The sequence below is a fragment of the Furipterus horrens genome, unplaced genomic scaffold, assembly GCF_987537825.1.
Source record: "Furipterus horrens unplaced genomic scaffold, mFurHor1.1.pri manual_scaffold_3, whole genome shotgun sequence".
In the NCBI taxonomy this organism is placed as follows: domain Eukaryota; kingdom Metazoa; phylum Chordata; class Mammalia; order Chiroptera; family Furipteridae; genus Furipterus; species Furipterus horrens.
Genome location: NW_028327173.1, coordinates 20,419,336 through 20,563,514, shown reverse-complemented (window position 1 = coordinate 20,563,514; position 144,179 = coordinate 20,419,336). Strand labels below are relative to the sequence as shown.

Here is a 144,179-nt window from a genome sequence, read left to right as displayed (position 1 = left end):
TATAGGCACACAGGAAGGAAAAACTAACTATTATCGCCCTTTTCTGGAGTGGTTGGGGTGATTGTGATGAGTTAAAAAGAAAAAAAAAAAAAAGAAGAAAAACAACCCTGGCCCTTACCAGGTGGTTCAGGTGGTTGGAGTGTCATCCTGTACACCAAAAAGGTTGTGGTTTGATTTCTGGTCAGGGAATATACCTAGGGTGTGGGTTCTATCCCCAGTTGGGGTGTATATGGGAGGCAACCGATCTATGTTTCTCTCTCACATTGATGTTTCTCCCTTTTCCTTTCTCCGAAAATCAATAAATATACCCTCAGGCAAGGATTAAAAAAAAAAAAATCTGACGCACCCTCCTTGGGATGTACAAACTTGAATCTCCTTTTTCAATTAACTTTATCTTAAACTTGAAGGGTGCCCCATGAGACTTGCAGCCAGGGGGGCAATGGGCAGTGGCAGCTTGTCCTAGGCTAACCCCCAGAACCTGTTTCAAAGGCCCCCTTTTCTCTGATTTTCGAGTGAGCTGACAGCAGCCCACCTTGGCTCACTTCTTTCCCACAACGTTTCTAGAGACCCAAAGCAGCCCTGCCTAGGCTCTCTCCTGCTGCTTCTCTTCTGTCCTAGGCCCTTCCTTGTTTCACTGTCCCCAGCTTTAATAAATGTACTCTTGAAAATAAACAAATCTTCCCATATAAAATGTCTAATCACTATGCTGTACACCTGAAAGTAATGTAATGACTGTCAACTGTAATTTGAAAAAATTTTTTTTGCCCTGACTGGTATGGCTCAGTTGGTTGGGCGTCATCTCACAAAGCAAAAGTTTGCCAGTTTGATTCCTGATCAGGGCACTTATGAGAGGCAACTGATCAATGTTTTTGACATCGATGTTTCACTCCTTCTCTTTCTCCCTCCCTTCCCCTCTCTCTAAAAATAAGTAAATAAGAATCTTTAAAACATTTTTTTTCACTAAAAAAAAAAAAAAAAAAAAAAAAGACATCTCCCAAGGATAAGATTTGGGCTGGTTCTTCAAACAGAATAACCTTGGGTGTGGGAATGGAATAAACGTGAAGGGGGGAGAAAGTAGTCTATTAAGAGAATCTGGGTGAAAGAGAAATGAAAATGGAAGTTGAGGAGAGAGCTGCATTCTGGAGCTAGAGATACTGAGGGAATGAAACCAGAGACGGTGCCTCTGGTCGTTCTAGAAAGTACCTTCTTGGCAAACCAATAGCAGCATCTGGGTCTTAGAATGTGCAAATCTCCATACCCACCTGGTAAAGCCCAAATGGATTTATTGTTAAACAAACAAACAAAGCAAAAATAAAAACAAAAATGTTCTAGGGGAACTTTTGGGGTCCCTGATTACCTCTGTGCCTAGAGACTAACAGTCACAGGACAGATTCCTGAAGTCAGCACTGTTGACTGTTGTTCCCCATTACCTGACAGATGGTTTTTCATGGATCTGAGCCTGGGCTCTCCCAGAGGGCTGTCCTCTCCTTCCAGCAGAGCTGACAGTGAAGCTGGAAGGAGAACCAGTCTGTGCTTCTTTAGTCACCATGGTGACAAGAAACTATCACAAATATTTGCTTATGACTTCACTGGAGAAGCCAGGCAGGGAAGGTTAGATTGGAATTAGGAACATCTGCAGAAGCACATCTGGAATCAGCAACTTAAGGAAGGCTGGACTCTTGTTTGGGGACCAGCAGGCAAGGGGGCTTTTTTCATCATGCACTCTGTTACTTCTGGGGCTAGACCAAGAAACCCTCTCAAAATAAATAGGTCCTTGAAGTTATACTTCCAATTTCTAGGAAATAAATGTCTAATATTGACATGCATTTTCTAAGCTTTAGAACCAAGGGACTAGCAATAATAATACAAAAAAGGTATGGACCCTGTTATGGCCTGAATTATGTTCCCTCTTCATATATTTAAGTCCTAACCTCCAGTACCTCAAAATGTGACTGTATTTGGAGATAGGGCCTTAGCCCTAATACTGGAGTAAGGCCCTAATCCCTAATCCAATGTGAAGATTAAGATACAGATGCACATAGAGGAAGCACATTATGTGAAAATGAAGACAGCCATCTATACGGCAAGGAAAGAAGTCTCACAAGAAGCCAACCCTGTTGACACCTTAATCTCAGACTTCTACCCTCCAGAAATGACCATATAAATTTGTTATTTAAGCCACCTGTTCTGTGATACTTTGTTATGATAGACTTAGCAAATTAATAAAGGCCCTAATTAATAGATGAAGACCTGGAGTCTCAGGTCACACACTAGCTGAGTAGAAAGATTACTGTAGTACTCCATTTAATCACTGGTTATGTTTAAAATTTTGAGATTCATCAAATTTTAAAATCATGCACGTTTTCTCAGAAAAAGGCATACATGCTATAGCTTGCTGTCCTGTATGGGAGGGGAATGACAGTACCAAACCTTCAAGCTCACATCTTAAGACATCTGCTGGTTATAGGACTTTCCAGATAAGTCTGATGTTCATGGCCTGTACTTTAAAAAGTTACCAAGCAATCACTTGAAGGCATCCGCCTAAAGAACCCAAAAGAGCTATATTTATACTTAGGAGATAAGGGAACTAGCTTTATTTTCTAGGTAATGACATGACAATCTTCAAGGAAATGGGCCCTTGAACACTATGAAGTAGTCATTCTTTTCAAATTACTTCCCTTGTCCTGGTGTTAAACTGAGTGGGTGCTCCCCTTTGAAGAGGAAGGCTTTCTAATAAAATGTTATTGTAGCTGCCCTAGCGAAGAGAATGAACTAAGGCTTTAAATCACGCAGGCTGACTATTGGAGATACGCTGCAGTTAAGTTTTACAATTTATCACAATGCACTGAAAGTTAATGAATGGCACTGGGGGGAGGAGGAGGAGAAGAGATACACTGTTATTTCCCAATTTAAGGCCTCTTCCTTCAAGAATGTTGGAAACCTGATTCTCCCCAGGCTGGACTTGCTTTTTCTCAGTTGGCCTCTCTGACTTTTTACCAGGAACTCTCTAGAAAATATGCATGCATACAAGTTCCTGGGTTAAAACACTATGGCCACATGCTAGTTAATTTAAAAAGGAGGGAGTTAGATACAGTGTACTGGGGTATAGAGCCTATAGCCTTAGTGAGCTAGTAAGGTTTGATAACGTATCAAGTTCTTTGTAAATATTATATCTAATCTTCACAACAATCCTGAGAATATACTTTACAGATGAGAAAAATGAGACTCAGAGGTTAAGGAACAATCATGATGCTAAAAAGTCGAGCCTGACCTGTTTGGTCCCAAATCCAGGTTCTTTTCGTTTCCTAAAAAGAGAAGTGACTGATAACAGCAAATCCATCAGAATTCTGGGTTGGGGACTGCTCTATCACAAAAAAAGACACAAATTTACTCACATTCCAGAATTTTGGTTAACCACAAACTCAAATGCCTTAGAAGATAAAGAGGTTAATGATTTGTAACAGGGAAGTTACAATAATACTGTGGTGATTGCTCCCATACTCAATTTTTACATAGTGTCAGCCCAACAAAATTTGACAGGGGCTTTGTTAAGTAATTGAATAAACCCCAGCATCATGCTACTGTTTTCAAAAGATGTTTTCACACAAAGGATCTAGTTGATCCCCATGACAACCAATCAGAAAGATTAGGCAATTAGTAGCATACACAGTCAACAGCTAAGGAACTGGATCAGAGGTGCTGTGACATGCACAGATTGTGAAGCTGGATTCTGAGCCAGACCATCTATTTCCAAAGGCCTCTTTTCATCCAGCCTCTGAAAACGACTTCTTTCCATCCTCACAATACACATAAAATTCTATTTAGTTTGGCTCCTGCCCTTAGACTAGACTGTCTACCTTGATCTATTTACTCACAGTCATTTTAACCTGAGACTTATTAGCAATTAAATCTCTAATTAGTGCATATGAACAGGGAGCAACTGAAAAATTGTTATGGAAGATGTTTGCCTGAGAGTTTCCCCCATCTCTTCCATCTAATTATTGCCAAATCCTGTCATAGTTTTATCTCCAAAATGTAACTTTCAACTGCTGTCCCCTACCCTATGCAAGTCATTATCATCTCTTGCCTCTCTTTTCCCCTCTAATCCATCAACACACAATAAAACCAGAGCTCACTACTGCTCCCACATAGAGTAAATCTTCACAATTCATGGTCCTGCCTATATTTTCATCTCACTCAGCGCTTTCTTTTAATTAATTTTAAAGAGAAAAAATGAGAGAGAAACATTGACTTGTTGTTCCACTTATTTATGTTCATTGGTTGATTCTTTTATGTGCCCTGACTGGGGATCAAACCCACAGCCTTGGCATATTAGGATGCTGCTCGAACCAACTGAACTCCCTGGCCAGGGCTCATTCAACTCTCAGCATCCAGAACCCATCAAGCTGCTTCCTGTTGCAGTCTTCACACTTTTGTTTTCTTTCTATAGCTCTTAGAATTGCTTGATCCTTTCTTCCTAACCCAAAGAAAACTACTTTATTTTTGTCAGAACACCTGCTTTATTTCCTCCATTACACAATTTACAATGTGTTTGTTCTCCATAGGTTGTTGTATGCCCAGCATCTATAATATCATAGGATCACAAGTATTTGTTTAATGAATCACTGTTCAAATATTTATTCAGTATTTAATGAACAAGCCCTGGCTGGTTTAGCTCAGTGGATTGAGCGTCGGCCTGCGAGCTAAGTGTCGCTGGTTCGATCTTCCAGTCAGGGTACATCAGAGAAGGAAAACTCTGACTCCAAAAAACCTCCGCTGCCTTGCGGCATACCTCTTCAGGGGAAAGGCTAAGGGAGTAAACCCCGACAGAAAATCCGGAGCCGGAGTCCCTAAGGCGGTTTGATGTTGTGATCAACACCGGCAACTCCTGCGGCGCACCTGAACCCAAGCTGTATCGACTCCGTCTTTCCCTTGGACCCTTCAGCTGCGAAGAGAGGGGGGGTCTGCTGCATTGGCAACAGCAGACCCTCCATATTACCCTGCCCAGGCTCTGTAGCTTCAGCGTCATCTCAAGATGTCGATTCAACACGGGAGGAGACAGATACCATGTCACTCCCGAGTCGGACTGCACAGCCATTCTCGGCGGTGCAGATGGACTCTTAAGAAGCTACACCATCGTCTCTCGAGACCGACGGCTGCCGACGACGACGACGATTTAATGAACACCTGCATTGTCCCAGACACAAGGCCTAGCTATAACAGTTGCTGAATAAGTGTTTGCCAGTCAGTGAAAAAGTATACAGCGAAAAAATCTCCCTTGTGACTGGAGTGCAGCAGAAATTCCAAAGGCAGATTTTAGAAGGGTTTCTCATTAGAAAATCAGAAACCATGGGTTTTCTCCAGAATTGATATGAAAACTGAATAAAAACTCTGTTGTAAGACTCCAGAACACAGATGCCTCAGAAAGATGTTTTAGATATTTATTTTCTTTTAAAAAGATTTTATTTACAGTATTCCCTCACTTATCACGGGTATTACGTTCTAGACCCGCCCCCGCAATAGGTGAAAATCCGCGAGGTAGGAACCTTACATTTATTTTAGTATTTATATATATTTTAAGGCTTTATAAACCCTTCCCACACACTTATAAACCGTTCCCAGTTCCTTATTAACCTTTTCCACACTTTTATAAACACTACTTATGTTCTTAAAACATATTCTACACTCTTAAACCTATGCAACTTTAATAACATACGTACGTTTACAGTACTGCAAAATCCCACGATACAGCAAAAAATCCACGATATTTTTTAAAATCCTATGATACAGTGAAACTGTGATATAGAGAAGGACTACTGTATTTACTTTTAGAAAGAGGGGAAAGAAGGGAGAAAAGGAGAGGGAGAGAAACACCAATGTGTGTGTGTGAAATACATAGATCAGTTGCCTCTCAGACGCCCCCAAATGGGGACCTGGCCCACACCCCAGGCATGTGCCTTGACTGGGAATTGAATTGAGGACCTTTCAGTTTGCAGATTGGCGCTCAATCCACTAAGCCACACCAGCCAGGGCACTATTCATTCTATTTGACTTCCCAATTTGTCACTGATGATCACTTTTACCTTCTTGAAACTCTACCCATGATTCTGGACAGTACCATGCCGCTCTCCCAGTTCTCTTACCTTCCCAGCCACTTCTCAGGTTTCATACTGTGTTCCCCTTCCAGTGACAGTTTCTCAAAGTCAGTGTGTATCAAAATTTTACTTTTTGTCCTTTTAGCAAGAACAGTCCTCTCCCCAGATTATCTCTCTAAGCTTTAACCTCCACTTTTATATCAAGTACCAAATTCCTATGGTCACAACCACCTACCTAAAAGGACAATTGCAAATGACCGCTGGCTATCTCTGCCTCTCTTTCTCCTTACACCAGCTGCTTCTCCTATCTCTGCCAGTTCCTAGTTTGGAATTAATGCAATTATCATTCACATGGCCCTCAAGTCAGCCTAAACTTTCACCTCCCCGAAAGACAACAGGTTTGTAAACTGATTTTTACCTGTGCCAGAGATTCTCTCCTTAACCGAATTCTATCCTGTCTCCTCTGAGCCCTTTCTCATTTAGGCCTCAACTTTGACCTATAAAAACTTAAGCCCTGATCAGTGTGCTCAGTTGGTTGGGCATTGTCCTGCAAAGCAAAAGGTCACCAGGTTAGATTCCCAGTCACATGCCTGGGTTGCAGGTTCAGTTCCTGGTCAGGGCATGTACCAGAGGAAACCAATCGACGTTTCTTTCTCAGTATCAATGTTTCTCTTCCTCTCTCCCTGCCTTCCCCTCTCTCTAAAACATAAATAAAATCTTAAAAAAAAAAAAAGAAAAACTTGAACAAAACACTAACATAGTTTCTAAGAGCTCAAGGTCACATTACTAGACTGACCCTAGCCATTCCTTAGAGTGCCTACCTGAGAAAATCTCACGGCTGCCAAAAGTATTTACTTTGTTCCAGCCAATGTCTGAAAAAAGAGTGCCTGTCTCCCAGGCTCTGTGGGAGCAACAAGCGCCAGTTGCAAACCCATGGTAGTTTCATGTGGACCAATCCCCTTCCTCAAATTTTGCAGTTTTTCACTTCTCTGGCTCTACTGAGCCCCCTCTACTTCCTCATCCTTTAAAACATCCTGTTACCTCTGTACAAATCAAAGTTGAGTTCAGTTCACACTTATTTCTATTGCAATAAAATCTATCCTTACCACTTAACGAGTGTCCGGCTTTGTTTCTTTGACACTTGTTGCCCCAAAGTGGTCCCTACTAACAACTTCCAACGATACTGTTTTAGTTCACAACTCCACCACCTCTCACGAAATCTTTGAGGGCAAGAATCTGAGTCTACAGCACAATGCACAGCACACATATCTTCCAAATGTTTCATTCAACATCTTAAATTTAAAAATGTATTTATTGATTGATTTTGGAGATAAGGAGAGTGGGAAAGAGGGAAACATCAATCTGTTGTTCCACTTACTATGCAGTTATTGGTTGATTCTTGTATGTGCCCTGACTGGGGATTGGACCTGCAAACATGGTGTGTTGAGATGAAGCTCTAATCAACTGAACTGCCTGGCCAGGGTTCCAGTCAATGTTTTAAATGTCAGTTTTTCAAAGGATATGAAGTGGTTTATAATAATTTCAACAAAATAAAAATACAAAAATCAAAATCTGAAATAGGAATATAAACATTTGTATAGAAAAAAGGGAAAGATGAATGTAGATAAGCGGGACCCAAAGAATCATTTACTTATTAAAACCGGGTTGTATTTTTCCTGTTTTTTTCCCTTTTAAAAACTGAGTTGCATTTTGACATGTCTATCTGACAGCCAAAATAAAGCAACATGAGTGAGCCCTTACGTAATTCTTGTTACCCATGATGATGTCCTTTGAAGCACAGGAGTTTTATATTTTGACTAAGTCCAATTTACCTTTTACTTTTTTTAGGTTGCTTGTGCTTTTCCTGTCATATCTGCTATCTTAAAGTCATGAAGATTTACTCCTATGTCTCATTAAAAGTTTTATAGTTTTAAATGTTTACATATAAGTCTTTGATCCATTGGGTTAATTTTTGTATATGGTGTAAGGCCAGGGTCCAACTTCATTCTTTTCCATATGGATATCTATTCTTTTTAGGCATTATATATAGCAATTAGAACATTAAGGTAATAAAATTAAAAAACAAAATCCAACTAAGCAAACCAGTATAGGAACAGAATCATAGGTATGGGGATCACTTGGAGGGTTATCAGCTGGGAGGGGGAAGGGGCAGAAATGGGGAAATGGTGCAGGGACTAAGAAGCCTAATGGGTTGGTACAGAATAGACAGGGGGAAGTTAATAATAGTACAGGAAAGAGTGAAACCAAAGAACTTATATGCACAACCCATGGACATGAACTAAGGGGGGGGGTGGGACTGCTGGAGGGAAAGGGGGTACTGGGAAGAGGGAAACAAAGGGAAAATAAATTGGGACTACTGTAACAACATAATCAATAATATATACTTTTAAAAAAAACATAAAATAAACCAATGATCCACATGAGTCCTTTCTTAATGAATTTATAAGTAATTGAGATGCCTTCAAAGTTAATGATTTTTATGATTAAACCAATCTATTAAATCAACAAGCTATTGCAGTATATGTAAGTTCCTTTCCTGTGTCAAGTTACTTATTGGCCTGGCCAAAAAGTTCATTTGTTTTTTTCCATAAGATGGCTCTATTAGTGCTTAGTTGTCTTGAACCTTAATCGAAACAATTTTAGTAGACTGTATTGTGACAGCTGTCATATTATGCATTAAAAAAAAAACGTCAAAATTAGTGAATTTTTGTGTAGCCATTTTAATATTGAAGATGGAAGAAAATACACAACATTTTTGGCATACTATGCTTTATTATTTCAAAAAGAGTAAAAATTCAACTGAAACTCAAAAAAGGGTTTATGCAGTATATGGAGAAGGTGCTGTGACTGGATCAAACGTGTCAAAAGTGGTTTCCAAAGTTTTGTGCTGGAGATTTCCCATTAGACGATGCTTCACCAGTTGAAGTTGATAACGATCAAATTGAGACATTGAGAACAATCAACGTTCTACCATGTGGGAGATAGTCAATATACTCAAAATATAGAAGTCAATAAAGTTATTGGTGAAAATGAAAAATGTGTCTTTTATTTTTTGGAAAAAACCATACAGACTTCTTGGCCAACTCAGTATTTCCACATCCTACTAGGAGGCCTTCACCAGTTAGTAAGGTTGAAAAGGATCACAATACTCCTGCCAAGAAAATTACACATCTATGTCCTCATTGCTAGATGGAAAGCAGTCTTCTCAAGTACAATCCAGAATGCTTTCCAAAGTTTCTGGCCATGGTGAAAGGTATTACAGTCACAGGTCACATAACTTTTCAGTCAACGACAAAGTACATATGTAATTAATACAATGGTGGTCTCATAAAATGATAATGAAGCTGAAAAATTCCTATCACCTAGTGATATCATAGCCTTCAAGATCTGTCATAGCACAAGGGGGGAGGAGGAAGGGAGAGAAGTGTGGTAAGAAGGGGAAGGATCTAGTCAAGGAACTAGTATAAATGACCCATGGACATGGACAATGGGGTGGTGGGGACTGACTGTGGGAGAAGGGGTGGGCAGGGTGGGGGGGAGCAATGGGGGAAAAAGTGGGACAACTGTAATAGAAAAACAAACAAACAAAAAAGATGTCATAGCACAATGCATCACTCACATGTTGTGGTGATGCCAGTGTAAACAAACCCATTGTTCTGCCAGTCCTATAAGAGTATAACACATACAATTAGAGCAGTAGGCTATGCCACCTAAGTTTGTGCAGTACATTCTATGATGTTCCCATAATGATGAAATTGCCTAAGGACACATTTCTCAGAACATATCCTTGTTAAACAGAGCACAACTGCATATAGTAAGTCCAGACCAAGAACTAAGATACCCCTTTGAAAGATGTTTCAATTATCCCAAAGTCAATCTCTGACTTCTATGGGGGGATGTTCCCAAGGAAAATTATAATAGTAATGACTTGCTTAGCTTTTAAGTCTAAGCTCATATAGAACCCCCATTTTAGAGGTGGGGAAACTTAAGCATAATTTGCAGAAGGACCCAGCTAATAAGTGGGAGATTCTAATCCAGGCCTTTCTGACTAAAGCCAATGCTCTCTCCACTACAATGCAGCCACGAGGGAATCCCCTTGTTACATTCTTCTTGAATTGTACCACTCTAACCATTTCCTGACTCAATATCTCCAATAAGGTATAAATGAGTTATTGCCAACAATAGGGAGTACAAATATCAGATGATACCAACACTAATATGAACAGCAGCAGAAAACTGTAGGGACTGGCAGGTAGTTAGGTAGTCACTTGAAGGTCTGCCACTTCAAAGAGAAAACACAAACCATTTGAGTTAAACTTCCCTGTTCTTGTTTTTGTAGTAACTGCTTCACAGAGTGTGTGCGTGCTTGCATGTGTTCGGAATGATTGGTGGTGGTGGCAGCTGCATGAAAGGAAATACAAAGTTGAGGGAAACAGGATGAGCTGAGATAAAGGCCATATAGGTCTGGCTTAAGGTTTGAAAATCTTTTTAAAGCCTCAACATGAAGTGAATGGATGAAATATTTTGAAGGGTTTATATTAGAAATATCTAGAGAGAAGGCTGCTGTGCTGGAAGGACCACAAATAGGCACACTGGAAAAAGTGTGGTATTGGTGGAAGACCTACAAAGCCAGACAATGTGATTTCTGGCCTTGCTACAAATAAGTATACTGCCTTGTGTGCCACTTAGTTGTATTTTCAATTTTCCTATCCGCACCCTGTCTACCTCAGAGTTAGTGAAGATCAAATGGGAAAACACATGAAAGTACTCTGTAAATAGTTAAATGTTGTGCTGATAACGTAGAATTAAGTTTGGTAACAGTTCTTCAAACTTCCAGAATTTCTCCCAGAGCTTCATGACAAAGAAATACTGCAAACAAGAAAACAGTATGAAACAGGTTTGACTGCAGGAATCTGCAAGCCTGTCAGAATTGCCAGTCACCAAGACAGTAAGAGAGACTCCTCTATGGACAATTGGGTTGGTTCACAATGGGGCTATAACAAGGCTGCTAATATTCTAGCAGATCCTCACAGGACTGGTCTAAACAGAGTTCACTCAAGAAAACAAATCTGAATCTACAGACTAGGTGGTTTGGCTAAAAGACGGTGTGGGAAAAACTATCACCTGTTCATACAACTGTATATTCAAAGCTCGGGGTCTACGCTTTGTATGGCACACTGAAGTATAAATCAACTAGATAACTGATAGTCCTAGTCCTTTAGTTCTCTAATCCTAATTCCCCCCTAGGATTTACTAGTCCTCTTAGCCCTAGAGCCTATATGTAAACGCAATGCTCAGACCCAGGGATGGGAGGTAAGAGGGTGGCGAGAGACATAGGAGAGGACTAAGGACAGCTACAGTCCAAACATTTTCTCCAAAAGAAAACTTCCAACATTTCTTTAGTTTTTTAAAAGTGTATTTCATTGATTATGCTGTTACAGTCATCCCAATTTCTTTTCCCTTTGCTCCCTTCTGCCCAGTACCCCCTTCCCTCCAGCAATCCCACTCCCCTTAGTTAATGTCCATGGGTTGTGCATGTAAATTCTTTGGCTTCACCCTTTCCTATATTATTCTTAATTTCCCCCTGTCTATTTTGTACCTACCCATTATGCTTCTTAGTCCCTGCACCATTTCCTCATTTCTCCCCCTTCCTCTCCCAGCAGATAGCCCTCCAAATGATCTCCATACCTATCATTCTGTTCCAATTCTGGTTGTTTGCTTAGTTTGTTTTTGTTTTTATTTTTTTAGGTTCTGTTATTGATAGTCGTGAGTTTGTTGTCATTTAAATGTTCATAGTTTTGATCCTTTTTCTTAAATAAGTCCCTTTAACATCTCATATAATAAGGGCTTGGTGATGATGAACTCCTTTAGCTTTACCTTGTCTGGGAGGCACTTTATCTGCCCTTCCATTCTAAATGATAGCTTTGCTGGATAGAGGAATCTTGGTTGTAGGTTCTTGCTTTTCATCACATCAAATACTTCTTGCAGTCCCTTCTTGCCTGCAAAGTTTCTTTTGAAAAATCAGCTGGTAGTCTTACAGGCACACCTTTGCAGGTAACTCTCTGCTTTTCAGATTCTTTATCTTGAATCTTTGGCATTTTAATTATTATATGTCTTGATGTGGTTCTCTTTGGGTTTAGCTTGTTTGGGACTCTTTGTGCTTCCTGGACTTGTCTATTTCCTTCACCAAATTTGGGAAGTTTTCCTTCATTATTTTTTCATATAAGTTTTCAATTCTTGCTCTACGTCCTCTCCTTCTGGCACCCCTATGGTTTGGATTCTGGCATGTTTAAAGTTGTTCTGGAGGTTCCTAAGCCTCCTTTTGTTTTTTCAATTTTTGTTTCTTCTTTCTGTACTGGCCCAGTGTTTTTTTCTTCCTTATGTTCCAAATCATTGATTTGAACCTCAGTTTCCTTCCCTTCACCATTGGTTTTGTGTGGATTTTCCTTCATTTCACTTAGCTTAGCCTTCACTTCCCTATGTGTTTGCCATACTCAAGCATATCTGTCAAGCCTGTGAGCATCTTTATCACCAGTGTTTTGAACTCTGGGACTGTTAGGTTGGCTAGTTTCTCGTTGCTTAGTTCTCCCACTGGAACCTTGATCTATTACCTCTTTTGGGCTATACTTCTTTGTCTCCTCAACTTGACAGGCTCCTATGTTTGCCTCTGTGTCTTAGGTAGAGCAGTCACATCTGTTACATTGTAAGGGGCAGAAACTTAGGTATTTGTCAGTGCAGGGTGACCCATTTCATCACATTGTGGCCCTGTATGTGGGGGAGGAGTCTAAGAGGGAACAATGCTGCCTGCTCAGCACTTGCCCCTTTTCCCGTATGGTACTGGAGACTCTCTAGCTGTTGCCCTGGCCATGGTTCCCAGAGTGGGTGGGTCTGCGGATGTTCTAGGACTGTTAGGGCCCTCTAAACAAATGGACATTGCTGAGAGACTGGCAGTTTCTTCCTCCACCCCAAACTCCACCGGTTTTCAGCGTCAGAAGCAATGAAGCTTTATTTTCCCCAGCGCTGGAACCATGAACTGTGTGATATGGTCTGGTGCTGGGTTTGCTCCCCAGATGTCTCTCCCTGTTTTTTTAAATGTGTGACTGCGCTTTCTGCCTGCTGCCCACAGCTGCTGTCATCACCACTGTCACTGCCACTGCCATATCATGTCCTCTCTGCCCCGCCTACCTGTCTGGATGAGTATTTCTTAGATATTACAATGGTATGTGGTCCCTTAAAGCTCAACCTTATTCCTTTCATTTCTCTCATTGGGTTTTTTCGAGTATTACGTGAGCAAACACTGATACTAACCTCATGGAAGGCAGTCAAAAAGTATGCAAGACCTGTACTACAAACCTATGGCTAATAGACTGGTCATGACTGGGGGAGTTTCTCTTGACTGATTGCTGGATCTTGAAGTCATATGACAAGAGGTGGCCTGCATGCCTGTTATGCCTTGTGGGTGTTATTTATGTTCGATCCTCATTGTGTGGCATTGGCTTTGGTAATTAAATTATTAAGTTTATGTTTTATTGTTTAATTCTACAAATTAAAACTCGTCATGAGCCCTGGCTGGTATGGCTCAGTGGACTGAGTGCCGGCCTGTGAACCAAAGGGTTGTTAGTTCAATTCACAGTCAGGGCACATGCCTGGGTTGCGGGCCAGGTCCCCAGTTGGGGGCATGCAAGAAGCAACCACACATTGATGTTTCTCTCCCCTCTTTTCTCCCTCTCGTTCCCTCTCTCTAAAAATAAATACATACAGTCTTTAAAACAAAAGCAAACTTGTCATGACCAGGTATTTTTACCTTGTCAATAATAAACTTTTGTTTACTAAAAAAAAAAACCCAAAAAGTCACAATTAATTATGCCAAGTGCTGAAAAGAAAAATGTCAACAATATCTGAATGAATATCTAGCACCTAGTTGAGTTCTAAGTTATTTTCTCATATCAAGCAAAACTTTAAGAGTTCAGTAAAAATAATTTTAAGAAATTGATTTTTTTCTCTTATTTTGCTTTTTCTGGAAAATAAACAACTCTGAATGATTTTAAATTTTGATTACATTGTTTATATATTTACAAATGCTAATTTGCATATGCAATTTGATTTATTACAATTCATATAATAAATTACATTAGAAATTATGCAACAAATACAACTATAAAACTAAGTTAAATGCAAATAGCTTTTTGACTTAACTTTTAACATAAAATTTGATTTAACATTCTTAACCATGCACTGAGTAAAAAGCAAGCTTTATGCTTACTGTCTTTATACAGGGTGAGGCAAAAGGAGGTTAACAGTTGTGAGTACACAAAACAGAATTTATGCTTGTCTTATTATTTGTTAATTACTATATTATTTTTCATAGGAACAACTATAAACATAATTTTGCCCCACCCTGTACATAAAACAGAGATACACTTATCATACCTAAAAAAATACAGAGTACACCTATGTATTAAAATTTCATGGAAGGGAGGCATTAGGGATAAAAATATCTAAAAAGGCTCTTTAGGATGGTAATAATGAAAGAAAAAGTTGAGAAACACTCATATAAGTGATTAGGGACCTGACCAATATCTTCTTAGCTTTTCAAGCCAGAAACTTGGGAGTCACCCTTGACAACTCTTTTCTCTTATCCCCACATCCAATCACTAGGAATGGCCAGCTCTTTTTCTCTGCTCCTACTACCATTACCCCAATTCAGGTCGTCATCTCTTGCCTTTATAAGGACCTCTTTAACCTGTTCCTTCTCTCTTTACTCCAAACTTCTTGAAACAGTTTGCCTTTCCTCTTTCACTTCTTAGCCCACTTCAATTTGCTTCCATGCCAGCAAAACTTTTTGTAAAAGCCACCAATCAAGTGCATGATGTTAAGGCTCACCTTTATTATAGGTGTGTATGTGTGTTTGTATGTGTGTGTATATAATATATACTTGTATATATGATTGCCAGGATTAACAGGTATACATATGCCCATTTATATCTATACAATGCCTATTAACACTGGCAATTTTGGTCAGATGGCCAAGTTTTCCTGAAGAAAGTCTGAGAGTTATACCAAGCAGGTGAGGACACTAGCTCATTCACATTTAACATACTGCAACACATTGTAGTTTTTGTGTCTAGTTATAAGAGGATTTATGTTATCTAGTTTTAATTAAAATTCACAAAATGGACAAATGGTTTTAAGTCCTACCAAAAATTGAATGGAAGACAATATTAATAATGAAGGCACAAAAGGAACAAAAAAAACAGCAAAGTTGATATCCCTGGAAGTATAAACTCCTAAGTACCAAAATTTCACCTGCCATATCACAATTAAGCAAAACAAAATAATATAATGACCAACTAATCAAAACTAAGTCAGCCAAAAAATTTAAATTATCTAGGAGGCTATTTAAAATATGGATTTACAATCTCTCATTCATCTCACTCTAAACATATTATGCTTAAACAAATAATACCTACTAAATACAAAATGCTGTCACGATCAGCAAGATGTTTAAAAATACCTGTCCTCATCATTTTAATATGCATTTTTATTATTTTTTTTAATTGATTAAAAAAAAAAGATTTTATTTATTATTTCCAGGGAAAGGGGAAAGGAGGGAGAAAGAGAGGGAGAAAAACACCAATATGTGGTTGCCTCTCACATGCCCCCGACTGGGGACCTGGCCTGCAACCCAGGCACATGCCTGACTGGGAATTGAACGGGGACTCTGGTTCACAGGCCAGCACTCACTCCACTGGGCTACACCAGCCAGGGCTTAGTATGTATTTTTAAATACACAGAATTCCGTAAAAATACAAAGACTATTTAAGAAATATTTTAGCCCTACTCGGGTCGTTCAGTTGGTTAGAGCATCATCCAGAAACGCCAAGGTTGAGAGTTTACTCCTCTGTCAGGGCACATATAAGAATCAATCCATGAATGTATACATAAGTGGAAGAACAAATCAATGTTTCTCTCTTTCTCCCTTTCTCTAAAATCAATTTAAAAGAAAAGAATAGGCAGTTCTTGGGCTATTTTTATCCTCAAATCCTTATCTTTGGTTAATTTAATGTTTTTAGATTTTAAAGTTAACTTTTAACATTTACAAATGTTTAATCCATTAATGTACGACAATTTAGATTTCCAAGTTCAAGGGGGAGAGAGATAATGGGAAGGGATAGGAAATTAAGCAATAAGGCACAACTAGACCTATATTTCCCCATGGCAACAACTGGAGGGAGATAAGTAGATTGCATGGGGTTCTCTAGTTGGCTGCCAGTCTCCATTTGATTGATTTCACTCAATTACCCACTATCATTTAAACTTGGGGAATTTCAGCAGGAAGATGGATTTTTGTCTATTTTGTTTACCACTGTACTTCCAGGGTCTTGGAACAGTCCCTGGCACATAGTAGGCATTCAACAAATATTTGCTGAAATTAATAAATGTTGCCTGCCAAGCCCCTAATGGTATGAGTTTCTGACAAGTAGTCATGTTTCTGCCTTCTGTTCAAAGACAAATTGATTGATCTTCACATTTAGCATAGGGCCTGACACAAAGTAAGCAGTTTATTTGTTCACTAAGTAACTGACAGCAATTAGTTATTACTTATTAAGTACTTACTGTGTTAAATACCACGCTAAAATGCTTTACATGCATTAGCTCATTTAATCCCCCTAAACTCCAATGAGGTATATACTATGATCCCTATTTTAGAGATGAGGAAAATGAGGCCCTGGAGATTAAGTAACATGTTGAAGAACTATCTCTATTATAGAATGAAATAAGTGTAACACAAGAATGAATACGAAGAGAGCTATATGAAAGGCAAAAACAAAGTGCTACAGAATTCAGGAGAGCTCACTTCCAGTTTGGAAGGCATAAAATATTTGGGAAAGGGACTTCCAGCCAAGATGGAGGCATAGACCGACATGCTCTGTCTCCCTCCACAACTAAAAAGGAATACAACTACTGCAAAACCAAAAATAATAATAAGTTCCAGAAAATAAAGCTACATGGAAGTCCAACGTATGAAGTCATAAACAAGTGGTGCTTGTCTGGACAGGTAGGAAAGGCAAAACCGCGGCTGAACGAACTGTGCTGGAGGTGGCAGCCACAGCAGCGAACAGCAGGACCCGGTAAGCAGACACCCGTATTTGAGGGGAGGAGAGAAGCGCCTGGGAGCCAGCCCTGGCTGCAGACCAGACCAGTCGGCTGGCGATTCCAACGTGGGGGAAGGCAGACCCCATAGCCTCCCAGTTCCTCAGCGGAGAGTAACAGCAGGAATCCATATTGGACCCCCGCCCCCACGCAAAGCGCCATAGTGTGGTGACAAAGGTCGCCAGGTTGTGACAAGCACACAGGGCTCTGCCCAATAGAGCGTAGGAGGTGTGACAGTACCCCACCCAAGAAAGAAAGATAAACAAAACGGTCAGAATGGCAGAATTAATGATTGAAATACCAATCACACAGCTAACGAAAAAACAAAGGCCTTGACCGATGAACAAACAGCGCATCTTTCTGAGGCTCAGTTCAGAGCTATAGTCATAAGGCAGCTTACAGACCTAACAGCGGGGCTGAATCAAGACAGGGAAGGAATGAAGGCTAGTCCTGCTGAAATGAAAAAAAATACTTACAAGACAAGTGGTGAGGAAGGGAAAGCCATGGATCAAATCAACAAATCTGAACACAGGGAGGGAACAAACAGTCAAGTGCAGAAAGAGGAAACAAAAAATGAAGAATATGAGGAGAGGCTCAGAAACCTCTGGGACAGCTATAAGTGAATGAACATTTGAATTACAGGATTGCCAGAGGGTGAAGAAGAAGAACTAGAAATTGAAAAATTATGTGAAAAAATAATGAAGCAGAACTTCCCTAACTTGAGGAAGGAAATGAACTTACAGGTCCAGGAAGCACAGAGAGCTCTGGATAGGCTGGACCCAGAGAGGACCACACCAAGACACATTATCATCAAAATGTCAAAAATTAAAGAGAATCTTAAAAGCAGCAAGAGAGAAGAGAAGAATTATGTACAAAGGGGTCCCAATTAGACTATCAGCAGATTTCTCAAAGGAGACTTTACAGGCAAGAAGGGACTGGCAAGAAATATTCAAAATAATGAAAATCAAAAGCCTACAACCACGATTACTCTATCCAGCGAAGCTGTCATTCAGGATAGAAGGGCAGAGAAAGTGTTTCCAGGACAATGTAAAACTGAAGGAGTTTGTAGATCCAAACCACTGTTATATGAGATGTTAAAGGGACTTGTTTAGAAGAAGGAGGATCAAAACTATGAACATTAAAATGAAAACTGTATCACAAGAACCAACAGCAGAAGCTAGGGAATTGAAACAAAGGCAAACTAAGTAGGCAAGGAGAGCGGAAAAAGAATTATAGGTATGGGGAACATATTGCGGGGAGGTCAGCGGGGACGGGAAGGGGGGAAAAGGGAGGGAGACGATATAGGAATTAAGAAGCATAGTAGGAGGGAGTGGAGTAGACAGGAAGATGTTGAGAAGAACTATATGCACAACCAATGGGCATGGACTAAGGGCGGGGGACCACTGGAGGGAAGGGCGTCACAGGGTGGAGGGAAGCAGGGGGAAAAGAAATTGGGACAACTGTAACAGCATAATCAATAAAATAAAAATATATATATTTGGGAAAGGTTCATAAAAAAGGCAGAATTTAAACTAGATCTTGAAAAACTGGCAAGCTTTTCACAGAAGTACAAAGTAGACTGATTGGAATGCAGAATATGTAGATAAATGTTAAATGGAATAAGATTGGTAAAGTCAAGAAGGTGGCCTTGAATATCATACCCGATGGGTTGATTTTATCCTGTAGACAATAAGGAATCAGCAAAGGGCCCTAAGTTAAGGAGGAGAGTGACAAGATGGGATGGGTGTTTTAGCAATGCTGCTGCAGAACTGGCAGTGGTAGAGAGGCTATAGAAGAGAGATTTGGAGGGCTTCTGAGGCTATAACACCTTTACAGTTTACAATATTTTTTGACATCTAGTAATTCACTGAATCTTCACTAATATTAATACATAGTATTATCCATATTTTCACTTTAAGGAGCCTGAGACTCAGAAAGGTTGAAGACCACACAATTAATACTCTTCATGGGACTCTGTTGTGAGAAAAACCCACACAGACCAATTTAGGGAGAACGTCAGTAACAGGATCACACAGTATCTAACAACTGCCAATACAGAAAGGGAAGGAAAGAGTAAGAAACCAAAGATAGTTATGATTTCTCTTATATCCTAGTGTCTAGGCCAATGGCACAACCATTAACAAAAATGCAGGAAAAGCAGGTCAAGGAGTGAATTCGGTACTTAGGGGTGATTGATGGCACAGGGGAACAATTTTTAACAATTTCTGTTGAGTTCGATTTTTTAGCTGTTTTAGACTTAAACAGTCATGCTGATTTCAAAACTGCAGCTAGTTTTCTTCTACCACGTCAAGTTCTTTCTGTACAGCTTATCTTAAGGCGACCACTCTAGGCTGGATGGAGCCTGGATCAAGGGAAGCACTAGTGCTCTCCTATTGGCTGACAGCAAAACTCCCTCTAGTGGGGAGGGGTGGGAGACGACCTTGGAGACCAGCGACAGGTTCATACTTGTCTAGGCTATTCAGTTACACATGAGACAGTGTGGTGAGAGGTCGTGTGCCACTCTATATAGTGAATCGTATTCCAAAGTGTAGTCAGAGTTCCTGTCTGTACACAAGAAGTTAGCAGAATTTATTTATTTATTTTTTAAAATAATTTATGTATTTATTCATTTGTTCATTTATTTATTTATTTTTAGAGAGAGGGGAAAGGAGAAAGAGAGGGAGAGAAACATCACTGTATGGTTCCCTCTCACTTGCGCCCCCAACTGGGGACCTGATGTGCAGCCGAGTCATGTGTCCTGACTGGGAATTGAACCAGCGACACTTGGCTCGCAGGCTGACGCTCAATTCACTGAGCCACAGCAGCCAGGTCCAGAATTTATTTTTTTATTTACATACGTACTTATTTCCTTTCCTTCAGATCATGTCTGCCTCTGCTATTTCTTGTCATAAGTGCCTAAACAACCCTGATTCATTTTATATCTGTGGCAGTTTCACCATTCCCAGTCAAAGGACAAACATCAGCGCATTTGTCAGGCAAGCCTATTTTGCATATTTTAAAGTAAAATTTGGTGATCAAGGTAAGTCTTGGGCCCCTCACAAGGTGTGCAAGCAGTGTGCTGAGTTTATGGATGTGGACAAAGGGAACACGTGATAAATTGCCATGGTTCGGCGAGAGCCTAGAGATCATTCAAGTGACTGTTACTTTTGTATAGTGAAAACGTCAGGAAAATTTACAAGAAAAATAAATGTAAAACAGAGTATCCTAGTCTATCATCAGCTACATGCCCAGTGTCTCATTCAGCTGAAATCCCAGGGCCAGTTTTCACTGAACTACCTTCTTCCGAAAAACAGGAGTAGGGTGAAGAACTAAGTGACAGCAACAATAAAGATTTTGAAATTGAAGATGACTCAGTTTGTAAGGGATTTGATCCGCATGAGTTGAATGATTTGGCATGCCATTTGGTACTATCCAAAAAGGCTTCAGAACTCCTAGTATCAAGAATGCACGAGAAAAACTTGCTTGAAAAAAGAGCGAAGGTATTCTACTTTATCGATCAAGAGAAGTGCATTTCTGCAGTACTTTCGAAGTGACGGTGGCTTTGTGTATTGCTATACCATACATGGTTTAGTGGAGGAAATGGGAATTCCAATCTATAACGCAACTGAATGGCGACTATTCATCAATAGCTCAAAGTGGAGCTTGAAGTGTGTCCTCCCCCACAATGGCAATTTATTTGGTGCAGTCCCAACTGGCCATTCAGTTGCTTTTCGTGAAGAATATGAAGACATAAAGAGTCACTGATCTGTTGCAATATCACAAACACAACTGGATCATCTGTGTTGACCTTAAAATGGTCTGCTTCCTTCTTGGTCAGCAATGCGGATACACCAAGTATCCCTGTGTTCTGTGTATGTGGGACAGCAGAGCTCGTGAGAAGCATTTGGTGGAGTAGAACTGGCCTCCAAGATCTGACCTCAAACCTCGTGATCCAAACATTCTACATAAGCCACTTGTTGACAGAAAGAACATTCCCACCTCTGCAAATAAAACTGGGTCTCATAATGCAATCTGTTAAAGCTTTGCCAACTGAAGGAGACTGTTTCAAGTATCTCATTTTGGCATTTCCTAGCCTGTTGTTTGAAAAGATAAAATACCTCAATATGTATGTTTGGTAGCAAACAATCTGACTTACAGTACCAACATATAGCCTTTATATGAATAAAATGACTCTAAATAAACAGTATATTCAGGTACTTTTTTCTTTATTTTCCTTTGTATGTACATTTTGTATAATTTTTGGGACAAAGGGAGGGTATTCTGTACTTTAAAAAGTTGACGTGATAAGAGAAAAACTGTTGTCATTTTTGGATTCAGTTGCCAAAAGTTAGTCAAAAACAAGTGTCAGCTCTAACGCAACGAAAACTGTTCCCCAGTGTGGTTTAGTGCCTTCTCTGCAAGTAGCTGTTAGGAACCGTGGGGGGGGGGGGGGGGCGGCAAGACCGGAGGGAAACTAAAAGAAATCGGCTAAATTACTTTCTCACCCAGAAGGGTGATCAGTTACAAAGATTACTTGCACCCAAAAGCAAACTAGAAGTGGTCTTCAGTATACTATTTAAGGCCAAAGATAGGACAGTTCCAAAGTTGGCGAATTCAGTGGCTCAAAAACATATGAAGAGATCAAATTCTTTCCATGTTCTCTACCCTCACACTTAGAACTGCCTGCTCTTATAAATTCTGCCTCGTGATCCTAGCATTGCTAATGGCAATTTCAGAGTCAGAAAGGGCTCTTTCCTTCCCAGAGGCAAACCACTGCCCTTCAAATAGCCCATACTTTGGTTAGAACCATTCTACTTAAGTAAGTGGTTCCTCTGTTTGCTATCTCTGACCCTTCACAAGTTACTGAACCTCTCTGTGCTTCATTTTCCTCAACTAGACCAGTCTGAGAATTAAATGAGTCAATATTACAGTACTTAAGACACTTACATATTAAACCTCAAAAAAAATTAAGTACTTAGTGCCTAGCACATATGAAGTTCTATATATTTTTGGCTATCATTATAGTTTTTTAATCTCTTTTTTTTTGAGGTTCTTACACTTTACACTGTTGTAATACGTAGATTAAAATATAAGCTGGGCCCTGGCCAGGTGGCTCAGCTGGTCATCCCATACACCAAAGGGTTGTGGGTTCGATTCCCCATTAGGGCGTGTATGGGAGGCAACTGATCAATGTTTCTCTCACATTGATGTATCTTGCTCTCTTTTCCCTCCCTCCCTCTCTCTCTCAAATCAATAAACATATCCTCAGGCGAGGATTACATAAACACACACATATATGCAAAAAATAATAAAATAAAGCCTGGGAAATCTCTTTTAAATAAGGAAGGGACTGGCTGGTGTGGCTCAGTGGATTGAGCACCAGCCTGCAAACTGAGGGATTGCCAGTTAGGGCACATGCCTGGGTTACGGGCCAGGTCCCCAGTTAAGGGTGTATGAAAGGCAGCTGATTTATGCTTTTCTCCCTATTTCTTCCTCCCTTCCTGTCTCTCTAAAAAATAAAATATTTTTAAAAATAAATGAAATAGAAATAAATAAATAAGGAAGGCCTTTCATGAAGTTACCCAGATTTCCTTTACATCTGATTAGCTAGCACTGCATCACATGCCCATGCCTAAATCAATCTCTGCCTAGGCAACTAGAATTACAATGATTAGTTTCCAGTTTATATTAATTAAGACCTATCTCTCGGGCTGGGGAGGGGCTAACAGCTTCCACGTTACCAAGGTGGAAGGAATGATGATAAAAACCACCAGTGTCTGCCAAGACTTAGTCTTGAGGCTCTGGTCTCTGCTAGGAAGGATTAAAATACACAACTTCCAGAACTGCAAGCATCACCACCACAGGGCTCCTATGGCAGTGAAATCATCCCAAAGGTCTGTTAAGGTTAGTGAAGCCTGACACAGGAGAAACAGCATAGGATATAGGCCTGAGCTCAAGTAGAGTATGAGAAGCAGTGAAATACAGCAGGTCCCAGATTCATTTAGGTGTGCTGCAGGCCACTAGCTTTGGACTAAGTCACCTAATCTCAAAGCCTCAGTTTACTCACTTATAAATGAGGAAAAACCCAAACTAACTCAGACTGGATGTGAGGATTACACTAGCTTCATTTCCATGGTATAAGGATCAGCCAAAACCAAAAAACAAAACAATAAAAAACTGACAGTATCTGGATGGTCAGAAAGACAGGGTGGGATGGGGAGAGGTACCTGAAATGAGGTTAGAAAGAAAAGGGGAGGCAGCCTGACACTGGACTTTAGTCTCTTTCAGGACCTTGGTCAGGTTTTGTTGCCCTACTGAATAACTTTCAAAGTCTACCAGAAAAGGACTACTTTACTTCACACCTTATGTTCTCCAAGAGATTTATGTGTAGCAAAATGGGTAAGAATCTCATTTCTGGTTTTGCTGCTTACTGCATTATCTGCTCAGAGGTAGTTTCCCAATCTGTAAAAACTGAGTAAATCACCACCAATTTTATTTCACCAAACTTAATAAATTAAACACCAGCTCATTCCCTTTGAGACACCAGTGCACCTGACACTGACGGCCAATACAAAATCTATAATATTAACCCCCTAAAATTTTTCATTGATACCTAAAGCTGCAGTTACAAAGACAGGCCTATCAAGTCTTAATGGAGGACACTGGAAACCAGAGTATTCAAGAGACAGGAACTAACATTATCGAAGATGGAAAGGAGTAAGTTCTGATATTTATAGAGCTCTTACTAGGCTTCCAACACTGTGTTATATATCTTTGGTTCTCAAACACAGTGATAACAGTGCCCCCTCTCCTCTTTCTAGAGATGAGGAAATGAAGGCTCAAAAAGAAAAATAACTTTATTGAGGCTACACTAGATGCCTTCCATATGTATTACTGCATTTGACATCTAAGTGACTTCTCTGGATGAGAGCTAGGAAGTGGCTGGCAGGATTATGCCAGGTTTGATTCCACAGTCACTGCCTTGCGGCTCAAGGGAATAATTTGTTTTCTCAGAATCAGGGATCTTACAAAAGTCAATCCCAGAGTCTCATTTAGCTCCCCGCCCAACACACACACAAACAATATTTGGGGTTAGCAATTCAGTTTGCACATTTTCAGTCTCCTTCAGACCAAGGATTTCAAAGTAGGCCCACTAGCAAAACAAACAAACAAAAAACCCTCACCTTTAAAACCTTGCCTAGGGTTAAAAGCTTTCTTTCCCCTTTTTACAGCCCAAACAGTAGGGAGCCAGACTATAAACTCTAGTTCTGGGGTAATCACCGGTTTAGGCACTGTGTATCCTTGGGTAAGTTACTTTATCTCTGTAGCCTCAGTTTCCCTATCCGTAAAATAGGGACAACGGTAGTATCAATCTCATTCGTCGGCAGCCGTCCGTCTCGAGAGACGATGGTGTAGCTTCTTAAGAGTCTATCTGCACCGCCGAGAATGGTTGTGCAGTCGGACTCGGGAGTGACACGGTATCTGTCTCCTCCCATGTTGAATCGACATCTTGTGATGACGCTGAAGCTACAGAGCCTGGGCAGGGTGATATGGAGGGTCTGCTGTTGCCCATGCAGCAGACCCCCCCTCTCTTCGCAGCTGAAGGGTCCAAGGGAAAGACGGAGTCAATACAGCTTGGCTTCAGGTGCGCCGCAGGAGTTGCCGGTGTTGACTACAACGTCGAACCGCCTTAGGGACTCCGGCTCCGGATTTTCTGTCGGGGTTTACTCCCTTAGCCTTTCCCCTGAAGAGGTATGCCGCAAGGCAGCGGAGGTTTTTTGGAGTCAGAGTTTTCCTTCTCTGATGTACCCTGACTGGAAGATCGAACCAGCGACACTTAGCTCGCAGGCCGACGCTCAATCCACTGAGCTAAACCAGCCAGGGCACATACATGTATAAACACATAGGCACACTTAGCCAACTACTCATAGACACATGTTACCTATATGATCATACGTCTATGAATTCATACACATATACAATTATAATTAGTGATATCTTTGATGCTACTATAAATTATGTCTTTTGAAACATTCATGTAAGCTGTACCTTTTTAAAATTATACATTTTCATCTTTCCTAATCAATCTCATTAGGTAGTGCATATTAAGTAAAATGTGACTTGTAAAGCACTCAGAACAATACCTGCACTAGGGAAGCGCTTAACAACTTTATTTATTTATTTTTGCGGAAGAGGAAATACCACTGATGTTTCTGTCCCTAAGTCCAAAAGCTTTGCCATCATATTCCCCCTTCGCATAAACCCTGCCAGCTGGAGTCCCTTAAGAAAGAGCAACAGGTCGCTCCTTTTCTCCTAACCAGGGCCAGGCCCAGAAACCTGAAGTCCCCCACCTGCATATGACCACAGGTCTTGGCCTTTGGTTTTCTACCGCTACGAAAGCTGTCACTCCGAGCCCAACCGAACCACCGCATTTCCGCTTCGGCTCGGGAAGTTCTCCCGGCCTTCAGCCGCCGAGGCTGTCTTGGGCATGGCTGCCCTTGGTTCCGGGCCTGGAGCTGGCTCGCCTGGTGCCCCCTCACAAGAGGACTCTCCCCGCGACGTAGGTAAGATTTCCGTGACTTCAGGGGAACCACTGAATACAGTCAAATGCGCGTCGGTCAAACTCACGCCTGGAGGAGGCTCCCTTAGCACCGCCCAGGCCTGCGGCGGGGACTCAGTCCCCAGCCCCAGTCTCTGCGGCGGAGGCCGGAGGGTCGGCCCCTTTCTAGCCCCCGGGAGTGCTTGGGCTCCAGCCCAGGGCCATCACGTGGGGGCTCCAGGCGTGGCAACGTTGAACCAGCCCCCGAAGACTGCTCCCCGCATGGGCCCTTGCCGGCCCCAGACTGGCCGGAGCGGCACTCCCGATCGGGCTTCTCCCCAAAACCTATTTAGAGGGGCCTTAGACACTCCTTACAGATTGTAGACAGGCTGTCGCCAGACCCCAAGCCCTCAGACTGCCTCAGCTCGAGTCCCCAGTGCCTGGTATCCTTACTTACCCATCGTGGCTCCGCTCGCTCCTACTTGGCAGCGGCAGCTTCAGCGGCGGCTTCAGCAGACAATATGGCGGGTCTGCAGGACGGCAGCCCAAAACGGACAAACAACTTAACATTCAACCACGGGACGAAATGCGCTCTTAGGACTGCCTAGTTTACACAGAAGAGAGCATTTAAAGAGACCGCAGCTGTTAAAGGCGGGGAGTAGGGATGGAATGTGAAAGGGATGGGTGGAGAGAGATTGGGAGAGATATCTATGAAAGAAAGCTTGCCTAGGAGTTCTCAGCTTTTTCTGTCTGTTTCCTCTTTATAGTGCAGTCTCCTCCACTACAAACTTTTTCTCCCAGAAAGTAATCCTTACTTTCATAGTTAAAGCCAGTCATAGACCATGAACTGGGTATGAATAAGGACTCACTTGAAGAGAGGAAGTGACTTGCTCAAGGATATAGAGATGAGGAAATGAAGAAGTCAAAAGTAAATGGAATTACAATCCTCCTGGAAGATAAAAGTAGAACCCTGGCTGGTGTGGCTCAGTGGATTGAGCACTGGCCTGTGAACTGAAAGGTTGCCGGGTTGATTCCCAGTCAGGGCACATGCCTGGGTTGCAGGCCAGGTCCCTAGTTGGGGACCTGCAACTGATCAATGTTTCTTTCACACATAAGTGTTTCTCTCTCTTTTCTCCCTTCTTTCCCCTCTCTCTAAGAAGTAATTTTTTTTTTTTTAAGTAGAAAAACGAGACCATTGCATTGCTTCATAGTTGACAGTTATTTCACTTATTCTCACAGCAAGCTCTGGGGGCAGAGGTGGGTTCTGTATTTCTCATCATTATCTCCAACACCTAGTACAGTATCTGGCACATGGTATGTGCTCCATAAATAATTGTTGAATGAATAAACAAATGAACAGGTCTGTGAGTTACACAAAGCATTGGAAATTATCTCCCTTTTTAGAGATGAGAAAATTGAAACTCTGAGTGTACATGTGCTTTTTGAATTATGGAATTTGTGGCTGGTATATATTTGGCCTCTCTTTTTGCATAACGATAGGCCACTTCTCCTGTTCCTCACCTCAACACACAGAGGAAAGCTATGACTTCAAGTCACTGGTCCCAAGAGGAAGCTGTCTTTTGGAAGCAGAATGAGGACCTGTCCTGTCGCAATAAATTGCCAACTCTAGTTGTGTGCCTCATCTATAAAAGGAAACAACTCAAAAAGCCAACTTTTAGAACTCAGGGTCAGGAAAGGGAGTACTAGCCTTCTCTTTCTACTGCCACTGCTCAAGGTCAGAACTCTTCATTATCTCCTGGTCTATTTTGCCTGCCTTCACCTGGCCCCAGGCTCTCCCGCTTGTACCTACTGTCTCCTTAAAAGCAGATACCTTATGTTATACCTCTGCTTAGCAACTTCCTACTCTCTGTCTTTAAGCAATGCCCCCAAATTTCAACCTGACACACAGGCTGGTCCTTACTGGCTTCTTGGGCCACTCCAGGTTTCATCCATATTTAGGAGACCACTTCTCCCCAGATATGCCATTGATGGGGGACTCAAGAATTGGAAAATTTTAGTTTAGGTAATAGCTAAAAAGCTTAGTAATCAATGCATGTAAAAGCTATTATTCTAGGAACTGAAGAAGGTAGGAGCCATCTTGACTCCAGCAGACCGTAAACAGTTCCACCTTTGTGCCTCAGGAGGACTGTAAGCAATCCAGATGGTATCTGAGCTATTGTGCTCCAGGGTGAGGCTGCCACCCCTTAGGACACAGATAAAGACGCTGCCCAGGACACAGATGAAAGAATGCTGCAGCTTTTATCTGATTAGTTTTTTCCCTGAATTCCAAATCCCTTACCTATACTTTCCTTCTCCTTATAAAGAGGATCGGTTTAAAATGGAATTTAAGATGGTCTGTTAGCCCTGGCTGGTGTAGCGCAGTGTATTGTGGGTCAGCTTGCTTGGATTCCCAGTCTGGGCACATGCCTGACTTGTGAGCCAAGTCCCCAGTTGGGGGCATGTGAGAGGCAATCAGTCAGTTTCTCTCACATATTAGTGTTCCTCTCTCTCTTTCTTCATCCCTCCCCTCTCTCGAAAAATAAATAAAACTTTGTAAGATGGTCTTTAGGGTACATAATCCATTGTCTTCTCAGATCGCCAGCCACCTGAATAAAGTTTCGATCCCTGTCTCTGCTTATTGGTTCTGGTAGTGACAGGCAGCAGAAACACCCGCTTTTCCAGTTTCGCTATCTTCTTTTGTGCCTTTGCATATGCTCCGAGCTCTGCTTAGAATGCAATGCCCTCCCTTCTCTCTTGACCATGGATCTTGACCATGGGGTGAACTATTCACTTTCAAGACCCGAATGTTCACTTCCTTGCAAAAGCCTGTCTTTCTTGACAGAGCCAGGGATATCTGTTCTCTCTGTTCCCCCGTGCCTTGGATTCACGTTTTCTCAGCATTTAGCACCCTAATTTGTTCACAAATTGTGCCTCTCTCTCTCTCTCAAGGTTTGTCTATAGAAGGAACAGTATTGTGGACAAAAAGGGGCACTGTAATAAATCTAACCAGAAGTAACCTCACAGAGTGATCTTGTTACCAAGCAAAGGAGGGTTCATTCACATGGCGCCTTGGTGTAAGACCCAACAATTAGTGTTGAAAAAAACAGGTATTTATTTACAATATTCCAACCTGGGGAGGGCTGTGAGCACTTCAGCTCAGAGCCCTGTTCTCCCACGAGACCCAGCATTTCCCTTGCTCCCCAAATGACTATAAGCCAAAAACATGCCCAGAAGTTCCCCATCCCTTATCTGTCAGCTCTCTCCTTCAGGAAATGGGGTATGATGTCATCAACCTCTGTATAATAGTCCGGGAAAGCATATACCATGTTGCACTGAATCACGGTGAGGTCCATGAAAGGCACAAATCCTAAGAGAGTCCTCATCCTATGTCCCGTGTTCCAAGAGTCCACAGAGAGAGTCCAGGTCTGCAAGGCAGAGTCCTTGGCGGCTTCTGAGTCAGCTGGAGTGGGCACGATCAAAGCAGCATCATGTCTGCTTTCTTACTAGCCCAGGCTGCATGGCCCTCTCCTATAGCAAACAGGCTCTTCTACAAAGCTGCCTAGCTGCTACATCATGGCTCTCTTCCTTACATGCCAGACCTCATGGCCTGTTGGTGCAATCCCTCTGCAGTCTTTTCAAACCGTGTGGCCCTGTGCGCCAAATGGTTGTTGCCTTTCGTTCTGCCTGGCTCCGCTCCTTTTGGCCCTCTCCTTTCCCTTCAGAACCACATTGCTCTTCTACCTCCTTTCAAACTGTGAGGCTCTGCTCCTAAAATGGCTGCTGCCTTTCGCTTAAATCTTAAACATGACCTGTGACACAGTGAGTATGGTGACCAGTTGTGTGGCCTGTGACACTAAGTATGGTGACCAGTCGCGGCTGCCTGCTGAAATCTTGTGCCGGCCCCATAAACTCTTTCATCACCATTCTATAATCAAAACCCCTCCCACCTCCTTGGTGCCTTGGAGGGCCATCATTTGCATAACTAAGAAACTAGCTGCTACCAGCCATAGATATGCAGAGGCATCTCTTAGAAAAGTGGCTGTGCTCCACTGAGTCCCATCCCCCAAATTCTGAGGCTTCTGTCCACTCTCTTATAATCTGATTATAAATTCCTAACTGGGTAGGCCGGTCACGGTGGGTAGTCATGCTCCATACAACTTTTTTAGTAAAAGCTTTATTTTTGCCATAAGCAAGCCATGTATTACCTATTATTTTTATGCATCTAGATTTGAAATGCCAGAGTAATCCTCTTTTTCAGACCCCTGGAGGAGTAACCAACCCCAAGGGATCACATGATCTTAATTATCCTGTACTTTGCTTTCTACTACCTTCATGTAATATTTACATTCCCTCCTTAATTATGAATTCATAAAAGAAACTGCAGAACTACCATTCTCTGGAGGATTTCAGACCTTGCTTCCCAGCATTGGAATCAGCTTTGACTCAAATAAATTCTTATAAAAATTCTCAACCTGCCCTGACTGGTGTGGCTCAGTGGATTGAGCACCGACCTGCAAACTGAAAGGTCGCTGGTTCGATTCCCGGTCAGGGCATATGCCCATGTTGTGGGCCAGGTCACAGATTGGGGGCATATGAGAGACAACTGATCTATCTTACTCTCATGCACAAGGATGCTTCTCCCCCTCTTTGTCTCCTTCCCTTCTGCTCTAAAAATGAATAAATAAAATCTTTAAAAAATTCTCGACCTTTACATAAATGAAATAAGTAAAGCAAATGCTATATACCTATAAGGGTTATGTGAGTTAAACTGACAACATATGTTGGAAAGCAAAATCTCAAGTGCTCCTGCAAATACTATATATCTAAAAAAAAATCTCTACAGGTTTGGACATTCTTATATTGTATCTTCCTCATCTTTGTATCTGTCCCAGTGCCTAGAACAATGTCTGCCTCAACAGAGGCAATAAGAACATTTGTTGCAGTGTCTGTCTCCCATATACCTCTGTGGACTCACCTGCATATCCTGTGGCCCAAAAGGGCTCAAGGAACAGAGGCAGACTAGATGAGCAGCTATGACTGTCCTCTCCTCCCAGCCCCTGAACTATGCCCCATAGGAACCAGGTTGCCCTCCAAGCAGCTTTCTTTCCACTCTAGCACTTGGCCTTGCTCACAGACCCTCTAGTCTAGAGCCATTAATCCTCCCTGATCCAGGCCCTGCAGACCTTTCCATTTTCACCTCAGCCCTGCCCCGCTTTCCTTATCCTGCCTGCTCTACCATAACAGAGCAGGAGGCCCTCCCCAAAGTCCCCACAGCTCAAGGTTTTGGGAATGGGGAAGGAGATAGTACAGCTTTTAAGGCACTTTGCATCTCTATGGCAAGTTGGTAACTAGCTAATAGCTGTGCTGCAGCCCAGAGCAAAAGGGCAGATAATATAGGCTTAAGATACTTTTCATAACCATGAGGTATGGTGTTCCTGGTCAGCATTTAAAATAAGAGCAGGCAGCCCTAAGAAGCCACAGGGTCTGAAAGGCTGTAGACTAGGGTCAGTTAAGAGGTCTGGGGTGTAGGGGGAAGCCACATGGTTTGAAGTCTGCCACAGGTCTGGACTAAGAAAGCAGACCCATTGGGAAACCTGCTTGGAGAACACAGCAGCACAGCTGATGAGGTTGGAATTGCGGGGACCCACCTAACCAAGCACGGATTAGTCAGAGATGCCTGAAATGCTGAACTGTGACTGGGAATATGGAGCCATGGACTTCTGCTTTTTTGAAAGATGGTACCTCTGACTAGTGTATTCTGAAACTGGCCTGGTTTGGCAGCGGGAGATAGTACTAAGTGTTTTTTGGTGTTTTAAAGGGAGTGGGACATAATGGTAGAAACCTGCCATTATTCTGAATTTATAAAACTCTGAAATAAATTTCCTTTCCTTTTCCACCAAACTCTTATATTGAGTCATGCTTCTTGGTTGTGGGCAATCATACCCCACAGCTGTTCCAGAACAGCATAGGCTGGGGTTCTGTTAACACTATGAAGCACATCCTGCTTACCCTCCCAAATACACCAGGATGCTCCAAATCTCTGTGCTATTGCACATGCCCTTTTCTCTGCTTAAAGTGCCTTTTCCCTCTTGTCCACCCAGGAAGTGGCTGATAGAACTCATGCTATCCCCTCTTCCAAGAAGTCCAGAAAACACTAAATATTCTTTCCCCTGTGCTATTATGTACCTTGACTGTTAAATCCATCCCAGTATGACTAGTTTCTGTGTCTTGGCATCCTCATCATCTACCACACCTGGGACGAAGCATGGTTGCAGTGACTTCAGTCTGAATCAGGACATCACATTCTGCTAGTATAGTAGTATCATCATCTTTTCGAGGGTTTTTTTTGGCCTAGCTCTATCCTAGCTGTGTTACCTTGGGCAAGTCACTATAGCTCTCTGAGCTCATTTTCATCTGTTGACTAGGAGTAACAGTACCTACCTCCTAGGGTTGTCATAAATAAGTTGGATTAAGTCAAGGCCTGTAATACACATAAAGCAGCATCTAGTACACAGCGAGCATTCGGCTAGCAGTAGTTTTCACTGTCACCATGACTTCTGGTGCCCTATCTCCACTCCACTGGAGAAGGCAGAGCCCACAGGTCCCAGAAGACACATGTGGGGCTTCCTGACCCAGGCAAGAAGGGAAAGAAATACAGGACACAGACTTATTAGGAGTATAAAAATAGGACTTTTTTTCCCTCATAATCATATCAATTATCAAAGAAAGAAACAGTACGTAACAAAAATACAAAGCTCTGGTGGACTTTTTTTGTCTGTCAGTTTTTGTTTTTTTTCCCCTCACCCATCCCTCCCCAACAGCCCCTTCTGAGGGACCCCTGGCTGAAGCCTGGGTCGCTGTGGGGCTCAGGAGAACCGGTGGTCCAGGTCCCTCTGGGGGCTTGCCGAGTAGGAGTAGGCCTTGCCCAATACCAGGCGGTCCCGCAGCAGCTTGAAGAAGGCGTAGTAGTTGCTGAAGAGGATGAGCGCCAGTGATATAGTTTGGTGCCACTTTTCAGAAGACATTAAGGAGTACAGCTGGTAGACAATGACAGCGCCCTCCAGCAGCAGAAGGATGTTGAGGATCCGCAGGGGTTTGCTGAAAAAGAACTGTCCAGGAAACAGTAGGCATGGACCGGAAAGTATGCTCCAGAAACCTGATTCTTTAATGGGCTTGGTGGGCCAATGAAAGGGATGAGCTCCGGGGGCCCATGCAGACTCGGATGGGGAGAAAGACTTTGGAGGGTTGGGTACAGACTTTGCCACCTCTCTGCCTTTGCTTGTGGTGTTCCTTCTGTCAAGACTACTGCTTCCCACCTAAGTGTTTAAGATCCTGTTCAACTCCTACCTCCTCTAGAAAGCTTTTCTTGAGAGGTCTTGCTTGCTCTCAAACTTTTTCTGGTCTAAAATCAACACTTTTTTATATGTAATCCTCCTGGGTACTGTAAGACCTGAACAAATTAGAATCTCATGACATAGGCATGGAAAGTTATGAGAGACTCTATAGCCTGTGCCACCCACTTCTTCATGGCCAGAAGCTTCCTGGGGACATGGTGACCCCTCACTCTTATCTGGTGTTTACTGGGCAAGGTAGAGTACAGGGACTCAAGAAAAATTTTCTGATCAGTTCAAGAGTGATCAATGTCTAGGGATCTAGATTCTGCAGAAGCCAAGGTACCCAACCCTCAAGGGCTGCCTACAGATGGGAAAAGTAGCAGGAAATGGGAGTCTAAGAACCAGCATGCCAGGCTCAGCTCTGCAATGACGCTCCGGGACCCTGGGCGAGACCCTTCCCTGTTTCTCTACTGTGAAATGAAGAGATTACCCAGATCAATGATTTCTCAAATTGTGTTTCTTAGAGCACCAGGTTCTGAGGAGGTTCTTCTAGGGACTATAGCAATGGTGAGTGGGAAGTGAAAGGAGGTTTAACCCTTTCAAATAAAGCAGTGCCATGAGGTCCTATATATTGGATGTTAGTCTATGACTGTATTGGGCAAAGGTTTTTTCCCCCTAATTCTCATAAACTTTATTCATTTTTTTACTTAATCTTTATTGTGCCCCCTCCATGGGCAGAGGATTTTGACAGCAAAATAAATAAATGAAATGGAGACCACTAGCCTAGAAGCCTTTGAGCAGACTTTTTTCATAGTGTCATTGCTATCAGTTTCTAAGCTTCCCAGGAAAGCATCCTTTAACAAGTTAAACTCGCTAAGCTGACTTTAGTATCTAAAAATGGGGAGAGCCCTGACATTTCTCCCATACACAAGGTTCCAGTCAAGACTGACAGAAGAGTGCATGGGGAATGCTTACCATAGTGTCGGGCACGTAACAGGAATAATGATCGTTATTGTATCATCTTTCCCGCCTCCACCCAGTGTTTCTAACGATCTGCAGTTATGAAGTGGTCGGTGGCACGGCTGTCTTTGTTCTGCATGTGTGCATTGTCTTCCTTTGGATTTGGGAAATACTAAAAATGGCTCTCATTATGACATCAACTTCCTGCCCCTTGGATCCTCCTGCCCTCTAGATCAGGCCCCACCCACCCTTCCCAGGGGAGGAGACTCACATGGAACCGGAAGTGGGAGACATCAGAGGGAATGGCCACATTGTAGTGACCCACTGCTTTGTAGACGTTCTTGCTGTGCTTCACCAGCACGCCCTGTGGCCACATGCATTCTTCAGTCCACCTGGGGACAAAGCCCAACAATGCCCTTTATGCCCAGCTCACCCACAAAAGAGGGTACCAAAAGACTGGGCATGAGGTGAGACCACCAGGGTTCTACTCCCATTTCTATCACTTAGACACAGTGACTTTCCTTTTCTGGGTGTCAGTTGCCTCCTCTGTAAAATGGGATAAGAGTCAGGAGAAATTCACTGTACTGGGAGTAACAAGGTCTAGGGACTGTCATGAACATCCTTTTCCCTTTCTAGGGGCATTTTCTTCATCTGGTCTCACCTGTAGCCTCCAATGGGTCCATCACACAGCTGCCTAAGTGGTCTTTGTAAAATACCAAACTGAGCCTGACTATTTTCTGCTCAAAACCGTCTGAAGGCTATGCAGTGCTCTTGGGGTCAAGTCCCTAATTTGGCACGGCCTCTGAGGCGCTGTAGAGCCTTCCGTGACTCCCACCACATAGCTCATGCCCAAGCCATTCAGAACTGTTTCTAGTTCTTCCAGCATACCTTACTGCTGCATGTCTCTGCACAACTTGCTCCTTGCAATTGGGCTGCCCTTCCTGATGCCTTACCCTTTTGGCAAGCTCTTTGTCAGCTTTTAAAACCCAGAATCCTTCAGAAAGCCTTCCTCTAACTCCTCACAGAGTTCAGTATCCTTTAATTCCCCCTGAATCCCATTTCCCTGTATCCCTCGCTAGGCTGGGAACCCTTAGGGGAAGGGATGGTGTTCAATTCACCTCTGTGTTCTCAAAACACGCCACAACGCCTGGCACATGGAGGCCCCAGTGAGCATGTGAATGAAGTGGTGGAACCAGTGAACTTTCCTCCAATGTTCTGCGAGACCTTTTCAGAACTCCTATGGTGCCGGGCTAATGGACTGAGAATCACTGTCTGCAAGAAGCTCCATCACATGCTTCTGCCTTGTTGATTCATTCATTTAAAAAACAGTTGTGGTGCTATATGCAATAACACGAATGAACCTCACAGATAATATGCTGAAATAAAGAAGCCGGACCCAAGATTTCATTTATATGAAGTTGCAGAACAGACAACTAACTATAGCGAAAGAAAGTGGAAAGGTAGTTGGGGTGGTCGTTGGGAAGGGCCATGAAGAAATTTTCTGAGAGGCTGGAAAGTGTTCTGTGTCTTGATGGGAGAGTGGTTACATGGGTGTATATACCTTGATCAAAACTCAAAGGATTATACACTTCAAGAATTATACATTTCATTCTAACACAAATTTTACCTTAAAAAAAGAGACTATACACACAAAAATATAAAAGATTTGCTGTGGACCTAGTATAAGCCAGGCACTCTGCCAGGAATGAGGAGATGGCTGAGTGCCTGACAGGTAAGGACCCTAATCTGCAGGAGCTTTAGTCTTAGACTGAGAAGCATGTCACTAAGCAAAAAAAAGCAGAAAGTGTTAGATGCAATGACACTGGTAGCATGGGATTGTAAGAGCATAGGGGAGGGGCACTTGGATGGTCAGGAAAGTTTTCCTGGAAGAAGTCAAGTGCTAAAGAATGAATAGGAATTAGTCAGGAAAAGAAAGTTGGAAAGGGCATTGCAGGCAAAACATGCATCATGTGCAAAAGCCTAGATAAAAAAACGCATACAGAATTTAAGGATCTGAAGAGGTCTGGCTTGGCTAGAGTAGAGTAGGAGTTGGGCCACGGTAAGAGATAAGGTGGAAAAGGCTGGCAGGACCCAGCTCATCAGCTGGGAAGCCATATGAAAGGGCCATGTGGATCTTATGTGCAGACCGTGGTGAGCTATGGACAGGTATATCCTCATATTTAGCTATGTTCTATCTTTCTACTCCTCCCTCCCAACAGAGCCAAGGCTAGCTGAGCCTCCTTTTGGCCTATTTGGCAATGCCCATCCCCTTTCTGGGACCACCTGGACAGAGGCTGAGAAGGACCCTGACTGGCACAGAGGGCCAATGCCGAGGAGCTTGGCCTCTGTGGCCTCCCTCTGCACCTCTGCTTCTGGGTGGGCCTACCTCTACAAACCTCTCCTAGTGGATGGCCTCTTCTCTGCCAGGCCTCGTGCTGGGCCGAAGATTCAGATGTGATACAGAAGTGGCCCCAGCCTTGAGAAGCTTCCAGTCTAATGGGGCAATACAGGCAGGAAAATTAGAATAACCTGGGTGAAAGGCACTGTGGTGAAGGGCTGTAGAAATGCTTGGCACCATGAAGAACGGGCCCTGGCTGGTTTGGCTCAGTGGACTGAGCGCCAGCCTGTGAACTGAAAGAGCTCCCGTTCGATTCCCAGTCAGGGCACAGGCCTCGGTTGCAGGCATGGTCCCCAGTTGGGGTGTGCGAGGGGCAACCAGTTGATATATCTCTCAAACACCGATGTTTCTCTCCCTCCCTGCCCCTCTAAAAATAAATAAAATCTTAAAAACAAAACAAAACAAAACAAAACACCCCCCCAAAAAAATAAAAAATAAAAAAACATAAGCCAGGCTGAGTGGAGGACAGCCTAGTACCTCAGGGCTCCCAGGCAGGGTAACTTGTGCCTCTGCTCTGGGTGCAGTGCCATCCTGCAGCTGGGCCTCTTTCACACCACTCATCTTAACTATTTGTGTACACAGCTGTCACCCCCACCAGACCGTGAACTCAAGAATCTCGTCTCCGTCACTTCCTCTCCGTGTCTTTTCTTCCCTGGTCAGGGTTCACCATCAGCTCACACTACACCATGTCTTGTTACCAGGCTGATGTTTCTTAGATACACCTTGGAACTGGTTTTTCCACTACTCAAAATCCTCCAAAGCTCTCCTTTGCCTAGAGGTCAAAGCCATACTCCTCTGTCCAATACACAGCACTAGGTATGGTATGGATTAGGTAGAAATAAGTGTCTGCTGAAAGAGCAGATGATCTAATGCCTGAATGGATGAGTAAGCAGTTGATAATTCATGAGCAAATCAGTCAATGAGTGCGTAAGTAACCATTGGTAAATGAGAAAGTCAATGAGTCTGTGAATTTACCGCTTGCCCCCTCCCATCTCTGGTACACTACAAGTTACCTAAGGACAGGGAGCATGTGCGTCTTGGGCCCTGCCATACCCTACTACGGCCACAAGGTACAGCATACAAGATATGCTCCTATTTGCTGACTGACTGAAAGAGTTGGTGAATGAGGTGAGTAACTCCAGACACTCACCAGGAGGGTTGGGGTTGGTCAGAGGAGGTTAGGGCAACTCACGGGTGCTGCAGCACATTGGAGCACAGCGCTGGGTCCACCTTCTGCCAGCAGCCCAGGTGGGCAGCAGCCTTGTGGAGTAGGTCACAGTAGCTGGCAGGCAGCAGATGCTGCATGAGGATCACTGAGGTGCTGATGGATACCAGAAGGAAGAGCTCACAGGACCAGCGCTTGTCATAGTAATGTGTGTTCTGGAAGCAGGAAGAGGTGCGTAAGATCTGGGATGCCCATAATGGCCTCACTCCATCCCCGTTCTGTGATTCTTTCTGCCTCGAAGATCAGGACAACGCTGGAGAGAACTGAGGGTGACCTTCTCCTACTGCCCACCACTGAGCCACAGCACAGGCTCGAGGGCCCAAGCACTGACTCTGGAATCTGATAGACATGAGTTCAAATGTTGGCTCTGCTACTTTATTAACTACGTAACTGTGGGCAAGTCATTTCACTGCTCCATGCTCTAGTTTCCTCACCTGTTAAATGAGGATAAAAGTAACCACCAACCACCTCTGACAGGCATTTGGATTATATTACTAATGAAAGCTGTAGTACATTGCTGGACTTAAAGTCTTCTCATTCTCAAATTATTCAGTGTAGTCCATCCTTGGAGAAACGTTTCAAGCCTACAGTTAGCTGGGGAGACACCTTCCCAGAAGGCCAAACAAGAGAGAGAGAGAGAGAGCACAGGCCTTTGCAGTCACTCACATGTGGGTGAACCCTGGCTTTTCTACTTAGGACACTGTGACATGACTATGCCAAAATAACCACATCAAAAAACAAGTCATTGCTCTTTGTTATCAAGTATTATGAACAACAATGCCACGTCCTCATTGGCTGGGGACCCTGTGCAGGTAACTTTATTTTCTTTCAATGAGCTTTGTTCTCCCCACTCTAAAATAGAGGCAGCAGTCACGCTAGCCCTCAAAAGGACATACTGAATCTCATCAAAAATGGTTGAGCCCTGGCTGGTTTGGCTCAGTGGAATGAGCGCCAGCCTGTGAACCAAAGGGTCGCAGGTTCGATTCCCAGTCAGGGCACATGCCTGGGTTGCAGGCCCAGTCCTCAGTTGGGGGCGTGCAAGAAGCAACCACACATGATGTCTCTCTCCCTCTCATTCTCCCTCCTTTCCCCTCTCTAAAAATAAATAAATAAATAAATAAATAAATGTTAAAAAAAAACAGTTGAGTTAGTTATGCAGGCAGGTCTCCTGGGGGGCAGGCAGCAGGGTAAGGCCCTGGGTAGGCCCCTTCCCTCCTTGGGTTGAGCTACGCACCTTCACGAACCAGACAGGTACAAAGGCCACATAATAGGCACTCAGCATGGAGCTGACCAGCACCTCCTTCATGCGCCAGTTGAAGTCCATCTTGAGGAACTCCACCTCGCTGCGGATGAGGCTGGGTGACAGGCAGCAGGCATGGGTGGGCATGGCATCTGGGCCATACAGCTGCCGCGTGTGCTGCTTCCATGTCTCCCTCAGAGTCAGCAGGTAGTCCCGGCTCCGTGCCAGGCCACTGACAGCCTCCCGGGGTCCCATCGAAGCTATGTGGCTGAAGAGATTTGTCTTGCGGATGTCACAGTTCAGCTGCAGGAATGGAATGTACATCCCAAACCTGCTGGGGGAGACAATGGTGAGGGCAGGACTGCCCAAACGCCAGGATCCCAACCCTCAGCCACTAAGGAAATTCTTCTTTCTTCCATGGGCCTTAGCTCTCCTGGCTGTTCTGAGGGGAGCATTTACTCATCCTTCTGTCCATCCATCCTCCCTTCTAATAGTCAGTCATTCACCACGTATGTTAGCACTGAGTGTGAGCCGAGCATCAGGGATACAGCAGGACGCAGGAGACAAGTCCCAGCCATCATAGTCTAATGTTGACCAACAGCAATCATAACAGCCCACAGTAACTGAACACAATCTATATTCCAGACATTGTACTAAGTCCTTTATGTGCGTTCTCTTTTTCTTCCTCCTAAGACCACTGTGCATTAGGTACTGTTATTTTGTGCCCTTTCCAGACGAAGAAGTTGTGGCTCAGACAGGTGAAGTGGATTCCCAAAGGTTATACAATTAGCAAGCAAGTAACAGAGGTGGGATTCAAACTCAGAACAGTCTGATACCAAAAGCTCAGGACAGATACTCAGCAAGTACCATGAGTAATTAATTTAAAATGTACATGACACCACAAAAGAGGTATAAGTTGTTATGAGTACATATGTTAGAGGCAGCTCTTAGTGTGCAGAGGAGGGCAACTCAGGGACAGTATTTGTGTGCCTACTATGTGCCACACACTGAAACAGACTCTTGAACAGTACAAATCCCTTGTTCTGAGCAGTACCCTTAGGTTAGGGCTGAAGCTCATTAGTCATGGGACATTTTGAGTGTCTGGCTGGTATTGTTTGAGAAGAAAATGAGACAAACCCGTAGCCCAGAAGGGTAGATAACTATAAAAAGTAGGCAAGCGCCAAGCACAGCACATGGAACATTATAGTAGGTGCTCTTTACAAGCATCCCTTTATTTAGCTTGAGGCCTCTCAATTTCCCCAGATCCTCAGACGCAGACCCAGAAGGATCCCTGGGCTGCCCCCCAGAAATTAGGGTCAATGAGAACGCTACATTTTCTTATCAACAGTAATTTTCTCTTTTCCTGTTTTCTGAGGCTTCAAGAAGGAAAATATGAGTGTCCTTGGGCAATCTGCCTCTTTGGGTTCTTCCTTTCTGTTCTATAAAGTGGGGTTGCTATCATTCTCCCTGGGTCAAATAAGATAACTCAGAGAATTTGGTTGAGTGAATATGTAACCTTTGGGGTCAAATAGGCCAGGGTTAAAATCCCAGATCTGCCACTTACTAATTGCTGTGATTTAGGGCAAGTTAGTTAACCTTTTTTGGGCCTCAGTTTCCTTAACTTGCCTTAGGTTACATAGCTTGTACTAATTCTCTATGCTCAGCCAGGCACTATGCTAGTATTTTCATAAATACTCTCTTAATCTTTGCAATAACTGCCAGCATGGTGCCTGGCTCAGAGTATATCAATACAATTTTGTTTAGAAAAGAAATAGGCCAGTGATTCTATGGGACAGGAAAGAAGACTGAAATGGGATTCCCAAAACACTCTTCAGGATACCCTGTGGGAATGAGGTGGTAGGGCATCTACATGAACACTCAGGGATTCAGAGTCAAACTTAAGGGCAAAGACTTAAAATCTCCCTGGCTTTGCCTCTAAGAACTGCAGATTCAATTAAATTATGTGGTAACAGCAAGTGACTGCTCTGACAGGTCACAAGTTAGAAGCAGCGTCACATGCAAGATGGCAGATTCCCTCCCATCCTCTCCACTCAAGACATGACAGTAGGAAATAAATCCGTATCAGCAGAAAGAATGGGGGGTGGTTATCAGTACACAAGTGATTTTGACAAATTTAGAGAGCAGACAGAAACATGTTGACAGATGAGGAAGGAAGCCATCGTCTAGAGTGGTGTCACTGTCTAATACAGGGGTCCCCAATCTCTGGGTCGCTTACTCGTACAGGTCTGGGCCTGTTAGGAACTGGGCTACACAGCAGGAGGTGAGCTTGAACGTAACACGCTTAAATCAACCTGAAACCATCCCCACCCCACCCCCCGAGTCTGTGGAAAAATTGTCTTCCACAAAACTGGTCCTTGGTGCCAACAAGGTTGGGAACCATTGGTCTAATATAAATATGGGTCACACATGTAATTTAAATTTTTCTAATAGCCACATTAAAAAATACATAAAATTAATTTTAATACTCTATTTACTCAACAGATGTAAAATACCATCATTGCAACATATAATCATTGTTTATGAATGTTTTACTTTTTTTTTTGCACTCAGTCTTTAGAATCCAGTGTGTATTTTATACTTATAGCACATCTCAATTCAAATCAGCCTATTTCAAATGCTCAATAACAAGGCAGCTAGAAACTACTAAACCGAATGGCATAGGTCTAGAATATGCCATGAGAGGGCTGTACTCGAGGGTAGGAGCTTCTCTGTCTAGAGTGACCCAAGAGAAATCCAAGAGAGACTGGCTTGAAGTGGGCACATGTGATAGATGGCAGAGTGAGAAGCAGGGCTGAACAAATGGGATTAAACAAAGATCTATATTTATGTATAAGAATCAGTTCCTTTATTCTCTTACACACCTCTCTAATGTACACTGAAAGATTTTTCTCTAAAGAAACTGAACAAAGTGTCTTGAGAATTGAGGTCTCCAATCTGGGCATCCTAGAGTAACACCTACCCCCCTTTTTCTGCCTATGGGGGTCCATAGCCTGATAACTACTCAATCATCTTAAAGCAAAGTTTGCCAGTCAGTGTGTCCTGCCCATGTCCTCAGAACTCCCAGTTAAATCTCCTGTTCTCATGTACAATGGCAGAGGGAGAGAAAAGGCACTCCAAGGTACTAGGTCCTTCATTCTTGAATATAAATAAAGAAACCAACTATATTTAGACAACTAGCAGCATGAAACAGAAAGACTGACGCAGGAGGAAAGACAAAATTGAGGGAACATAAGAGATTTTAAAGACAAGAACAGAATGTATGAAAAAAGAACAATTAGAAAATAAGAGGCCTTAAGAGATGAAAAATATGATTGCTGAAAAAAATCTCAATAAAAAAGCTGGAAGATAAAGTTGAGGAAATCTCCTTAAGGCAAAGTAAAAAGAGAGAGACAGAGACAGAAAGACCGAAGGGAGAAAGAGGGAGAAAGGGAGAGGGATGAGAAAAATCTGAGAGAAAATATAAGAGGAACAGATGACCAATCTAGAGGTCTATCAAAGAAACGACAGAAGAAAATTTCCTTGAGGTGAATACCTAATTCTGTTGGTTAAAAAAGTACTAGATAAGATGAATGAGAAAAGTTCCACACCAGACACGTTCTTGTGAAATTTCAAATAATCAAAAGATAAATAGAATATCCCTAAAAGCCTTCAGAAAGAAAAAACAAGTCATCTACAAAATAACTGAAATCAAACTGGCATCAGTCTTCGGAAACATGGGATGCTAGAGAAAACAGACCAATATCTTCAAAATTCTGAGAATATGAATTTGAAATTAAAAGTCTACATTCAGCTGAGTCATCAATCAAGTATGACGGCAGAATAAAGACATTTTTATACATGCAAAGACTCAGAATATATATAACTCCCACATACCCACTGTTAAGAAAATTACCTGATAATGCACTCCAGCAAAATAAGGGAAAAAACCAAGAAAGAGGAAGACATGGGATCCAGGAAACAGTGGATACACCCCAGGAGGGCAACGTACGAAAGTCCCAGGCTGGGAGCTATACAGCAGGCCTAAAGAGCAACCACTCCAGACTGGAGCAGGAGGATGGAGGGCTCCAGGAGGGATGCTTTTGAGGGGAAAAATGAACTCCAGGCAACAGGTAGCATGATTGAGAGGCTGGATAGACTTGAGGATATGCTGAAGGCCCATCATTCTTTAGTCAACAAGAAAAAAGAAAGGCAATTAGAAACTTCAAGATAAATAAAAAGCTGTATAAGAAAGTTATAATCTGGCCCTGGCTGCTGTGGCTCAGTGGATTGAGCATCGGCCTGCGAACCAAGTGTCACTGGTTCAATTCCCAGTCAGGGCACATGCCTGGGTTGCATGCAAGGATCCCAGTTGGGGGCGCTTGAGAAGCAACCACACATCGATGTTTCTCTCCCTCTCTTTCTCCTTTCCCCTCTCTCTAAAAACAAATAAAATCAATCTTAGAAAAAAGAATGTTATAATCTAATTATGAAGCAAACTAAAATATGACATGATTTTAAGCAATTGATGAAATATAAGAAGAGAAACCATTTGACCTTGACACTAAACATTCTTTTTTTAAGAGGCCCAAGATTATAATTCAGTAACTATAGAAAAGGAATGTCATCTATGTTTATTACTTGCCTCTACACTGAATGATGTTTTCATATTCATAACATTAAGGTGACATTCATTTTTAATTTTTAGCATTAGCCTTAGACAAAGAATCAAAGACTTAAATGTGCTTATATACACGAGTGTGAATGTCAAGCTTGACAATATAGAAGAGTATATAGTTGCCGGGAAATGAGAGGAGGAAGAGGGGAAAAAAAGTGGATGGGCAGGGTTCCTAACAGCTCCTCTTGCATAAAATGGATTAAGATACTGACTACTGTTGATGAAATAAAAAATAAAGGCATACACATATTACTGAAAAAGATAACCAATAGAAAAGTAAAAATAAGTCATCAAACACTGCCAACAGGGGGGATGGAGGGATGAAATAAGTCTTTTATCGGTCATTGCACATGCACCTGTATACATGTGTATATATGTGTGTAGTATGCTTGTATATGCAGAGAACAGGAGATATAAGAAACCAGAAACATTGGTGGTTACCTCTGGGAAGGAAAACTGGGTAGCTGGGAAACAGAAGTCATGGGGAGACTTCATTCATATTCTTTTATAGCTGTTGAATTTTAACTACCTAAGCCCATTCTCCCAACTATAAAATCAATACATTAAAAAAAAATTATTTATTTATTTATTTTTAGAGAGAAGGGAGGGAAGGGAGAGAGAAAGAGGGAGAGAGAAAGAGGGGGAGAGAAACATCAATGTGTGGTTACCTCTCATGCTCCCCTAGTCAGGGACCTGGCCCGCAACTCAGGCATGTGCCTGACTGGGAATAGAACCAGAGACCCTTTGGTTCACAGGCTGGAGCTCAATCCACTGAGCCACACAAGGCAGAGCTAAAAATCAATACATTTTTAAAAGGAATAAATAAAGGTATAACGACACTAAAATTACAGAGGTAACTCAAAAACACATATAACCAGAAACAATGATGGAGACTGCTTTTGAGAAGTGGGACTAAAACTCTGGGGGGCTGGGCTGGAGGCTATTTTTCATTTTAAGCTTTTAGCCCACTGGATTTGATTTTTTTAATGAGGCACACGTATTGTGTTCATAAAAAATTAAAAAATAAAGCAACATATGAACACCGGATGATGTCTGTATTCAAGAAGAATGGACTTACCAGAGAGTAACCAGAAAGGGTCAAATAAAGGCGACTGTTTGACCATTTTAACCAGTACAACCATTCTGGAGGGCCATTTGCTAGTATATATAAAAAATGTAATTGGAGCCCTGGCTGATGTGGCTCAGTGGATTGAGTGGCAGACTGCAAACCGGTTTGATTCCCAGCCAGGGCACATGCCTGGGTTGCAGGTCAGGTACCCGTTTGGGGACAGGTGATAATCAACAGACTGATGTATGTTTTGTACATCTATGTTTCTCTCCTTCTTTCTCCCTCCCTTCCCCTCTCTAAAAATAAATGAATAAAGTCTTTTGAAAAATGTAAATGGACATAACTCCTGGTACAGAAATTCTACTCTGGGAATCTGCTGTACAAAAATATTGGACAAGTGTGTAAAGATGTATGCAAAAGAATGTTCCCTGCCTCATTGTTTTAAACAGGGAGAAGCTAGGAACAACTCAGAAATCTACAAATAGAAGACAAAACAAATTGTGAAAAATCTATACAATGGAATACTATGAGACCACTAAAAAAAATGAGGCAGACCCACACGTATTGCCATGGAAAAATATCCAAGTTATCCAATTATGTAAAAAATGTAATAAATTGTATAACATCATGCATAGTATAATCCCATTAAAAATATGTGTGTGTTCCTACACAAAAAAATATGTATGGAAGGGCCATGGCCAGAGTGGTTGGGTTGGAGCATCATCCCATAAACCAGAAACGTCGCAGGTTCGATTTCCGGTCAGGGCACATACATGGGTTGAAGGTCTGGTTTTATGGTCAGAGAGGCCACCAATCGATGTTTCTCTTCCTCTCTCTCCCCCTCCCTTCCCCTCTCTCTAAAATCAATAAGCGTGTCCTCAGGTGAGGATTAAAAAAAAGATGTTCCATTAAAAAAGAAAATATGGAATGATATGCTGTAACCAATGGTTTTTTGGGGGACAGAGACAATGTGGACATTTATATTCGATGTTAAAAGCACCTATAAAGTTTAATGTTTTCATATGACATATGTCATTCTTGTAATTAAAAACTAGATATAACTGAAGCAACAGTGATGGTGCTCTTCTCATGACAGTGCCCTTTTGGTCAAGCAGGGTAGAGGGGAAGGAGTGTCCAGCTCTGAGGCTTCCCAGGGAAGATGGCTGGTCCAACCTGGGGAAGTTCATAAACCAGAAAGCTCAGGGGTTGGGAAATAAATGTTAATGCCCAGGCAGCCAGGAGGCTGCTCCAGGAACAGCTACAGTGGACACCCTGCCAAAGTCCTCCCCAATTTTAGGCCAGAGGGGCAGTTCTGGGCTCCTCTCAGACACGACCCCTCCATCCTCAACAGCCTGAGTTCTGGCAAGATAGAGTGAGTGAGTGACCAAAATAGACACAAAGACAGACATATACACATGCATGTGCAGATACACACACACGGGCTTCAGGCAGACACCCACAGGAACCATGTATACACACAGGTGCTTGCATGCACACAGACCTGTGGGAGGCACCAAGAGCTTACATAAACACTGACACACACAAAGTGCGAGAGAACTGGGAAGAGAGAGAGACAAAGCCCGGACACTTTCCCTCAGGGACCTTCCTGTGGTATATACACACTCAGATCTGAGTCCCATTCTAACCTCCCGCTTGGTGGCACCTTGGGTAAATTATGCCGTCTCAGTTTCTGTTCCTGCAAAAGAAGGCTAATCACTCTGATCTCAGGGGGATACTGTCAGACAATGTGAGGGGCCATTGTTGCTGCCCTGCCTGTGAGTCTTCCAGGTGTGGGCGCCTGGTGACCCAGCCACACTCACGACAAAGGTCAGGAGCCAGGTCTAGGTGGTGAGGGGTGAAGAGAGGGGTACTCACGGATAGCAGAGGAACAGGAGATTCAGGAAGGAGTAGGTCCTGAAGAGGTGGATGAGGGAGCGGCACAGACTCCAGCCTGTTGCCGTGAGAACGGTGAAGCGGGTGAGGAACAGCAGGATGGAGCGAAAGAGGGAGACCTTCCCCCTCTGAGAAGCCTGGGTCAGGGTGAGATAGGACGGGATGGGGCCTTGGATGAAGGCCACAGGGGCTGCACCCAAAACCCTCCCAGCACAGCCTGTGATCCCACCCAGGGAAAAAATGGGGTAGCAGGCTACGCAGAACCTGGCAAGGTGAGTCCTTCTTGACACCCAGTAAACTCCAAGAGCTGAAGGGATCAGTGATGTTCTTCAACCAAGTCCAAAGGGAGCCCCAAGGAAATGTCTCAGGGTTGAAGGGCTCCATGTGTCTCCTTGGCACCCCCAGGGGAAAGTCCCGAAGTCCCCAGCCTCCAGGACCCAATCACCTCCTTCACGATGGACCCAATGAAGCGGCGGCCCAGAACGATGGTGGTCACCATCAGCAAGTTGAAGTCGATCAGGTGGAAGTTCTGTCAGGGGCAGAGGCTGGGGGTCACATGGGCCCCCTGCCCAATACACAAGCTAATCTCATACCCACCTCCCCTTGCCCAGTCCTTTCCATAGGGACTATCCCCACTCTCTGACCTTCATAGGCCTCCAGCTGAGTCAGGACAGGAAATTACCTAGAGGAGTAGAACAGGACCCAGAGGAGGGAAGTGGGTACGTCCCTGGAGATAAGAGAGTGGTGTATGAGCCCTCTTGCTCTGATCACCCATGTCCCTGACCCTGAACCTCTCTTTCTGCATGGAAAACTTTCTACTCTTTGGAACACTCATATATGCCTGTGGTTCATGTCTCCCACAGGACTTAAAAATGTACTCCTTTAGGCAAAATCTGTCAGATTCATCTCTGCTACTCTTACAATGCCTAGTGTGCTGAGCACATTAGGGGTGAGTATTCAGGAGTCACCAGTTTCCTGCTTCTTCTACATCTCCCTTGCCCAGCATGAGACCAAGTGTACAGGGTGCTAGTAAGCTATGCTAAACTAAAACCAAACATCTCTCTCTCTCTTTCTCTCTCTCTCTCTCTCTCTCTCTCTCTCTCTCTCTCTCACACACACACACACACACACACACACACACAGCTGGTCCTAGCTGGGCACCTACCAGGGAGGTGTGGGAGGGCGGGTGGGAGGGTGGGTACCACCACACTGTCTTGTAGATGTTGATGTAGTGAACGAAGAGGGCTACGAGCTGGCAGAAGAAGAGCTGCAACTCAAACAGTATGCTGGCTTGGACTGGCAGCTCGGGGATCTTGCAGTGCTGTAGGGGTACAACTGTCTGGGTGGCCAGTGGGGGGCTGGAGAGGCCCGGCCCAGAACTGCTCCTGGCGGTAGAAAGGGAAAACATCAGGAGCTGTCCTGAGAACCCTAGCAAGAAAGGTTTCTGGGGCACAGGATTGTGGATAGGATTGGAAAAGCAGTTCATGGCAAGAATGGAGTCCCTATCCTGTCTGTCAGACAAAGGAGTCGACAGAGGCTTTTCCTATCCCTAATCTTGTTCAGGCTTCCCAACATTCCCCAAGAAGGAAAAAATTATTAGGTCTATTTTACAGATGCGGGAAAGGAGGCCCATAGAGGGAGAAAACTTATCCAAGGCACCAGCAAATCAGTAGCAAAACTGTAACTAGAATCCAGGATTTCGGGCTTACTAAACTATGTCCCACTGAAGCTGTCTAAATGACCACCCTCTGGGTCTTTTCTGCGGGTCACTGCCTTCTGAGTCCCCACCTGGATTCTGGGGTATCACATCCTAGAGCCCAGTCAGGGACAGCTTTGTCCATACTTCCCCGGTGAGCCCCCAGTGAGAGGCAAGAGACAGAAAGGTGTTTACCTAGTACGGGAACGGACACTGGTTACTGATGTGCTGGAAGTGTGGCCCCCACCAGAGCCCCCAGAGGATCCTGGCTCACAGAGTGGATTTCGACAGTAGGATGTCCTGTTGGGACCTCTTCGTCCTCCTGTGGGGCTCAACATAAGGTAGATACTCAAGCGAGAGGGCAATATCAAGGATAACACCAATGACACTGGCTACCAGTTACCTGGTGTCTCATTTGACCACTTAATCACAAAGACCTATGATCTGTCCCTTGCCTACCTCTTCAACCCCATATACTATTTTCTGCCTCACCACATGCTTCAAACATGCTGGCCTTTCTCTCAAGTAAACCAAGCTTGTTACCTCTTGTACTTGCTGTATCCTTGATCTGAAGAGACTTCCCTGATTGCCATTTTTGAAGTATCTGCTTCCATAATTCTCTTTTTTTCCACAACAATTCACTCTTAGAATTTATCTTATTTGTTACCATATTTATTGTCTATCTTACCCACTAGTATGGAAGGTCAGTGCGATCACTACACTTACGTCTTTTTCTGTTGTATCCCCTCCACCTACCACAGTACCCAGCATTAAGTAAAAACCCAGTAAGTATATATTGATGAGTGAATCAAACCAGCAGGGCAGGTTTTCCACAGATTAGGAAACTGAGTTTTTATTGTGTTACAAGTAGTTTGGGGTGGTCTAGGTCCTATGCTCTTAATGGTATATGCTGCCCCATTCAGATACTATACAGTTTCTGTAAGTTTACAATTCTGGGCACTATTGAAGTTTTTCCTCCAGAACCTGAGATCCAGTTCAAGGCACATTCTGGCCTGAGCACGAGGTCAAGGATGTGGGCTTTGGGAGAATTGTGTAGTTGTGGACCCAAAACTTGGACCCACAATCTGTTTCTCTAACTTTAGCAGTCTAGCCCAAGCTTCCAGGCACCATTCTGCTTATAAGCCCTACCCCAGTTCTAGTTAAGATTATACCCTTGTTCATACCCCTTCAGGGCAATACAGCACCCTACACACAGACACCCTTTGCCCTAGCTCCTCAGTTTAGAAGCTTTCACCACAAGTCTCCACAAAACACTAACTCTGCCCCCAACCAGCCCTCAGCCCATAAGCTCTGTTCACACACTATTATACTTGGCTTAGAAAATCTCACACAAGCACTCTCAGCCCAAAAGCCCTGCCCACACTTACTCTTCTCTTTAGAAGCTCCGCACCCACACAAGCACCCTCATCCCAGAAGTCCCGCCTACAAACTACTGTCAGTCCAGAAAACCCGCCTACAAGCCAATAAAGGCTCTGTCTGTCCAGAAGCTCTGCTCCAGAATGGGCTCCCTTAGTTTAGAAGGTCTCCTTTCCACCCCACCACTGCCAGTACAATGCCCCTACAACCCAGAAAGATCGCCCCCGCACCAGCAGCCGCAGTCCAAGGGCTCCGCCCCTAGCACTAAGGCCACGCCCCCACGCCTAGCCCCGTCCCCCATCAAAGCCCAATCCCCCACAGGCCCCCTTCATTTTAGAAGTCCCGCCTACCACTCAAGTGCCCCGCCCCCACGAAAGGCCCCACCCCGCGAAGCGACAGGAGGGGGCGGGGTCCCTCTGCACCGGAATCTCCTCCCCCGCACCTCACCGGGGTCCTGTCCGCGTGTAGGAGCAATTAGCAGCTTGGCTATCCCAATCCCCGCGTCCGCCCGTCCCCGGGCCCGGACCCCGCTCTGCTCACCCATCTCCTCCCCCCGGCTGTCTCCGCTTCGCCGCCGCAGCTCCTGCGGGCAATATGTCGGAGGCGACGGCGGCCGGGAGAGGACTAGCCGCCCCAACCCAGCCACAGAGTATCTGCCGCGCGCTCCCGCCCTGCCACTAAATTTGCATACAAGGCGGGCTAGAGGCTGGGGGCGCGCTTCTTAAAGGGGCCGTCTGGATAAAGGCGGGGCCTGCGCGGTCTTTGTCTCAGTCCCTCACGCCCTTCCTGCAGCTGCTGCTGAGGAAACCCGAGAGGCAGGGAAACCCACTTCCTGCTCTTCCGTGCCTTCTCCCAGCGTCTGCTCTGGCCGCCTCTCATCTTGGTTCCTGCCTAAGATGGATTGTATCCGGACTGTATCCTTGAGTGGCCCACAGGCTCCCCAAACTCAACATTTCCAAATTGGGTTGTCACCTTTCTCTTCGGCCTTATTTGTTCCACCCCAGTCAAAAACTGGGAGTTATTTACCCATTTCTCTCGGCCCCCATCTAATCTTTTACCTAGACTTGCCGACCCTAAGATGTAAATATTTCTCATATCTGACCCTATTCCTCTGCCACCACCTACCTGGTTCAAATCCTAACTCTGCTAGTTCCCAGCCTTGAAATCTTGTTTCTTGCCCTTTAACAATTAGGCTGGTAATATGCACGTTGTAAGTCTTGGTGAGGATTAAGTGAGAGAATACACGTAGAACAGAGTCTGTGTATACATGTTAGCCATCATTATCATGATGATGTATGGCAAGCGCTTAACACAGAGGAAGTGCTCAATAAATGAGGTACTACTACTAATAGTTATGGTTTCTTCCCTTGTAAGACTTATAAGCTGTGTTAATCACCTTAAATTAGTAAATTCTGTAGTATGTTAGAAGGGAATGATTGCTGTGGAGGAAATAGAAAAGGGGGATGGATGGGAGCTGGTCGTTATATACAGAACAGTCAGAGTAGGTTTCACTGAGGTGATCTGAGCAAACACTTGAAGGAAATGAATCAGTCATGCAGATATTTGGAGAATGGGGGCATTCCAGGCAGAGGAAGTCTGTGGAAAGGCCCTCAGGCACAAGCATACATGCCAGGTATGTTTAAGAAACAGCAAAAGAGGCCAGAGTGGCTTGGATAGAATAGACAGAGTAGGATATAAGAAAGGATGGACCATTTAGGATTGTGTGGCTTTATTCTGAATGAGATGGGGAGCAGTTGGAGGGTTTAAAGTTCCATTTTTAAAGAATCACGGCCTCCTCTGTGAGAATAGAATGTAGGGGCACAAGTGTGGAAGCAAGACCAGACATGACCCTATGGCAATGACCTTAGCAAGAGATGTTAAGGGTTGGTACCAGAATGAGTGAGGTGGTAAGACATGAATGGATTTTAGGTTTGAAGTGAAAATCAACAGGGTATGCTGACAGATGGATAGATGTGTGGAAGATCAAGGATTACTCCAGGTTTTTAGTTTAGACAAATGGAAATAAAGCATTGAATTCCACACATGCACATCTGTTATAGATATTACACCAAGTCAGGGCTTCCCTTCTAGGGGGAAAAAAAGGCCTGGGAAGTAGTGAGGCCTGGGGGAAGGGAGGAGAATGACCAGGTAACAAAGCAGAGCTGTTTCCCAGCTAAAGAAATTTTGATAGAAGAGCTGGTTCTGGCCCCTGTAGAGTACATTTGAAATCGAGCTCATTAATTTCTGAATCCTCAAAGCCTAATATTACCTGGCATATGATAGGTATTCAAAGTAAGTTTTAATTCAGTTGAATTGAGATAATGACAAATTAACTCTTGAAAGGAAGGCCAATTATGAAGGGAAGCTGAATGGTTTTAGGAGTATTCTGTAGAAACCTGAGAACAAGCCATACTGGGAACTCATTTTAACTCGGGTCAATAAACTTTTTGAGTATCTAATACATCCTGGGCCTAGGGATACAGAGATGTCCCTCATTACTGGGGGAGACATAAAGAAGAGACAATAATTCATGGTACAGTGTGATAATATCAGTATGTATCAAGTTCAGGGGTGGATGAAAGGTGACTGACAGGGGTAGTAGGCAAGAGAGGGCTTTGTGAGAGATGAAATCAGAGCTGGTTTCTGAGAGATGAACAGGAATTTGCCTGTTATACACCTATGGGAGGAAGCAATAGCTTGAGTCTTACTGGAGATGGTGTCAGAGGAACATCTTGCTATGCATTTATTATGTGGAAGGTGCTGGATGTTGTACATGGTGAATACTCAGGAAATATTTGCCAAACATTGATTTTAGGGCATTCATACAACCCAGGGTAAGTGTTCACTCAAATGAACTCTTATGCATGTGGCCCATTACCTGTGGCTCCTGCTCACCTTGTACAGGTTGACTATTGATTTTGCCTGCCCAACATCTATTCATTCCTTTTTCTGGTAAGAACACTGTAATTCTCCCTCAGGGAACTACTCTTCCTTCCACTCAGTTCATGTGGTTTTGTGGGGGTGCTTTACTCTACAGTTCCACTGTAGGTAGAGGACTCTGGCCTGGTGAATCAAAGCATTCTATCCCTGCCACCCCATTGACAGTGAGTGACTGGTTGCAGGAAGAGGGGGAGGGCATGTCAGTGACCCACTGCAGGTCAAATGAAGTGCAACCCTATGGTCTTTGCTAGAAATATTGGGAAATAATTTTAACTTCTGGAATGGCTAAGCAAACAAGATACAAGTGTGAAACTCTTGGTAGGTATCTTGCTACTTTTAGGTAGAACTTAACTGACAATGAAGGAAACACAACCATATCTGAAGCCTTTATGTACTTTTTTTTCCTAAAAAGTATTTTATTTATTTTTAGAGAGGAGAAGGGAGGGAGAAAGAGAGGGAGAGAAACATCAATGTGTGGTTGCCTCTTGCACAGCCCCAACCAGGGACCCGGCCTGCAACTCAGGCATGTGCCCTGACTGGGAATCGAACTGGTGACCCTTTGGTTCGCAGGCTGGTGCTCAATTCACTGAGCCACACCAGCCAGGGCTTTATGGACTTTTCTATTACAAAGAGCCAGTTTGTGTTTGATGTCTGACAACTGCATCTGAAACAGTCCAGAATATATACTTCTATCACAGTCTCTAGCAGAAATATCTAGGGTCTAGTCTTTTCATATCTGCCTCCTACAGCCTCTCTGGGGAAAATAATTGTAAGATGGCAGGATGTTGATTAGGTTGTTCTCCAGATCTGTGGCCACACATCTCAGCTGTTTTGTGACCTTAAAGCCCTCACTTCCTTTCTCTGTCTTCGTTTCCTGACTAACTTGCTCTCTATTGATTCTTCCAGGAGTCTGAGTTTTTGAGGAAATGCTGCTGGCTCTAGGCCAGTCCTGTGTCACTGGCTGTCAGGAGTTGGAATCTTCCTTGGTGATGTTATTCTGGGGCCAAGGCTGGCATGTCTGTCCTCTAGATCAGTAATTTTCAACCTGGAATATGCAGACCTTTGGTGGTACATGGTGGGGGTGCAGAAACCACAGGACAGAACACAATACTGCTTTCTAGAGTGTCAGTTTAATTGGAAAATGGAAATGTAAGGCATTATTTTCAATATTAAAGTGTAGTTCTTCAGAGCACCTCCTCTGAGCCAGACTTAGATGAATTCAAATCCTGGCTCCACCACTTACTAGCTACATGACTTTAGGATTACTTAACCTCTCTGTGCCTCAGTTTCTCAAACTATAAGGGTAGTATCAGTACCTATCTTATGAAATTATGGTAAAAATTGTTAGTCTGTGTAAAGTATTTACACAGTGCCTGGTGCATAATAAATACTATTTAAGTATTAGCTATTACTGTTAAAACATGGACATATTATGAAGTACAAAGAAAACTAGTGTAATTTTAAGATCCAAGATTTTGAAGAAATGTCACCTGCAGTTCTGACCCAGCTTCCCAGGGATTTACTCTCACTTTCTTCTGCCAGCAAGAATATTTACATCTGTGGAGAAAAAGGAACCCCTATGCACTGCTGGTGGGAATGTAAGTTAGAGCAGCCACTATGGAAAACAGCTCTTCAAAAACTTAAAAATAGAACTACCATATGACCCTGCAATTCAACCTCTGTGTATCTATCCAAAAATTCTAAAAGATACATGCACCCTTATGTTCAGTGAGTATTATTTACAATAGCCAAGACATGGAAGCAATCTAAGTGTCTATTGGTAGATGAATGGATAATGATGATGTGATATACAGTGGCATATTACTCAGCCATTAAAAAGAATGAAATCTTGTCATTTGCAATGTGGATCAACCTAGAGGGTAATGTACTAAGTGAAATAAAGTCATACAGAGGAAAAGACAAACATTGTATGATTTCATTTATAAGTGGAATGTAAACAGCAAAAGAAATGAACAAAACAGAAATGGACTCATAGAGAACAAAATGATAGTTGCCAGAAGGGAGCGGGGGGATGGGTGGAATAGGTGAAGGGGAATGAGGTACAAACTTCTAATTATAAAATAATTAAGTCACAGGGATGTGATGTACAGCATAAGGACTATAGTCAGTATTATAATAATAACCTTGTATGGTGATAGATGGTTACTAGACTTAATGTAACCATTTTGTAAGGTATTTAAATGATGAATCACTATGCTGTACTACTGAAACTAATATTGTATATCAACTATATTTTTTTAATCCTTACCTGAGGATATGTTTATTCGTTTTAGAGAAACATTGATGTGGGGAAGAAACATCGATTGGCTGCCTCCAGTTTGCGTGCTGACCAAGGATTGTACCTGCAACCCTTTCGTGCACAGGACGACACTTCTAGCAATTGAGCCACCAGCCAGGGCTATCAACTATATTCTTTAAAAAAGAATACTTACATTTGATTTTTACTATAAGAGCCTATGAGAGACAATCCAGGTGAATTCATGTTCTTCACTTTTCAGGACCATTCTCACTTCATCTATATATTAGTCTCCTCTTCCACATCTTAGGGCCACCCACCCACTGTCAGCCAGACATCTGCCTTCCATGTCTTATACTTTTATTATTATGAAGATAATATATGCAAGCTTTAAAAAATAACAATTTCTTCCATTTTTCAAATATAAGATTTTGTTAGTAATGTACTTGGTGGGGGGTGGGAAATGAAGATGGAAGGAACAGCATAAATAAAGGTCCAGAGGTTATGTTCCAGAAAGGTAAGTCCATTTTGACTTGAGAGTTAATTGATGAGGCTGGAAAAACAGGTTACGCTTGTATCACTTGAGGATCTTGAATGTTACGTACACTGAAGAAGTTGATTTCAACTCTCTAAGCTTGTTTCATCTGTAGAATGAGTATAACTTCTGTCTTATTAAATTGTTGAGGATTAGTGACAGACCGAAGCAAAGAGATGGATGGAATATCTTATATAAGAAATGTAATGTCGACTCCCAGTCAGGGCACATGACTAGGTTGCATGTCAGGTCCCCAGTTGGGGGCACAAATGAGAGGCAACCACACAGTGACGTTTCTCTCCCTCTCTTTCTCCTTTCCCCTCTCTCTAAAAATAAAATAAACAAGAAACAAATAAATAATTAAAAAATAAAAAGAAATGGAATGGCACTGACTGGTGTGGCTCTGTGGGTTGAGCATCATCCCGCAATCAGAAAGGTCTCCATTTCGATTCCTGGTCAGGGCACATGCCTGAGTTGTGGGCCATATATTCCGACTGGGGCGTGCAAGAGGCAAATGATCGATATTTCTTTCCCTTCCCCTCTCTAAAAATAAAATCTTTAAAAAAGAAAGAAATGGAATGATTCTCATATAAGTTGGAGACAAAAATCCTTGGTTTAGAGCAAACTATCCTAACCTCGTCTCCACTTTTGACATCTTATATTCCTGCACGGCACATATCAACCACCACCACCAGAGGGTGCTCAGTACAAAGAATTCAGAGCTCCCAGCTCTACAGGAAAATTGTGGTGGGCAAGTCTGGGTAGGGATGTGTAATCCTGGACTCATCCAGAGCTTCTCAAATGGATGTAGGTCCCCCCTCTCTGGCACCCCCTTTCTTTCTTAGACCCATCCTAAACACAGGGGAAGGGCATACTGTTGCAACCTAGAGCTTAGCAGTTAGCTAGATATAAGATCTCCAGGATAGGGACTAGAGGATGAGGGCCAAATCTAGTTTGGGGGCTTGAATTTCTGTATCTCAAGTAAAAAGGGCTTTCACCAACTCTGCTTATAACTCGCTGAGCCCAGCTCCTTAAAATACCCAATGCCAGGCCAAGTAGTCTAGCTAGACCTGAGAACCTTAGAAAAGGAGCAGGGCTGCAGTGTGAGGAAGAGGGAAGGAGAAAAGGAGGCAGTGTCATATCTGACATTGCCTTGGGACTGAGCCCTTAGGTCTCCAAGAAAGGGTTATGGGGTCTAACTTCTCCAATCACGACTGCTTACTAATGTAGCATTTCAAAATTTTTACAAAACCTCCTTTGTTTTCTCCACTTACACTGAATTAAGCAGGGCTTTTTGTGTTGCAGATGTTAAAATGAAAACCTAGAGACATTTAGCAATTTACCAAGATCAAATAGCACTCAAGGGCAGAGCTGGGCCTGGAAGAAGGCAGGAGTGGCTTCTGAGGGGCCCAGGAAAGGGAGGGCAGGCCAACACAGCAATAGCCTCAGAACTGCAGCAGCAAGCACTGGCTCCAGGCCAGGCTTCATCCCGCCCCTCCAGGACCAGCTTTGCTGCTAGGCCCCAGGCTGCCAGCCCAGCCTCCGCACTCCCACCCGTCCCCTGAGAGCCCATCACCCTGGCAACAGCCAGAGAAAAGCCCAGCTAAAATATTTATGGCTCAAAACAGTCCAGAGGCTTCCGACAGGAGGAGGGGAAAAGTTTGATGTCATTCCTCCTCTGCTTGCAGGGGAGGTGACTGACATGCAGGACAGCTGCGTGTGTGGGCCAAGCCCAATAGGTCAGGCCTCTCCAAGGAAGCTCACCAAGGCTCTAAGTGTTAATGAGAGGAGGGAGGAGTCTGTATGTGATAGACATGACAGGTGACAGGACTGGGTAAGAAAACACAAGTCAGAAAGAGGAGGAAGGAAACTCAAATTTTTAGAAGTATTATGTATAGACCCTGTGCTAGGTATTTCACACATATTCCATTTGCTTCTCAGATCCCATTCAGTGGGTAGCGATTATTATTCTACTTTTATGGAGTAAAGAGGCTCAGAAAAATACACAGCAAGTGATGAGCTAGGATTTGAATCCAGATCTGCGACTTTTCTGTACAATTCTTTGGCTCCCAAATAGGTAACCTGCATTTGGGGGTTAAGCATATGGCTGCCTAGGAACTTCGTGCTCGCTTCTCAGATGGTGATCCTAAGCTCTGTGGCTCCATTTATCTGTTACCAGGATGTCATCTGGCTCCCTAACTCCTCAGCCCAAACTTTTTCCCTACCTGCTAAACTGAAGCAGGTCCTCAAATGGTAGATGAAGGAACTCTGGTCACAAGGGAAAGACCTAAGAGACCAAGAAACTAAGGAAACTGCAGCCTCAGTGGCCAATCCTGGACTGAGTCTCATTGTAAACATAGGTTGACAAACTCATCTCAACTTGCCTGGAACTTTCCTGGTTTTAGTACTGCAAGTTCTACGTCCCAGGAAACCTCTCAGTTCTGGGTAAACCTGATAGTTTGTCATCCTTAATAAATCTCTTACACAAAGCTTTACTGCTTCGAAATAGTTGTGACTGGAAGAGGTACAAACAGGTCAAAAGCAGAGACTAGGAAAATCTGATAAACTCCCCGCACCCCACCCTGCTTTTTAAACCTCAGGTACGTTATTTATCTTCTCAAACCTGTTTCCTCATATATAAAATTAGTGTAATGGATTGGATTAAGTGAAACAGGGAATATAAATGCTTGATATAGTACCTGGTACATACTAAGGATTCAATACATTAGCTATTATTCATAGTAATCAATAGTGAAGATAAAAATGTGCTCAGAGGTTAAATAACTTACCCAAAGTAAATCAACAGATTTCAATATCCCTTTTCTGCTAAGAATAAATCTAAGCTTATTAGAATGCCTCAGCCTATTAAAAGGCAGACAGGCTCACCCTGGTTGGGTAGCTCAGTTGGTTAGTGTTGCCTGATATACATTAAGGTTGTGGGTTCGATCCCCAGTCAGGGCACACACAATAATCAACCAATGAATGCACAAATAAGTAGACCAACAAATTGATGTTTCTCTCTCTCTCCCTCCCTAAGAGAGAGAGAGGTTTTCTCCCCAAATGCAGCCCCTTCCCCTTGATCCCTTGTTAGGATAAATAGCCAAAGGCATTAAGGGAAGAGTGCAATAGGAGAGATCCCTAACCTCTCAGGGAGCTCAGTGTAAAACCAGCCTAGAACATTAGGTCATAAGAAACCAGAAGTCTGTAGCAAAAGGCTGACTTTCAAATCCTTCAGGAGAAAAAAATAGGGTAAACAGCTAGCATAATATAACTGGAAGAAAGTGGGAGCTACACGGGGGTGGGGGGTGGGCAGGGGCGCTTTGGCTCTCTCCCAAAGTTAATAGAAGCTACCAGAGTGGGACCATTCATCACTTGACCAAACCTTTATTGAGCCCCTCAGTGCCAGATATTTGTTGGGAATGATACAGTACAGAGGTAAAGCCCTACCCTTAAAGAGCTTTTTGAACTCGTAATTAACCATGAAGAGAAAAACAGGTGCAAAGTTTAAATAACTTGCCCAAAATAAATAACCTTCTCACTTGACTTCCCTCAGCCTGTTCGAGATGGTGACTAGTCTCTCCCCAGGAGCCCTCTGGAAGTGTCCAAGGGCTCCCAGGCTGGCACCCACAACACAGGTGTGGCAGGGAGGGAAACAGGAGATGGCCGGGTATTGGTAGGGTGTTTCAGCCAGTTCTACTGGAGGCTAAGGGGAAGCAGGCAAACTGGAAATGACACAATAGGACTTGCCAGTTTATTCAGATTTAGAAGGCCATGCTGAGGATACTGTTAAGTCCCCTTCAACTCTTTCAAGTTCTGAGCATGTTTAACTGTGAGTATCCCAGTCCCCTGCAGCCCTGAGCACTCCATTCTGGGTCTAGAGACTCTTAGGGGATCCTGGCTGGTTTTCTGTGGGTGATCAGACAGATCAAAGAGGTGGGTGAGAAAAGACTGTTGATCTCTCTTGGGTTTCTGTGCTCAGCAAATGCCCTTGACACAGCAGGCAGCTCTCCTGGTTTCCAGAGTCCTCCTGATAGCTGCAAAGACACAGGCAGAAAATTAAGAAACATGAAGCTGCCATATCAGAGGCATTCCCAGCCTCCCACATGGCCAGGCTGCCTCCTTTATAATCTCCCCACCCCACAGCACAACTGCAGTTGTTTCATTCAGTACAAGGTTCCTAGGTGCACAGATGAGCAGAAAGTAGAAGTTCACAGCCTATGAGCTCTTTTCATGTCAGTCAGGCAAATAGACCCACACACCTCATATCTCCCAGGCCTGACCATGCCTGAGCTGAGTAATCCAGGGCAGAATCAACTAAACCTCTGGGGCTTTTAGTTATACAAGCTTTGGGATCTCCAGCAATACAAAGGGGAAAATTCTTTGTGCTCTCTCAGAGATGTGAAAAAGACATAGATGAACAAAGAGCTTTTAAAAGCCGTTGGAAGAAAGGAAATGGGGAAATAGGCATTTTCTAGTACCTCAATCCTATGTTTAGGGGGTCCAAACTCTTCTGACCTTATGAGGAGTTCATCCCAGTCCCAAGTAATCAGTGTTATCCACAGAAGATACATATCCTAAGCTTGTGGCACAGGACAGGGTCCCGATCTCATACCAAAGCCTGTAGGAGTGCTCCCATCTTAAAAAACGGCACTATCATTCTCCTAGCTGTTCCAACCAGTAACCTCGGAGCTCTCCTCTTCTCCCACAACTCATCAATTACCAAATGATATTCATTCTCTCTCTTGAAAGTTCTTGAATCCATTTACTTCTCCACATTTTCACTACTACCACCGTACTAGAGGTCTTTTTCACTTCTTGCCTAGACTATAATCCATTCTCTACTCAGGAGCAAATGAAATTCAAAAAGCAGCAATCTAATCATGTCATTTTGCATTCCTCTCCGGATTCAATGGTCGTCAGTGATGACCACAGGGTAAGGTCCAGATTTTTACCTCACCTTCAACCTGCCTCAGTCCTACCCTCTGCCTAGAATGTGCTCCATGCTCATTCCCAAGCCATCACCCAAGTGCTCTATACCCGGTTCCCTTCAAGATGTCAGCTTAAATATCACTTCCTTTAAGGAAATCCCATTAGGTTAGCTCCATTTGTGCCCTCATGGCACCCTATTCTTTTTCTTTCATAGCACTGATGATCACAACTGATATGATGTGTTATTTATGATAGTACTATCTGTTTAGTGTCTGTCTCCCCAAAGATACTGTAACCTCCATGAGGCCAGGGACCAATTTTATCTTGTACATTTGCCACTGACTCTCCAGTGTCTATGGAGCACATAGTAGGTGTTCTGATTTGTAAGAGTGAATGCATTAAGAAAAATGAATAAAAGGGGCCATGTGTACTGATATCTGGAGAGAAGTTTATGATGAATCATATCAGAGCACAGGTATTTCTCCTTCTCAAAGGCAAATGCAATTTGTTTCCTACATTTTAACCCTAGAGAGCCTGAGAGATGAGTAGCAACCATTTTGTAACTAAAGCTGGGCCATGAATAGGAAGCGTGAGCCTGCAGGATTCAGAAGACCCCAGAAAAGAATTACCCCTGTATCTGAGCCCAAATGCTTTTTATCTCAAATTCTCACACATGGTGCCTGGGGAGGGGTGGGTGGGGAGAGACTGGCTATCCCAAGTTGGGCCAAGGTGGGCTCTAGAGGTTGACAAGGGAACAGCTAATTCAGGTTATCTTAATACAGTATGAACAGAAACAGTGCCTACGTTTCTGGCAATGTGTTCTATGTAGTTGATTAATCTGGGGCAATAGCCTGGCCATGACTTACACTCTGGGTAGAACACATCTCAAACAGGCTGTCTTTTTTCAGGAGTCCCCATGACCTCCCCAAATCTGCCCTGGAAATGGCAAGGCCTCCTTGAAGCAAAAAACTCCCTAGGTCTAGATGACAGAAGCATAAGGATAGCTTTCGTACCTGCCTGAAATGCAGCCAAAGACAATCACCACAGCTTAGGCTAGTAATGAGCAGGACACCTACTGCTGAGAGGCTACTGCATTTGTAGTCAAGGAATGTCAAGAGGCTAAATCCCAGCAGCAGCACAGTTATGAAATTCAGATGCCTTCCCAATACAAGTCTCCCTCCTTCTAGAAACGAGAGCTGCAGTTGGCAAAACAGGGGATGAGAATACATCATCCATCCCAGAGCCAGAACACGGCACAGAGTAGAAGACCTGCAGCCCAGGGGTTGGAAAATTGATTCTAGATGTCAGGGAACATAATCTGCTCCCCATTACCAGATTTAAAAAAGGGGGTTGGCCTGCTAGTTGAATGTAACGTCCTTGGGAGCCCAGGGCAGCAATAAGGCCACAATAGAACTAGGGTGCACTGCCCACCAAAGGCCTTTGCTTCCTAAAGGGCGTGAGGCCGGGGAACAAGCTGTGGAACAAAAGAAGTAGTTAGGCAGTGCAGTGCACTTCCTCCCCTCCTCCCCACAGCTGCTGTCTGAAGACAGCTGTATCCAGACTGTCTGCTCAAGGCTATTAAATATTCATCAGATGCTTGCTAGCTTTAAACATGAAACGACTATTAATCTGAATAGCAAGAGGTAGATAAGGGTCTGGGGGGGGGGGAGAGAAAGAGAAAGAGAGAATGAATGAGTATGAAGAGAATATGAATATACGCTTAGATGGGTACAATTCTTTTAAGTCTAGGAATATGGAAACTAAGCCAGGGGTACACATCCTTGTGCACCAAAGCTGGGAACTACTTTCAGTGTAAACCAATCTTCTTGTTACCACTCTAGACACAGAGGCGGCGGCTCAGTGGAAGCAGAAAAACTTGGGTCAAAGATCCACCTTTTGGACCCTGTGGTCATCCTAACCTGTACACATCAGTTTTCACTTTCCCAGGATAATCCTCTTTTCACAGGATTGTTTGTGAGAATTAAATGGGATCTGTATGAGATATTCCCAGCACAGAGCACAGAATTAAGAGCTTCCTTCATTTAGGACAGAGCAATGAGAGCAAAGTTTCTATCAGTGGAGAATCAGAGTTTTGGTCTCCAGTTCACAGGGCGGGTGAAAGGGATAGGATCTGGGAAGACTATCAAGACATGGTGAAGGCTTAGCATCCTACCGTCATAGCCCAAGCACTATCTGAGAGATAAATTTCCTGTCTGAGGAAGAACCAAAAGGCCTTCAGATAAGAGGGAGGAAGAAATGCAAGGTGAGGGGAGACTATCCCCTTCACTCTACCACGAAGGAGTGGTGCCACTTACAGACGGCTTTTTCTTCTGGTCCCCTTACTTCCCTACCTCACCAGCGCAATGGCAAACACAAGTGGATTCTTGTTCTGAAGACCTCCAATAGCTCCCTAAACTTTAGAATAAAGTCCAAATTCCTTGCCTAACATTTAACTTTTCAAAACTGGCACTAACCCACTCTTCCAGCCTCTATTTATAGCTAAATGAATTGGGTGTTTACTATGTCATGTTGAATGTTTTACACATATTCGTTCACTCAATTTTTACAATAATGTTGTAAAATGAATATTATCCCATTTTACAGATGATAAAACTGAGACTTGGAGAGGATAACTCACTCATCCAAGTTTCCAAAGCTAGCAGCTTTGGAGGAGGCAGAATTTGAAATTAATCTGTTTAAAGCATAGTAAAGGGCTATGTTAACCTATTTGTCTGGTAAATTCTTAGTTATACTTTAAGACTCAACTTAAATTTTGTCACTCCCCTTCTCCTGCAGGCTCCCTGATACTCAGTTCAGCAACAGAAACGATCATACACTACCGTAACTGTGTAAGACTTACTCTCTCTCATTAGACTGTTTTTTGAAGGCAGAGACTATGAACTGCTGTAGACCGAGCACAGCCAGCACAAGAGCCAAAATGACATCAGCAAATGTTCACTGCATTAATAGTAATATTCTTGCAGAATAAGCCTCCTTTCAGGATATAGAATGACTGTACAAGCTCCCTGGGATGGTTCTGGCCGATGGGTAAAACTCCTTAATTCCAATATAACCTAATCGTTAAGACTGATCCTAGACTCTAATATCAGACTGCCTGAGCTTGAATCCCAGCTCTGCTACTTAACAGCTTCATGACCCTGGAAAAGTGATTTAATTTTTCAGGGCGCCAGTTTCATCACTGCATAAAAATAGGATAATAATAGCTATTCTACATATGGAGAAGACAGTGCATGGCACACAGTGAAGAATGATAGAATTGACAAAATGCCAGAGTAGCTAAAACATATTTTTTTCATATTTTAACATCTCTGAAATCAGGATGCATCTTACATTCAATATAAAAAGAAACCACTCTGTTGGTTTAATTCTTTTCTTTCTTTGCAGTACTTAATAATATATCTTATAATAAATGGCCCCAGTGTCAATGTAGTATTTTATAGGAACTGCATATTTTCAGCATAGAAAATGGCCTTTGGTGTGTACAAAAATGTTTGTAGTCTTTAAATGCGTGAATAATATGGTGTATGAATTATATCTCAATAATCCTAACACGTCCTTAATTTACATGAGCAGAAGCTAATCAGAGACTGCAAACTGGTAGGCTACAGGTAGCATCTGACTTATAGTAGATGTTTAACAGGGCCTGATACAAATCTGAGCAAACATTAAACAACTGGTATATAAAATCCAAATTTCTAGTTTTTCTTGAAAATCAGATCTAGCAAGTTTAACAAAAAACTTTGGAGCTGGGAAAGAACATGAATGAAAGTGATCTTCAAATACTTAAAAGGATATTCAGGAGTTCAAAGAAGAATCAGTATAAGTTACTGGAGTGACTAATTTAATGTTAAGGGAAAACTTCCAACACTTGGAGCTGTCCTAAACGAAATGGGCTGCTTTTGGAGGTAATGTTTCCTATCACTAATAGGAGGTACTAACACATGCTGTAACATGGGTCAACCTTGAAAACATATGCAAAGTCAAAGAAGCCAACCACACAAGGCATATATTATACAATTCTATTTATTTATAAATATTTTATTTACTTATTTTTAGAGAGAGGGGAAAGGAGAAAGAGGAAGATGAAGCATTAATGTGCAACAGAAACATTGATCGGTTGCCTCTTGCATGTCCCCAACTGAGGCCTGTGCCTGCAACCCAGGCACGTGCCCTGACCAGGAATCGAACCTGCGACTTTCCGTTTGCTGGCCAGTACTCAATCCACTGAGCCATACCAGCCAGGGCTACAATTCTACTTATATGAAATGTTCAAAATAGACAAATCCATGGAAACAGAAAGTGGACTGATTAGTGGTTGCCAGGGGCTGGGGAGAGAGGGGAATTAGAAATGACCTCTAACAGGTATGGGAGTTCTTTGGGGTAATGGAAATTTTCTGAAATTAAGTAGTAATGATGGTTGCACAGCACTGTGCATATTCTAAAACCAACACACTGAATGCTTAAAAACGGTTAAAATGGTAAATTTTGTTATGTGAATTTTAGCTCATAAAAGAAAAAGGTAGAAAAATCAAATGAGGTAATCATTATTAACTGCTTAGGATATTATGATGCACACAGTGATAAAATTAGCTATTATTATCCACTTCATTTGATGATAAATGAGAGGATTTTGTTTTTGTCAAAGACAGAGGCTATGATGAGGCAGAGCCAGGACATGGCCCAGTCTTGCCTGGCTCTAAATTAGCATATAGAACTGTAATAAGTTCACAGGTACTGGCAGAAGGTTATAGAAAACACTGAGACCAACTGACTAAACTACACAACCAGAAAAGGCAGACCACAAACAGGTCTTGGTCTGCCAACAATGGAACCTGCCTTTCCAAGCACAAATTATAGGCTAAATGACAAAAAACATTTCTCCAAAATTGCTATTTTCTTTTTTAAAGATTTATTTACTTTTTTAGAGAGAGGGGAAGGAAGAAACATAGGGAGAGAAACATCAATGTATGAGAGATGCATGGTTGCCTCTCACATGCCACTGACTGGAGGACCTGGCCTACAACCACTGAGCCACACCAGCCAGGGCAAAATTCTGTTCTTAAGACTACCCTAGGTGGAGTTGAGACTAACTTTTCTGCTTTCGTGGGCTTTCCCTTAAATTTTCCAATTCGTGTGACCAACATCATATTCAGGACTTTCTGGGTGCCCTTTAACCATGTTCAAGACAAACAGGCCTCCTCAAAGTCTCCAAATCTCAGAGGCTCCTAGCTAAGAGGGAGGCTTGGAAGAAATAGTGTCCAAGCATGCAAATTTCTCTGTCAAAGGCTGTAAGTGCCTTTGTCTTACCTAGGTAGATCTTGTCTCCTCAGTGCCATCACAACCCTAACAACTCATTCAGAGGCAGGGGGAAAAATCACCCAGTTAGTTCCTTGATGGCTTCAAGCAACAGTAAGGCTTATTCAGTTGTCAGAGTGAGCCCAACTACCCAAACAAGTGAGTTAAAAGTTTTTTAGGGGAAGAACACTATTTACTATGTGTAAGTCACTCAGTTGGTTGACTTATATATAGAATGTCTTCAGTTTGCCAGCCACTGAGAGGTGCACAATATTAGCATCTTCCTTCTTAGATGTGGAAATAAATTAAGTGATTTCTTTTAGATCACTACGGAAAAGATAGCTCATAGATTTAACTCTAGGTTTTTGTCAGGTTCCATGTCCTTTCTACTATAAAATAATATCCCTACTAGGGGTTTCCAAAGTGTAAAAAATACCCCTTTCCCTTGATTATAAGCAGTATAGTATTGTGTAAGTCAAGATGTTAGGTTCTGGCAACACAAACTTGGACTTGATTACTGATACTACTAATCATGTGACCCTGGGAAGTCACCCCACCTAATTACATCTCTGTTACTTCTGTAAAACACAGATATTACTGGACAACTGTTTTTTGGCTGCTTATAATCCATTTCCCTTCCTAGTAACACCCTGCCTTCCTTTTGTGGAATGACCTTTCTCTTATTGCATACTGCTGAAGTATGGTCATGTGACCCAAGCTAATCCAGTCTGACATTCCCTCCCTAGAACTTGAATCTTGAGGGAGAAAGAAACCAAACATGACTAGTTTACTTATTCCAGCAATAGTGCTTAGCAGCTATTGCTGCCTCTGGACCACTCCCGTGGTCTAACATTGCTATTTCAGTTCTCTGCAGCCACTGTGGTTCCTACGCCAGATTTTCTAGTTTTCACACTTGATCTGTGAGCCCTAACATCTAATAAATTCCCTTTTGTTTACATTAGCCATTTTGTTGCTTACAACCAATGAACTCCAAAAGAAACACTGCCTTATTAGGTTACTGACAAGATAGAGAGGAATTCAATAGCTGTAAATTGATACTGTCTAGTTATTACAAGTAAATTCCGTATGTATTGTAAACAAACATAACAACATGGTCATATTGTGACTATGATACAAATGACACCCACTGATCACCTCCCAGGCTACCTCTTGGCAGAACTATTTTATAGTTAGGATAAAAGTCCCACATCCTTAATAGAAAGCCTCCTTAACATACCTGACATGGGTCTTCACTACCCATTCTACTCCAGAAATGTCTTGAGTTTTTGATGACCTGAAAATGGAGAATTAAGAGATTAGTCTTTTGAAGAGGAAGTTTTAAAGACATACAAAATAAAAGATAGAGATCCTGCATGCAGTTTACACATTACAGGAGAGAAACATGCAACTTTAAGGAAATTTTAAGTAATATTTCATTGTGAATATCAATAACCTATAGGGGCTCATCCTTGTACATTTTAAAATAGCTGAGCAGAAAGCTTTACTTTGGGGAGCAGATCTAATCTACAGTCATTGAAATTTTACATTGTGTCATTTAAGATGTCAGACTTTGTGCCCAGGTTACATTACAGTTCACTTGTGATGGGCAGGATTATTAAGAGTTATGGCTAATTTATGCGGCAGCATATGGTTTTTCTTTTTACAGCTATTTTTATTAAACAAGTTTTGCAAAGTTTTAACATTAAAATTAACAGCTAAAGAATTGTTTATGCAAGTTGCTGTCACAGTTTATGTAAAAGAGAAATATGTGCTATTAAAATCAGACATTTAGGTTACCTTTGGTTTTTTGCGATGCATGTTAGCTTTACACATCCTGATTCTCTTGCGATAATTTTCCTTTAAAAAGGGGGGTATAGAGTGATCTCTTTTCATCAAAACAAGACATAATGCCCTGAAAGCTGACTTCAAACCATGGTTGAAAATTCAGTTATTTACACTTTATCACAATCTACAAATACATTTTTTTGTTGGTGTGTTTTAAAAGAAAAAAAAAAAAAAGTCCATCATGCACTGCTGCAGGCAGCTTGGCACTTCATACAAGAGGATTTTTCACCCCCGAGCAGTTTTAGGTGGCTCGCTTAGAGAAGGCATGCAAACCCTGAAAATGGACAGAGCAGTGGAAACAGGGCCAACCAATTCCATCATTTCCTCCTGAGCTCAGGGGGAGTACGGAGCCAGCCTATCACACCAGATCCTGTCCCAGCCCGGATGATTTATTAACAGTGTTTCTGGGATTAGAAGGGAAACCTTTAAGGGCACACAGGGTTTGCTGAATTCTCATCTCCAGAAGCACGTGCTATCCCTTTCCAAGCTCACAGAGATCATTTGGTGTCGCTCTTAGGACCACCTAGGGGATCTACAGGAGATGCAAACAACAGTGGCTGGCACTTTAAATAAATACTGATGCCTCTGTATGGAAACCAATCCAAGTTTTGGTTTAGTTGGGTTTTTCTCCCCAGAAATTAGATCTTGTGATAGGGTTAGATAAAACTGTTTTCAACAACTTCCAGGGGGTGAAAAAGCTTTGGTTATTTTTAAACTAAAACTTAACAACTCGATAAACTTTTTTTTGTAAACTTAAAATAAAATCCCCACCACCAGTTTTAAGAATGTCTCCAACTTTTAACAAGCCCATTAACTTTAGAATTAATTTAAGTTTATTTGAAAGAGAAAGCTATTTTATTGTCCACCCACAAAAATGACAATTCATCACATTTACTTTGATTAAAAAAGGACTAAACTTTATTGACAAACTGCTGCAGACATTTTGACATAAGTTTAAGCTACCTATTTAGGCAGACTTACACATGTAGCATTTAATCTTCCAAGAACAAAATGGGAGGATGGTACAAATCCAATTAGGACTTTAACTTATGTACAAAGTGGATTTTGATTCCTTTTTCATTCAGCTGCAGTGTCCCTTTTTATATCATGCTAGTGTTGAGACATACTTGACTACCTTGGGAACAGTTCAATATTAATAACCGTCAACTTAAGAAAATCACCAGCTTTTGGCCCCAGTGTCCAAGTGAGCTTTTCATGGAGTGCAGAATCTCAGATGGACAAAATACTTTCTTTTTAAACACTGAAATTTTAATTATTAGTACTGTTATTGAAAGATAGTTTTTGCCTAAAAAGCTCTGCATCAAATTCAATTTAGGTGGCCAGCCCCTCCCCACCAATCAACCTCTTCAAAACCTACTCTCCACTAAGTATCTCTCAACACTGTATGTCTGGGGCTAGATTTCAAAACCCACATAATGAAAAAGCCATTTTTACAAACCTAATCTTATTGTTTTTAAGTCAATTATTGTTAAAAATTGCATTAACTATTTAATTCACGAGGATCTTTCATATTAAAATTTAACCTTATGATTCAACCGCCATGTGCTTTTAAAGGAAACATTTTTAGAGACGTCTGAGCTCACTTTTACATGGTGGCACCTACTGCCGTTAACATTTGTGATTTTAAATCTTAAACAGCCCTGAATTTTGAAATGTAGCCTAGTTTGGGATTCTGCAACTACAACTATACGGGATGTCTCAAATCAAAACTAAGATAAAGTTAACAAGCCTTAACTTCAGAACCTTTAAGCAAGCAATGTCACTTTTGAAACTAACAGGTTTGTGGCTTTTTTTTTTTTTACTCAACTTCTTTTTTTTATTATAAAAGGTACATTTCTGTTTATATTTAAACAACAAAGAAAAAAGCATCTACACACTTAAAAAAATTAAGTCGATATTCCTAAATCTATTTTAACTCATTTTAAAATACTACATACAGAAGCCAGAATGCAGAGTTAAGAATGGAGTAAGGTGGGGAGAAGAAGGGGACCACGAAGAAAAACACTTAGACAATTACTTGTCTGTTGTGGGTAAAGCAACAGGAATCCTGGGAGATACAAGAAATCAGTAACAACTTTGCTCATAACTGATATTTTCCCCTCATGTTTGTTTTTAATAACGTCCATATGGGTGCTCTCTGTATGCTCCCTTCACTGGCCTAGCTGGAGGGGCCTTCAGTGATGGCCTGGTCCCATTCCAGTCGTCTTGGCCTATGGAGAAAGTAAGAACAGTTTATAAATCATGTGCTAATGGCATTTGGGGACGAGCAGAGGTAAGTCGCCTGTTAAAGAAACACTGCTTGAGCCCTGGCTAGTGTGGCTCAGTGGATTGAGCGCCAGTCTATGAACCAAAAGGTCACCAGTTTGATTCCCAGCCAGGGCACATGCCTGGGTTGTGGGCCAGACTCCCCAGTTTGGCGGGGGGTGGGGGGGTGGTGAGAGAGGTAACCCATCCATGTATCTTGCATATTGATGTTTCTCTCACTCTCTTTTCCCCTCCCTTCCCCTCTCTCTAAAAAGTAAGTAAATAAAATCATTAAAAAAAGAAAGAAAGAAGGAAACAGTGCGCTTTGTTCCCAATATCTTCCTATCTCCCTAGTGGTCCATGTTTTCCCCCCCACTTTGCTCTCCTGAGCAGCTTAGGCAACTTCCCAACTAGAGCACAGTTTTGAGTTGACAGAAGGGAACAGCTCAAAAAAGGGCTTGGCGTAATCTCCAGCAAAGAGGCTCTCTACAGGCAATGTAATCTATACTTCAGCCTCCAAACCTCAATAAAAACAACACTTGCTGAGACAGTGAGGAAATCAATCTCAGTGGGTCTGCAATGCCCTTTCCTATTCCCAAAGCAATCAGACAGTCTGAGGTAAGGTGAACTTATGTAAGTTTTTCAGACTGGAAGCAGCTAGCTCCCTTTCCATGCAACAGCAAGTCGGGTTTCCCTGTGGAAGTGTCCTCTGGCTCTCTGGGAAAAGCAAGCAAGGACCATTTCTCATGAGGCTCTCCAGCAGCAGAGCTGAGGTCCACTGCTCTAACAGAGGGAAGTACAATTAAGTGTGTTTAGAGCACTGATCAGGATAATTCATTATTTCCTTTCTTATGCCAATAATCCAGAGAAGCCAGACAACATGGGTGACTTCCTCAAATGGTTTTCCTTACTGATAGGGAAAAGGCTGAGGGAGAGAATCACTTCCAGAGCTGACCTCCCATAAAAATTAGTTGTGTTTATAAGCTTATTCTTCCCACTCACTGCTACACTTGACCCATGCCAGTTCATTCCTGAAGTTATTTCTCTAGCTGCCTGCATTCACAAACATGTGCCTCCATCACTATAGGTTTAAAACCCCCATATGGATCTAAAGTCACACAAAACCCTATTTATGCCTATTTCTATGCATTGTGCAATAGATATGTCCATCACTTTCCAAGTTGCTTCTGGGTACCAACAAGACAGTTTATTTTTCTAATTCTGTTTATAAAGGCAGAAATCAGAACAGATTAACCACAGCAACATCATATCAGGAGCACAAGGAGCAGTCTGCCTCTTTCAGTCCAGTCTTTTATCCAGCAAAACAGAAATGCAATTTAGTCAACACATACAGGGGCCCCATTATGCTGCCTAACTGATGGAGGGAAATACTCCAAGGCAATCATACCGCCCTTCTAAATAATGGCATATGAGTAGATCAGTGCAGTGTTACTGATGGCAACTGCCCAGTACCATTTAGCTAGTGAAAACTGTTCCCTGGACAAGTACCTGATTGGCTACTACATAATGTGCTGAGGAGTTGAGCTTAGCTTGTCCATCTGTGGGAAGCCCTAACAAGTTCCCCCTTTTCAGCTAGAGGAAGGGGGAGAGACTGTCAAATGGTATCTTAAGAAGAACTGTCAACTGCTGAATCCGTTGTCAAGGATTCTGAAATTCCTTCAGGTATGTTTAAAATACATCACATTTGAAAGGCTGCTCTCTCTCTGCATCTACTGCCATATGGCACTCCCTCTGGGGCCCATTAACACAAGGCCATAATTGGCTCTGGAGCAATGTGTTTTTAACCAAACCTCAGGGAAGGTAGTTTGGTCGTACAGCCATTCCAGCCTCTACAGCTCTCCTGGGATCAAGGAATGAGTTGAGATGACTTTATGACAGTAAGAATCTTGGTGCCAGTACTGCCCTAAATTGGCTCCTATAGCCTCCAACCTTAGTCTAATAGGTGCTATTCTTGCCCCAATCTGCTTTCGCTAGGTACCTACAATCTACTTCCCTTCCAGCTATTACTTCCTCTACATTGGGATTCTTTTTGATGAAATCCAAAATTGTTTTTTAAAGTGAAGTAGAGCAGAAGAGTAGAGTTGGATATAATTAAATTCTTGTTATCCACCAATGTGGCCTTGGTATCAGCAACAAAGGGCCAGCCAAGCAACATAACCTTGGGTCTAGCCATCTCCTGGCTTAAAGTAAGAAAAAAATAAACACCAGCTTCAATGTCTGCTGTTCCAACCAGGCCAAGTTGAACCTGAGCCCTAGTTTAGGACATCTGCTTAGCCTTCCAAGATTAACAGTACTGCTATCTCTATTGCACACCACAAAATTTAAATAAGAGTAGGATTTCTATTGCCACATTTATCAACATCTTTGCCTTTAAAGGGTTTCTCCTCAGGTATGTGACTGTCTGACCTCCAATAACCCAGCATTCTCTCAGGCACTTACTTGCACATTCTACCCCACCACAGAAATAAAGACATACCATATGCTTCATAAGAATCTTGAACCTCCCCATGTCCATAGTCATAATATTCTGAGTCCCTAAAAGTCAAAGACAGAGTGTTAGAGAGCCATACAGCAACTATGTTTTAGTTCTTCAGTCATTTTACTATGTGTATAATACAGGAAAATGTTCATTCTCCGCATCTTCAAACCACATGTATAATTATGTACTCATAAAACAAACAAAAACAAAAGCAGTTAAAAACTATAGCAAAGAAAAATGGGTATCACACAATTTAAAGTGAAAAAAAACAACCTCAAATTGACCATAATATAAATATACATGTATATATAGGGCTTACTAGAAGAAAATAAACAAACATGAAAAGAATTGCTATGTCTCCCATTGTATAATTATGGGACACTTTTTCAATCAATCACAGATATGTATACATAAAAAAATGTTTTTAAAGAAAAGTGAAGAAAGGAAGCTAAGCTACTGTGGTGGGAATATAGTTTCCTTTTAAACTATTACACAACTTCAATGTGACTGGTATTTTTCAATAAATAAAATTAAAGGTATTTTTCCATTGTTTCTGTGTAGTCACAGATCAGGAATTTTTCATCTGCTATTCTAATTCTACAATATAATTTAAGATTCGCAATTATCCAAGCTTGTAGATTCAAGATGTGCCTTACAGATGTCCAAAGTTAGAAGATATCCTCAAAAGGGAAGCCACACTGCTCCTTAGATTTGTGCTGCCTAAATCTCTCAGTTCCTCTCATTCCCTCCATCCATCCCTAGAACAATAAAGAGAACCCCTATTGCCTGACTCACCCTTGGCTCTGGCTGTAATAGCCTTCGTAGCCTTCATAACTTTGTTCTGCATATGTATCATCATATCCCTAGAACAAATAAAATGAAAAAGAAAGTCAGAATCATAGAGAGTAGGGAAGGCAATTATATTCCATGAGAGGATGGCAGGTTTCTACATTAACAGAACATGAAATTTCTCTCCAAAATGTTAATACCCATTGTGGAACAGTCAAAAGAGAAAGGGTTATTTTTAAAAAATGAAACAAAATCAAATGAACAAAACAGAAAAATCCCCCCAAAACAAAAACAAAACACCTTTAAATTGTGGGCAGGAAATAAGGTACAAAGTTGAACTTTTGTAGCAGTAGTAGTGGGAGACCCCATAGTAAAACACACATCAAGGCACAGTTTATTTCCTGTCTAATCTACATACATATAGTAGCAAACCACGCTTAAAATGGAGAAACCTTCTCATAGGTTAACATTCACTGCAAGAGAAAAGAGCAGAATCTAAATCTTACAGGCAATCAGTCCCTGCCTCCTACATCAAGGACCAAGGCCCTGGCTTTCAACTTCCTTTGGCAACCTTCTAGGTAGGGGGAAATGGCACATTGTTCAAACTTCTTACATAGTCTTCATATGTTTCTGGTGCAGGGGGTGGGGGCAAAGGTATTCTCTGGATGCCTGCTGTCCGTGCTCTTGGTGCTGGAGCACCCCTCACAGCAGGTGGGGGTGGCACTCCTCGAGTCACAGTGGCACCTCTGGTGATGGCTCCTCTCACTGGCGTACCACGCACCAACGCTCCCCGAGGTGGTATAACACCGCGGCCCCTGCAAAAAGAAAGTTCCCTCCTTTTTACTGAATTTATTGGGGTGACACTGGTTAACAAAATCACACAGTTTCAGGTGTATAATTCCACAAAATGTCATCTAAAAAAAATTTATTTTAAATGGAGTTTCCTTTATAAATAGGATACTTTCATGGTCAGATTTGTTTACAAATTCTGCAGCTAGCTAGATTTTCTGATGCCTTAAAAAGACCACTATTAAAATATAGAGGAATGTATGGGTAGATAAAAGACCCATAATTAAAGATTACCCAGGTCCCACAATGGACTGCCTTAAAAGTCTCATCACTAAAGAAACAGTGACAAAAGATAAAATTCTGAAGTCAGAGATCATTTAAAAAATGCTGGAACTGTTCAAAATTAAAAGACCAGAAGTTTCAACAGGACTTCAGCACGTGACTATGGCCAACATATCCAAGAGCTAGAATTCCACTTGATTCAGGATACAAATTCTGAGACTCCTTCTAAGCTGGAGATAAGAGCACCACTAAGAGATGGTACTGGCAGTCAAATTTACATCCTTTTTCTGGTAGTCTACATTATTTTTACCTGGGAACAGGTGGAGGAGGAGGGGCAGCTCCCCGGCCTCTCACTGGCACCCCACGTCCTCGAGAGGGCTCTGGTACTCCATTCAAGTAGGAGAGCTCTAGAAACTGTTCCTGGCAGATATCATCCATCATGTCCTGCAAATGAAAGATAATGAGGAGGAGTGTTGTGCAACATATCCACCTTTTGCTGGGAAGTCATCTAGCCCACATGAGCCTTGAACAGATTTGAAAGCCCAGGTGAAGTCTCAGAGATCATTCATTCTCTAAAGTCAAATGGCATCCTACCTGTCACCTCTTTGAGGCAAGTACCTCATCTTCATTAAAATTTCATAGTTCTTCATGATGGTCCCTGCCTACCTCTCCAGATCATCACTTCCATCATCTCTCCAGGTATAACCTCCTTTCAAGCCACGCTGAACAATTTGTAGTTCAGAACCTGGTACAGTCTTACACATCTATTCTTGCAAATAGTTTCCTCTCCCTAGAATAATAATAGCCACTACCATCAATTAAGCTCTATGCACTGGGCATTATATAATAAGCTTTATATAGGTTTTTCAGTTTCATCTTTAAAATAACCCTGAAGTAAGTAGGTAGACCCCCCCCCCTTTTTTTTTTACAGTTGGGAAAACAGATTCAGGGAGTATAATGAAACCAGCCTAAGGATATAGTGCTAGTAAGTGGCAGACTCTTGATGTGAATTCAGAATCCAGGCTTTGAATCATTAGACTATAATGCCTTTTGTTGTTGTTGTTGTTGTTTACCTGAAGGACTCTAACCCACTTTTACAAGACTTAACCTAAAATATTACCTCTTTTGGAAATTTCACTTGATACCAATTCCACAGCACCATGTTAATTTTCTCTATCCAAGCACTTACCACATCATTTTAGAATTGTCTGTCTTTCTCACTGGATTGTGAGCTGCCAGGAGCCACTTTTGTAACTTCAGACCCAAGGCACCTACCAGATACTTAACATATCCTTGAAATGAACAGAGCTCAGAAAAGTGAAATAATAACTTGTCCAAGATGATACAGATAAAGCTCCCAGTCCAGTGCTCTTCCTACTGTACCAGGAAGCTTCTCTGATTATAGTTAATGGTTCTAGGGGAAAATGAACAACTCTGGTCACAGGTGCAAAATAGGTTCACTCTTTTCTCTTCACAAGAAGGAAGACGATTCAAGCATCATCTACAAATCTTTTCACATATTTCCTGATGAGAACCCGTCAATCTTTTAATTTTTAATTTATTGATTTTTAGAGAGAGGACGGGGGAAAGAGAGAAAGAGAAAAACATCAGTTTGTTGTTCCACTTAGTTACGCATTCATTGCCTGATTCTTCTATGTGCCTTAAGAATTTAACCCGCAACCCTTGGCATATTGGGATGATGCTCGAATCAACTGAGCTACCCAGCTAGGGCTGAAAGTCATTCAGTCTTAATACTTGATGCACTTTTATACATTCCAGCTGGATATAACTTCAAGAATAGAAAATTCTCATCTCCACAGAGATGTCCCTTCATAGCTCTTCACCTCCTCCTCCTACCTTACACATTACTTGAGACTCACACTGAGAATCAAGTGACCAATGACAGCCAATTTGCTTAAGAGTCTCCCAATTGCCACATCAACACCGAGGAAACCCAGATCTCCCTGGCAGGCATCTTTTTTGAAGATCCACTTACATGGAAGCCTTGTAAACCTATTCCTTTTGAGAAAAAATGCTGAGATTAATGATAAAAAGAAGATGGGCATTCCCCTGTCATCCTTCAGAAACTGGATGGCTCAGTATGCTTCAATATAATGCCTCAAAGAAAGGCAAAAGAATTTCCTTAAGGGAAAACATACCAGCTCTGGATTTTTCTCCAGCATATTTAAAATTGGCTGTTTCATATTCAACATTCTAATGAAAACAAGGTACTTGGAAGCAAAGCAGGTGCTGAGACATCTGAGATAGTGTTGGAATCCTTGGGGCTCAGCATTATAGGTCCATGTTGCTTATAAATTTTTGCTCTACCAATTGTCACATCCTCTGATACCACATTTAGTTCCAACTCCCTCATTTTACATATTCAAGAAAATCTAGTACTGTAGCTCATCCCCTCTTAGTTTCAGTGATGAAAATATGATGCTTACTCAGTTCTAGTTGAAAAGTATTCCAAATGCTTTCTAAGGTTCCAGATTCAACCTTGGTTATTAAATATTCAACAGCAGCATATTAATTGTAACAACTACCAAGCATTGCTAAAAGGCAAATATTGCACCATTTTCTATTTATTCAAAGAACAGACCCTCTGACCAGGTGGTAGTAAGCAAGACAGGTAACCTTGTCTATTCTAACTCTTCCTGGGCCTCAGTTACATTCTCAAAGGAGGTGCACACCAGCCCTGGCTAGGCAGCTCAGTTGGTGTGTTGTCCCAATATGCCAAGGTTGTGGGCTTGATTCCTGGTCAGGGCACATACAAGAAGCAACCAATGAATGCAAAAATAAATGCAATGACAAACTGATGTTTCTCTCTACCCACCCTTCTCTAAAATCAGTAAAAAAAAAAAAAAAAAAAAAAAAAAAAGGAGCTTGCGCTTCATCTATTTAATATCATCAACAGCCAAGCCTGTAATTATCATGTCTTTTTAAAATCAAATTCTACTTGAATAAACTCCTCTAGGCAAAAAAGCCTTTATATATCTAGGTCAAATTTAATCCATCAAGATTGGATACTAGAAACTTCTTGCTGTTATCCTCTAGATTCTCTAGAGTCTAAAACACGAGTGCAAGGGGTTTATGACCATATTAGTCATTGTAGTCATAACCTCTTGGTTCCACACTTAGTACCAAAATACTTAGTTCAGCGAAGATCCTGTTAAATCTTTGTTAACCAGATGTTAGAATGCCAGACAACACATTGTGGACCTAAGATACTGAAATGTAACTAAAACCGTATTAGACAAAGATGGGTAGAGTGGCCTTGAGGCAGGGTACTTTGAAAACTAGGTACATGCTCTGGCTGGTGTGGCTCAGTGGATTGAGCGCTGGCCTGTGAACCAAAGGGTCGCCTGTTCGATTCCCAGTCAGAGCACATGCGGGCCAGGTCCCCGATTCGGGGTATGTGAGAGGCAACTGGTCAACGTAACTCTCCCTCTCTTCCCATCTCTCTAAAATCTTTAAAAAAAGAAAAAAGAAGAAAAGAACACTTGGTAGAAGTAATAGACCACTTCAGGAAAATAAATACAGTTGCAGAATTTGGTATGCAATTTCAGGTTATGATGTGATCCTGGTTAAGAACCCCTGCTTTAGCAACAGCACAAGATGCAGTTCTTGCTTGCTCAAAAAATACAAGACATAAATTTCCTTACTGGTACTAGAAACTTCTTGACTTCCTCCATAGCATGGGCCATAAGAGCATAGGCCTCACATGGGGGTCCAAAGACTTCAATGAAGACATGCAGGTCCATATTCAAGTGGGCATATTTGGGGTCTCCACCTTTGCGCAGCTCTTCCTCCTGTGGAAAAATGAAAACAAAACGTATCACACAGACTACGGAGTTACTGACAACTTTATCTCAAGGCCAAACGGACAGCAAGAAATAACTGTAACATCTAAGGAACACAGTAAAGCATAAGAAGAAAGTAAAACAAGCTCTGGAGAATAGTAATTTACACAACCTGCTATACCTGCAATTGGTCTGCTGCTAAAAGTTAACTACTGTGTTGAATCCCTAGTGTATTCATGGGAGCTCTTATGAGAAGGTATAGAAAAGACAAACTCTATTCCAGTCTCCATTTAGATAATAGCTGATCGCCAATCACCTAAAAAATATTTTTTTACTCATTTTTAGAGAGTGGAAGGGAGGAAGAAAGCAAGGGAGAGAAACACTGATGCAAGAGAGAAACATCAATCGGTTGCCTCTTATATGTGTGCCCCTGACTGGGGACCGAACCTACAACCTAGGCATGTACCCTGACCAGGAATAAACTAACAGCAACCTTTGGCTTTGCAGGATGACACCCAACAAAGTCACATGGGTAAGGGTTGTTGCTTGCCAATCATTTGCTTTTATTTATTTTTATTTTTTCCTTGATTGTTTTCTGCCCCTGACTCCTGTCCTAGAACTACAATTTCACATATGCTAGATTGCATGATAATGTTCCACAGGCAACTAAGACTCTTCTCATTTTCTTTCAGTCTTTTTTATCTTTATACTTTGCCTTTAAGTTCTCTGATTTATACTAGTATTTTCCCTCCTGATATTTTTTCTTTCAGTCTTATCTTATGCTCATGCAGTGAAATATGCATTTAAGCTATTACATTTCCATTTTCTATAATTCCATCTAATTGTTTTTCCTCTAAATCCTTGAACAAATTTATTATATTTATAATAACCATTTTAGAATCTTGCTGTGAACTCCAAAACCTCTATCATTTCCAGATCTTTTTGTCTATCAACTGATTTTATTCCTTGGTCATAGGTCACATTTGATCATTTCCATATGTTCAGTAGTTTTTTTGACAAACAGAAATGAAGCAAAAAGAAAAAGCAGAGTAAAATAAATTTTAATTAATTTCATTCCCATCCCCACACCCTTTCCCTTTAGCAACCATCAGCTTCTTCTATGAGTGTTTCTGTTTTTAAAGTCCACATATAAGTGAGATCATACAGTAGTTGTCTTTTTCTGACTTATTTCACTTAGGATAATACCCTCTAGGTCCATCAATGTTGTTGAAAATGGCAAGATTTCATTCTTTTTATTGCTGATTAATAGTCCAGCGAGTGTGTGCACACACATGCACACCCTCCACCCCATATCTTCTTTATCCATTCATCTATTGATGGACATCTAGGCTGCTTCTTTATCTTGGCTATTACTAGCAATACTGCAATAAACATAGGGGTGTATATATCTTTTCAAATTAGTGTTTTTGTATTCTTTGGATAAATACCCAGAAATGAAATTGTTGTATGTTTTTGTATTCTTTGGATAAATACCCAGAAGTGAAATTGTTGTATCACATGGTAGCTCTATTATTTTTTTTTTTTTTTTTTGAGGAATCTCCACACTGTTTGCCATTCATTCATTACCAAGCATTTGCTTTTAAATCCCAGGTAGAGCTATTATACACCAGCCCTTCTTGTTTCCTTACATGGCCTAGGAAGTTCTAAAGAAAAGAAGTCAGGATAGAGAGAAGAGAACCTCATGTAAATCTCATTAGCCAGAAAAATATACTTTAGCTCTAACTGTATTCTTCTAGTGAGAAATGGGAATGGACAAAGAGGGTGTGAGAAAACAATATTTATCAATTAGGCTGCATAAAAGGAGGCCTAAAAGAGAAAGTTTTAAGGCTGTAGCAGGTATGTCTCATCTAAAACCTGACCCTAGAAGGCTAAGACTATTCTGTTTTGGTGGGAAGTTTCTCAGCACTTAGGTATAACACGTATGGGGCTATGGCATGAAAACAAATTAGTACTAGGTTCTGTTGTCAGGATTACTCATGCCTCCTTTTAGTGGGCCTCACATTCTAGCTGGCTATAAAACAAACCAGACAACAAATCCTCAGACTTACCTGCACTTACAACGCTATTGCTCTCACTCTTCTATGTACTGGAAAGGGTACGTCCTAATCACATTTTAAGTGTTTTTAGTCTGGGTAAGTTTTAGTATAGCTCCCCTTCCAAGTTTCCATAGATAAGCTTCCTAATGCCATAGCTGCCACTGCTTTTTCCATTCCTACACAGTCATAATTCAGAAAGAAAACAATCACCAGGGCTCATCTAGCCTTTTTCAGGGTTATCAAGCAAATAAACTAACTTGGTCTATAATCTCTTACATTCAATACAAATTTAAAGGAATCGAGTCACATATACAAGTGTTAGCTTCCAGAAGGTATCCATACTGGACCCTGGGCTACAAGAAGGCACTATGTGAGCTTACCTTGGCTTTGTCTCTCATTGAGCCTTTTCCCAACACAGAGATCTTTGCACCAGTCTCTTCTTGCAGTCTTTTGATAGTATTTCCTTGTGGTCCAAGGATCTTGCCCACAAAATTGAACTGACAAAAAATAAAAACAAATTTCTAAGTACACAAACTCCTATAAAAATGTCCACATCTCTTACCTCATTTGATCTTCGACAACCCTGTAAAACTGGCAGAGTTCCACTACCATTTTACTGAAGGATATACTGAGGTTGTACTGATCAAGTGAGTAGCCTAAGGTTATGAAAGTAGTAGTTTCTAAAAGCTTAATTTTGGGATTCCTGATATAGTCTGATGCTCTTTACAGATCACACTACAATCCTTAGTACTTAAACATATATAAACATTTTCAAGGAAGTCACCTCAGAATAGACATATGGCATCCTTTTTTAGTAGGGTTTTTATTTATTTTTTTTGTAAACTAAGTATAACTAACTGCTTTCCTGAAAAAAGGGAAAAGGAGAAGAGGAGGAGGAGAAAGAATTTATTTAAAAGTAAAACTTTGAGCCGTGGCTGGTGTGGCTCAGTGGGTTGAGTGCCAGACTGTGAACTGAAAGGTCGCCTGTTTGATTCCCGGTCAGGGCACATGCCTTGGTTGCAGGCCAGGTCCCCAGCTGGGTGTGTGAGAGGCAACCAATCATGGATAGCTCTCTTGTACATTGATTTTTCTCTCCCTCTCTCCCTCCCTTCCCCTCTCTCTAAAAATAAATAAAATATATTTTTAAAAAGGTTAAAATAAAAGTAAAACTTTGAGTAAAAAATAAACTCCATCTCATCAAGGATTTGTAGTTTCCTTTATCTAGATTTCATGTCAATCTTTTGACAGAGCAGCTCTTTAGGGTTCAATTTTTTTTTTTCTTTGAACTTAGAGCTGGAACAGACATTTGAGAAAAAAACTTTTGATAATAGAACAATGACTACATTTCTTTCTTGTGTACAGCTATGCAATTAGTTATGGACTTATTTGTTTCAACTGCCAGAAATAAGTACACAAGTACAAAAGAGAAGCTTCACAGGCTTACATTTCTGATGCATCACAATTTCTGAAGTCATTACTATAGCCCATAATTCACACCTACAAAGATAACTCAGAGAAGCGAGGCACTTTTTGCCTTACCTTGGGATACTGCTTGACAGGTATCAGTACCCTCTCCTTCAGCTTCATGTTCTTATGAGAAAATAAGTCCAAGTAATTCTCCTCATCATCCTTTTTTGAAAGCCCCTTCTGAATCTTTTCAATTTCTGAATAAAAAAAACAGAATTTAACAAAGTTTTGTTCTGGTGAATAAAGTCAGATTTCCAAGTAGGTGTAAAGCAAAGACATGAAGTACCATATAATGATACCAAATGGTTCAGATGAATATGCTAACTTCAGATAATGACTAAAAGCACCAATGGTTGAGTAGGAAACCCAAAGCCTGCTTCTAGTAAGAGCAGTTTGTTCTTTCACCCCCACGTGAATGTCTCTACATCAGAGATATTCAAATATTTCTTAGAATTAACAAATTTAACAAAACTAATAGGGAGAGATGGGGGAAAGGGTATAAACGAACTAAAAAAATAAAAATAATCTGCATCAAGAAACAGTCATAGCTTGATGAAGAAATGCCAGTGATTTATTTTTAAATTTTTATTTATTTTCTAGAGATAGGGCAAGAGAGGGAGAAAGAAAGGGAGAGAAGCATCAATCGGTTGCCTCTCGCATGCCCCCAACCCAGGCATGTGCCCTGACTGGGAATCGAATCAGCGACCTTTCAACTTGCAGGCTGGCACTCAACCTACTGAGCCACAATATCCAGGGAGAAATAAGCCAATAATTTAAATATACAATGGAGCCCTGGCCAGGTGGCTGGGCCTTGTCCTGTACACTGAAGGGTTATGGGTACAACCCCCGTCTAGGCGCGTACTGGAGGCAACCAGCTGATGTTTGTCTCTCTCCCTTCCTCTCTAAATCAATAAATATCCTAGGTGACTAAAATAATACTAACAGCCCTGGCTGCTGTGGCTCAGTGGATTGCGCGTCGGCCTGTGAGCCAAGTGTCGCTGCTTTGATTCCCAGTCAGGGCACATGACTAGGTTGCACGTCAGATCCCCAGTTAGGGACGCGAGTGAGAGGCAACCACACAGTGATGTTTCTCTCCCTCTCTTTCTCCTTTCCCCTCTTTCTAAAAATAAAATAAACAAATTATTAAATAAATAAAATAAGACAATAACAATAATAAAACATACAATTGAGAGTCCCATTAAAATTCCACTGTGACAGTAGTACTTAAAAAAAAATTTTTTTTATTGACTGGGGGTGTGGGCGGAGGAGGGGGGATAGAGGGGGAGAGAGAGGGAGAGAGAGATTGATTTGTTGTTTCACTTACTTATGCAGTCATTGGTTGATTCTTATATGTGCCCTGACTGGGGATTGAACCTGCAAACTTCGTGTGCTGGGATGATGCTCTAACCAACTGAGCTACCCAGCCAGGATGACAGAAGTGCTTTGGATAGTAGCAGTCCTTAAGAGTCTGAAAGACCTGGTTCTTACTCTGCCACTCACTAGCTGTGTGAGCTTTGAAAAGTTATTTAATTGCTCTGATTTTTAATTTCCTCATTTATAATACAAAATAAAGTCAATGTCTATTTCATGAGGTTGCTATAAAAACAGAAAAAAGAACAACATGTACATATGCTACTGAAAGCCCATTTACTGGAAATGTCTACATTAGCTATCCCAAATTCAGTCACTGTCCTAAAGGAAAAAATGCACCAAGGTACTTTTAATTTGCAGGTTAAGATTAATTTCATCAGATAGAACAACTTAGCATCCAAAAATATTTCTTATCATTAGCGAGCTTCATCTATCCATTCCTCTGCTGCAAGTGTTTGAGTGCTTCCTAAAAAAGAGGCAGATGAAAGAAGAGATATAGGTATAATCATTAATCACTATGCGAGACTTACTAAGGGCCAGACACCTATCCTAAGTATAGGTGACACAACAGAACAAGTCCGAGATGGTCCCCATCCATCTTCACTATGTTTATGTACTAGAGTTCCCACTCAATGAAGTTAGCAATGAAGTATAGTTAACTGCTATGACAGGAATACTAACAGAAATGGGGGCAAAGTGTGTAAGTAACAGACAGCAACTAAGAGGTTCTATGGTCCACTGAGAACAGTCAATAAATTGATACTCCTAAAAGCAGTGGAACAATCTAAGTAACACAATGTTCTCCTTATATAATATTCCCACAGTGTTTCTATCATCTGTAATTTTAAGGCAAGGGACTCTCCAACTTTAATATGCATCAGAATCACCTGGAGGTCATTACACTAGATTGCTATGTCCAAACCCCAGTCTGGCATTTGTTAGGAATCTGCTTTTCTAACAAGTGACCAGGTAATGTTGATATTGCTGGTCTAGGGACCATACTTTGAAAACCACTGGTTTAGGATAAAAAATATACTACTTCAAAGACATTCTGCAAATCAGTAATTTTAACAGTTTTAAAAAATGTTTAGACTAAGTCCAGCTATAAAGTACACAGGTGAAGGAAAGTTACTTTGACAGACTTCCTAAGCATTCAGAATTTCAAACAGAAAGCTTTCCTTATTTATTAAAAAGCCTAATTTCAGATGTTATAGTACAGAGTGAGTTAAGTGACCTACTTCTGTCTGAGAGAGCACATACTCCCTTGCTTTATGACAAAACTGCTAATCATATTCAGGTATTCTTAACTAAACATTTACTCCTATGAGAACTGTAAATGGCAGTGCTTTTCATATGCCTATTTTTCATTGCTTGGAATAGAAAATATATCTGACCTTATAATGAACAGACTAAATGTTTCACTAAACGTCTGTTTGCTGTTTTATTAGTGGTATAGCCTAACCTCCACCCCTTCCCATCTACTGCTAATATTAACTTTTGTAGTCACTAGTTTTGAGCCTCCAACCTCTGAATACATCTTTTCTTGAGTTTTCAGGCTGGAAAAGTGGGTACTCAATCCTCAGAACATCTAAAGAAACAAATGCCACATTTTTGATATAAAAACATCACTGAGCTTCTAAACATGTGGAACAAATTACATACTTCATTTTATCTATGTCCCTCAGTGTTTCTTAATTGCTATCATTTAGTTAGGGCCTTCAGCTGTATTTTATACCACTTTCCAGAAACTTTACTTGATTGGTGCAAGAAGATAAGTCTCAAACTCTATTAATCTGTTGTACTCCTATAGGAAGTGGCACTATGAAAACGGAACCCAGTAGGTTTGTTTATATGCAATGTAATATGGCCTGTGAATTTAAGGCTTTTCTACAACATGGATCCTTTCATATTTTGAACTAGTCAGATCTTAATTAGAATCCCTTTGTCCAATTTATCTCATGATTTTTAAAAGAATAATACAGTATTTTTAGAGAATCCAGAAAAGAACAATGATTTAAATAAAACTGAGAATGGCAAAGAATCAGAGGAGGTCCGCCTAGAAAGCAAAAGACTAAGGGGCAACTTGAGTCTTCAAGGGTCATCTTCCATGTTTGGAAGGGGAAGGACTGAACAATTAATGTATCAAATATTGTATAAAAATATTACCTCATTTATCCTAAAAAATAACTCAGTGAAGTAGCTGGTATAATCTCCATTTTCAAATTGAGGAAACTGAAACTCAGAGAAATTAAATTGATAAATCACAAGAACTAGTAAAGTACCAAAATAAGGATTAAAATCCTGGTTTTAAAAAACCCCAAACCTTATGCTTTTATTATTGCTTCTCAATGGCAAGTGTGTGTGTGTGTGTGGGGGGTCTTTAAACAAGAAAAGCTTATTTTGTAAAATTTTGGGAAGTAACAGTTTATAACCTCAAACTGTCACATAGCTAAAGGCAATAAAAGGTGTCTGTCTGCAGGTGCCTCAGATGTTCAGTTGCCTGAATTTTTTTTTTCTCCTCTCTCCCCAATTCTGTATTTCTCTCCTTAGCCTCACTTCTCTTGGAAAGCTAGGAGCAGGAGGATGTGATAAGGGAAAAAAACTCAAGGAGAAGCCTCCTAAAAACGGCTTACCCTCAGGCAACAGTACTTTCTAGATAACCTTTTTGAAACTAACTACTTCAAATTATCTTTGCCTAGGCCTCTGGAGACCTTAAATGTCCCAAGAGTCAAAGAAAAGAAAAGCTAAGGTGTAAACAACAGAGAGGTGACCCATTTGTTTCCTTGCCAGACACTTTCAATAATCATATCCAGTGCCTTCTATGTGTCAGGAATTTTGTATTGTTTCATTGTCTTTTTAACCAGGATTATCCCCATTTAACAACTGGAGAAACCCTGGCTCAGGTAAGTTATGTAACTTGTCCAAGATCACAAAACTAATTAGTGACAGAGTAGCTACTTAAACCTATGTCACGCCTTACATCAGTCAAAACAAATTCAAATAATCTTGTAGAATTTCCTTTATTCTTTTACTATAACTTAATCTTTCTGTTTTTTTTTGTAGATTCTGAGGATGAGAATTTTTTAAAATGTATGTTTCAAAGGAAAGAGCATAAGTTCTGAAGCTAAACATAACAGGATTTGATTCCCACCTCTGCTACAAAGCTTGGTATGTGACCTTCTCACTCTTTGCTTCTTACTTTTAAAGAGAATTATGGCATATTGCCCATGGCCTCCCAAATCTCTTTCTTAGGGCACAATTTATAGAGTTTAGGGTTATTTTTCTTTAAAAAAATTTTTGAGATAATTGTAGGTTTATGTGTAGTATACAAGATTTCATATACATTTCACCCAGTTTCCTCTATAACATTTTGCCTATCTACAATACCATAATCAAAAAGTTAATATTAACACTATCTATTGATTTTATTCAGATTTGACCAGTTTTACATGCACTTATTTGGGTGTGGTTTTAGTTACATGCAATTTAATCAGATTCATGTAACCACCACCACAGTCAAGGTACAGTATAGTTCCATCACAAGGATCCCCCAAGCTACACTTTTATAGCCACAGTCCCCTCCCTCCACTTCTCCCTCAACACTGGCAACCACTAATCTGTTCTCCATCTTATTATTATGTCTTTTCAAGAATGTTAAATTAGTGGAATTACAGAGTATGTAACCTTTGATATTGTTTTTAACTCAGCATAATTATCTTGAGATACACACAAACTCTAGCATTCATTAATAGTCCACTTTTTTATTGCTGGGTAATATTCCATGGTATGGCTATATCATGGTTTAACTATTCACTTATTGGAGACATATGGTTTGTTTTCAGTTTTTGCCTATTGTATATGAAGCTGCTATGAATGTTCATATGCAAGTATTATGTGAACCTACATTTTAATTTTTCTGGAATAAATGCCCTAGTGTAATTGTTGAGTGGTAAACATGTTTAGTTTTGTAAAAAAACTGCTTTATCAGATATATGAGGTCTGTCCAGAAAGTTATCCAGCCACGTAATATGAAAAGTAGTGACATTTATTGAACAAGATACAAGAAACATTATACATAGGGCAATGACGCCTCAGTCCCCTTCAAAGTAGGCACCTTGGGACTTCACATAGTTCTCCCAATCACCGTCAGCTGCCCCACTGTATTTTCATGCATTTCATCAATAGTCTGAAATCTCTTCCCTATCAAAGGTGATTTTAGTTTTGGGAAAAGCCAAAAATCGCAGGGCACCAAATTTGGGCTGTAGAGGGGCTGAGTCACCTGGGTGGTTTGATGTTTCACCAGAAAACTCTGCACAAGATGTGATGCATGAGCAGAGCATTATTGTGATGAAGTGGCTAATCACCAGTTGCCCATAGCTGCGGCCTTCTGAATATTTCAAATAGTTTCTGCGGAGGAATGTTCAAGCTTAATGCAAAATCTGATGCAGATTTGTCGCTCTGTACTCAGTCATTTTGAATGCGACAGCCACACAGTATGCACACTCACTCAATGGAGTCTATCACCACGACTGACTAGTACAGTGAAGTCATCATGTTCACACATGTGCAGTCCAGTCCACTTTCCTTGGCTGCCAGGTTACATCAATGTCCTGCAAACCATTCACGTTATGTTAACAATGGTTGGACTTTTTCTGAACAGACCTTATACTCTAACAACATTTTGCTTAATCTTACTAATATAAGTTCTATAAAAATAGTATATTGTATGGTATGTATGTAGCCTCATGGGATTTACTTTTTCACCTAATATTAGATTTCCAAGATTTCTCCACGTTGTTGCATGTAGTTGTACTTCTCATTTTCATTGCTATATAACTACTTCATTTTGAAAATCTCACAGTATCCAATCAATGATGAAACAAGTCATACCATTTTGTGAAGAAGGTGCACCATTTTATGAGTGAAGCATTCAGGTACAAAAGTTTCTAGAAATGGTGGTGCTGAATTTTAAGGAATTAGAATGTTCAACTTTCAAATAAAATGCCAAACTGGTATCCAAAGTGGCTGTACCAATTCACACTTCCACCAGCAATGTTTCAGTTCCTTCTAGTTCACATCCTCTCAAGCCCTTAGTCTTGACTTAATTTTTGTCAATGTAGCAACAGGTTTTCATCATTTTCCTGTCTCCAAAATTTTTCTCAATTTATCATCATATACTCTTTAAAGATACTTTATATTTACCACGTCAATTTGAAAAAAATAAATCCAGTTAGAATTAGTTTGGAAAACGCAAAAAATGAACACGTTAATTTTAAAATTCTGTCATCTTTCTAAACACTAGTTTCTCTTTCCTTCCTCCACACTCCCCCCCCTTTAGGACACGACATATTTCTCTTTTTATCCAGATCTTCCTTTATCATCTTCAATAAAATTTTAAGTTGGCAATGCAATCACAATACTCTTCATCTGTAATATTAAGATAAAAACTCTTTTTTCCTTACAGAATGGCCAGGAAGATGAAATTATGAGTGGCACATCTCATGGCACATGTTAAATGCTCCACAAAGTTAAATATTATTGTTGTTGTTATGATTATTCACATATTTTGAACTGACTTTTTATCACTTATTCCATGGCATTTGATACTATTCTAAAAATGAGATCATTATGTCAATTATTTTCTAATTGGCTAATGCTGGTAGATCAGAAACCTGACTTTTACGTCTTTATCTTATAATCAGCCACATCAGAGACCACTTTTCTAGGGAAACAATCATGATGTTGTTGTAAATAGCAGTAACTTCTGCTTTTCCTCCCTAATATTTACACTCATACCTGTATTTAATCTATAATTTCTTTGCAATTCTATGTTCTGGTTTAAATAGGTCCTCTAGCCCTGTATAATGAAATGGATACATCTAGATATGTTTCTACAGTAGATTGCAAATGAAATAGAGGAGTTAACTATTTTGAAGTTCCTAAGATTGTAAATGTTCCCCACTGAATGCTTTTGGAAGATGAATTTCTCAGTATCCTTTCAAGACCTTCTGAGGATTGTTAACTTATCCAAATGTTTACTTATTTCTGACTTATTTACTTATTACTAACTTAATTTTCCTAACTGTAGAAAGTAGAAAACTAGTGACATACTTAAAAGCCCTGTATGTTTATTAGGTAAATATTTAACACAAATTATAAATCATTTTTGTTTCAGAAAACAAGCATTGGTACACCGAATCCTTGCGTCTGCAAATGCATTTAATTGTCACCGCAGTTAAATGTTAATTTTGCTAATACAGAAGTAGTCTATGTTCAAAACTTAAATCCCTTTGATTGTGTTGATATTTTTCCATCATGCAATGAAGATAAATACCCATTCATCAAATATTCAGTAAGAGGGCACTCTGTGACACACTCTTTAAAGTACAGGAGGAGATATAGTGGTAAACAAAGCAGACAAAAGATCCTTACCCTGGTGGAGCTGACATTCTAGCTGTGAAGGAGAAGGGGTGATCAACAAACACGTAACTACAATATATGATGCATCAGCTGCTGCTAAGTGCAGAATAAAGTAAAACTGGGAAAGGGACAGGGAGAGCTACATGAATAAAAAGGAAGAGTGGTCTGGCTCTTAAGGCATCTCTATTTAGAAATGGGCGGAGGTGCCTCAGTCACAGACCCAAGCACTAGGCCCTGGTCTGTGGGTTTCCCTTTTCTGTTTCTTGGCTTTGTCATCTTCACTGCCCTGTTAGCTAGCATTCAGATGCATTCAAATAGATTTTATACTATTTTGTCCAAGAATAGAAAATATTTTTTCAAGTACCATTTGTTGAAGGTAATAAAATGGAGGGGGAGGAGAGGCTTAGGTGTGTGGATCCAGACTCAGATTGACTTCAAATCCTAGTTATGCTGCTTACTAATTTTGTTACCTTGGGCAATTTAATCTCTGTATGCATGGTTCCCTCGTCTGTAAAAGTGAGACTAAGAGTAACTTCCACATAATACAGTTCTGAAAATTAAATATTTGATGTTATATGCTCAGACCAGTACCTGGCACAGTGTTAGCTATATTTTTCTTACACATATCCTTACTAGAGCTTAAATACTACTATTCTGTCTTCTGAGTCTCATATTTCCTCACAGCTGTTTACTATCTTCACTACAATTCTTTTTCCAGATCATTCAAAAATGCATTAAAGTTGAGTCCAACATATATCAAGATTTATCCATGCTAAGAAATACATTGGGTTGGCCAAAAAGTCTGTTTAGTTTCTTCCATAAAATAAAGACATATTTTTCATATTTATCAATAAGTTTTGATTTAGATATTTTGAGTATGTTGGCGATCTCCCATGTGGTATAATGTTGACTATTCTCAATTAATGTCTCGATTTGATCACTATCAACTTTAACTGGTCTATCCAACTGTGGTGTATCGCTCAGTGAGAAATCTCTAGCATGAAACTTTGCAAACCACTTCTGACATGTTCAATCAGTCACAGCACCTTCTCCATACATTGCACAATCCCTTTTTTGCATTTCAGTTGTTTTCACCTTTCTTGAAATAATAAAGCATACTATGCTGAAAATGTTGCAACTTTTCTTCCATTTTCAATGTTAAAATGGCTACACAAAAATTAACCAATTTTGATTTTTTTTTAAATGCATGCTCCTATGACAGCTGTCACAATACAAAACAAAATTGTTTAGAATGAAATCAAAGACAACTAAGTGCTACTAGAACCATCTTAAGGGGAAAAAAACAGAATGAACTTTTTGGCCAACCTAATATTATCTAATGATTATAGGTCAAAGGAATTGTGCTTGTGATTTTATACATTACTTAATTCTCACAACTCACCATCCTACTTCACAATTGAGGTTACTGAGGTTCAGAACGTTTCCCAAGAGCATGTAACTAGTTAGGGGTCAGGATTTCCAGCTGAAACCAACAGCTTGAAGTCCTAAAGTTCGTTATTTTACTCTCACAAATTTTACTTGGACTAATTATAAAGACTTGAGGAAATAAAAATGAGACTCCCAAGTAAACCTTCACTAATTAGTCTGACATTCCTAAATCTGCATGTACTTGCTTTCAAATGCCAACACCTGGTGTTTGCTATGCGCAAGACAGTATGAGAACTATAAAGATAAAAAGCATTCCCTACTCTCAAAAAGCTTGCTGGAAGAACACAATGGACAGTAATACTTCAAACAATACAACCATGTTACAGACCAGCAAAGCACTGAATTGAAAATGTAAGCACTTTAAATGTTCGTATTCTTGACCACTGTGGTGCTTTATGTTTTTTAAAGACCCTTTACCAATCAATGATGGGAGATAGAGAACAAAGGGAAAGATTTTTAAAACGATTTGTCTGTTATATCAACCTTACCAGAGTCCAACTACTCAGTGTTGAAGGCTGTGAATTTTTACTTCATAAGATTTAGGTACCATAAGAAATATTAAAACAATGTTTCAATCAGAAGTGAGGGCAAAACACAGGGCTTTAGGGAGAAATCAGAGCAACCGGCCAGCGCAGAGCAGGAAAGGAGCGCTAGTCTACCGACGAAAGAGAACAAAGAGTACTATTTCTAACCTACTTCACTACTGAAACAAAAAGAAAAATAAAATAAAAAAGAGCAAGCCTTTCAGGTACAAGCATCGTACAACTTCCTCAATTTTTGTCCGTCTCGTCGGGGAATGTCATGCAACCAACCACCGTTTTACCTCTCTACCCAATTTCACTGTCTCTAGGGTTATCTTTCCCCTTCTTGAACGATGGTGAACACACTTTGTAAAATAAAGGGTTCCAGCCTTCCGACTCTGTAAGCATTATTACTTTATGTCTCCAAGTCAGAAATCTGATTCGGAAAAGCTGAAGTGTCGATTCCCACAGGTTGCTCCTGCCTCGGAGGAACTTAAGCTTCACTTACCGCTAAGGCCGACTCGGCCCCAGAGACCGCGGCGCGCTGGACAGGGCACTCCAGTCTCACCCCATCTCACCTCGGCCCTTCCTCTGAGTCCCTCCCCGCTCAGAATGTCTTCACCTCCCACACTCTCAGTTGAGGCGCCTACCGCCACCAGCAGTCAAAAGAGCTTTCCCTCTGGGGGAAAGGGGAGATAAAGGTACATTTCTGGAAGAATCTGAGGGGCCGCTGTGAGAGGTGGGAGGAGGAAGGGTCGGCAAGGAGGCGGGGAGTTTAGCACTATCCATCAACCTCTCTGCGCTAAGAGATCGCCAAGTCCCCTTCGGGCCTCCACTGCAGCCTGGACATTCTGCTCCGCACACTGGGTCAGGATGAAACTATGAAACCCAAGCTTCCGAAGATGAGTATGAGACAAGGGGAGTTCACGACTGCCTCCGTCCCCGGGGCGGGCAGGAAGCAAGAGAAACAAAGCCGCTGCCACTCATGCTGCCGGGTGGCCGGGCGACCCAGAGGGACACGGAAGGCCAGCTTACCTGCCGTCAGCAACTGCATGGCGTGTGTGAAAGACGGGTCGAGCGAGTCCTTCTCGGCCATGAGTTCGGGCAGATACTTGTTCTCCGGCTCCATCTTGACGGAGGCAGTGGCTGAGGGGGGCAGCAGTGGGGTCGGCGCCGGACCGCCCACTGTCGCGTCGGGACCCGTGGCCGAGGGCGGCAGCAGCGGTGGCGGCTGAGTGGCGGGCGAGGCCCGGGCTGTCCCCCGGGACCCTCCTCCGCCTCCCCGAGACCGGTGAGGCATCGGTGGCTGCCGAGAGGGCGCCTGACGCACCGAGGGGTGGACACCTGAGGGGTCCATAGAACCGCTGCGGCCCGAGGACCGGCTCATGCGCGCGGCGGGGTCGTCCCGGCGCTGCATTGGAGAAGATGTGCGATCGACTAATGGAGAAAACGGCACGGCAGCAGCAGAGGCCCGAGCGGCGGTTGGCGGGGGTGGAAGAGCGGGAGCGACGGCGACCAAAGCCGACCCGAGCGACCCAGCGAAAGAGAGCACCGGAAATGAGGCGGCGCGCGTGCGCAGCCAGGCACCGGCACCGCCCTTGGGTCTCTCCGCGGAGAACAAAGTCCCCAGTCAGCGCACGGCGCCTGCGCACCGCCGCGGAGGCCGAAGAAGTCGTCTTTCCACTCCCCTCTTCCCTCCGAGCCCAACAAGCTGGAGCCTTGTGCGCGTGCGCGGATGGCCGCGGGCTTCGTTCGTTTTCTTTTCCACGTGACTCAGCGCTAGCGGGACACGTGTCTCCTCCCCTATTGCGCGGAGGGGGCGGGGGTTGTGGAATGTCTTTGTCTGCGCGCGGGCCCGCGGAGTCTGGGGCGGGAGACCTGTTACTCGCGGGGCCACGCCTCCTCCAACGGCCGAGCCACAACGTGGGGCTTTGCCCAATGCCGGGGTGCGGGGACCTCACTGAAGTATGGAAATATTAGGAGACAGGCTTGGGGGACGCGGAGGTGGAGGGTGCGGGGGAAGGGGTAAGAAGACAGAAAGAAGGGAGGTTGTCTGGGCTGGAAGACAAGGGGAGAGAGACTGCCTGAGTCGGGAGAGGGGAAGAGACTGCACTGGGGACGCCTGAAGAAGGGTCCGCTAAAGGGCAGTCTGACGCAGGCATGAGGGGTGCAGATGAGGAAGGGAAGCTTGGAGGAAGAAATTGAGGAAGGACGCAACAGTGGGAAGACTGAAGGCTATTGAATTAAGATTCTTCCGCCAAAAAAAAGTGGGGTAGAGGCCAGGTTTTTAATCCATGATGGCTGCATCGTTAGGGTGACTCCTACTGATGTGACTGCTAATCCTGTCTCTGTTGGCCTCTTCACAATGGATTATTCCAAATTCGCTCAGCGAGACCCGTACCACTGCTCTCGAGGCCAAAGTATACAGTGGACAGCCTCCCACATTTTCCTTACTCTGGGGTGTTATATGCACAAATTCACAAACGTGGTGCCTTCTCTAACCTACCTTTAACAGATTTTTGCTTCCCCTGTTCAAAGTACTCCCATCCCTTTTCCTTCTGAATCAGTTTCCCAAATACGACCACTCTTTACAAAAGCACTTCTGAAAATTGTCTTCTGAGTGCCTGGAAATTTGATTTTTGGAACTGAAACTTAGTTGCCTTCAGCTAGGAAATAATAAGATTTGGCTACTTTTTTGTGGGTGGGGGAGAGAAATCACCCACAAAAATTAAAACAAAATACAAATAACCAATAATTATCTCATATTATATAGATATATTTCTAGTGTCTGGAGCAGTACTTTGAGGTCATAGAGGTGGTTTATAGTGAAGTAGGAGAATAAAAATGTTTTAAATAATTGTAAGAAAAATGTAATGTGACAAGTGCCAAAAGATGAGAGAATATTAAGAGAGATTGGAGTTCAAAACACAAGATAGATTTCGGACAGGGGAGAATGAGTTCCAGACAAAGGGGAGCATGAATAAATGAGCAGAGGGAAGGCTGTCAGAGGTGTGTTTAAGAACGGGAATAATCCAGTTGCATCTGTGAAGAAATAGGTGGGTTGAGACAGTGAATGCGTGCAGGAGGGGAAAGGGGGCAAGGAGATTTATAGCTCCCTTCCAGTTCATTTCTACTGCTGTCCTTGAAAATTCTGCTTGGGTGGTGGTGTGACAAATGGCTGAAGTGTCCTTGCTCTGTAATGAGATGCCCAGATGGAAGTACCTTGAGCTGGGCCTAATAAAACTTTGATAAAGAAGTGTCTGAGAAGGATATGGGTAGTGTATCTGTGGATTTCTGGACTACAATCAACATTCTTACAGGGTGGCTGCCAAATCTTTACTTACTTTCACTGAAGGTTGGGTTGAGGGGCGGTTTGAGCCCTCTTTCTGGTGAGACACACAAAAGGTATGTAATCCCTGAAGCAATGGTTGTGCAGCAGCAGTGTCATTACCTGCTATGTGATGCAGCAGCCTTCCCACTGGGAAGGGAGGTTGGAGGGGGTGGAAGGGGGAAACCCTTCCCTGCAGGTAGGAAAGAGTAAGTAATTCTTGTCCTGAAAGCCTAGAGGTCTGGAGTTCATTCTGTGCTGACCATGGTATGCTGTCTTAGGCTCTCCTGAAGGTATTAATAGTATGGTCTTGTGAAAACACTGACTTTGGAGCGAGGCAGACAAATTCCAATCCAGCAATGCCTTGTTCTTGCTGTGTGGCATTGGGAAAACTACAAACCTGTCTGAGCCTCCATTTCCTGCTATACAAAGTGGAGGTAATGATATCTACCTTGCACAATTGTTGTGTACATTAACAAATGCAAGTGTAAATCCCCTGACAGTGAGGCTTGTAAGTAGAAGTAATAATCATTATTATGCCATTTAGAACCGAATGAAGAGTTTTGGGTACTCATGTTGTCTGAATCTGAAAGGGCTTTCTCTGTAATCTCTCTTGTTTTCACTGACTATAGTTAGATTTATTTTGGAGCAGGGAGGTTCCAAAAGGATTGTTTCTTGTACCCTATTTCCTTTTATAACCCAATTACTATGGCTAGGGGTGGAGCAGTTAGGGCCGAAGCTGGCTTGCTCAGCCTCTGCTTCCTCCTCCTAGATAAAAGAGGACTCATGACAATAGCAATCTCAGGGCTTATGGGATTAAAAGAGAAAGCATCTGTGAAGCACTCAGCACAGGGGCTGGCAATTAGTAGGTGCTTGATAAGTGATAGAAGCCATTGTTATTACAATACCCGTATACTGAGTACCTTATTTCAGACTTTCACTTTCAAGTAAGTCTCTAACGTGCAGGCTGGAAAGGATGGAAGTTTGTCTGACTGGTGTGATCACCACAGATCTGCCTCTCGCTTTGCAATCAGTTCCCAGGAGAAGGGCTCCAGACCTGGGCAGGAGAGTTTCTCTTTCAAGACTGGAGTTCATTCGTCCAATCTTAAACACCTACTTGGTACCAAATATATGGAGGGTGGAGAAAGACATAGGGAGACTGAGAATCAACATTTTAAAGTGTTTTTCCAAGATTTTTAATTACAAAAATATATACTTTTAGCTTTAAGAAAAATCCAATGATAATGAAGGCATAAAGTGAAAAATAAAATTTACCCCTGAACCTTGCCCATTCACTTGACTGCCATTTATTTTTTTAAAGTTTCAAACTTTTGTTTTTGAAATATTCTCTTAATCATTAATTTGTTGTGAAAAGAACTTACTTTTCAACCTAAAATTTCATATTTGACAAACTAAGTACCATCACCCCAAAATCTAGCTAGGTTAATAGTCACTGACCACCGGCCACTGACTTACCACAACAGGGCAGCAAACTTATTATTTCATAAAATGATATGATTCACTCATCTTTTAAAAGAAAATTTCAGTTTCCTTTTATGTTCTTCAATTTTTTTACAGTGTGGTCCAAAAGATTTTGTTTCATGCTAATTTATTACCAAAGAGTCACCACTTGGGATAGTTGGTAAATCCATTTACCAGGCCACATAAAGTGCAATACTTGGAAATACATTGAAGACAAATGAACAGTTACATTGCTCCTCTCACTTCTGATTCTACGGATGGCGCCTGACCATGTGACCTTGACTGCCATTCTTTAAAGATACTCTATTCAGTGGTTGCTTGTGTAACCTTCCAGACATTTTAACACATCTATATGCAAGTCTGTCCTTTTTGTTTTAAACACAAACTGTAGCATTCTATACAAACAGTTTTTGACTTACTTTTAAATGAAATACTCTGGTCACGTTGTTAGCATATATGAGTATAAGTCTACTGCATTTTGTTGTCCGTGGGTTGCATAGTATTACATTGAGCTGTTTTAACCAGTTAACTTTTTTTAAAACAGTGATCTGAAGTGATTACTTTTATTTCCTTCACTTTGGGCCAATCATAAATTTTCATGATGATTCTGTCATGAGGGCAGAAGGAAGGCGATGTTAAGAATCCTCGGGGCTGTGGCCTACATGGCCTGAGGAGGGGCAGGCTAGGCAGGCCTCACTGGCGTAGCTGGAGGAGCACTGACTGCCCAGACAGCAGGTAGGTGATGTTCTGAGAGCATGAGAGCTGGTACGCAATGTCCTGTTTGGCTTCCAGCTGGTGCGCAGCTCAATCAGGCCGTCACCAACAGTGACAAGTGAGTTGGCAATCAGCTTCTTCCACTCTGACCTCTGCCTGAATTCCCCAGCCATACATACTTAACCACTTCACTTCTGATAGAAATACAGGTGATTTTAGCTTTTCAGTATTGCAAACCATACTGCAATGGGCATCACCATACAGAACATCTTTGTGCATAATATCAATATATCTATAGGATAATTCCTAGAAATGGCATAAAAAGGCTGTGCAGCCCTGGCTGGTGTGGCTCAGTGGATTGAGCACTGGCCTGTGAACCAAAGTGTCGCCAGTTCAATTTCCAATCAGGGCACATGCCTGGGTTGTGGGCCAGGTCCCCAGTTGGGGGTGCATGAGAGGCAACCACACATTGATGTTTTTCTTCCTCTCTTTCTCCCTCCCTTCCCCCTCTCTAAAAATAAATAAAATCTTTGAAAAAAAAAAAAAAAAAAAAAAAAAGGCTGTGCCAAGCAGCAGGATGGGCAACATCCCCTTCTCTCACCTCTTCAATCAATTCTGGGCACCATTTTCCCATCTTTTCAGTCTTCGTTAATGTGGTAGCTGAAATGGCATGAGATTCAACATGGAATAAGAGAGTCTGTGCCCTCAAGGAGCTTACTGTTTAGAGAAGGAGACAAATACATAAACCAAGAGTTACCATGTAGTAGTGTGAAAAGTGTTACAATAGTGCACTCTACAAATTGCTTGAGAATGCACAGGAAGAAGTGACTGACCAATTGCTGACGAAAGAGGGAAGCTGGATCTTTGAGAAATTGCCAGGTGGAGTGGAAGGGTGAGGAGGGCACTTAAATGTTGGTAGTTCAGCAGAGCTTGGTCCTGTGCCTATACTCCCTCCTGCAGTTCAGGGCTCTGGAATTTAGATCCCTAGCCCAAACTTCCCAGTTCCAAATCCAGATAGTCAAGCGCATCCCTGGTACCCCCTTTTGGATGTCTCAGAGGCCCCTCAAAGTCAACATGTCCCTAATAGAACTTAAATTGCAGCCACTAGCAGTGCTCCTTCGGGGCCCAGGTGAGTTAATGTAGCTTGGGGCTTGGGAGAAGCTCCTTTTACAGGACCCAGGCCTGTTTCAGCAGCTTGCAGCCACTTGGACCAGCAAAACCTAAGGAGGCATTCACTTCCAGGGCCATTCTCCTTGCTTGCCTCTCTCCAGTCATGAGCTGCTCTTAGCAATTCTACAGGAAGCACCTTTGCTAGTAGTGGTGGGGAAGGGCAGAAGGGATTGGAGCAGGGCTGGTGTACCCCACTGCTTTGTCCTGTAGCCTCATGGGAAAACTCCCTAGTAGTGTCCCAAAAATACTGGAAGGAGACTTTGCAGGGGCAATAAGAGGAACTCAGGATGAGTAGTGTTCATGTGGTTTTTTTTTTTTTTTTTTTTTTTTTTGACTCTCAAGGCTGGTAATCTTGCATGATATTTGGATTACAGTCATCTTTTTTTCTGTTTGTCCTCCCAGCCAGAAGGTGAATGGCTGTAGGGAGGGAACATTTCTGTCTTTGTATATACAGTGACTGGAACAGAGCAGGCATTGTAAATATTAGCAAAATAATTAAACACTCATTCTGCCTGTTGCCTTTATCTCTGACTTGCTCCTCGTTCAGCGTCCTCCATTTTAGGAACAGTATCCCTAATTCATTGCATAGTTGGAAACCTGGGACTCAACCTTCTCTCCACTGCCTCACCGCTCTATTCCTGCCATATACATACAATCCATGACTAAATCCTATTTTTGTTCACTTCGTAAATATTGCAAAATTCCACCCATATTCTCTATTTCCACTACTACTGAGTCGCATCTGAATTGCCATAATGCCTCACGTGAACTTGTGAACTTCTGCAATCTCTGTACTGTTCTCTTGCTTCAGCTCCTGCTTCAACACCCTTTCTCTATTTTCCACCCAGAAGCCAGCACAATATTTTCAAAATGCAAATCTGATTATGTCTGTCCACCTGTCTGTTTCTCTTACACACACACACACACACACTCAACCCTTGTTAAACCTTTTCAGTGACTTCACATCGCCCTTACCCTTATCATGTCTGACTGAGCCCTACCTGCATGGCTAGCCCCACTTGGCTTTCCTGCCTCATATCACATCATTCTCCTTAGTTCCTGTCTTGGCAACCCTGGACTTTTTCAGTTCCTCAAACAAGCCAGACTCTTGCCTCCCCCAGTCCACACACTTTCTACTTCTTTTGCCTAAAACTCCAATCTGTGCTCCCATGTCCCCAACCCAGCCCCTGCCTGCCTCAATGGCTCTTTTCCTTAGATACTGTAATTCCTACACATCCTTCAGTTACAGTATATGAAAATGTCTCTTCTTCAAGGAAGACTTCCCAGATCCCCAGGGCAGGTCAGCTTAGCTCTCATTATTATGTGCTTTCATGACTCATTCTTAACACCTGTCACATTTTAAATTCACTTCTTTGTGTCATTATTTAAGATGACATGGTCGCTAGAGTAGAGAAGGAAACTAGGAGCTCACAGGCCAGATAGCCTGTGTATACATTTTAATGGGTCTGGCTAATTAAAGAAAATTGAAATAGGTGCTAGTACTTAAACATTAGGAGATTTCACATTTTAAACAAATTCTGGGTGTCTAGTTTTTCTTGAAACATCTGATCTTCTAGGAACCCTGGATTCCTATTTCTCCAAGTAATTGGCTTCTGCCTTCAGAAGGCACTGGTCTACCTCCTCAGGCATTTTTACTATCAGCCTACTCTCTAGGTCAAGTTAGTGACTCAGTTCTAGAGGGACCATTCTGGTGGTGGAATGAGAGAAGAAATTGGAGTGGGTGGGGAAGGGCAATGGCAGCTGGAAGAACCCAGTGAGAGAAGGGAGTTCACATTCAAATTGGAGACACCTAGACCCAAGAGATACTGCACCTAGACTTAGTTGGGCCCAGGCTTGGGGTCAGGGAGGGAAATAAGTTTCAGTATCCAGTGTCCCTCTTCCACCACTAGAAGCTTGGTTTGGACTAAAGAGAAGTAAAAACAAAACAGGAAATACACTGAGATCCTGGCTGATCTTAGAGTAAATGAACGGAAACTTTGGAATTCTAGCAAGATAGATGCTCTTCTGGGCTCACCCTTGCCCTCTCCATGTCTCAGAAAGATTAAAGATGAATAAGACCATGGTCCTTATTGCAGAGGAAATTGACAGTCCTGTGGGAGGAGAAGACATTTAGATAACTAAATACATAGTATGTGCTAGATAATAAAATAGGATCCATTCATTCAAACAAGGGTATTTTGAATACGTATCATGTACCAGATACTGTGCTAGGTGCTGAGGATGTAGTCATAAAGAAGACAAACATGGCTTCTGTCCTCATAGAACTTATACCTAGGTGGTCTGGGACATCAGAGGATGATGGAATTAATTCTGAGGAAGGTTTACATCAATGGGAATTCTGGAAGGATAGCATTTGAGCTGGGCCTTGAAGGAAGAGTAAAATTTTGTTGGGGCTTGTGTTGGAATGTAGAAGGCTTTTTAAATTTTTATTTATTAATTCTGAGAGAGAGAGAGAGAGAGAGAGAGAGAGAGAGAGAGAGAGAGAGAGACTATGATTTGTTGTTCTACTTACTCATGCATTTATTGCCCTGACTGGGGATCTAACTTGCAACCTTGGCATATTGGGGCAACCCTCGAACCAATGGTGATAACTGGCCAAGACAAGTTTTATTCTTTTATTTAAACTACATTTTCTTGATTATGCTATTACAGTTGTCCTGATTTTTCCTCCTTTGTTCCCCCTCCACTCAGCACCCCCACTCCCTCAGGCAATCCCCTCACCAGTGTTTATGTCCATTGGTTATGCGTATAAGTTCTTTGGCTACTCCATTTCCTATACTGTACTTTACATCTCCATGGCTATTTTGTATTGGTACTTTTTTTTTTTTTTGGTCTCTTTTGTTATTGTTGTTCTTTTATAGTTGCCCCAATTTTATTTGTACTTCTTAATCCCCTCACCTCTTCACCCATTCTCCCACACTCCCCTCCCAACTGGCAACCATTAAAATGTTCTCTGTATCCATAAATCTGTCTCTGTTCTTCTTGTTTGCTTAGTTTGTTTTTTAGATTCAATTGTTGATATATATAACTTTTTGCCAATTTATTGTTCATAGTTTTGATCTTCTTTCTCTTAAATAAGTCCCTTTAACATTTCATATAATGATGGTTTGGTGATGATGAACTCCTTTAGTTTTTTCTTGTCTGGGAAGCTCTTTATTTGCCCTTAGATTCTAAATGATATCTTTGCTGGGTAGAGCAATTTTGGCTGTAGGGCCTGCTTTTCATGACTTTCAATATTTCTTGCCAATTCCTTCTGGCCTGCAAAGTTTCCTTTGAGAAATCAGCTGAGAGTCTTATGAGAACTCCCCTGTAGGTAACTAACTTCTTTTGCTGCTTTTAAGATTCTCTCTTTATCTTAACCTTTGACATTTTGATTATGATGTGTCTTGGAGTGGACCTCTTTGCCTCCATCTTACTCGGGACCCTCTGTGCTTCCTGGACTTGTATGTCTATTTCCTTCACCAAATTAGGAAAGTTTTCTTTCATTATTTTTTTCAAATAGAGTTCCAAATTCTTGCTCTTTCTCTTCTTCTGGCACCCTTATGATGCAAATGTTGGAATGCTTGATGTCGTCCTAGAGGCTGCTTACACTATCCTCATTTATTTGGATTCTTTTTTTCTTCTTGTTGTTCGGGTTGGTTGTTTTTTGCTTCCTTATATTCCAAATCATTGATTTGATTCTCAACTTCATCCACTCTGCTATTGTTTTCCTGTAAATTGTTCTTCATTTCAGTGTATCCTTCATTTCTGACTGGATCTTTTTAATGCTGTTGAGGTCCTCACTAAGTTCCTTGAGCATCCTTATAAATAGTGCTTTGAACTCTGCATTCTGATAGATTGTTTATCTCCATTTTATTTAGCTCTTTTTCTGAAGCTTTGATCTGTTCTTTTCTTGTCTCCTCATTTTGGCAGCCTCCCTGTGTTTATTTCTATGTATTAGACAGAAATGCTTTGACTCTGTCTTGGTAGTGTGGCCTAATACAGTAGGTGTTCTGTAGGGTCCAGTGGCATAGCCTCCCCTAAGACCTAAGCTGGGTATTTGAGGTGTACCCTTTGTGTGGGCTGAGTAAACCCTTCTCTTGTAGTTGAGCTTTGGTTGCTGTTGGCAGATCAATGGAAGGAATTTACCCAGGCTAGTCAGCTGCAAGGACTGGCTGTGACCACCAACCACCAATCTCTGCCCTCTGTGGAGGATAGGCTGTGCAGGGGCAGGGTGGTGTGCTCTGATGTGGTCTGGAGCTGTCCATGGGGTGCTCAGGCCTTGGGGTTTCCTGGGTGGTTCAGGCCAAGGTCAGCCCCAACCTGTGTTTTGCCCAGGGCACCCTGCCTGAGCTATAAAGCAATCTGAGATGGCTGCTATTTGTGCTGGGCTTAGAGATTCCCAGGTGAAGACATGCTCTGAATCTAGGCTGACTGCTGCTAGTGCCAGGTCTGGAGGTTGCTGAGGCCAGCTGTTGCTTGTTTGATAGGATTTAGGAAGTTGTGAAGCATGAGCCAAGACCAGCCATTCATATGAAAAAGCAGCTTGGGTGGGTCTGTAAGTTGGATAAAGCGGAGTCTCTGGGGATCTCCAAAGTGGGTCAAACAGTGTTAGCCAGGTTGATGGAGTCTCAAATATGGCACCAGCTTGCCAGCTCTATAGGGGTAAGGTTTAGAAAAGAGACAATGACCTCTGCCTGCCTTGATGCCTGACACTTCAGTTTCTCCCTGTATACATACCATTGGTGCCTTTCAAGCTGCTACCTCAGTGCTGGAGCTCAGAGGGAATGAGTCTGAGTAGGTGAGACTGTGTGTTTGTTGTTTAAGATGAACTACCTGGGGCTCCAGCAGTTTCTTCCATTGACTCAATCCCTGCTTGTTTTTTCAGCCAGAAGTTGTGGGGACTTATCTTCCTGGCACTGGAGCCCTGGGCTGGGGGACCTGGTATGGGGCTGGGACTCCTCACTCCCGAGATATCCCTCCCAAATTTTTATCTACCACACATGGGTGAGAGACCAACCCATTCCTCATCTGTGCCCCTCCTACCTGTCTTGTTGGATGTGATTTCTTTCATTCCTGTAGTTGTCAGACTTCCATTCAACTTGATTTCTGATGGTTACGGCTAATGATTGTTCTATATTTTAGTTGTAATTTTGATGTGGTTGTGCAAAGAGGTGAGCCATGTCTGCCTACGCCACCATATTCTCAGTCTTAAGTTAAAAAAAAAAAGTCTCTTGAGTTTACATAGGAAAGGCATTCAAAGGTTTTCAGCAGTCGAATGACATGGTTTAGGGGCCTGCCCAACTCTCAACTGCCTTTCTCCCTAATCTTCTCAAATCAGTCTTAATAATAATCTGTTGAGCTGTAGCTTTAAACCTGATATTATACTAAGTATTTAAAAGAGCATGCTGGTCGAACACCTCTATTCTCCCCTAACTAGATGAAAAGAAACAGAGGAGGGAAGAACAATCACTACTCTCTGAGTAAGAGAAAGGACTAACCCAGGAAACTACCTGAGACTACTTAGAGCCCACCATCTGTAAGGCTATAACCAGCGGTACAGTGTGGAAAATAGACTTGGGGCCTGTTTTAAGCTTTTTTATGGACTCTACAAGCATTCCACTTATCAAAGAATGAGACCAGTCAGTCAATTCTATGTTCTAATAAGCTGAATCATTAGTTTTGTGTCTAACCTCTACTGTAGCTGTGCATAAAGTGGATTCTTCATTAGCACAGTTGATCTGTATGTCCTGGGAGAGGGGTTCACTGCCTGTGCAATCACACTTTTTCCTGAGACAACCTTACTAGGGCACTTAAGACTTTCAGATACCTGTTTTTGATAGGATAGGCCATTCCCACATCTTTCCACAGTGCATTCCTTACTAAGGACTTAGAGCCACAGAAATAATAAATAATAGTAGCCAACACCAACATGTGTTCAGTTTATTTAATTTTCACGACAGTCCTATGAGGCTAGTATTGTTAGTCTTATTTTAGAGTTGGAAAAATAAATGCACAGGGACCTTAAGTCCATTGCTCGAACTTACCAGGGATTTGCACCCAGGTAGTCTGACTTGGTAGCCCACATTTTAAAATTTTCTGCCATAAGTATGACTGATTTAAGGCTATAAAGTCAAAGAAACAACCATAAACCCCTAAAATTATATAAATTGGTAAATTTTGGCTTCTAGTTCTATAAAATTGGGCTTTATTATACTGAATTCAGTGATTATACAATGGCATCAATACAATGGCTACAAAAAACATTTACAACCTATAAAAGCAGAATTTCTTTGTATCATGATATTGACCTAAAGGAATTAATTTGTTTTCAAACTATCACAATATTAAATTGTTATGATAAAGTTCATGTTAAGCAATTGTGCTGCTTTCTTAAAATTTTATCAAGTTATTTTTTATTTTCTTTTTGGTGGGAAAGAGGGGGAATAATCCAATGCTCTCAAAAAACAATCTAAAGGAAATTAAAGTTGGAGTATTTTCCTATTGGTAAATTTCACTATTACAAACAGAAACTTCTGAAATCTTTCATTCACCTTAGAGCCTGATGTATATAATCCCTAGTACATAATAACTACTATGAATCATAATTATTAACATTTTTAAGAATTTAGCATATGCTAGGCTCTGTGTAAGCCTCTAAGTCTAGGAGAAAGGACTATAGTTACAAAGAGGAAGAAACCAAGGCTCAGAGAGTTTAAATAATTTTCCCAGATCACATAAATGGTTAATTAAGGTTTGGAACTCAGTGTTGTTTGATTTCAAAATCCAAGCTCTTAGACTATAAATAGTTGTAGAGATTTGTTCTCAGACATAGATACTTATTTAAATGTATGAGAATGACTATTATAATGAGGGTGTTTCTCCTACAATTTTGAACAAGTCAGACTCTTCATTCCAAAACACTCCTCAGTCTAATCAGAGTTATCAGATCAAAATATGAACTGGGAGGCATTAGAGGTTTTTATCTTTTGTTCTTGACTTCAACACAGGTCCCACATGACACTTTGTTGATATGTTACAGAGCATACCACACTTTATGAATGCCACAGAATTATCAGGTTGTCATTAGCAATGGTCCTTAGTAGAAGATCTAAAACATTTCTGTGAAAGTGGCTGATACAGTCATAGTGGACACATCCTCTCCTAGATGGGGTAAAGCAATGAGAGTTGAGATATGAGTGATAATTAGGCATCAAATAGTGTGGCAAAAACCAAGTATCTCAGGTGGGGTCTGCCTGCAGCACCTGAAAAGATCATTATCGAACAAGAGTGGTTTTTATTTTCTTGGTTTTGTCTGTTTTAGTGATGAAGATGCAAGGTGTTCTAAAATAACCAAAACATCCCTTTCACAGAGAAATGGTAAAACCATCAGCAAAAACTTCCAATTCAGATGTCACATCTTAAGACAGATTGTGGATGGCATAGAAATAGCTTAGTATATCACAGCCAGGTGGTTCCTGGGAATGTCATCTAGAAGATAACAACCTGCAAAGTTGGGGTGATGTCAAAGAATGTGTACATGCCTTTAAAAAGCTACTTGTATACAGTCCATCTTCTCCATGGCTAGAATACAAGGGTCCTGGGTGGAAGTGGGAGTGATCCTTCCTGCATTTATGCTTAATAATCCACTCATAGAATTTTCGCTTTTTTCCCTGCAATTTTGAGTTCAGTGGTTTTGAAGGTCTTATTTCCCAAGTAATGCTTCCTCCAGGAAATACAGACATTAAATTAGTTTCTTTAAATTGGAAGCTGAGACTTCCCCCTGGTCATTCTGGGCTCCTCAGACAATTGAGCCAATGGCAGAAAAAGGATTTTCAGTGATTGGCTATGGTGATTGATCCTGATTCTCAAGTGGAAATTAGGTTGCTGCTACCAAAAGGGGCAAGAAGAATTATATCTGTTTTCAGTGGATTCACGAGGGTCTCATCTAATTCCCATACCCAATAACCATAAATGTAAAACTGTAGCAAAGCAATAAAAAAAGGACCACCTTGGAGTGAATCCTGTGGAAATGCAGGTCTGGGTCATGCCACCAAGCAAAGACTCCCCTTCAGCCAATGTACTGGCAGAAGGTAAGGGGAATATGGAATACATGGTGGAAGAAGTCAGTGATGAGTACCAGCTTAGCCTCATGATCACCTTTTGAGGCAGGATCTGTAGCTACTGTGGATATCTTATATTCGTTGATTACTTCTCCCTCCTCACTTCCCTACTTTTCTCCATGCCCTACTATCTGGCATGAAAAACACTAGTGGTGGCTAACTTCACAATTTAGCTTCCAGGGGGAGGAATAACTGAGCTGATATCACTCAGCTACAATGTGGTTGGTAACTGATGGATTTTATGCCTCCCTCTGTTGCCCACCCCCAAACATTCTCTTTCTGTGTTTGCCCTGTGCCCGGGAAGCTAAGCTCCATGGACTGTGTCACCTGGGCTTATTGCTTACTTGGGCTCCACCAATGGGAGGTGCTAGCAAGAGATGGGCGTGCAGAAGGAGAGTGAGCTTGGGGTTTTTCCCTGCTCTGGGCCACATTTTCTTATTTTCTGTCAATGGCTGTTTCCCTCCGAGACAATAGCTTCTGTCAGCAGCCCCTCTACCATAGCTCAGGGTCTCACTAGGTTCAGGAAACTCCATTTCCTTCCCCTTGCCTTTCGTGCAAGCATGATCATAACTTGGTGATGTTGCTAGCCTCTGGTCACCACCTCAGCCTCCTTTTTTGGTTCCTTAACTATGCCCACACCTCTTGAATGGTTCCTTCATTAAAGTTCTTGAGTCATCTGAGTTTAGTTCAGTTTCCTGCTGAGACACTGACTGATAGATCAATCAGTTAAGAGGTGACATGCAAAATTCTCTAAGTAAATCTGTTTATTATTAAAAAATAAGCTTAGCTGTAAAATCATAATAAGAAGGGTGGGAGATGAAAGTTAAATCATTCTTTACAAAAACATTTACTTGAGTGTTTCCTGTCTGCAAATTAGGTGTTGGGAATATCAAAATTAATGTCAGTTGATGTCCCCGTGTACAAGCCAGCGGGAGGCAGAGGTGTACACAAATGGCACAGTGAGATAAGTGCTCTGTAATAGAGTTGTTGAAGTGCTATGGGACACATTTGAAGTTTACTCATTCATTTTACAACTTGGATTTATTTTAATCCCCCTTCTCCCCTGGCCCAGAAAATGACATGTAAAATGCAAGAGAAACACTATTATTTTAAAAAGATTATTTTCATACTCTGTCTTAGTATAGGATATTAATTCCCAGTGTGACAGGAAAAGATCTGGAGGGATGTTCAATCAAATGTTCTCAGTTGTTATCTTTGAGAAGTGGGAATAAGAGAAAAATTTCATCACCACTTTATACGTTTCTATGTCATTTTAATTTTTTCAATTTTCAATTTTAAAAATTGGTAAAAACTCTTTGTAATTAAATATGTAGTATAAAGGAAAGAAAGGAAGGAAATAATACAAATAATGGTCATGGCAGGTCTCACAGAGGAGGATAGTGATTTGGGCCTCAGAGAATGAGTAGGAGTAGAGGAAGAGGAAAGGATAAAACAGAATCACAGAGTATCTTATCCTTGTTTCAGATTGTTGTAGTGCCTCCTTCACACCTGCCCTTGTACATGAATTTGTTGACAGCATCTTGTCAGAAAACAAATATGTATTGAGACTCTGCTCTATGCCAGTGTATCAGATACCAAGGCAGTATAAGTCAGTTCCTGCTGTCAAAGCATTTACAGTCCCAAAGGGGAGTTAAGACATTCTGAGAACAGAGACAGCCCATGGTTAAGTGCCAATGGTTTGGCCCATGAAAGAGCAGGAAAAGCTGAGTATGCTGCCAATGTTTGAGCCTGAGAGCCTTGGAACAGTAGTGCCATTTATAAAAATGGAAAGTTGGAAAAAGAGAGCTGTTTTGAAAGCAGATATACCTATAGTAAAATATCACAGTCTATGTAAATTACACTTTGGCTATGCAAATGAACTGGTTGCAGAAGTGATGTTTAGACTATAGGTTGCCAGGAACTATAATAATCTCTACCTTTCATTGAATGTAGACTGGGTGCTGGGCACTGTGCAAAGTCATTTGCGTATATTATCATTTAACCTTCACAACAACTCTATGAGGTCATTATGATCTGTATTTTAAAAAATTATTGATTTTTAGAGAAACATCAATTTGTTGTTCCACTTATTTATGCATTCATTGCTTGATTCTTGCTTGTGCCCTGACCAGGGATCGAACCTGCAACGTTGGCACATTGTGACAATGTTCTAACCAACTGAGCTACTCAGCCAGAGCATGACCGTTATTTTTTAGATGAGAAAGTCAGACTTGGAAAGGTTAGGTCACTTGCTAGGCCTTACAACCAGTGGGAAAGTGACAAATTAGGAGTTGAACGCAAGTCTGTCCAACTCCAAACCACTATGACACTATGCTTTGTAATCCAGGAGTATTGTTACTGGAACCTCAATTTTTTTCCTTGAGTCTGCCTGCCTGCCTGCACTGGTTCAAAGAAATGCATGAGCAGGAATCTGCAGTATAGAAAGAAAAAAATAGTTTAATATTGAATTAGTCAAGAAGGAGATGGAGAGCTTAAGCTCTAAAAACCCAACTCCCTAATGGATTGTAGGTTACAGATTATATGTGGCAAAATTACAAGATACCATGGGTTAGGGAGTTCAGGGTCATGCTGGGAGCTGATTGGTTGGAGGTAAGATAAAGGTAATAAATCATTTCTTCAGGGGTTGAGGACAGTTCTGAGGTCTTTTCCTCTGTCCGATCTCATGAGAAAATAGCCAGGATGTTGTTCCACCCTTATGGCTCAGGAGCTGAATCGTTATGATGTCAAGATGTTATCTTTAGCCTGCCAGAGGTCTGGACCAGGTGACAGTCAGGACTACTGTCTTCTGCTGACTCACAGATTGCTGATTATCTGGGGGAAAGGCTAGGTTTCTGAGAGGTATAACATAGAGAGTTATGATTTCTAGAGCTAAGATTTGAAACTAACTTTAATCAAAGTCATAGGGACCCTTGGTTTCAATATGTAGGGGATACCAACTCTGCCTTCAGCTATAAGTGAAAGACATATGCAGGTGTGCCAGCAGGCACTGACCACCCTCTCAGCCAGGCAGCTCTATCACCATCACCACACCAACATCATTGAAGGACACTCAGAGAAAGTGATAACTGTGGGCAGGGAAGGCTTCAGGAAGAAGTTGAGTTTTGAGCCATGTCTTAAAAGATGGATTGAATTTGAATAGAGGTGGAAATGGAGGGAGGACTCTCCAAGCAGAGGAGCCTAGAGATGCAAAGAAGAGGAGATGGACATGGGTAAGGCATGCATGGAATGGAAAGTCCAGATTGGGAACTGATAGAAAGTCAGATCTAGACCCGACTGGCATGGCTCAGTTGGTTGAGCATCGTCCCACAAAGTGAAAGTTCACCAGTTCTTTCACTTTGGGACCTAGGTTGCGGCCCAGTCCCTGATTGGGGCATGTGTGAGAGGCAACGTATTGATGTCTTTCTTACACATCAATGTTTCTCTCCCTCTCTTCCTCCCTCCCTTCCCCTCTCTCTAAAAATAAATAAATAAAACAATTTTTAAAAAGTCAGATCTAGATGATCAGATATGGAAGACTTGAAATCCTCTTGAATCTGTTGAAGGAAGGAAAAAGACTTAATAGGATTTTGAATGAAAATGGGAAGGTGGTGAAAGAACAATATTTGGCATGCTTAAAATGATCTTTAGAAAGGCTGCAATATTCAAGGTGGATTGGAATTAGCCATTTAAACTAGATCAGATTTGGGATAATATTGGTGTAGAGTAGCAAGAGGAAAAATGGAATAGAAAGAGGTGGATGTGAGAATGTTTTGGGGGAAAAAAAAAGATGGAGATGGTATCTGAGCCATTGTGTCCCAGGGAAGGAATATTTGCACTGCAGATAAAGAATTGTTGATCAACAGGTAAAGAAGCACTAGGAAAATCACTGGACTGCAACTCCAGTTAACCTTTACCCCAAACCCATTACCTACCTTTTCTTCTCCTTACAAAAATGTTGGCTTGAAATGAGATGTTAAGTCATTTTTTGAGGGTACATAACCTGCTATCGTCTCAGATTGCTAGCCATCCAAATAAAGCACCCATAAAGATTTTTAAAAATGAGGTGCTTGGCAATTGATTGCATTCAGAAAGAGAGGAAAGGAAAAAGACAAGAATCTGGGATTTGATGTGTGGGTTGCCAGGAGAATAATGATGCCTTTGAGATCAGACTGAACTTGTTTTTGGTGACTGTGTGTGGCCTTTCTCTGAGGGAGAGCAGGTAGAATGCGGAGCAAAGGACAGAACAATAAGTGAAGGAGGATAAAGAGAAGAGTCTGGGAAGAATGAGAGAGAGACAGAGACAGACAGAGACAGCGAGAGAAAGGGAGAGAGAGGGAGAGAGAGAGAGAGAGAGAGAGAGAGAGAGAGAGAGAGAGAGAGAGAGAGCTGAGACTGAGAGTGTGTGTGTGTGTAGGGCATCACAGAGTCAAGAAAACCAAGGGAGAGAGGAGGGAGGCCTCAAAAAAGACATAGTTGACCAAGGTCAGATAGTATAGATGGCAAGACAAATCACAACAGGAAATAGGCCACTGACTTTGAGAAAATACATATGTTATTCCAAAGTAAATCACTTTTTAAAAATGTATTAATTTTTGGAGAGAGAGGGAGAAACATTGGCTTGTTGTTCCACTATTTATGCACTCATTAGTTGCTTCTTATTTGTGCCCTGACTAGGGATTGAACCCACAACCTTGGTGTATCAGGATGTTGCCCTAACCAACTGAGCTACCCAGCCAGGGCCTTCAAAGTAAATCACTGTGAGCAGGCTTTTGTCTCTCAGTAAAAATTACCAAGCAAACAAGGTGAAGGATTCTGGAAAGAGGGTGATGATTCCGAACCAATGCAGCTAATATTTGTTGAGCACCTTTTATGTGCTCAGATTCAGGTGATGTCTGGACTCTCTCCTGTTGACCAGACAGGTATTATCAATGTCTTCTTAGAGGGGGAGACTGAAGCTCAAAGAAATTAATTAACTCTCCCATGGCCACATAATGGAACTGTGATTTCAAACCAGGTCCGTATGGTCCTAAAGGTCTTCTACCTTACTTGTAGTGTCTGGGCTGTGCACTGACGGCGCCACGATAATATCAAAGCTACCATTTCGTGAGCACTTCCTGGGCACTAAGAACTGTACTAAACAGATCCTGTATATTAATTTTATTTCATGATACCCTTTGAAGTATAGGGAATTTAAAGCTCAGAGAGGTTAAGAAACGACTGAAGTCACACACCTAGGAAGCAGTTGAAGTAAGCGATGTGTAAAGCTGTGGGCTTTTACCCTGGCTGATGTGGCTCAGTCGGTTGGGTGTCATCCTGCAAATCAAAAGGTCACAGGTTCCATTTCAGGGTACATGCCTGGGTTGTGGGTTCGGTCCCCATTTGGGGTTCATGCAAGAAGCAACTGATCAATGTTTCTCTCCTCTTTCTTCCTCCCTTCTCCTCTCCCTAGAATCAATAAAAGGAAAATAAAAATGAAGCTGTGGACTTCTACTGCCTTAAGAATTTCTTAAAGGAAATCTATTTGGGACCCAATAGGTGACTAGCTAGTATGCCAAAGCTTTATAAATCAGTAATTGTATAAAGCCAGTATCACATGCTTCCTCGGTGATTTTTGGAGGCTCAAATGCTGAGCTTCTGGTGGCAGACTCTGCCTAGCATCAGCATCACTCAAGACTGCTCTGTTGAGTTTCAGGGCTTTCTCTGTATCACAGTCCTTGCTTTACCCTAGGGATTGAGACCAGTATGTGTTTTGTTTTTTTAATTATTTTGATCTTTTACTTTTCTTTCTTTTTTTTTTTTTAAAGATTTTATTTATTTATTTTCAGAGAGAAGGGAAGGGAGGAAGAGAGGGAGGGAGAGAAACATCAATGCCTGGTTGCTTCCCGCGCACCCCCAGCTGGGGAATTGGCCCACAACCCAGGCACGTGCCCTGACTGGGAATCAAACCAGCCACCCCTTGGTTCGCAGGCAGGTGCTCAATCCACTGAACCACATTAGCCAAGGCCAGTATGTGGTTTTTGAACTTGCTTTTTCATCAGGGATGGAGTAAGCATGAGAGTTCATCTACTGCCTCAATTGTTAGAAGTGTTTGGGCAGAATCAGCACTTTCGGCTGGCTGGTGCCTCTGCTTGGCAGTCCCAGGGGCTGATATCAGTTTTCCTGACTGAACTCAGTGGGAAGAGGCTGGCTGGGAGGACAGAGGCATCGCCTGGCAGTTGGAGGCCCATGAGACAGAGCTCTAATTCCCTCCCTGCAACCTTGACTGTGGCTTGGGCAAGACCAAGTGAAGACAGTCTTAGTGACAGCAGCTTGGGTGGAGAGGAGGCAGACATGGAGATTTCCCTGTGGGGTTCTGGGCAGAAACAAGCAGGAGCTCAGTTGACATTGAAATTGGTAGGCCAGAGCAAGGAGGGGGCCAGTAGGCCAAGTGCCTCTCTTCCCCTTGGTCGTTAGTCAGAGGGCCTCAGGGAAAATGTCAGCTTTCCTGATCTAATTCCTAGCCCCCTGCTGTATAACTGAGTGATTCTCTCCGCACATGGTCAGGAGCAGATTTTTCTCAAGGTGAAAGCAATTAGGCCTTCATCTCCTCCTCCCCTACTGCTAGAAAGCAAAGGGAGATGGAAGGGAAGCAGCCCCTGCTTCTTCCAAGGTCAGCCAGAGTGCCCTGGCCTGTTCTAGTAATTGGCTCCCCGACCTGCTCTTACCTCTCACAGGTTATTGTGGTCTCAGGCGTTTTGGTGTCCCTTGGAGAAATGAAGAGGGCAGGAGCTTCTGCTTTACACTTCACTCCCTAACAAGAGAGAGGCCATCTCACCCTGCCCTGGGCAGGGAATTAACTGGAACACTGTGAGGCCAGCTTGGGCAGCAGCACACACATGGAGCTGAACTGCTCCTTCCTCTTTCTGGAAGATTCAAAACCAGGCAGGAGAAAAACTCTTTGGAAGGTACCAGAATTCATTGTTTGGTTAACATCTATGCCAAGCACTCTGCTAGGAGCTCCTGGTTCCTGTGTTCTTGGAGCTCAGGGTGCAGGAGGTGAAGGGGTAGGAGAGGCAGTGAGCAGAAAATTGCCAAGGAGCTGAATGTCACATCAAAAAAGGGAAGGATACCAGGGAAACCTGATATACAGTAGAAATCAGGGAAGGTTGCTAGGAGGAAGAGACTTTGAAAAGGGATAAAATCTCATGATAAAATATTTAAAGGTTAAAAGGGCAAAAATTGAAAACAGAAGCTTGTGATTATCCCCCACCACCCTCCCTTGTGGTAAAAGCTGTTAATATAGTGTTCTGTACTTTCCCAGGAATTTACTGTATGCAGCCCAGTGTAAATACATATATATGGCACTCCCTTAAAAAAAAGAAAACAGGATTGTATTGTGCACCCATTTTCCTGGTTACATTTTTTCACTTCACGATATATCCAGTGCATTTTTCCATGTCATTAGAGAAAGCTTTGCTGCATTCTTTTTGAAGGCTGTGTGTGGTATGAAGATGTGATTTTTAAAAGGAAAAACCTGCCCTGGCTGGTGTGGCTCACTGGATTGAGTGCCTGCCTGTAAGTTTGAAGATCACCGGTTTTAGTCCTAGTCAGGGCACAGGCCTTGGTTGTGGGCTGGGTTCCCAGTTGGGAGCATGTGAGAGGCAACCAATTGGTCTATGTTTCTCTCACACATCAATGCTTCTCTCTCTATTTCTCCCTCCCTTCCCCTCTCTCTAAAAGTAAATAAGTAAAATCTTTTTTTAAAAAGGTAAAACCTGAAGAATGAGTAAAATTAGGAAGGCAAAGGGGTGATTGTTTAAGGAAGAGTCTAGGAAAAGAGAAACTATATAGATCTCTCCTCTTGTTTCTAGACCCCCTTCCATTTCCTTGCTGCCACATTCTTACCCATCTAATCTGCAAAGCCAGTCAGTTTCCTTTGTCTTGCCCTTTCCCCGGGGACCTTCATTCTGCTTGCCAAAGCAACTTATTAAGTATTTTCCTGAACAAAGAACCATCTACCCAGAGAAAAAGTATACCACTCCCACAACAGACAAAAGTGGCTACAGGCAGTTGTGGTTTTAAATAGCAATTAAGAAAAAAAAAAAAAAAAAAAAAAAAAAAAAGATCTGTTACACACATAAAGCACCTGGCAGTTCACAAATGGTGGCTGGTTGTTACTATTATTATTTACATGTGCTGATGGATCAGTTGGCTGCTGAAAGAACCCATCTTTCATCCTGAAGCACCCGCCTTTTGATTGGTAGCTTTTAAATGCAGAAATAGTGTTTTATTTGTCTTCGTACTCCCTGCTCTCACTCAGCACAGGGCCTGACATGGAGTAGACACACAGGAAATGAGTGTTGAGTTGAACACTCAAGAGCTCTGAGCATGCTGCACTGAGCAGATACTGAGTCATGGATATTGTGGGTCCTCAAGATAGATGCTTTGGAACAGTAGAGATTAAAAAAAAAAAAAAAGACTTCTGGCTCTGGGGGACTTCACTATCAAGCTGGGCCTTGTGAAATGTCATCTCATTTCACAAACTATAAAATACCTCTATAATCCCTGCTATCTTTGGTTTTTGTCTTTTGGGAATGGGATAAGCTCTCCCCCAATTTAGGCATAAAATAGATACGGTATTGTGTACAAATCTTAAATGAACACTGAATGGATTTTTATACATGTATGTACCTTAATAGCCCCCTCCTAAGTCAATATACAAAACATCTCCAGCACCCTTGGCCTATTTTCAGGTATAACCCCTGCCAAAATAGAAACCACCATTTCTGACCTCTACTAGCATCAACTTTTTAAAAAATTATTTTTTATTGATTGATTGTTTTTTTTCAGAGTGAGACAAAGGAAAGGAGAGAGAGCAAGAGAGAGAAACATTGACTTGTTGTTTCACTGATTTATGCATTCATTAGTTGATTCTTGTATGTGCCCTGACTGGGGATTGAACCTGCAACCTTGGCATATCTGCACAATGCTCTAACCAACTGAGGTGCCCGACGGGGGAACCATCAACTGTTTTTAAGCTTCTTATTGTTAAACGTAAAAATATTTTAACTTCCATGATTGTCGTCGGCAGCCGTCCGTCTCGAGAGACGATGGTGTAGCTTCTTAAGAGTCTATCTGCACCGCCGAGAATGGCTGTGCAGTCCGACTCGGGAGTGACACGGTATCTGTCTCCTCCCGTGTTGAATCGACATCTTGCGATGACGCTGGAGTGTCCTCTCCAGTGAAGCTGAAGCTACAGAGCCTGGGCAGGGTGATATGGAGGGTCTGCTGTTGCCCATGCAGCAGACCCCCCCTCTCTTCGCAGCTGAAGGGTCCAAGGGAAAGACGGAGTCAATACAGCTTGGCTTCAGGTGCGCCGCAGGAGTTGCCGGTGTTGACTACAACGTCAAACCGCCTTAGGGACTCCGGCTCCGGATTTTCTGTCGGGGTTTACTCCCTTAGCCTTTCCCCTGAAGAGGTATGCCGCAAGGCAGCGGAGGTTTTTTGGAGTCAGAGTTTTCCTTCTCTGATGTGCCCTGACTGGAAGATCGAACCAGCGACACTTCCATGATTAAAGCCTTTATTATTATTATTATTATTATTATGTCTTTTTTAAAGTAAGGTTTCATTGAGCCAAAAAGGCTACCCAAAAGACCAGTATTAGGGCCTGGAGTTTAATCCCCCAGCAGCATGGCTAGGTAGAAAAAACAACATGTCCATCATTCCAGGGTTCTTACAAGCATTTTGATATATCAAGAAGGGGTAAGGGGGAATAAAGAGGTAGTCTGAAATAATTTACATGAGCTTCAGGCAAAGAGGTGGGAGAAGGTGGAGCAAGCCAGCTCTGAGCTTGCAGAGACCCCATAAAAAAATGTTTGCTGCTGTGGCATGGCTGTGGGCAGCAGTCTGGAAAGCCTACCTGTAAATAAGCAGAGCCTCTTGGACTTAGATGGTGCCTGGCTGAAATAATCTGTGGAAATAGACACCTGGAAATCAATCTGAAATTCCAACAGGCAAAACAGGAATGTGAGAAGTCCTTTGTTAACTGGCCCGCAGCCATTAACACACTGACAGTTGTCTCTTTTGCTTACTCTCTGGCCACTGTAATTTAATTTAGAGCATCTCAGAATTTTTTTTCTATAATAAATAGAATCACACAGTATGTATCCTTTTAGGCTTGGCTTCTTGCACTCAAGCTGTAAGATTCATCCATGTTGGTGCTGAGTTCTTGGTGTGTACACACATATATTCATGTGTGTGTGCGTGTGTATGTGGTATGGTGTCTATTTGGCTGTATGGTATATATTTGAGTAGAAGTGCAAAGTCATAGAAGATACATATATTTCACTTTAGTAAATATTGCCAGTTTTCCAAAGTGGTTGTGCCAATTTACACCTCTGTCAGTGATGTGTGGGAGTTCCAGGTTTTCTGTCTTCTTGCTAACAGGTGGTATCATCAATCCTTTTAATCTCAGCCATTCTGGTGGGTGTGTAATGATATCTTACTGTTTTCATGTATTTACACTAATAAGTAATGATGTTGTTTTCACATGCTTATTTCATGTGCTTATTGGCCTTTTCATATGTTCATTGGCCATTTGGACACCCTTTTGAAAGCATCTGTCCAACCTTGATCTTCTCACCCAGAGACGTCTTGCCCACAACTGTGTTCATCCTTGTGCTGATCACATCTTTGTGCTGCTTCTAGAGATCTTGCTCCTAAACTCAACATCCATGTATCCAACTGGCTTTTGATAACTCTAACATGATGATCCGCATGCCCCTCAAGATCAACATGCCAACTGAAATCTTCATCTCCTCTTCAGCCCCAAATCCATTTTCCTTTCCTTCCCATTCAGGCCTGCTTCATGATCTGGCCCATCATGTCCATTCTCACTGCCCCTGTCCACAACCTCACATATCTCAAGAAATTCGCATAACCTGTTTCCTTTTCCCACTCCATGCCCTCCTTGTCCTGAGACCTCCTTGTTGAGTCTCATCTCACATGTCACTTCCTCTCAGTTAGGTGTTTCCTATGCACTCCTCCAGCACCAGTTCCTTCTCATCATGCTACTTATCATGCTGTGTTGTAATTACTAGTATCATTGCCTGAATCCTTGAATCAGACATCTGTTGTCTTTGTCTACTCAGCATTCATTCCCTGCTCCTTAGTTAGTACTCTCACTTTCCCTGGGAACCACCGCTCCATTTTCAACCCACATGGTCTGGGTGGGGCTGCCCAGAAGGGTGCATGTCACCCAGGCCTTAGTCAATCAGTATATTCCATCCTTAAGCTCCATAACTAGGTCCACATTAAGCATGGTATCAAGGTAGCTGGTCAGAGCCAATCTTAAGGTTTTTACTGGAACAACTGGGAAAGAAACATTCTTTTTCTGACAGGGTTACTGACAGCCTAACTTGAATGCCTGGAGCCAACGGCAGCCATCAAGCCACCACGAGGACAAGGGCTGCTTGAGAATAGAGGAACTGAGAGAAGAGTATGGTTAGGATGTGAAGAGACAGTTTGAGTCTCTGGATCAACAACCTCAAGTCCATCCTACCAGTAAACTTTCAATTAAGTGGGTCAGTAAATTCCCTTTGGCTTAAGCCAATTTGAATTGGTTTCAGTCACTTGCAACCAAGTATGTGCTGGCTAATACATTCCCCCGCTAGACTGCAAACTCCATAAAGGCAGCGCTGCCTGGGGTTTAAGGAAGGAAAAACAGAAGGACTTTTCCTTTCCACTTTGCTGGATCCTTCCTCCTGACTTTCCCTGCCAGATATTGCTCCAGCCTTTCATCCTCAAGTCTACCCTTGCTGGTCTGAAGGTGGCTCATTTATTCTCAGTCATGGTTCTCTGTTCCCTGATTCCTTTTAACTTTACTTGCCTGTCCCACTAGAGACTCTGATGGCTGTTCCTCAGCTATCTCTTATCCAGATTCTCTTTGCTGGTCAATTCAACCAGCTACACATTCTAGGTGGAAGATTTCTCCTTCACATTATTGGAGCACATAAATTCTACAAAAAAGCACTCTTCCACAGCCCTTTTGCATTTTTGTTGCTTTGATGGATTTTATACTTATTTCTACTTAGATTTATTGTCAGACTACAGAGTAGTAGTTGTTTAAAGCACAAGCTCAGAAGGCTAATACCAGGGTTCAAATCCCAGCTCTACCAGCTGTGTGACTCTGATAAAGTTACTTAATCTCTCTGTGCCTCAGTCCTCATTTGTAAAATGGAGATGATAATGGTATTTACTTTACAATGTTGTTATGAGAATTAAATAAATTGATTAATGTAAAACAGTGGTTCTCAATCTTCCTAATGCTGTGGCCCTTTAATACAGTTCCTCATGTTGTGGTGACCCCCAATCATAAAATTATTTTCGTTGCTACTTCATAACTGTAATTTTGCTACTGTTATGAATAGTAATGTAAATATCTGATATGCAGGATGTATTTTCATTGTTACAAATTGAACATAATTAAAGCATAGTGATTAATCACAAAAACAATATGTAATCATATATGTGTTTTCCAATGGTCTTAGGTGGCCCCTGTGAAAGGGTCGTTTGACTCCCAAAGGGGTCGCAACCCACAGGTTGAGAACCGTTGATATAAAAAGATGAGGTTACACTGTGGGATGATCCCACATGGGATATTTCACGAAGGAAATGAAAACAAAGCCAGGTTTCCAAGTGACTAACAATGGCTTAGTTGGTTGCAAGAAATGCAGCCGTGTTATAGCCTGAGCATCTTACCAGTAACTTTAATGAATTCCCTTGTTTTCTCTCTTTTATCTGTAATGTGTTCTTAATCTCACAATGACATCACTAATAAAATTAGTGCCAAGTGCTTGGCATCTCATTGGGGTTCAAGAGCCAGAATGGTGACCAATAACCTCAAAGGGACGATGGTGGTGTTTGTTGCACAACTTGGGAAATAGCATTCTTTATATTGTACATAGTATGTATTTCACCTGCATAGTAAGCTTGGTTCTGTGATTCCAGCACATGGATATCCGTGTTACAGAGAAGATTTAGGGACTCCTCCAGCCAATACCACACTATGGAACTGCATGTATCTGGGAGACAGTAAAACACTGCAGTTTTAAGAGCATGGGCCTTGCAGTTGGTCATATCTGGATTTAGGTCTCATTGCTGCCTTTTGCTTGCTTGTGTGAACTTAAACTATTAATTTATCCTCACTGAGCCTTCATTTCCTCCTCTGCAGAAATGGATAAAGTAATTGCTCCTAAGTATTTCTCCTGGCACAATCAAAGGAGTGCCAATCACAACATATGCTATATACACTGATAGTACCTAATTTACAAGGTGGTTGTGCAAACTAAATGAGATTGTTTCTGTAAGGCAGTTAGCTCAGCAATGGGCTCATAGAAAGCACTCAGTAAGTATGAGTCACTATTAGTTATTTTACATGTAGAAGTACTTCTGATAATCATCATAATAGCAGGTGAGTGTAAAGTAGGTGAGTTAATGAGGAAGGCTTTCGGAGAAGATTCTAAGTTTTAAACTGGATTTGAAAGGTGGGAAGGAACGTATTTTGGCCAAGAAGAGCAGTGTGAGTGTTTTGAGAGGGAAGAAGAATGAACAGGTGTCTATATGACCAAAATGAGCTACTTGGATGCAGCTCAGCCCTGTCCTCAGGGCACTGTTGGGCCCTTGCCAGTAGTGGGGAGTCCCAGAAGCTCCTCTGGCTTGGCTACAGAAGGAAACAGACATCTCCCATGGAGAGAAAGGAAATCACGGAGCTGCGGTCTGATGGTGCCTGAGACTGGGCCAAACCGGCCAGTGGACAAACTTCTGTGTGAGCAAGGGAGCTGGCAGAGTGAGGGCCTGAGGGTCAGCCCAGGACTCCTTGGTCATGTGGGCAGCTGGGCTGGAGGCTACTTTCTCTCTGCAGCATTAGCAGGGCTGGTTCAGTGGCTTCTTCCCAGATGTTCAGAATCCCTGTCCTCTATGTATCATCCTTAAGGGCTCTTCTCCAGGGAAGGAAGGAGAGCGCTGTACGGGGATGACCAAAGGGAACTCTGAGAGTTTTAAAACTCTGGTCTGAGCTTCCAAGAGGTCATCAAAGGACTGTGAGAGAGACAGCCAGACCAACCTCTGCTGCTTTGCTGTTGGGCCAGCTGTGTCCCATCTGCCGCTCCACATCCACACTTTACCCTATTCTGGGTCTCACTTGTTTCAGCACTCCTTTGCCTTCTGGCTTCAGGCTGGGCTCTGCCAATGGGGGTCTGTGGATGAGAGACAAGAGGAGAAGAAGGTCGGGATATTTTTTCCCTTGGCTCCCTCCATAGGCTGGCAGTACGCCTTGATTAACACTCACTGATCTTAAGGAGGCCACTGCTCCGAAACTCCCTCCAGGTTCAGGTAACCATCTCTCCTCTGTCCCTTCAGGTCTAGGGTTAGTGATGGCTCCTTGGCTATTACTAGCCCTGGATTCTGATGCTGTCCCATGTGTTTCTCCTATACCACCTATACTGTCATAAATGAACCCTCTTCAAATTATTCTAATTTGAGTGTGCCATCTGTTTTCAGTTGAGACCCTGACTGATACAGTTGCAAATAAGGATTCTTTTGGTTGTCTCAAGGGAGAGAGAGAGAATATGAATATAAGTTACTGCATCATTATTGCCTCATATACCTGAAACTTGAGGTACAGAGTTTAGACATGTCTGTTCAAGTATTTAGGCAAGAGCTCAAAGTTTGCAGGCTTCAGTTTCTTTCCATCCTGCAGTTCTGTTTCCTTCAGGTTTGCTTTGCACTCAGGTACTCTTTCCACTTAGGAATCCACAGTAGCTCCAAGCTTATATCCTTTCAATGTCAAGTCCAAAACAGGTTCATCTCTGTCTCCCAATGGATTCAACAAAATTCCTGCATTCTCATTGACTTGGCATGAGTCCCAAGTCCAGTCTCAAACCAATCCCTGTGACTGGAGGGATGGAATAAGCAATTGGCCAGACTTGGGTCATACTCTCTTCTGAAGCTTGAAATAGAAGTTTGTCAACCACACTCATATCAAATGGCCTGAGGACAGGGGAGGGTGGTTCCCAAAAGAGGGCGAAGGTACTCTAACCAAAAGAGGAGGCATGGATGCTGAGTAGGGTAAACCATGAGTCTATTCTACTTGGCTGTGTGAATTTGGGTAAGTGACAAAATCTTTTGTGTTCTCTTCTCCAAGAGTACTAAGAATATCTAATGATCATCGAGCAGTGGTTATGTGCCAGGTGTTACACTTAGGGTTTTACATAAATCTTTGGTAGGTACCATTATTTTCTCCAGTTTACAGATAAGCAAACCAAGACTCAGTAAAGTGATTTAGAGCCCAGCTTGCAGGTTGTTGTGAGGATTAAAAGAGATAAAGAAATAAAGCCAACTTTTATTGTGCTCTTACTATGGGCCAGGCCCTAAGACAAATATTCTACATGGATTCATATTAAATCCTTGCAACAACTCTCTCAGCCCTGGAAACACCTAGCACAGCCCCTGGTTCAGTAGGAACTCACTCCAGCTTCTTTCCCCTTATATTCCCTGACTTTTCTCTTCATGTTGGTTCACGTATCTCTCCAGTGTTGGCCATTCTAGGTTCTTTAAGGTTGCACAGGGTCCCTGAGCTGTTTCCCTTGCTATTTAGAAGTTGAGAAGAACCAGGCTCAGAGCCTACAAGAAACTAGAGAAGTCCTAATGAGGGGACTGGGTTCAATTAGAGGAGGGCAGGTGGAAAAACAGGCATGGCAAAGAGATTGATTAGTGTCACCCAATCAGTGTTTTTTCCTGTGCAGCTCTGGGCACTTTAAAACATCTCTGGGGGGTGGGGGTTTAACCCTATGGGGGAAGCGAGAGATAGAGGGTTGATGAGTCCAAGGCTCTCCAGAAAGCTGGTATGAAGACCAGATTCACATTCTGGTTTGCACTGCAACCCCCTTGATTGCTTTCATCTTGAAGCTAGTTGTCCATCATCTTTGTCCAGTGAGGTGCCAGGGCCTTATGATTCTCCCAAATAATTGTTGTTACTTGAGAGGTTCTTTGTTGAAAGCTTTGACCAAGTTTTCTTCATTGGGATTGAGGGTAGGGACTGGGTCTTTCAATTTTTGTGTTTCCAGCAACTAAATGCATGTTTAATTGCACTTAATAATAGTGACAATTTATTCAGTGCCTCCTGTGAACCAGTTACTTTACTGGTCATCAAATTTAATCCTTACAACAATCTTATGTTATAGCTACATTTTTTATCCTTATTTTATAGAAGAGTAAAGTGTGACTCTGAGAAGCTAGGTAACTTGTCTAAGGTCACAAGGCTAGCAAATAAGTAAATGGTAAGCTTGTAAGTAGCTTGGAACTCTCTCTCGAACTCCAGATGTGTACCTCTAGTTGGCTATTCGACATATTTGCTGGAATGTCCAATGGCATCTGAAAATGAACACATCCAAGACTTAGTTCCCGGTGTCCACTCCCCTAACCTGTTCAGTTAATTGCAAATGCATCTGTCAGTTTCTCAGGACAAAAACCTTGACTTATCCTTCTTTCTTTCTCACACACTCTAGCTCTAATCCATCAACACACTTGGATAGCTCTACCTTCAAAATAACCTCCACAATTGACCACTTTTCACTCTCTCTACTGCTCCCTTTCTGGTCCAAGCCATCATCATTACTCACCTGGATTATTGCGATAGCCTGCCTCCTCACTGGTTTCCCTGCTTCTGCCCTTGCTCCCTTTATTCATGATAGATTCATATGTCACACCTCTGCTGCAAACCCTTTAATGGATAAATTGATGAGTAAAAGCAAAAGTCTTTATTCTGAGCTACAACTGGTATTCTGAGCTTCCTGTGACTTCTCTCACCTCATCTGCAGTCTCCACCCCTCCTGCCCCTAATGCCCATCACTCTGCTATGGTCGCTGTTCCTCAGACCATGCACTCTCACTTTAGAGACTTTGCATACGCTGTTTACTCTGCATGGAAATCGCTTCCCCCAAATACCCACATGACTCACATCTGGATCTCTTTCAGGTCTTTATCCTAATGCCTTCTTCTTGGTGAAGTTTTTCCTGGATAACCTATGCAAAATTTCACAGCCTCCACTGATATTTCCTATTCTCCTTCCCTATGTTTTCTTTTTCCTTTTTTTCTTTTTAGGACTTATCACCATCTAAGATAATACATCTATTCTGGTTCATTGTCAGTTTTCTTGCTCAAATGTGTGTTCCATTATAGCAGGTTTCTGGTCAATTTTGTTCACTGCTGAATCTCCAGCTCCATTATCAATGCCTGACACGTGCTAGGTGCTTAATAAATATTTGTTGAGTAAATGTTTATTTCTTTGTTGACTAAATGAATAAATGAATGTAGAAGGAGAAATGAGGTCTGTTGACTCCTTCTATTGTGCCATTTACCTCTCCAAACTAAATGTCTGTGATATACAAGAAACTATTTGATAGTACTCACCCCAGGCTCCCAGTGCTGCTGGGTTTCTTGGGGATTAGTCAGTAAATAGCACCCTCCTTGCTTGAAAAAGTTCTGAATTATTTGAGAAATAAGGCAAAGGAATAAGGGCATATGGAGACCAAAATAGCAGCCTTTTTAGTTATAAAACTGATACTGAAGGTAGTGGCTTATGTCTGTGAATAGGTGTGCTTCCTAATACTATTGATCTCAGAATTAGACCAATTTTACTACCCACTCATTGGCAGCGCTTTATACTGTAGAACTTAAGACTTAGACAAATAGGCAGAATGCCTTCTGCAGGAAGAGACAATTGTATTGAGCTGCAAATACCTATTCTTCTTCCCAAACTCACAGATCCTTTAAGTCACTTGCCTCCTTTAGGGTAGAAGTGAGTTGAAGGAAGAAGGAAGCCAATAGATGCCTTTCCCACAGAGGAAACAATGAGGATGAGTATTTCTTATTTAACAACCCCCATCTCTTTTAAAAAATTATAAAGTAGCTCTATTGATATATAATTCACATACCATAAAATTTACTCTTTAAATATACACGTCAGTGGATTTTAGTATACTCACAGAGTTGCACAACCATCACCACACTTTAATTCCAGGATATTTTATTGTCCCAATGTCCTTTGAAACACAAGTTTTTAATGTTTACAAAGTCCAATTGATCTATTTTTTCTATTGCTGGTTGTTCTTTTGGTGTCCTTTCCAAGAAACTATTACCCAATACAATGTCATAAAGATTTACTCCAACGTTTTCTTCTAAGAGGTTTATGGTTTTATTAGCTCTCACATTTAGGTCTATGATACATTTTGAATTAAGCTGGTTATACGGTATGAGTAGGGGTCCAATTTCATTCTTTTGCATGTGGATATCCAGTTGTTGTCTTTACTCTCTTGTCAAAATTAATAATAAATGTAAAAGTTTATTTCTAGATTCTCATCTAGTTCATTAACCTATGTTTATTCTTATGCTAGCTAGTACCACACATTGATTAATTTTAGCTATGTAATTGAAAAAATTAAAAAATTTTTCTTTATTGATAAGAGAGGGAGAGAAACATTGATTTGTTGTTCCACTTATTTATACATTCATTGGTTGATTCTTGTATGTGCCCTATCTATGGATCAAACCCATAACCTTGCATATTGGGGACCAAGCCCTCAACCTTGGCAGGACAATGATCTAACCAACCGAAAAAATTTTTTTCAAGATTATTTTGGTTTTTCTGTGTCTCTTACATTTCCATATGAATTTTAAGATTAGCTTGTCAATTTCTGCAAAAAAAGCCAGCTGAGGTTTTGAAAGGCATTGCATTGAAGCTGTAGATTGGTTTGGGGACCATTGCCATTTTATTCCTCAAGAATGCTATCTGTTTATTTCAATCCATGAACATGAGGTTTATTTTCATTTAGGTATGTGATACATTTTAAGTCTTCTATTATTTCTTTCAACCATGTTTTGTAGTTTTCAGTGTATTAAGTCTTGTACTTCTTTTGTTAAATTTATTCCTAAGCACATTATTCTTCTTGATGCTATTGTAAATGAAATTATTTTCTTAATTTCATTTTTAGATTGTTCATTGCTAGCTATGGGCTGAATGTCTGTGTCTCTTCAAAATCCATATGTTAGAATCCTAACCTTGAATGCAATGGTATGAGGAGATTAGGCCTTTGGGAAGTGTTTAGGTCACCAAGGTGGAACCCTCATGAATGAGATTAGGGCCCTTATAAAAGGGACCTCAGAGAAAACAGCTGTGTGCAACCTGGAAGAGGACCCTCACCAGAGCCTGATCCTGCTGACACTCTGATCTCAGACTTCTAGCCTCCAGAACTGTGAGAAATAAACTTTTGTTATTAAAAGTCAATGGTGTTCTATTATTATATAACAGCCCAAATGGACTAGTGTATAGAAATTCAGCTGTTATTCGTGTATTGATCTTCTATCTTCAATATTGCTGAACTCATTTATTTCTTCTAGTAGTTTTCTTTTTGTGGATTCCTTAGGATGTTCTATAAATAAGAGCATGTCTTCTGAAAATAGAGATAGTTTTACTTCTTACTTTCCAATCTAGATGCCTGATCTCCAACTCTTATCCTGTCTTTCATTCCTCTCACACATAGCCTTTAGGTTAATCTTTCTAGTGTTTTGCTTTTAAGTTGGAGTAGGATTTGGAGACCTATGTTTGAAGCCACATTTGGCTGCTGATCATTCCTGTTTCTTGAGGTACAAAATTCTTTGAAGAAATGATAAATTAAAATGAGATAATATGTAAGTAAATTATGTTATTTTCCCTGCACCTACTAGGTACCAGGCCCTGTATTTAACAGGGCCACCGTAATGTTCATCTCCAGAGAGCACCAATCTTGTAGAAGACAATATGAATAATGCCCCCTGAAGACAAGATTGTTCTGATACCAAATGCTTATCTTTAACTTTTATAATGCCATAAGATTGATGTTACTTATCTCATTTTAGATATGAGAAAATTGGGGTTCAAAGTAGTTAAACAATTTTAAGGTGAGTCTCAGAGTTTAGATTTGAACCCACGTCTTTCTGATTCTATTAGATCAAACTGTCTTTTAAAAAATAATATTTTAAAAATTTAACCAAATTTTAGCTTGAAAAATAATACATGCACATGCCAAAGAATTTAACAGTATAAAAAGATGTATAGTGAAAGTAGTGCTTTCTTGTTGTCATGCTCTCAGTACCGCCATCCCCAGAGGCAGTTACTATTAGTAGTTTCTGGTGTTTCCTTCCAATATATTCCATACATAACTAAACACATATGTCTGCTGTGGCTCAGTGGATTGAGTGTCGGCCTGCAAACCAAGTGTCGCTGGTTCGATTCCCAGTCAGGGCACTTGACTAGGTTGCATGTCAGGTCCCCAGTTGGGGGTGCGAGTGAGAGGCAACCACACAGTGATGTTTCTCTCCCTCTCTTTCTCCTTTCCTCTCTCTCTAAAAATAAGTAAATAAGTAAACAAACAAACAAATAAATTATAAAAACATACATATGTCTATAGTTATACAGGTCCTTATTTAAGACACATACACACATACTCAAATTTATTGACTGTTATATACCTTACTTTTAAAAAACCTAACAAAGAATCTTTAAAAATTTTTTCGGCCCCGCCTCCGTCCCTTACCTGGATCCTGCAGGAGATGGGTGCCCCCATCAGCACACTGTCCTTTGGCCACCGGACATCATGCCTCCCAAGAAGGATGTTCCTGTGAAGAAACCAGCAGGAGCCTCTATCCCCAAGCCTGCTACCAAGCCAGCAGTGGGGGCTCCTCCAGCTAAGACCAAGGCTGAGCCAGCAGCAGCTATCTCTGTAGCCCCTGAGAAAACTCAGGAGCCCCCCATTGATCTCTCCAAAGTGGTGATCGAGTTTAACAAGGACCAGCTGGAGGAGTTCAAGGAGGCCTTTGAGCTGTTTGACCGAGTAGGGGATGGCAAGATCCAGTACAGCCAGTGTGGGGACCTGATGAGGGCCCTGGGCCAGAACCCCACCAACGCCGAGGTGCTCAAGGTTCTGGGGAACCCCAAGAGTGATGAGCTGAAGTCCCGGCGTGTGGACTTCGAGACTTTCCTGCCCATGCTCCAGGCAGTGTCCAAGAACCGGGAACAAGGCACATATGAGGACTACCTGGAGGGGCTTCGGGTGTTTGACAAAGAAGGGAATGGCAAAGTCATGGGAGCAGAGCTGAGACATGTCCTCACCACCCTGGGAGAGAAAATGACTGAAGAGGAGGTGGAGACGGTTCTGGCAGGACATGAGGACAGCAATGGCTGCATCAACTATGAAGCCTTTCTGAAGCACATCCTAAGCGTCTGAGCTCTACAGATGCCGTGGGGTCGGGCACTAGGCCCCGTGCAGGCGGAAGCACGTTCCTGCCACTAGGAGGCCACCTATTGTTTCAAAATAAAGAGATGGTTCCTCCCTTGAAAAAAAAAAAAAAAAAAAAAAAAAAAAAATTTTTTCATTTACTTATTTTTTAATTGTTGTTCTATCACAGTTGTCCCATTTTCCCCCCATTGCTCTCCCCTGTCCAGCCCACCCCCTCTTCTCCCACAGTTAATCCCTGCCCTGTTGTCCATGTTCATAGGTCATTTAAAGTAGTTCCTTGACTTGCCCTTTCCCCCTTGTTCCCATGCCTCTGGTTCTATTTTGCTCATTTGTTTGTTTTGTTCATTAGGTTCCCTTATTAGGTGAGATCATATGGTATTTGTCTTTCACTGCCTGGCTTATTTCACTTAGCATAAACTTAATAATAAATCTTAAAGACCATTCTACAACAGCTTATACAGATCTACCTCATTCTTCTTAACAGTTCACATGCAATTGCATTTTGTCCAAATGCTCCCATACTGGGGGATATTTAGAATGTTTACTTTTTTTGCCGTTACTAAAAATTCTGCATCATTCTTGTGTGAATTTACTTGTACATGTCAAGCTGCTCTGGGAAATATTTGAAAAGTAAAAGAATCAACCGTACAAGGACAGGGCTTTTGTGATTAAGAGGATTGCTGTTATCCTTCTGCAACCTTCTCCTTTCTGGAACCCCCAGTCTTGACCATCAGTGCCCTCTAGCGGACAAGGAAAGCTCTCCATCACTTGCTCTAGCAGCTGAACTAGAGCCCAACTGGGAGTCTCTGGCTTGGAGTGGACAGCACTGTCCAGCTGGGTTTGCAGTTATTAGGCTCAGCCTGGCTGAGCCCTGGTCGTGGCCTGATTTACGCTGAAGTGCTGAGCTACTAATGCTGGTGTACAGCGCTCTGATGACTGCAGGAGTAGCTAAAAGCCATGCCTCTGGGGTGACCTTGGCTGTCAGGGTGCCCTGGGTGCTGCCGTTTAGATAGATCAGGCTCTGACCTCTTTTGACCAGGAGAGGGCAGTAGTAAGCTGCCTAACGCTTCTGCTCGGCTAATGGAAGGCTCTTCTCCCTGTACGAATTGTTTCTGTCTGGAACAGCTCCAGGGAGCACCGGGCAGCCAGGTAAATCTCTTTACTCTTGAAGAAAGAAGATGTGATAGAGGAAATTTGGTATAACGTGCACTGATGATAATTTAGGACAAAATAAAATCAAGGTAGCTTCACCCGACCATGAAAATAGCATTTTTTTCCTCATAAATATTATGCTCACACACTATAAAAACTTCGAACAACACATAGGAGTACAAAGTACAAGAGAAAAACTGCCTGAAATCCCATGGCATGAAATAACCACTGTTCACATTTTGGCGATATGTTTGTAATCTGCATTTTTTAAACCTGGAAGATGTGGACATCTATCTATGTCAATACTTTTAATGTTCAAGGCCTTGGGACTTGTACGTACCTATGTGCTTCTTAAATTTTCCACCCGTGTTACCCCAAAGGCAGAGAAGATGAATGAATGTATTACTGAGCGGGTGGTGTGTGAGACAGTGTGTGGTGCTGAAATGTAAGAGAGAGGGAGAAACTTATTGGGCTTTTACCTTAAAAATTCAGACAAATATTGCATTATACATCAAAATATTTTGCATTCTACACCATGTTCATTTTTATTTTAAAATAGTCTTTTCTCCATAAAATCTTCATAATATTATATATATATTCTATTAGAGCAAAACACAGTATTGGACATTTGAGTCACTTAAAATTTTTCTTTACTGTAAACACTACTGCAATGAGCATCCTTATGCATATGTATTTTCTCTGGTCTGAGTACATATATCATTAGAGTTCTAGAATGGGCACTTTAAAACAAAATTCTTTTAATTTATTGATTTTAGAGAAAGAGGGAGAGGGGAAGAGGGAGAGAGAGAGAGAAACATCAATTTGTTGTTCCACTTATTTATGCATTCATTGGCTGTTTCTTGTATGTGCCCTGACCAGGAATTGAACCCGCAAGATTGGCACATTGAGACTATGCTCTAATCAACTGAGCTACCTAGCCAGGGCTAGAAAGGGCACTTTAAAAAATAAAGTTCTTCCTTTCTTCTTCAATCCTTTTGAAAAATGGACAGAAATGAGATGAAAAGGGTGCTGATGGAAAAAGGGGTTGTCCCTTTAAGCTCCCTTTTCTAGTCCTGGCTGGGATCTAATGGTGCACTAGCTCTAGGGTTGGACCCAACCTCTCTTCAGTATTCATCACATACTGATTACACGATGTCTTGGTGCCCAGTTCTGTGCTAAGCTCTTTTTCCCACTTTATCTCATTCAGTCTTCACAACAACCTGGAAGGGTAAGCATTTTTATTCCATTTTACAGAGTGGGAGCCAGGTGTTTTGGCCAAGGTTACACAGCTAGTAATTAGATGTGGGGGTGTCTAATCCTGAGTCAATTCAGGAAGCCAGGGCCTTTGTCAGTCTAGTGAATAGGACACCCTGGCTGTAGACTTGTTCCTAGGACAGTTGTCTAAAAACCTTTTAGTTACAAGCTGAAATAAAACAAAACCATCACAAACACTAAAGCTATTTTAGTTTTATTTTTTTAAAGGGAGGATGATCGTGGGAGAGAGAATTCTATGCACACAGAGAAATCTCATGGAACCCGAGAAATGTAATTAGCCTCATGAGGGATGAGGAAGCAGCTCTCTCTTTGTTGCTCTCTTCTATCTTGTTTTTCTCTTTTCTCTCTCTCTCTCTCTCTGGGAAATCATAGCCTCCAGCCTCTGCTTCAGTGTGTGCGTCAGCCTCATTCTTCAGCAGATCAGCTTCTCTGCTGCTCCATGAATGTGACCTTCTCCCAGCTCCCAATTTTACATCTGCTCAGTTTAAGCATTCAACTCAGACAGAACTAGAATCTCTCAGTCCTAAACCTGAAACTCCAGAAGAGAGGGTCTGATCTGATTATGCCACAATTTGTGTCCCCTTCTGGTCCAACCAGTTGTGGCCTTGGGGCACAGAGTTCAGAAGTACAAATACAGCTGTTACTCTAGTCTGTGTGTAGGGGCAGTTCTCCAAAAAGGGGGAGCATTGTGAGCTGTGAAAATTCCTACAAAAGTGTATGTCTCTGTCTACTATGAATTTGTACCTATAAAATCCAAATGTTAATCAGCACTCTTTTCGACATAAATGACAGAAACTCTAGATGACTTAAACAAAACAAACAAACAAAAAAAAAAAAGCAGGGGGGTGGATTTATTACCTTTAACAGAATAGTCAAGGGCTTGGCTTCAGGTAAAGCCAGACCCACTTGCTCAAAAAATACTGTTAGGAACCTGTTTCCATTTCTTAGACCTTTTTCTGTGTTTGCTTCATTTCTTAGATAGGCTTTCTCCTCGTGGTGGTAATATGGCCACTAAAAGCTCTGGGCTTATATTCTCACGAACTTAGCTTCTTCTATGGAAAGCAAATTTTTCCTTTCCAATCATTTTTAGTTGATTGAGTTATAAGCCCATTCTGGACCAATTACTATGACAGGGGGATAGTATCCTCTGATTGGCTAGTCATGGGTCACGTGACTGTTTCTAGAGCTAATGTGGTTCAACCACATTGACTGAAGTGGGGGAAGGACAGTTCCCCAAAGGAAAAATGGGGAGCTATAACCAGAGATCCCAGAAACTAGTATTTTAAAACAGAGAATTGAAATTTGCACCAATAACCTCCTAGGACATGTTAAATAATCCTGATGGAGGGAGAGAAGATGCTTTTCATTCTTTTATTCAATATACATTTATTGAGGGTTCTATATGTGCTGAGCACTGTGCTAGGGTCAGGGGATATGACAGTGAATCAGAGAGATAAGATCCTTGCTCTCATGGAGCTTAAATTTCAGTAGTATACCAACAAATAAGTGTTTCTTGATTACCTACTGTGTAAAAAATGGTGTGTTCCAACTCCAGCTCCTCCCCACCTCCATATAAAGAGAGATAAAATGTGGCCTTTCTCTCTAGGAGTTTACAATATACCAAAGCAAATAAAATCATGGTAAGTAATAAGAGCAAATGGTAAATGCCTGGAAAGTTATACAACAAGGTGCTTTGAGAGAGAGTACTGGGCTGAGGAACAAAACCATTACCACTACTAATGGCAATAATAATAATAACTAACATTCATTCAGTGCTTACTGGGTGCCAGGCACTCTGCTAAGAGATATTCAGCAACATTTCCTTTAATCCCACTGACAATCTTATGAAGAAAGTATCCTATTTGAGAGAGGAAAGAATTGAGGCTCAGAGAGGTGAAGTGACTTGCTCAAGAGCTCACAGCCAGGGAGTTGCAGATAGACTTGAAGCCAAGTCTATCTGACTGCAGAGCCCATAACTAACTATTACACAGTTCTGGCCCTGTGTAATAGAAGGGCAGGAGGTGTTGGGTCAGGAAACATGGGCATGTGGTATACCTGAGGAGCAAGGAGCCTGAAGGAACAGGCTTGGTTTTTTCGTCTACACCAAGGGCTTTCTCTGTTTCTTCTTACGAATGGAGGAAAATGGCTGTCCCCAGCTTTGGGTCCAGTGCCTAAACTTGATTCTCTGGTGCTGATTACAAACTGGCAGTCCTGCAGGCCAAATATGATGCACAAGATATTCTTAGCCTGTTGTGGTTAAAAGAATGAATTAGTGCCCAATATTAAAAAATTGGGAAATTTCACATAAAAATCTGAAAAATTAGAGTATCTGTCAAGTCTGGATATATATTCCCATGGTAACCATCTGCTAGAGTATAGTAACAGCTGATACTTTTAGACAAGACACAGTCTCTCCATTTGCCACATTGCCCATTCCGTCATTGTCTCTCATTGGGCTGTTTCACTCTATTTTCTTTACTGATGACTCTTGGGGGCATTTGAATTAGAGTCACTATGTCCCAGTTTCAGAGTTCCAGGAAATAGAATTCAGTTGAGCTTGGGTCAAATGTGCACCTTTGGTTCAAAACACCATGGTGGTAGCACGGCAGGCTTTGGGTAGATCAACATGGAACCTAGGGGTACCTCTTCAGCAAGGTGTGTGGGCAACAGTGGGTTCTCAGGAAAAGGACTGTAGTTGGGAGGTATTCCAGGACAAGTCTAGTAGAAAGAGGGAAGGAGTTCAGGCCTAGAGCCCACTTTGAAGGTGTGTAATAATCTAGGGTTCATGTCATAATGAAGGCCTGAGCTGAAGCAGAAACAGTGGGGATGGAGAGAGAGGTAAGGGGGAGATTTATGAGATGTTAAGAGCATGGTGATTTGTGGGCAGGGCAGGGAGAGGGCAAGGGTGACGTCTGAGCCTCTGGCTTGTGTAACAGGGTAAAAGGTGGTGTCATTCATCAAGATCAGGAACACAGAGGGAAGAGCAGGTTTGGCGGGGATAACGAGTTCAGTTCTGGGCATGTTGAGCTTGTCGTGCTTGGGGTCATGCAAATAGAGCTGCTTAGTAGGCAGGTGGCATTTGGGAGAAGATCTTGCCTGGAGAAATGGCCTGGAAAGTCACCCCCAAAGTGGTGGATGTTAAGAGACCTGGGCACCATTGAAACCTGGGAGGGGGCATGAAGAAGAGGAAGAAAAGAGGAATAAGAGCAGAATCACCGAGGAACAATATTGAAGGGATGGAGAACAGCCAGTAATGTACCAAAAAGTGCTGGTCGCAGAGGGAGAAGGAGAACCAGTGGGCTGTGGTTTCAGAATTCCAAGGAGAGTTTAAAGAAGACAGTGGTCAACATGTGTTTATTTTTTTATTTTTAAAAAGATTTTTATTTATTTATTTTTAGAGAGAGGGAGGGAGAAACAGAGGGAGAGAAATGTCGGTTGATTTGTTGTCTCTTGTACCCACCGTGACCTGGGACGAACTCACAACTCAGGCATGTGCCCTGACCAGGAATCTAACTGGTAACCTTTCGCTTTGCAGGGCAACAGGCTACAGCTCAACAGGTATTTAGAGGTCAAGAAGGAAAGGCCTGGAGGCAGTCTTTTGGATCTGGCAATTCAGAGATCACCGATGAATGTGATCGTAGCAGAGCGGTTGGGCAGAAGTTACAGGGGCTGAGAAATGAGTGGGCACGGAGGATGGGAGACAGGATGTTGACTCTCCCTAGACTGGAGTGTAGAGGGAAGGAGAGAGCTTGTCCAAGGGTAAAGAGTTTGTGTCAAACAAAATTCCACTGGAAGGCCTGGCTGCGGGTAGAGACCCAGGTAGAGCTAATGTCTTGTTCTGTGTACGTGTATGGGAGGGCCTAGGAAGGATTCAGCTGCCAGGTGCTGTCTTGTTTGTGGAACTGGAATGAAAGCTCATCCTAGGGGCCAACAAAGGGAATTGCCCTAAGAGTAGGCCCAGGCTTTGTGGCTGGGTTTTCCCCACTCTGCATCTAGTTTCCTTGATCCTCTGATTATCTTGGGCCGTTTTTGCTGAATGACTCAGGAGCTTGAGCAAGCTTTGGTACTCGGTTTCAAAGCTCTGGGGGAGGGGAAGGCTGATTCTTTCCTGATAACTGAGTCATTAGATATTGAAAGAAGGACAAGTAGCCCCAGCTTTAGAAAAATAAAAAAATCGTCTTTAAGCACTATAGAATTCCAGTGCTTGGATCTAGAAGCAAACAGTTGATGCTGGAGCGATTTTCCTTTCTGTCTCTCCCTAAGTCTTAATAAAAATAACAATATCTAACAGTCACTGAGTGCATTGTTCTGTGGGCCTACAGGCTTTACCTCTGACATTGAGTACTCTTATTATCCCATTTGACATGATGACCTTGAGAGTTAGAGAGGTGACATGACTTTCAGTAACTGGAAGAGCTGAAAATTGACTACCAAAAGCCCTCATTCTTTACCACTATGCAACACTGTACATCTCAGGATGTCTCTACAGGACCCAGTAAGGCTATGGGATTGATGAAGATCCCTGGAAAATGGCTGGAAAACAAGGTTCTTAAAAGAACTTTCTCTCCAGCCCTGACCAGTGTGGCTCAGAGGATTAAGTGCTAGTCTGAGAAACAAGAGGTTGCCAGTTCGATTCCTGGTCAGGGCATGTGCCTGGGTTGTGGGCCAAGTGCCCAGTTGGGGGTGAGTGAGAGGCAACCGATCCATGTTTCTCTTGCACATCGATGTTTCTCTCCCTCTGCCTCCCTTCCCTTCATTCTAAAATAAATAAATAAATAAATAAAATCTTTAAAAGAAAAAAATAAAAAAAGAACCTTCTCTCCAGCTAGTATTTCTACTGGGAAGGGAAAGGACAGGCTCCTCTGAGCTTGTTCTGAGGCTCCTGGTCACCTGAGACCCCCTTCTGTGCACCCCCGCCTCCCCGAAGCTTCTAAGCTCAGTGATAAAGGGTCTATTCATTGGGCCTCCCAGAGTTGGGTCTACAAGCTGGCCCTGGCATCAATAAGCCAGTGGTTAGTCCCTCCCTCCTCGAACCTGCCTTCCCTACCCCTCCTTCTGGACTCGACACCTGGTATCTCTTTCTTGTGTCCCTGAGCCCAGGGCGTGTGAGGCCCAGGCAGGCACAGTATCGCTTTCTTCCTAAACTGTCCCAGAAGCAGGAACAATTTGGTGTGCTGCCCGCCCCCACTGTCAGTGCATACTTCCAAGGGTTCCTGTGGAATCCAATCTCCGGTAAACACCCAAAGAGGAGGAAGTAGGCCAAGCAATGAGCCTGCGATTGCATCAGGTCTGACGCACTGTCTTTGCCTTTTCCCCTATCTCAGTCTCCAGAGGAGCCCCACCAGGTCAGGCCCAGGCCCTCTCCCCTCCATGCAACCCAGGAAAGAGGCTAAGGTTAAGGTGAAAAAGTAATGTTCACAGAGTGCCAACCAGACGTCATGTAACAATAATAATAATATCTGACTCAGGACATGTCAGGCACTGGAACAGCAGCTCTAGTTCTGTAATAAGAGGCAACTAGCATTTAAGTGTATGCTGGTGCTATGTGGTTTACATGTATTATCTAATTCTAGCAACACACTGAAACAAAATAAGATTTTATTTATTTTGTAGAGAGAGGAGAATAGAGGGAGACAGAGAGGGAGAGGAACATCGATTGGTTGCCTCTCGTACGCCCCTCAACTGGGACCCTCCTGAAATCCAAGCATGTGCCCTGACCAGGAATTGAACTGGTGACCTATTGCCTTGAGGGATGATGCCCAACCAACAGAGCCAAGCCACCGGGTTAGTGCAAATTTAGCAACACTGTTAAGAGTTAGTGTGATTATGATTATCCTTTTACAGGTGAGGAAACTCAGACTTAGAGGAGTTAAAGTTCAGACTTATCCAAGGTCATTCAGTACATCATTGGAAAGTCAGGTTTTGGGTCTGGGTACTTTTGCTCTTTGCTTCATTAATTAATGTAATTTTTCTCAACAAGGGTAGTTATTATTAGCTTTGGTTTATACAGGAGGAAACTGAGGCTCAGGAAAGTGAATTGACTTGCTCAAGGTCAAAGTGCAAGTCTCAATTCTTGTCACCCTTAATTTGATGCATTCATGCTAAACCATAGTGAGCCCAAGTGGAAGGAACCCTTGCTGGAGTGTTCCTAAGTTTGTCCTCAGTGCAGTGTGGATTTCATGTCATTCTCCCCTCCCCTATCTCTAGGCAGTGATAGAATCAGCAGCTGCCTTTTTGAAGTCATTTTTCACATTGGCTTGTGATCATCTGCTGTCCCAGCCTTCTCTCTAGACTGCCAGCTCTCTGGAGGCCAACTCTGGCTATTCGGTCATCTGTCTGTAGTCAGTAGTGCCTGACCCATAGGAGGACTTGTTTAAATGAATAAATGGATTCTTTAGGAACTGGGATTTGAACCTAGGCCTTTTGGGCTCTGCCAGAGCCATTTCCACTCCCTTACCTGCGTCAGGGCCCTCTAACTCAGGGAGACCTAGTGACCCAAGCTGAGAGGCAAATGACAAGGCAGCAGGCAAGCTGACTCAGAATCCTTCCCCTCTCCTTCCCTTTTCTTTCTCAGAAGCCAAGCAGAAACATGAAAACTCAAATGTGCCCTGAACCAGTCTCAACCCCCAAGTCAAGGAATGCAAAAGGTGAGAGTCGCCATGGTAACAGCAGCGCCAGGTGTGTTGGTGAGCACTTAGTTCCTGCAGCAGCAGCTGGGAAAGCCTGCCCAGTGCCTGGGTGAGGGCTTGCATTTTCTGGCTGCAGGAGAACTGCATTTCATTTGTTTCTCTTAATGGGAGGTTACTGGAGACTTTGCTTTCCATTGCTTCCATTTTCTTATAAGTGAAAGGGAAGGAAAAAAACCTATTTTCCTCCCCTCCCTGAGAGAAATGCCAGAAAAACACCAGCAGTCCCATCACAGGCTCTGCTGCTGCCAGTCATGAAACCCATCATTGCTGAAATCACTTGCTCTATTTTAAAGGTTTGTGAAAACTGCACCAAATTGATTTTTTCCATATCACTTCTATCTGTTATTTCTGTGGTTTCTAGTCTTCACTGCTGCATTTCCCAGGGGCAGGAAAGAAAGTCTATATGGAAACTTGAGGTACTCTTATGTGGTTTGGGAACCAAAAAATAAAAAGTATTTGGGAGGGTACCAAATTGTTTTTCTTTCTTCTACTTACTCATGTACATACATATTTATTTTTACCCCAGGTCTGTTGAAAAGGATTTGGCTCACAGATTCCAAACTCTGTTTAGCTTCAGACCTTAATCACGTTTGAGCAGAGAATCTTATGGCCACAGGGATGAAAAGAACTTTGGAAGTCACCTGGCTCAGAGGTCCTCTGACCTTTAGACATTATTAGTGGTCAAAACTTCAAAAAATGAGAAAGGGCCACCAAGATATGGTTGCTAGCTTTTAGTTTGGCCAAACAAGAGCATTAAAGAAAAATAACTATCATGTTACAACCACTGCTTCATATAGGGAAGAACATTTTAATACCAGAAAAATTAGGAAGGGTATACTCTCAGAATGAAAGACTTACCCTTAAACTGAATAAATTTAGCATATGAAAAGTCACCCCTGTATCTTTAGTTTTCTTCTTTTCCTATGCACTAGCACCAGTCTGAGGGTGAACATTTGAGAACCACTAATATGGTTTTCTGTTCCTACCACTATTTCTTAGAGATGGTGTCTTGTCCTCTGCTTGGATATCTCTGGTGACTGGGGCGCTCACTACTTTATCTCTTTGGATAATCCAAGGTACTGCTTCTTTTTCATTGTCCCTCTCTTGCCTGCTCTACTCCAGGCTGGTTAATATCCCTTTTCTGTGCTTCCTTATCTCTACCCCGCCCCCCCCCATGGTGACCACTTTTGTAGTTCTTATCTCATAGCATTTTAATTGCCATCTAACACATCCATCAACAATGAGACTTTCAACATCTTGAGGGCAGGGTCTACATCTTTTCACTGTTGGTTCCTCAGGCCCATCACATGGCAGGGGCTCATCAATAATTGTTGACTGAAGGAATGAACTTCTATCCACCAGTCTAATGATATTGTGAAATAATTGTCACAATAATCATGAAAATAACTAACATATACTTAATGTGGACTATATCCTAAGCACTTTATGTGATTTTGATCAGGAATGGGCGTTTATGTCAGGCTGTTTGGAATAAGATGTAAGGGATAATTTATGAAGTATATTATTTTAAAAGGAACAGTTTATCTGGGAATTTATCCTACAGAATTCCCCTGAAAGGGTTCCAAGGTGTATATGCAAAAATGTCCATTGCTGTACTGCTTGTAATAGCAAAATATTGGAAATAATTCAAATATCTATCACTAGAGAACCTATTAAATAAATTTTAGTTCAGCCATATTATGTAGGCAGGCTTTAAAAGAATAAGGTAGATATAAATGTACTGACATAGGAAACTGCCCAAGACATGTTAAGAGAAATTCATTTCTTTTAAACACACACATGTACACATATATGAATACATAGAAAAAGCCCTGGCTGGTGTGGCTCAGTGGAGAAAAAGTATGAATGTAGAGAAAAATTTGGAGGAACAATATAATACAAATTGTTAATAGTGGTTCTTTCTCTGGGTATAATTGTTGGGGACTTTTTCTTTATTAAGCATTCATCTCTGTAATTAAAAAATCATATAAGAACCTTGTCTCGTTTTTTAACAGTTTTATTAAAGTATAATTTACATATCATCAATGCACATGCCATTTTTAAGGCTAGGGAGCAGGAAATTTTTTTTAAAACACAACTAGAAGGAAAGCCTTCTGATATTGAAGCTAATCAATCTTTTGTCCCTTTGCCTGCCTTCTGTTCCCTTCCCCACAATGAGTTCCCCCACACCTTCTCAATAGCTCTGGTTGGCCAGGAAAACTTTTCTTTACCTGGGCCTATAAAAGGAGAGGTTGCACTAGTTGACTTATGAAGTTCTTTTAGACATTAATTCGGGTAAGTTCATATTTCTTCTGCTCTCCCTCATACTAAAACTCATTTTTAGGAACAACTGTAATAGCATAAACAAGAAAAACAAACAAACTCAAAACCTCATTTTTAGGGAGGATCTAATCATTTCATTCTCATTATGTGAAAATGGCTGGTGAGGCCTAGTTTAAATTTTTATCTCTTATGATGTTTGCATTTGAACAAAAGATGAAATATTTGGCTTTAAACCAAAAAAGAAACCTTCAATTGTGCAGTTTTTATGTATACAACCTGAAAATGGGGTAGGTGATATGTTTTGAGGTGCAGGGCACATTTTCAGTGTCCTTGAAAAACATAGTAGTAGTCAACTTAGAATCACTGGTGTGGAGATGGGTACTCAAGGTTACTACTAGGTAAACTGGGACCCTCTGTGGAGGGAATGTCGATTCTGGCCATAGCACCTGACAGAATTAAGACTACTGTGCACCTGCCAGGGAATGAGTGCTCTCAATTTCACAATGTGACCTTGATTGCCCCATTTAACCTGGTCCTTTGATGTCTCAGTGTGTAGAAACATTATCACAGGCAGAGAGCATATATTAAACATTTATACACAAACAGATAATCTAAGTCACTCTGAAACAGGTTGCTATAATGAAAAGAGCTTGCACTCTGAAACCAACATCCAGACTGTAGATAGACTGCAACCACATTCTCATGTGAGAAGCAGAGGGCACAGTGGTTGATGGTGTGTGTGTGGAGGGCCTGGACAAATTTTCCCTGGGTTCAAATCCTGCCTCTACCATATATTATATACTAGGTGACCTTGGTCAAGTTCGCTTAGCTGGCTCCGCTGTTATTCATCTGTTTTCCCATTTGTAAAATGAGGATAATAATAATTTCCACCTCCTAGGATTGTTGTGAAAATTATCTTAGTTAATACATATAAAGTGCTTAGAACAGTGCTTGGTACATAGTAAATGCTCAATAAATGTTACCCGTGAACATCATTGCCTCCTAATCCCTTCGATGTGTAGGGAGATTTGCTGCTTAACTTCCAGCAGCTCGTTTCAGTTGTTAATAAGTTCTTTGATATTTCCCAACTTCTGGAACGGGAAACTGTCTGGAGGTATGCATAAGGCTGTGAACTGAACCCAGCAGGCAGGGCAGCGCCCGCCAGAGGTTAAAGTACTGGCCTGGAGTCTGCTGCTGATTCTCAGTAGCGCCCAGAGTAAATCCCTGCCTCTCCCGGCCTCGGTTGCCTCATCTTTATTAAGATAAGACAGGAAGTTGAGCCATGTATTTCATATATGTCTTCCAAGTGCACAAAAGAAGACTGAGGTTCATTCATGAAGTTAAGCCATCTGTCCAAGGTCACAAAACTAATAGTGAGTAGCAGACCCTGCAATTTTTAAATAAACTCTGTAGAGCCAGTAGTAGCAAAGCTCATTCCATTTATTCATTCCACAGTGCCAATTATAATAACTGCATTAATTGCTAACATTTATTGAACACTTCCTTTGTGTCAAGTATGGCGCTATCTGAGATATATATATATATATATATATATATATATATATATATATATATATATATATATATATATATATATACTTTTTAGAGCAATGTTTTAATTTTTCCCTTTCCCTTGCTCCCAGTTCCGGAGGTCGTTTCTTTTCTGGATTTACGGGTGAAATCCAGTTACACCTGACAGAAGTGGAGATGGGATCCTGATAGCTAGCTGATTGGCAGCGGAAAGGATCTCGAAAGAGGTTGCCAGCATCCAAGTGTACTCGGGCCCAAGTGGAGATTCGGCAGCAGCTTTCTAGTTCCTATCCCCACTAGAAGAGGGAACTCACCGTCCTAGGCCTCACCCCCGGAGCAAGCATGAAGTCTCCGGGAATTCATGGCTTCTCCCCTCCCCGCTGGGCTCACCCCAACTCCACACAGGGACGCAGCTAGGAGTTGCTTGGGTGTGTGCACGATACCTAGGGCCTTCCCGCAGAAGCTGATTAGCAAGGAGGGGGCTTCCTGCAGCCGGTAGTAACCGGCGCCCTGCCCCCTCAGCCTCCACCTCTGTAAAAGAGGGCTGTAAAACTCCGGAAGAGAGATTAGAGGCAGGGGATGGGTGGGGCGGTGAATCAGTACATTCCTTCCTCCCCCTGCCTCCTCCTCTCCGGCTATCACTTTGGGAGGGTTGGGTCTTCTCATGGCCTCCCCCTGACTAGTCCACTGGCAGGGTCCAGAAATGCAAAGCAGTGCTGGGCGGGACCCTCGCAGGACCTTCCCAAACTCAGCTGAACTTTGTAAAGCCTGGATTGCTTATTTTGCAGCTCATGACCCCATTTGGTTTCTGGTTGGGGAATTTTGGTCGTTGCTTCCAATTGGGTCCTTTCCATGAGATTGGCTCCGGTTTATTGAGCAAGCCCCTACTGTGAGGCAAGGTCTGTGCTGGGTCAAGTCAGTCTTATCTTCCTAAAACTTTGCAATGCAGGCATACCTTACTTATCTTAAGTTAGAGGCAAGGAATCTGCAAGCTGAGAGAGGTTAGGTAACTTGTCCAAGGTCACATAGTGTAAGAGCCAGGACTAAGCCCCCCTCCCATTGATGTCAATTAATTTCCCACCACACCCTATGGCTTCCTTTACTTTACAACACCGATAAACAACACTTATGGGGTGTAGGGAAGTAAGTTGTATGGACCACTTCCCACCGTGCTAGGTACTTTAAATACATTGTATTGAATGATTTAATTTTTTTTTTCATAACACCCCCCCTGAGATAGATGTGATCACTATGCCCATAATACACATGAGGGGACTTTAGAGATTAGGAATTAAGGGGCACACCTGGGATTCCTGTACAGTCATAGTACAAAACCATAGTTAATGTTTACATAGTGCTTGACAGTTTAAAAAGCCCTTTGAAGATAATCATTTCAGAGCAATCCTATTTCACAGAAGAAGATTGAGGTTCATTCATGAAGTTAAGCCATCTGTCCAAGGTCACAAAACTAATAGTGAGTAGCAGAGCTTGCAATTTTTAAATAAACTCTGTAGAGCCAGCTCATTCCATTTATTCATTCCACAGTGCCAATTCGTCGTCGTCGTCGTCGGCAGCCGTCCGTCTCGAGAGACGATGGTGTAGCTTCTTAAGAGTCTATCTGCACCGCCGAGAATGGCTGTGCAGTCCGACTCGGGAGTGACACGGTATCTGTCTCCTCCCGTGTTGAATCGACATCTTGCGATGACGCTGGAGTGTCCTCTCCAGTGAAGCTGAAGCTACAGAGCCTGGGCAGAGTGATATGGAGGGTCTGCTGTTGCCCATGCAGCAGACCCCCCCTCTCTTCGCAGCTGAAGGGTCCAAGGGAAAGACAGAGTCAATACAGCTTGGTTTCAGGTGCGCCGCAGGAGTTGCCGGTGTTGACTACAACGTCAAACCGCCTTAGGGACTCCGGCTCCGGATTTTCTGTCGGGGTTTACTCCCTTAGCCTTTCCCCTGAAGAGGTATGCCGCAAGGCAGTGGAGGTTTTTTGGAGTCAGAGTTTTCCTTCTCTGATGCCAATTACTATTCTAATAATTGTATTAATAATTGTATTAATAGCTAATATTTATTGAACACTTCCTTTGTGTCAAGTATGGTGCTACCTGAGTTTCATACACTAACTCCTGTAATGTTCAGAACTACCTCATGAGCTGAGTACTGTTACCTTTTCCATTTTATAGACGGGGAACCTGAGACTGGATTAAGTAACTTCCCAAAGTTATACAGCAACTAAATGGCAATGCAAGGATGCCTGATGAAACAGTCTGGAGTCCTATGGTATGAACTAGGCACTTGGGTTGTGTCCTCACTTCTGTCTCAAACCACTTCTCCCAGGATTTTGGTTTCTTTGCCTAACTCCTCTGTGTGGCAGGCCCACACAGCTCCTGCTCTCAAGGAGCTAATACTCTGCTCTAGAAAATCAGTCAGGAATACCGCCACCTCTGCCTCACATGGGCACTGGGAGGATTAATAAGCTAATGGCACTTGGAAAGCTTCAGCAACTCAGGGCACTTATTATGTGTAAAACTCACTGCCAAGAGTGTTCATGCTGTAATTAGGTGCCTGCAAACCAGTTCCTGATCTGTTTGAGATGTACAGTCTTCCTTAGGAAACCATTTGGATGAGGTCATTCTTGTCAGGGGTCAGAGCATTTCCCTGCTGTCCCAGGGTGTGGGGAGTTGGTGGTGCTGTGGTCTCAGGCCTTTTGCTCTCAGATGTGGGTATTTTAGCATCTCAGAAGGAATTCCAGGTAAATCTGAGCTACATCAGTTATTGACTGGAGTTATTTGGGCATTAGAAGCAGACACCTGGGCTGAATGAATCCTGCTTCTGTCACTTCATTTCTCTGAACCTCCAATCCCATTTAAAATGAGGATAAATAATACCTTTATTCTGAAGCATAAACTTGATAATATATTTTGAAACACCTTGCCCACAGCTTAGAATAGAGTGGATACTTCATAAATGGTAGCCATTATTGTTACCCTTATGTTGTTATTACATTATTTACTGACATTTTAGGGCCAGGCTGAGAAGTAGGTGGAGGGAAGATTCAGTCATTTGTTTAACAGTCTACTAGACTGCCCAAGTAGGTCAGTTTAAGTAGGGAGGAACCATGAAAACAGGCATTTATAAAACAATGTGATAAATGCTACGATAGATAGGGGATTGCATACGGTGTCTTGAGACTTTAGCAGAAGAATGAATAACCAGGAGACTCAGCAAAAGTTTTGCAGAGGAGATAGTTGTCTGTTTCAAGTCTGTGCTTGGAGGAAGTGGAAAATGCTGCCTGTTGGAGGCAGGTAGAGTGCAAGTGCAGCTAAGCCTGTGTTCTCCACCCAAGGGCTGCGAATCCGATCTTCAGTCCCCCTTGCTTCAAGGCCTTTGGACTCCCACACAGCCCTGCCAGCCAGCCTTGCCCTTGAATACCCTCTCCTGGGCCACCTGCTGGTGGTGAACATCCTGGGTTCTGTGCTGTGGCTTGATGTAGCTGAGTCATAAGACCTTCCTTTTTACTGCTAAGCTCTAGTGGAAGCCTTCTGGTCAGGAGCAATGCTTCTACCGCATATGAAAGGCCTCATGATGACAACTTACCAGTGTTTCCCCCTTGAGGGCCAGATGAATAGGTGTACGGTGGTGAGTGGGTCGAGGGAGAGGCAGCCCAAGGGGCAGTAATCCCTTCTATACAGGTGTTAGTTCTGGGTGGGTGATACTTCCCAGGGTGAATTGGGAAGACAGAGTACCCCCTCCCCTCAAGGCTTATGGGTAAGCAGCCTCCAGTGTCTCTTTCTGGCTGTAGCCCAGACCAGTCTCCCAACTCACCGGTAACATTTTCCAGTCTGACAGAATTAAACAGCTTCTGGTCCTGGCTGGTGTGGCTCAGTTGGTTGGAGCATTGTTCCATGAACGGA

General features: G+C 42.1%; 2 protein-coding genes and 1 pseudogene across 7 annotated transcripts; 1 reads left to right on the top strand and 2 right to left on the bottom strand.

Moving 5' to 3' along the window:
* Positions 1-32,487: 32,487 nt before the first annotated feature.
* Positions 32,488-50,371, bottom strand: TMEM39B (transmembrane protein 39B). Of its 5 annotated transcripts, none has more exons than XM_090269006.1 (9): positions 50,217-50,346; positions 48,495-48,621; positions 47,769-47,988; positions 47,049-47,132; positions 46,586-46,740; positions 38,961-39,297; positions 37,694-37,881; positions 34,375-34,495; positions 32,488-32,918 (listed from the first exon to the last, which is right to left on the bottom strand). In XM_090269006.1, exons 1-9 carry the CDS (start codon positions 50,218-50,220, stop codon positions 32,676-32,678), a joined length of 1,479 nt encoding a protein of 492 aa, XP_090125132.1. In that variant the 5' UTR covers positions 50,221-50,346; the 3' UTR covers positions 32,488-32,675. The 5 variants fall into 5 exon arrangements, with proteins under 5 accessions (XP_090125132.1, XP_090125130.1, XP_090125131.1 ...); XM_090269002.1 differs by lacking the exon at positions 32,488-32,918 and adding an exon at positions 36,490-36,596 and having other exon boundaries at positions 34,387-34,495; positions 50,217-50,371; XM_090269003.1 differs by lacking the exon at positions 32,488-32,918 and adding an exon at positions 36,500-36,596 and having other exon boundaries at positions 34,429-34,495; positions 50,217-50,371.
* An 8,396-nt stretch (positions 50,372-58,767) lies between these two features.
* On the bottom strand, positions 58,768-92,789 carry KHDRBS1 (KH RNA binding domain containing, signal transduction associated 1). 2 transcript variants are annotated; one of them, XM_090269000.1, is made up of 11 exons: positions 92,247-92,789; positions 81,523-81,647; positions 80,364-80,480; positions 77,789-77,935; positions 74,434-74,567; positions 73,666-73,867; positions 73,059-73,126; positions 72,261-72,319; positions 69,537-69,729; positions 66,891-66,947; positions 58,768-59,442 (listed from the first exon to the last, which is right to left on the bottom strand). In XM_090269000.1, the coding sequence occupies exons 1-9, from the start codon at positions 92,626-92,628 to the stop codon at positions 69,632-69,634; spliced, it is 1,332 nt and encodes a 443-aa protein (XP_090125126.1). In that variant the 5' UTR covers positions 92,629-92,789; the 3' UTR covers positions 58,768-59,442; positions 66,891-66,947; positions 69,537-69,631. The 2 variants fall into 2 exon arrangements, with proteins under 2 accessions (XP_090125126.1, XP_090125127.1); XM_090269001.1 differs by having other exon boundaries at positions 67,451-69,729; positions 92,247-92,786.
* Positions 92,790-126,623: 33,834 nt separating this feature from the next.
* LOC150014523 (myosin light chain 6B pseudogene) lies at positions 126,624-127,433 on the top strand (annotated as a pseudogene).
* Positions 127,434-144,179: the final 16,746 nt, after the last annotated feature.

Excerpts from the sequence above, each read along its gene's own strand:
- TMEM39B (XM_090269006.1), bottom strand. Across the intron at positions 39,298-46,585 it reads CTCCTGTTCCTCTGCTATCC|GTTTGGGATGTACATTCCAT; the intron begins GTGAGTACCCCT and ends CTCCCCCAGCAG. Across the intron at positions 37,882-38,960 it reads TACCTGTCTGGTTCGTGAAG|AACACACATTACTATGACAA; the intron begins GTGCGTAGCTCA and ends TCCTGCTTCCAG.
- KHDRBS1 (XM_090269000.1), bottom strand. The coding sequence starts at position 92,628 with ATGCAGCGCCGGGACGACCCCGCCGCGCGCATGAGCCGGTCCTCGGGC. Across the intron at positions 73,868-74,433 it reads CCTCCTCCACCTGTTCCCAG|GGGCCGCGGTGTTATACCAC; the intron begins GTAAAAATAATG and ends TTCTTTTTGCAG. Across the intron at positions 69,730-72,260 it reads AGATTCTTATGAAGCATATG|GCCAAGACGACTGGAATGGG; the intron begins GTATGTCTTTAT and ends CTTTCTCCATAG.